We start from the raw sequence: 116522 nt of genomic DNA, 5'->3' as shown, positions 1-116522 counted from the left end.
CATGCTACTGGTTTGCATGAAACCCTTCATCGGTGTCCAAGCACATCATTGGTGGTCATAAGTCACCGGAATTAACCATGTCCGGGCGGATGATTTACCAAGGATGGCAATAAATCAAGGATTTTTGCAATATACCGCTTAACTGACAAGATGAAAAATATTTCTACAAGAAAAAAAATCCTTCGAGCACTTTCTTACGCTCACCGACTGTTGCCTGTTGTTGTAGTTCGCGTAAAAGGGGGAAATCGAATACTTTTTTCATCATCGTTTCAGTGGACTGTAAATCATTTCCCAGTGACTACGCGCAAAGCAGAAAGGATCTCGGGTTGACAATCGTTCGAGAAGATTTTCTTTCTTTACTGGATGCTTGTGCCATGGCATGTAGTAAGTAAAAAATGTGCTAGCAGAAACCAATTCATCTCACAAGTCACCCGCTTGCACAACATGAAATATATCCTTATTCAAATCACGTGTGTACAAAATACCACCATCGCGAATGAAAAAGTAGAGTTAAAAAGGACTGGAGTAAAAAAAACACGCTTAACTTATTCAAGAATTTTCAATATTAGATCGAACAGTATGGTAAAACCGAACCTATTGATCAGTTCACAGAATCTTCTCGTTGAATATTAAAGATTGGTTCGGTTGTTGAATGTTTCCTGGGTGATAAAAGGGGACAAAAATAAATACCATAAATAAACCTTCTTTAAAGTTGCCACCTTAAAGCAAAGTGGTAACATTTATATTATTTGAACTATTGGAAACAAACAATTAAGAAAGTTTATATTTCATTTGAGAAAAAATATTGAAGTACAGAAAAGAGTGTTACTCCGGCGGAAATTTGCTGACTTGATTCAACCAACAGACTTGACTTGCTGGTACTCAACCAATTAGATATCAAATATACTTACTATTTTTTGGTGAGAAAAATATAAATCAGAGTATAAGCTTTTATACAAACTAGCTCTCTTTTGTATTAGCTTTTGCTTAAAAAGAGCAAAGACATGTACCGACACGTTCCATGAAATTTAACTTTTTCCTCTCCAGGACCTTAAATGGTCTCTCTATATAGGTGCTATTCGAATGATGCTTCCTAAAACAGATAACACCTTAGAAAAATAGCAACTCAAACCAGTTGGAATGGGTATGAGTTTGGACATGGAAACGTTATTGTACATGACCACGCAACACAAACCATAAAAAAAGGTTAATTTGGAAGAAGAGAGTCGCTAGATAAATGATTAGAAAATCTACTTCAACGACAGTAGTGAGTCTGGGTTGTCAATATTGAACAGACACTTCCTGGTAGGATTGGATCACAAATCGCTTCTACATTCCGTATCGATGCAACGAACAAAGCTGCATTGCAGGTTCAAGATTGAGACCAAACGTACAATAAACGAACACACGATAAACGATAACCTATAAATTAGTTGATCTTATTTATCTCCTTGGACACATAAGAATGGTCACCACTTTTTATCACAATTTACTGGTGTTAGCTCAACCGAGTTCGTCCTCGGAAAAGGGCACATTGTACTGCGATCTTTATTCGTAAATTACGGAGAGCTGTCACGCGATTCGTAAGTGTCACAGGTTGTTGTGATACTTGGGCAGATGCTTTGGTAAAGCACCATACTTTACGTAGTTGATCTTGAAGAGACCTAGGCATGGAGTATTCAGCAGATGGTAGTTGTATTTTGTTAGCCTATTTAGTTAATTTTTTAAATATTTTCTCTTATAGTTTTCCATTTCTCAAAACAAACTTTAAACAAAAAAATTAAAATGATTACTCGATGAACATATCATTTAAAAATTCATCCTCACTACTCAATAAAACGGGAAAGATGCGAAAAAGAACAGTTATTTATACCACACTCTTCGTTCCGAAAACGAACGTGATTATCTAATGGATTTTTGCGTTGATTCATGTCAAACCCATATCACGCGAATATCAAGAGAATTAGCATTTGATTAATATGCGCCGCTAGTGGAAACATAACGAGCCATACGTTAAAGAGTCGGTGCTAGATAGAGCAGGGCAGCAACGCCCTATCATTTGTAGTCCTCCAGACTTATCAACCACATCTAGGTAAAATACTCGGTTTGGTCGCTGTAATTGCTGGTTCTGCATGCTAGAAGCGGGACGAGCAATCCCTATCCAGCCCAGTGCTCCCTTGGCGCATCAAAAACGAAAAGATTCCTATCTTTGATTAAATCTAAGAATAATTAAATGACCACTGAGCCATACACTGGAAAGGGTGTAAAAAGGGGTTCCAGTTTGATTCCGACTCAAGGCGTATTACCTCGCAGAAAATGGTAACATTGACGTTATTCACAGGTATACAATCGTAATTGTTCATTTCATTACCTTGTTGGCCTTTTTTACCAATAAACCTATGCAGCATAAGGATGCGTTGGCATCTGTTCTTACTTCAGACGAGAAATCTTTATCAGTGTCTTTATAGAAACTACACTCCACATGTTCGCGTCTGCTTTCAGCTTCATTTATACTAGCCCGCATGTAAACACAGGGTAAGGCAATAAATTCGAATTAAAGAACATTTTCTGTAAATGTTACTTTATAACACCCTAATTTATTTCTATGGTAGCTGCATAAAGTGATAGAAACACCCAAAAAACCCATGTTAAAATGCCAGCAACAGCACATTGATTGATCAGAGAATCGACATGTATGAGAAAATAAAGATGTCCAAAGGAAGATGTGTACGGATGGCATGACGAAAATATACCATAGTTGTAAGGGTCAGTGTAAGTCACAGCGGGTCAGAGTGTGGGCATGAATGAAACAAAGAAAGGATGATGAATAAAAACTGAAACATCATTAAACGAAATTACTGTATAGAGTATCATTCTTAAAAAAAATGCTTATTTTGTTCAAAAGTTAGATATGATATTTGTTTTGTAAAATTTAATATTCATTTCACTATGCTTAAAACTATTTTTACGTATCGAATTACTCATTTGTTTCTTGGGTTATAGCAAACAATACTAATCAGTCTTTATATCTTCATGATGGTTTACGTGTTTTCTTCTTGTTAACATCACTCAATGATGCCAGTATAAAAATGTGCATAAAAATGTCGTAAAAATTGTCCGCCAGCACGTGGCGCTGACCCCTCTGGCTCGAAAATATTAATACCAATTCGTTCCAATGGTTAAGCAGTTCCATTTCCAGCCATCGTGACAGGGTGCCGGTTATTGGTCAACACAGTTTTTTCTATTCTTAAACCATATCTGCTTATCAATCGATCAACCAGAATTAAGAGGGGTTCAAGACATTCGTTTATCCAACAGTGTCCTGTACGAATGAGTTGTTGAATAAATATAACCATCATCTACGACACGGTAGGTGTTGGTATCCCGTTGATATTTTATGTCAATATTTGGTGACATATTTTCGATGAGTTCTCTATTTTTAAATGAATGCCCAATAAATCGTTAATAAAACTTCAGAGCTAATGGCAATCTTTACTCTTCTTATGAGAGTCAGCGGTCGATACCTTAAGGTCAATCGAAAAATAAATGAAGAAATGCACATCACAAAGCATTTTAAGTAGGATGAAATTCATTTGCATTTTATTTTTCTTCTAATTTTTTTGTATTTTTCTTATAAATGTCTAACGAATGTAATGAATCGGTCAGATTCTATTAAAATTTTATATTCATCCAATCCGTTCTTCACTCTTCCACAAAGAATCCATCCAAATGATGCCAAAAACCATGCGAGGGGTGTGATACATGCTGTGGTTGAACGCGATGGAGGCGACAAGATAAAGGATTATATCGAGTTCGCTTGTTTGGTTGGTTGGTACTAAATTACAGGGTATGAATATGTTAGCGTTTTTGAAACTAAAACTGATGATAGTTCCATTAAGCTAGATTTCAAGTTGAATGCAAGAGGCAAATTTATACGACAGCTGAAGTTTGATCAGGGTATGGAACAAACATTTTAATTTAAATAGGTTAGGTTTTTTTTATTCACATGATTAAAAGAGAATGCACATTCTGTATTTTAAAGACATATTTCCAAAGTCTATCATCTTTTTCTTAATTTTTCCTCGTAGCTGGATAGTTGTTGTTGCGTATAGGGGAACGGTATGGTAAGGATTTGATAGTTGAGCTTGCCACCTGAACGAGCAATGCCACTTCCATCGGGCCTCAAGATGTCCTTGATAGATTCTTATTATATATTAGTCAATCATGTTTATGTTGGCTTTATGTTAAATAAAGTCTGAAGAACTCTGCGTAATAACAGCAAAATTTCAAATGACAACGTGAAAATTTTCACAAAAAGATTATCACGAGATAAATTACAACCATGAAGCAAGCCTTTGGAAAATTGTAACCTATGGATTTATGAAATATTTTATCGATAGCTTTTTTTGATATTTCAATATTTCTGATGTTTATTTTATGATTACATTTTAATGATTTATATCATATAAATTAATTGAATGGTGTAAATTAAAATGACTTACTTTCCATTAAAAATATTTCTATATTTGTTAATATAATGACCTGAATGAGAGTACTTCCGAATCATTTCCTGTTGTGAGGAAGTCTTATTTGAAATGAATTCGCTTCTCAGTAGCCTGATCCAGATAGCTCTTTAAACTGTTATGGTGAGCTGAAGTGAAAAAAGTCAGTACTCCCTCCATACCTCCATATGCCATTGCTATGGTAGTGAGATTTTCCTCCTCTTGTTGCAGTCAGTGAGAATGAGAGCTTTCATACAACTTCTCATAGTTTGGAAAACAAGAAAGAGCGTTTCTCATGTGGCATAAAATGGGGTGAACACTGTTTCCAGGAAACCTTCACCGGAAGGCGTGGCTATCAGAGGGAAAACTGTTGATCCTTTCGATGGCTGAAGGGCACAATGTTCTCAGTGTGAGTTTGCTATCGAACAAGGATTGTTGTGACTATTTGTGGCCTCACTAACCTGCTCGTGTTGGAAAATCGTTGTGTTAGTGAAGATATGATCCAACAAATACTAACCAAACGTTCGGAACACTGCGCATGAATTGTAGAGAGACTCTCATGGCAGTGGTTTCAAAAGTTGGCTGAGAAGATAGAAGGGATATCTACATCAACAACATTACTCGTTCCACGGTGGGCAAAGAATCAGCGGCAATCATTGAATCATTGGGAGTGCGCAACATCAATGAACGCTCGAGCAGTATCAAACTGAGCTCTGAAGAGAACATCGCGTGTGGTACGGAGTATGTGTTGCACCATGCTTTCAACATTCATTCGATTAAAAGCGCACGTCGAGCAATCTTCTGTGCTCGCGACTGTGAACAAATATCTTGAGCGTAATGTTGATAACTAAATGCTGAAATCCCGTTGTTCAATGCGGACTATGTTATTGTTATTTAGTGTGCTGTTTTATGAATCAGTTAAGTGTTTGATTTATTTTGAAATTGAAAAAACGCTACAATTTTTTATTACCTAATGTGAATACAGTGGATTCAAACCGAGACTTAGTGATCAAAATTGATTACTTTTCTGATGGTATCAACTATTTTCGGCAGTAATGATCAATAGTAAAAAGATTATTTATTGCAGGCAGACCTTATATGAAGAGCAAAATATCAAACGAACTTTCTGTGGATAGCAAATCAAGGCAGACCTTATATAAAGAGCAAAATATCAAACGAACTTTCTGTGGATAGCAAATCAACAGTGCACGAAAACGACCATAGGTTGCTAGCGCCAAATGAGAACGCAATTATACGCAAATGCCGACGGTAAGTAAAACGACCTATAATACTGCTGTATCCGTCCTACGTTGCAGGAAAAACACCCCGTGGTTTAATGTTTTTAATTTTTCTACCACATCTCAACAACAATTCATTCAATTATATATAATGCCATGATCCTGTCAGCATCAGAAAATTTATTGTAATAAAAAATATTCTCACTTCACATTTTATTTTCTGCCAACATGACCATAATTCATACACTGTTACTTCATGCGTTCACACCTCCATTGGACTGTTCCACATAACTTCCATAGCCTCACATACGATCAAACACCATACATTTGCATAGCAATACCAACGCTATGTTTGAACCAATCTGCAATGACAGCATGGGATAGCCAAACAAAAAAACAAAATTTAATCCACAATGGTTTCAACAGTAATCTAAGGGAGGATTTTTTCGACTTTTTCGGCCATGCCACGGATTTGGCTCATCCCTCAGTAAACATTTCGTACAAGTATTTTGGTTCCGCGCTTTTTTTTATTATATCTGCTATGGCCATAGTTAATTAAAAATGACGAAAAAATAATTACACTGTAGGCTTTTTTGGGGGAGCATTTTCGGCAACATCACGTCGCGCTCGACAGTGTTGGACAGCGATATCTGTTCGGTATGATGATGAACAACCGAGAGTGGTCAGCTGCCCCGAATCAGTACCAGGGGAGTCGTGACGGTGTAGCGTATCCATTGCAGTCTGTGCGTGATGCTTTTACGTTACCAACATCGCGAGAGAGAGAAAAAAAAAGCGTAACCAAAAATGGCATGGGATTTACTCTAATTGCTTTTCCGCCTTTTTTTTGCCTTCTTCAAACTTCTTCCTCCGCCACACTTCGTACGGGACAATACGCAGCGGATAACTGCAGCTCAAAACGTCACTGTTCACTTTTGATGCAGGGTCGAAATTAATTTTTACCATGCAGATACTATCTCTGCTTTGTCGGAACCATCACGGTATGGCGTAGTACAGCGGAACTTGTTTTTCATATTTTATTTTGGTCCTTGCAGATCGGCAAAGTTTCTTCAAGGGTAGTTCGAAAAAGCATCCATCCGATGTCTATCACAGATTTACAGCCAATGATTCCAAGTCTTACGCATTATTGGGATTTTATTCTATGCCAAACAGATTCTCAAACGGGCTAAGCTCTTGTTCAAGCTAAGGCTAGATAAACATTTGGCCAAATAAATATTTGAGCATAGGTCTAACCCTGAATCAGCCCTGGATGTGTGGCGGTCAGTGAGGTCAAATATGTATTGTCAAATACTAAAAACACATCGGTTTGTCATCGAATATGTCATTGTCATGGTGTCATCGAATAGGGTAATTATTTTACATAAAGAGACTTCAACGAACATGCTGAAGATTTATGTTCAAACTTAAACCGTATCAATTTGAGATTTCAACTAAAATACTTGCGATCTCCTTTAAAGCTAGAGTACCCCCCGAAGTCTGAACATTACAAACGGTTTGCAGAAAGAAACGTTTTTGTTTGTTTGCTTTATTTGAACTCTTCATAGGCTTAACCTGGGGCATACACGATCGTAGGGTTGGTAGGGAGCCGGATTTTAACATAACATTATGTTAAAGGCTCGTTTTTTAGCTTGGAGAAAATCCAGCAAACGATCCGTAGAAATGCTTAACAAATAAAGTCTGTCAAAGAAGTGATAATTAACATATAAATGGTTTTGCATTCCATTTCGCACTGGAGGCTTTCGAATATTCATCAACCTGTTGCCTGGTTTGATGATGAATTACTGTTGTCGTAAAGAATGCAAAAGAGGCAATGAATAATCAGTTATTTTTGACTACTTCATATGTAACAGAAAACAACTCCGTCAGTGTTTCCGTTCAACGATTCGTTGTTTTGCAAATTTTTCTTTTACAATCAATAGAAAGGCAATGCTTATTTGCTATTACACAAATGTTCCTAATACTGCCAATTGAAAATATTGCCTAGGGTTTTATCGTTATCTAAGAAGTTGATTTTCAATAACTAAATGGCATTAATTTACCACAACATTATCAACGGTGACTCCATTTTTTGTTATTCATCTCGATTTCGCGGTCAGGATCTGTTTTAAAACCACTTCACTGCTTCTGATGGTCACTAAATTAAATGCAGGATAATTAAGGCTAAATTAATTAAGCACAGGTCACTTAAAGCCCTGAAATGGAATTTTAGAGTATACACTCCAACAGATACAAATCAGCACCGTCCAGCAGTGGTAGGAGGCGCCAAAACGAACATGCAATCCAATGCGCAGTAATTCTCGGGTACGTGAATCTTCTACGAACATGGAACCGATTTCGTTAACGTTGAATGGAAAGATTTGCCCTACATAAGACCCACCGGAGTTCAAGTTGCTTGAGAAACGGGCAAAGAATCTAATATAGAGCATGCGAAAGGAATATAAATGAAGCAATTTCCTCTACATCGCACTTTCCTTTTAACTACCTTTGGTTGGATTTTCATGTGCTAGCAAGAAAGCAAAAATGATTGCCCCCTTATGGGTAAGATCTTAAGGCAGAAGGCTATAAAGAGCAATAATATTTTAGTTTTGGCGATGGGATTTTGCCCTTCAAGATTCATCTTAATGAAAGTCATCTGACAAGTGTTTAAGGATATGATCATAGGTTGTTTCATTTTGTTTTGGAAGAGGATACCTCAATGTAGTCTATGTAATTTTATTATTTGGGCTTTCAAATAAAGGTTTAATTTTGTTCCAAGACAAGAAACTTATTTATTATAAGAATATAAAAACTCATAATTTTATTGCACGACTGTATCAATGTCAATTGTTTTATTTTTATGTTTGAAATTACACGCAAAGTTCAATTATTTCTCACACAAGGCTGTAGCGTAAGGGTGAGTCAAATATGGTTTAATTTATCTTGTATTTAAGTCAGAACAGAAATAGGTTCCTTCTTCAGTTAGATACTCGAGAAATTCTTGTGAAATCAATTTTGATACTTAAAGATTTTCCTTTGTTTCGTGCTTTTTCTACATGATTCGGTTCCTTGGATTGTTTATCCACATTTTTAATAAGGTTAATTACAAGCAAAAATAAAAGAGAAAACTGAATACTCTGCAAATGGTACCTTTTTTTAATTGACAAAGGACGGCCTGTCCTTATTGCTGCTAATGGTATCTTATGATTCCCGCATTGTCTATCATGTTTTCACAGCTACCAGCAGTTTGTAAAGGTGTTTTTTTACCAGCGCATCAACAAACATGCTGGTCATAAATTAATTGTCACTACCAGGTTCTTTTGCTTCCCACTGTTTCATATTAAACTGATCATCATTGAGTTGGATATTAACTGTCAAAGTATTGAAGCGTTTGACAAATTCGTTTGAAACTGTTATAAATGATGTTAGAGCTATTCGGCGATATGAATTGCGTTTTTTTTTTATTTTTTTTTAAAGAAAAGAATAATTTTTACAAGAATAACAAAAATCCACATTCAAAATACAAGAGTGCTTACAAAAGGGGTTGATCTAATGTGGGAATTAGAATAATTATATAATCTTGCATGCATTTGAACTACAGGATTTAATATTACAATTTTCGAGCATGCATTTAAATTTCACGAATTAAACAGTAGACAATTAAGGATTAAGATTAGGACTACTCGACTGTTATACACTTACACGAACTACTCGAATTACATGTAAATCATTATGGACAAACGAATACACAGTTGCAAACCGACCAGCGATACGAGTGCACACAGGCTCACTTCAATCCTCAAAATATATCACAACCACCCCCTTTCGTGAACATTTTCACATTTGTTGGTCCTTCGAACCGGATCGTGATATACGGAGAGGAAGTTTCATTCTGCAACCAAGAGTGGAACTCGGTATACGGAAATTGTGCAAGTCATTACGTGACAAATTCGCCATCGCATTCGGCCCCGCGTCAAGGGCAACGGTCGGTTACACTCCACCATTTCGAATTTCGCGCCAACGAGTTGTTCGTTACCGTCGTGTGATATTTCGTGTGATATTTTCGAGAAGCAATGGATAAGAAAATCAAGGCAGTGCAGTTGAAGAAAAGGATTGCTGTGGAAAGCATTAAATCCATGGAGCGGTTCCAGACGGATTTCCAACCCAACGACGCCCAACAGATTCCGGAGGTGTTAGAGAATTTGGAATCGCATCAGGCAGGGTTCTTCGCCGCTATTTCTAAACTGGAGGAACTCGACGAAAGTGATGCAACAATCGAAGCGTGCATTATGGAGAGAATCCACTTCGAGGAACGTTGCAGGAAGCTGAAATCATTTTTACGTGCAAATCAACCCAAGGAAGAAGGAGCGGTCAACGATACGACAGGTTTGGCTTCGTCGACACTCGCTTTTGGTCGACCGCACGCATCAAACCTACGCTTACCCAAAATCGAGCTTCCAACGTTCGATGGAGATCATACGAAATGGCTGTCGTTCCGCGATCGCTTCCTTGCTATGATCGACGCTTCGCCTGAGCTTCCGTCCATCGCAAAACTGCAGTACTTACTTTCATCGCTAAAAGGAGAGGCTGCACTACCCTTCGAGCACACACCTCTAACGGAAGACAATTACGCAATCACATGGGCTGCTCTGCTTAAACGGTACGACAACTCGCGTCTACTAATCCGTGAGTATTATCGGAAAATGCACTATCTCCCCGGAGTGCATTCGGTGTGCGTGGATAAGCTTTCCCACTTGGTGGATGAATTCACGCGCTTCGTGAACGGATTAGTGAAGTTAAAGGAACCGGTAGATTCGTGGGATACACCGCTGTCGAATATGCTGCTTATGAAGTTAGATCGGGAAACGCTGTTGGCTTGGGAAAAGCATTCGGTACACTTCACGCGGGACAAATACAAGGATGTGATCGAGTTTGTTCAAGATCGGATCCAAATCTTGAAATCGACCAACACTTTCGTGATGGATCAAAGCGCTGGTGGTACCAAGGTGGCCGGCAACAGTCGGCAGCCAGTGCAACGACGGTTCATCGCGTATGCAGCTACTTCTCGCCCGGCTCCTGTTCCTTCGTCTGCCCTCATCCAACCGCCAAAGTGTCCACTGGAGTGTTCCGAAGGTCACACTTTGCGCAACTGCCCAGTGTTCACAGGTAAAGAAGTTCAGCAACGACGAGACATTGTTGCAACGAATCGACTGTGCTGGAATTGTTTGAGCAGCAATCATCAGGTGAGGGAGTGTAAATCGGAATTTTCGTGTCGCATATGTCGGGAGCGTCATCACAGCTTATTGCATCACACTCCACGCTACACTCCTCCCACAACGGTTACAATGTCTGCTCAAACGGATGACGACAATGTGTTCCTTGCAACGGCAAACATCCAAATCAAGGATGACTACGGCAACATCCACGAAGCAAGGGCTTTATTGGATTCGGGTTCCACATCGAATTTCATCGCGGAAGACCTAGCTCGAAGGCTGTTGACCAGTCGCAAAAGGGTCAACGTCGCTGTTTCGGGCATCGGCAATTCGGTACAGCTGGTCAAGGGTTCGATCGTCGCCACCGTTCACTCCAAGACACAACCCTTCTCAACGGAAATGGCGTTCCTGGTTCTGGACACGCCATGTACAAACATTCCTACTTCACCAACGGACATCTCTTCATGGGAAATGCCGGATGTGGCATTGGCGGACAGCACCTTTAATCATCCGGGGCAAGTCGATATCGTCATCGGAGGCGATACGTTCTGGGAGCTGCACACCGGTCGCAAGCGCTCTATTGGCAGAGGCAAGCCGTGGCTGATTGAAACCCGTTTCGGTTGGGTTGTCAGCGGCATCTCTCATCATATATCAGCCGGTCCGCGGCTGTGTCATCTTTCTGCACACGATGCCACATTGGAGGAGATCCTGCATCGATTCTGGGAGAGCGAAACCATAGCCGAGGATCCTGTGCTATCGGTCGAGGAGAATGCTTGCGAAAAGCATTTCGCTGCAACAACTGTTCGCACTACAAGTGGAAGGTATGTCGTTCGTTTGCCTTTTAACCCCAATCCTAATGTCGTTTTAGGAGAGTCGAAACAAATAGCTGATCGTAGATTGCGTAGTATGGAACGGCGGTTGAACAGTAATCCTACAATGAAAAAGGAGTATGCCAAATTCATGAGAGAATACGAACAGTTGGGGCATATGAAACGACTTACCAGTCCTGCAGATGATTCGATAGATCACTATTACCTTCCACACCATGCCGTTGTTAAAGAGTCGAGCACAACCACGAAGGTTCGCGTCGTGTTCGATGCATCGTGCAAAACGTCGAGTGGTTACTCGTTGAACGACAAACTCATGGTGGGACCAGTCGTTCAAGAAGATCTCCTATCGATCATCCTTCGGTTCCGTTCTCGTGCCATCGCATTGTCTGCCGACGTAGAGAAGATGTATCGGCAAATTTTACACAGTCCCGATGATTGTAGATATCTGCGCATCCGGTACAGAGAAGATCCTGCTGAACCCATCTCAACCTTTGAACTACAGACGGTTACGTACGGCACAGCATCAGCTCCTTTTCTAGCTACAAGGACCTTGAAACAAGCTGCTATTGACAACAAGGAAGAGTACCCGCTGGCAGTGAACGCTGTCCTAAACGACTTCTACGTTGATGATTTGTTAACGGGTACCGATGATATCTATGAAGCGATTGAAATGCAGAAGCAGATATCAGGCATGTTAAATTCAGCTGGTTTCACACTGAAGAAATGGGCTTCAAACCGCACCGAAGCATTGCAAACCGTGCCGTCTGAAGATGTAGCAGTTCAACTAACGCATGAATGGAAGGATTCGAAGCAGGTTTCCACGTTAGGTATCATGTGGGAACCAGCTGCTGACACTCTACGTTTTCGGATCGATATACCACCTACACCATCCCGCATGACAAAAAGGCTAGTTTTGTCATACATAGCTAAAATATTCGATCCCCTCGGGTTGCTGGGTCCAACGATCATCATCGCCAAAATGTTCATGCAGCAACTGTGGGCTCTAAAGCAGAACGGAAGATCGTGGGATTGGGACAGCGAGCTACCATCGCACCTACAGCAAGAATGGTTGAACTTCCACTCTACCTTATCCTCACTGCGCAACCTGAGAATACCACGGTACATAGCTCAACGCACGGCCACAAGTCTGCAAATACACATCTTTGCTGACGCATCACAACTAGCATACGGCGCTTGTTGTTACATCCGCGCTGAAGGCTTGGAAGGAGTCACCGTACAGCTGCTAACAGCCAAGTCGAAAGTCGTCGCATTATCTAACTCACACTCTATAGCTAGGTTGGAATTATGTGCAGCGCGATTGGCCACACTCCTACACGAGAAGGTGATTAATTCACTGAAGGTTTCTGCTACTACAATCTGTTGGACCGACTCAATGACTGTACTTCACTGGTTGAACTCCGTACCAAATCGCTGGAAGCCGTTCGTAGCCAACAGGGTGGCTAAAATCCAGCAAACTTCCGGCATACAGTGCTGGAAGCATGTTCCAGGCACCGACAATCCAGCAGACGACATCTCGCGTGGCTTAACACCAGAGAAACTATTGGCATGTGAACGCTGGTGGCACGGGCCACATTGGTTAGCACGCAACGCTGAAGATTGGCCACAAAACACTTCACCACCAAACGAGGCTGAGAGCGCAGAGGAGGAGAGGTTAACTTCACCACGGGTTGCAACAACATCTACAATCTGCGAATTTCGGAACAGGTTGTTTTCCCGAATTTCGGCTTACCACACACTGCAAAGGGTTGTTGCATACGGCTTGCGCTTTATTCATAACGCGAAGCTTCACAAGGGAAATACGGCACATTCAAAACACATACCACCTCTCACTACGGACGAACTCAAGGCGGCAGAACTCAAACTGTGTTACCTATCACAACGAGACACTTTCTTCGAGGAGATACAAGCCCTACAGAAGGGCAAAGAGATTCCAAAGAACTCCAAACTGAAGTGGATCTCACCCTTCATCGACATCGACGGGATCCTGCGCATCGGTGGCCGGCTCACTAACGCACAACTAACAGAAGCAGAAAAACACCCGGTCATCTTATCTTCAAAGCACCCACTTGCCGCACTACTAGCTGTTTCGATTCACTTGCAAAAGTTGCATGCTGCACCACAATTGCTGCTATCTACTCTGCGCCAAAGATTTTGGATTATTGGTGGTCGCAATTTGTGCAAATCCGTGTACCACACTTGCCACGCGTGTTTTAAGGTAAAACCAACACTCATCAAACAAACTATCGCCGATCTGCCAACATCACGCGTCACACCAACAAGGCCATTCTCGGTATGCGGAGTGGATTACTGCGGGCCAATCTACCTAAAACCAACCATCCGCAACAGAAGTCCGATCAAAGCATACATCGCTATTTTTGTATGTTTTTCAACACGAGCGGTACACATCGAACTGGTTGGCGATTTAACCTCAACAGCATTCATAAATGCACTTCGTCGTTTGGTTGCACGCCGCGGTCAAATCAGGGAACTTCACTCCGACAATGCAACCACATTCAAGGGAGCCGCGCACGAGCTGAATCGCATCTACAAGATGCTTAAATGCGACGAACACGATCGAGCTGCAATATTTGATTGGTGCGCGACGAATCAGATGAAGTGGAAATTCATCCCACCGAGAGCGCCGCATTTTGGAGGTTTATGGGAGGCAGCGGTGAAAGCAGCTAAAAAACACATCATTAGAACCATCGGCACTACAAGCATCACGCAGGAGAACATGCTTACCTTGCTTGCCCAGGTAGAGCAATGTTTAAATTCACGGCCAATAACACCTTTATCCGATGAGCCGTGTGATTTAGAACCACTGACACCGGGCCACTTCCTTGTCGGTGGCAATATGCAAGCGGTACCAGACATCGATTACACCAATACGCCGAGCAATCACCTGAAGGAATACCAATTGGTACAAAAACATCTCCAATCGATTTGGGCCCGATGGTATCCGGAGTATCTGCAACAGTTACAAGCCCGGGCCAAATATTGTTCCGGTAAAGCAGCCGTCCTACAACAAAATCAATTGGTGATTATTAAGGAAGACAATGTTCATCCTACCTCTTGGCCCATGGGGCGCATCGTTGCAGTACATCCAGGAAAGGACGGGGTAGTTCGCGTTGTTACACTGCGCACTGCTTCAGGGAAGCATATCGTCCGCGCAGCTAATCGTCTAGCTGTTCTACCAAATCCAGACCCGCTAAGTCATCTTGAAACCACGGAAACCACATGCACTGATTAATGCGCACTTGTAAACCACGCTACATTGTTTACATTCACAAGTGTCAATCACGGATCAAGATAAACAAACACACGCCCACACGCACCCACATATACACACACACACATGATAACAGGCAGATAGGAGATAAGCATTGCGTCAGGAGTACACGATTAGTTTTGAATTCACATTTGCATGAAATTTAAAGAAGTTCCTTCTTTGGTGGCCGGGAATGTGGGAATTAGAATAATTATATAATCTTGCATGCATTTGAACTACAGGATTTAATATTACAATTTTCGAGCATGCATTTAAATTTCACGAATTAAACAGTAGACAATTAAGGATTAAGATTAGGACTACTCGACTGTTATACACTTACACGAACTACTCGAATTACATGTAAATCATTATGGACAAACGAATACACAGTTGCAAACCGACCAGCGATACGAGTGCACACAGGCTCACTTCAATCCTCAAAATATATCACAACCACCCCCTTTCGTGAACATTTTCACATCTAATCTAAGACAAAAGCTAAGTTTGCACCATTTTTCTTCTTGTTCCGTGGCTCTACAACTCCCTAGACCTAGAGGTCTAGGCCTGCCTTTTCTGGTTCTTTGTGATTTGATTTTACCCGTAGCAAAGTAATCGGTGGAGGCGGTCTTGATGGAATTTGCCGTGTAAGACTAGCGCCGCCATCGCCTCGTCTATCAGACTGCCCCAGTTTGCACCATTAGGTCGTGAAAAATTGTTGAATAATTGTAGAAGTCAAATGCTGACACACATTATCATGATGAACCTTATTAAAATAAATCACACATCAAATGCAGTTGCGTAAAGAATCGAGAAAGTTAGGATTGCGTGACATCTTTATAGGAACTCGACTAACACGTGCATGCGTAAAAAAACATAAATTATCCAGTCAAAACACATAACATTTTCCTGTATTGATGCATCTTGAGCAAAGCATTTCTTCTCTACCAGCAGGAGTGCTCTTGAATATTCAAGCCACCAGAATCCAAAGCACTGTAAAAATTATGAACAAGAAAAAATCATCCGCCCTTTGCAGGTCACGTGTCATAAGCACTATAGGTCATGCATTAAGTGGTGTGGATTTAAGTGAGCAGCATTTTTACTTGACAGCAGAAACAAGAGCAACGCATCTAATTCAAGTCGGCCATGCCCGGCCGTATAATGTCTGTAATGAAAATTGGATTACAAGGTCGAGATTATGTGAAACGTTTGAAGGGGTCTTCAATTACTCGCTGGAGTCATAAGTAAGCACAATACAAGCACAACCTGTCCGGATTTTTGTGTATATTTCACAATCACATATTGAGAAGTGGCTACAGCAATAACTCGTAGTTTAAACATAGTTGTTGTACTACATCCGTCTTACCATATGATGAATATCTAGATTTATTTTTGGCTTGTTAACGGTTGCCTGCTCGACATCACATAGTTATTAGTTTACATTATATTCGACCTCCAACCTGTTAGAGCAAACCTACCGATATTAAGCGCTTCCAACAATGGAATAAGACGTACAAAAATGTGTTAAAACCCATATGGGACTGTTGCAAGGACCATTCTGGAAAGGCAACGATGTAATATTATTGCTGGTTTACTGCAGATCTAAGTTGCTCCTCCGGGAGTTGAGTATATAAGAGGGGCTGTCTGCTTGGGATGGATAGCAAATGTTGCTTACCTAGAATGAAGCGAAGTAGAGTATTCATAAAACAACACTCTTTGCTAAGCTCAATCACACACAACACAACTTTTTCTAAAGGTACTAATATTTCAACACAATTGTTCGCAACCTTTATTTGCACCCGCACTGGTGTGATTTCAAGCCTAATTTTGATCCCTGGATTATTTGATTATAACCTTCTTCGTCTTGTACAGGTTCGAAGACAGCCACTCATCAGTTATTCAGATGGATTTTCTTCGGCTTTATTGTCGGCAGTCGGATGTGGTAAGTAGGTTTTCCCAAACGATACTCATTGGTACCGTGTGAAAGTGGGAAGGAGGTGTTATAAAGAAGATTTTCCCTTCTTCATTTAATGGAAAGGGTTGAAAGCTCAACACTTCTTTTGACTGCGACTGCAATGGGAGGCAAAAATAAAGCATAAATGAAGTGAAAAGTCACCAATCTAAACCTAACTTGGTTTAGCTTGATGGCAGGATTGCAAGCATATTATTACAGTCCATTGTGGAACATGCAGTATAAATTTATTTTATATTCAAGAAGGACGCCCTGGCTGTATTGCTACATGCAGTAATGACTAATGATTTCTTTCTTGATTTTCCTTGTTGTAAGATCGAATTTCTTGCGTTTCGTTTTTGCACTCTCGTTCTTACTGGGAATCAATTTCTGATATAAGCAGAAGTTCTTATGTTTCTCCTTTCGTACGGCACATAACGTCCGGCGGAGCGTGTACGATAACGACGAAGCTGACAAAATATTGGTCCTTGTGTCTGCTGAATCAGAAACATGACAAATCTGGTTGGACAAGAGATGGATCAATCGAGCACCGGGAAATTGATGTTGAATTATTGATACTAAATCGAAACTAGATTACTCGAAAACTCTCGTCGACAGCAGCTTCTGGACAGGGTCGCGAGGGTCAACCGTTGTGGCGCGGAGAAATGAAGATAGAAGAACGAAGATATGTCTTTGGGGACATACGCTTTGTGGTAAATGATTCGTGAATGATGGAAGACTCTTACGATTGCAGTATAGTGAATCTTTGGCATGAGAAGTAAATCCTAATCAATATGGTTTATTTATGACGGTAGCAAGAGGTTGTCTCATTTATTTGATTTTGCCCGCAAAGCATTATATTTCGACTGGTTTTCTCGTCGATATGAGCCATTTAATTATATACTTTTATTGCTTTTTTCTAAAGTATTGAACTTGTGTTTTACTGAAAACTGTTTACACAATTAAGAGTTTAATGTCATAAGATCAAATGAATTAAATTTACTCACCACTGACAATTGAGCAATCGTACCACGTGGTGTTAACAGACTATCGAGCACTATCTCGAGTCCAGTTGACATCTGCAGTACGAAGTTTAACCCCTACCAAAATGAAGACATCCTGCTGAGCCACAGCGCTCGCTGAGCGGTAATCATTTCGCGCCTCTGTTTCCGTTCAAGTAGGGCGTAAAGTGAAACATTGGGCCAGACAAATGGCTAAGTTTGAGGTACCCTGAAAAAAATAATTCAAAAAGTCTCCATCCCACAGCTTACGGGTACCGTTGCGTGCGGTCACCCTCACTGGATGATCTTGCCCATTGCTGGAATCTGAAACAAACGTCGACCATCGTGAAACTACGATGATTATCGAAGCACTGTGGACAAATATTTTCATTACACTTATTGCAGCCCGGTGCACCCATGGTCGCCTAGAACCCGAAAGATTTTTGTCGCTGTATTGTGATCATCGAACCATTGTTGGGATGCGTAATTTAACTTATACTGGTTCCTTTTTTATAAGTAAGTTCCGTAGACTCTTTGAAGGTATTACTGAAAAAAAAAAGTTGAGCGATACGGAGGTCTTAACTGAAAGCGTGACAAACATCTGCAACATTTTTGAACACAAACAAAACGATCAACTCGCACACATTTGGTGTCCTCCAAATGGGCGAAAATTCCTGCGGGTTTACATATGCTTCGTTTTGTGGAACATAATCCCCGATGGCATCGGAAGTTTGGCGCGTGTCTCAACAGAAAATCGCCTCAAATGAAACCTGATATTCCTGAGTAAGATTGAAACCAGGGTAAATCTTACAGGCTCTAATGATTTTTATTCAACGCTGACCTAAGGCTATCTGGGTTCTGATAGGTAAATATTTACCATTTGCAATATGTGGATGTGTTGGATTTTCCTTCCTGTTCACTGTATAATACCTAGGAAGTATACTCGTTTTGACCTGTTAAATATTCTTTTTAAATTTTTCATCGTTGTATAGAACAGAACAGATATTTGCACTAACGAGGACAGAAGTAAAATAAACAGTTTTTTGGATTGATTCATTCTTCAATAGTTGACGCATACTCTTCCTTGTAGGTATAGCTCTTATATGACTTAAAAACAAATAACCATAGGTGTAGTTAGAAAAATATGAGCTCAAAACATAATTTTTAATAGAAGAAATGACCATTCGAGATTGAAAATTCTACGAATAAATAAATTAAATATTAACTAGCTCATCTTTCCTGGGTGCTGGGCAACCCTCCTTCATACATATTGTCTAGTGTCCGTTGATTCGTAGAATGTATCAGGGACTCAGATGTGTGGAGCAAAATTAGGAGATAAAAAAATCTAAGATATTTTAACCAGTATGCTAGAGGGATCGTTGCGATGTAGGAGGAAAACGAGGGAAAAGAAGAGTCGGCAAAAATCTCTTACAATCTTCCTGCACATATGAAATTCTTATACCAAATTTTTCGCACACTAAACTGAAACAAGTAAGGTAAACACAGGCTGATTTTCAACACTTTCTACAAAATAATAGAAACAGTTTCAGGCTGCTGTGCAGAGGAGCATCTCTTCCTCGAATAAATCTACAGTATTCACGATCTGAATATTTTATCACCTGATTTATGAAGAACTTCCAAAAATTTCCCTGTCTCTCTTCCGTTGCCAAGCATTGTCTGAAAGGGGAGGCATCCATCCACACACCTATACTTACCCCAGAGTACTGCAATCACCCGTTGCATCAACCAAAGTCACCCCAAGGGTGGATTTTCCATTTTGCAGGATTTGATAAATATCATCAACAGTAGCGCAGCTGTATGCCACGCTAAAAAAATACGAAATGGTTTCCGTATCCAATGATACATCCACACTTTCGCATCTGATGAAAACTGGATGATTGTGGAAGTGCGAACTTGGTGCTTTGGTTGGTTCACCGAGATGGACGGTGTATCGGGATTTCATTACGTTGCCATTGCTGAGCAGATTTTCCTTCGCCTTCTACTTTTGGGTATTATTGCTTAAAGACGATAAGGGGGTTTTTTTCCTCTTCACATCTCACTAACATGGCATCCTGCTCATCGTGACACCTTGTTCGTTTTGTTGGGGAAGATGAATTGGCAGAATGTTGGTATACTACAGCCGGTCAACGAAGCGTCTTGATTTTTTTCAGGAATTTAGAATATAAGCCCAGACGTATTGAAAGGTACTACTGTAGAAAGAAAATGAACATGAAAAATGAAAGACATAAACGAGTAATTGAGAGATCAGCATAATCACGCAACTGACTCATCGTGAGGCACAGTTCATCTGACAAGTTGTAATATATTCGAAAGAAATATAATCTTGAATGCTCCACTCAGGGATTGAGAGATTAGCTAAATCTGTTTCGAGCTTTCATATTTTCTTTTTAAAACCGTTAAAAATATTTTAAAAACAAGAGTTCTTTTCGCATGAACTGCTAATGGTAAGAGAAAAAAATCCCCCAACAGCAGCAGCAAACCCTTTAACACATCATTACACCAACCTCATACCACGTCACGTATTAATTAATTAGTCACCCTTTTTCCAACAAGACAATTTCAAGCATAAGTCGTTTGATGTAATATTTACACGCCTTGGTGTCGCCCCAAGGATCACAGTCTGAGGATGAATCCATAAATTTCTCATTACACTAATGTAATCCGGCTTTTCCTAGTCGCACAGCCGACGAGCGTCTGTGATACTGCAGGAAGGTAAGCTCGGCTTGGTCGTTTTTATGACTTTTTAAAACAGATTTTCTTCTCCACCACGAAACAACAACAAGGTAGCAGAATCTTAGGACGGGGAATTTTTTGTAGCAGAAGATATTTTTACTTCATAATCCATTCCCCCAATGTTTTCTTGCATGAAAATATAGCTAAAAAAGGAAAAGTGAAAGCTCAGTTGCGAGATTTTTAACTTAGTACCTGAGGTAAAGGAGAAAAAAGGAGAAACAAATGCGTTGAATAATATCATTTCTTACTTCATCTTCAAGAACCGGAAACCTCTTAGTAAAAAAGCAAGTTTACCCGTACTTTTGTAAAACACAGACTTTACTCTCAAGGCTCTATTTGAGTCTGCTGTATCTCCTTACGCTATGACTTTAGCCACGATATAAGGTCCAAGTACAAGTACTAGATTTTTTCCAACAATATTCAAGGCAATACCAAGTAAGTGAAATAAGACTAATATCTTTCCAATTTGATATTGTTGAAGCCACAGAATGGATATTCCAAAGTCACCGAAACTTAAAAGCAAAATCATATGCACAGATTCATCCCCAAAGGCCTCAACATATCCGGTGAAAATAGGTCGTGAAAACGAATAAAACGAAGAAAAAAATCACAACCAAAAGAAATAGAATCATTCTCGACGGTAACGGTTGGTATCGTTGTGTCTGTAACCAGAAATCATTGTTGCTGATGATGATGATGATGATGAAGTCACGCAGTGTTCACTCACACACCAATATTTTCTCCTACTTCAATGATCATCCAACGTTCGTTATCATCATCATCATCATCATGGATACCTTTGACAGGGTGTTCGAAAGCTCCTGGCCCTCGTCCCCCGCAGCACAACTCATCGCACTATCACACAAACACACGTGCTCGGATATGCACATAAAATATGTTCTGATTCTCGACCGAGAGTTCAGCTCCGGTTCGGCGGTGGTACGCCATTTGTGACGCGATTTCCCCAGCATCGCGCTCATTCTTGCACGCTGGCGAATAGAGTACGTGGGACGTGCGTTTGTGCGATGGGAGTTTCAATGATACATTCCCTTGGCGCGTTGCCAGTGCTGAAGGAAGCCCCCGGACGGTACGCCACTGGGATGGATCCAGATTGCTCTCGCCAGATTGGATAGCGACCGGGTTTGGTAACTTTCGTGATCACTTCCAAGATTTTGGATGTCGTGCTGTTTTGCTTTTACTTATTGCTAACTCAGTCTCTTTTTGGGCTTTTCGCTGGGTTTTTGAGGAGCTAAATAACGAAAAGAGCGTAGAAACAGGATTTGTCTCTTAGTCACCTAAGCAATCATAATTTCATTTTCAACATTCAGATGAAAGTCAGTCTGTTTTTTTCTTATTACCGAATGAAAGATCCCAAATAAAATAAGAAATTCACAATTTAAGAGCCAATGTTAACCAATGGAATCTACTTCACTCATATTCCATGCTATGGAATTCTCTCGGTCTAGCTTCCGTTCCCAAGACACCGTCATTAGAGTCAACCATGTCTATGAGATTGAATCCCGTGATTCCGACAGATGAGACTGATGATAATGGTTCGGATGCCACATAAAACTACTTGAATTGGACCAAGCTCTTTCTCTTACTCACCATCTTAAGCTAGCCTCTTTTTTTCTTTTTTCGCATAATAATTTGCCCTCCTATCACTCTCTTTTACTTCCAGAGCATGCAACCATCGCATGAATGGTGGTTTTTGTGCAATCAATTTTCCTTGTTCCCTAACTCACGTGCCCAATCAGGGAAAAAAGAAATGGAGCGAAAACCTTTTTCGTTCTATTTAAACTGTTTGTCTCTTCATTTGTCTGAATGTTAAAATATACAGGATTATTTAACTGATTTTATATTTTTTATTGACTGTGTAATTTTGGGAAAGTAAACGCAAAAATAAATGTAAAAATCCGTACATTCGAAATTAACGCATAAATTTAATTTTAGCGTAACCTTGTACTTTTGAAGTGAACTATTTGTGAATCCGAACCATCAAGCAAACGGTAAGAATTTATTATTATTTGCTTAATGTACGCAAAACCCTCAATAAGTTGTGTCGCTAATCTCTGGCGCACCCACCCATGATTCATTAATACACAGGCATAATTGGTGCTCTATTAGTCTTCTTCCCGTTCACCTCCTCACATTCTTATCGTACGACGATTTGTGAAACCTCTGATGATCGGTCTGAATGGTACCTGGCTAAGCAATTAAATTATAACCAATTTAATTTGACGCTATCCTATAGCAAACTTTCATTTATCATCGTGTTTCGAGCATTACGCACTGCAAATTGTGGTTCAGCATGCAGAAGCATCAGCACTAGAATGAAATGCATTGTCAAGAACTGGAAAAATTCAGAGGATCGGCATTCACACACGTCAAATTAACTCGTGCGACAAAAGAGCAGTCGTGTGATCAAAATGGTTCGTCGAGCAGGACGTTGGTCATCCCATTGTACTTTGCCGTACACTATCCCTTGATGAATATCGAAAGGTATTTCACACGGGACTTTTGTGGCAAATAATAGGAATGAGAATTTAATAATCTAACAATCATATTTGAAAGCAGATAATTGATTAGCATGGATTTTGGGATTTATGATGGAATATTTCAATATCGTATGTGAAATTAATATGGGTAAGTTATTGAAAATAATGAAGATTAGAGTTCTACCTCATGGAACTTTACTGATATCGATATTAGAATTTTTATTTATGGATTATTTTTATTGAAATTGAATGACAATTCATCATTATAATTCTTCTGCTTGCCTTAAACTGACCCTTACACCTAGGTATCAAGGCCATATTATTGGCCTTATTGCGTTCCATATTGTTTGCAAATTAAATACGGTATGTCACATTCTATCTCATTTCCTTCGAACAAAACAAAGCATCAAGTAAGTCAAGTATCATGTTGCATGACACCATACAGCGAGAATGTTTTCTTAAATTCACCTACAATGGCATTTCATACCTACTTAGCGAGAGCTTTACTTTGTAACAGCTTGAAAAATTAAGTTATCTTCCTTCCTGTTTTATTCTTAAATTACTCACTTACCAAACGTTATTATGCAAATTGTGTCACCAGGAAAAAAACTTGGGTTTCCACGGAAAAGTATTTTAAAATGCGGTGGTACAGTTGAAAACCTGTGAAGGCAATGACAGGTATCGTCGAGCTGTCGAACTTTAGCAAGAATGTCACCCTCCTGTAGGAAGTGTGTTGATTTCACTTTAAACTTAATTCAAATTAACCCATGTTGCTCCATCTTTAACGTGAAATGGGCCGATTACAACTTGAAACATAGCTAAGATGCTTATAAGGAACAGAAAGTTAGATTCTGTTACGTGTTAAGCTGATGTAAATTGACGAGAGGACGAGCGTTATGTAAAATGCGTTTCATTGGGTATAAAAATAAAGTTGTGAAGAAAATTGTGTTAGCAATTCGATTTCAATCTACCACTTAAACAAATGTGAATAGATAGGACTTGACTTTTTGTCGTCGTAAAATAATTTTTATTTACCATTTTGATCACTTTCTTTCTGGGCTTGTACTCCAAACGGTGATTGAAGAAGTTGAGTTCTTAAAACATTTCGGTAGAAGATAGCATATAATTGAGTATGGAAAGCCAAAACCTTTCAAGCAAAGACAATTTGTAAAGAAAAGTTAATAGAAAAAATAGTTTAAATAACTTTACATACTCTTTGACATACTTTAAGACATGGGATGATCATACGAAGAAGTAAAACTAAAACAGACTTAGATTTTAACCTGCTATTTTCAGTGATTTTAACGATGGCTTTCATACCTTAACTGCTGCTTACTACAAAATGAATATTTTGTGTTCTATTCAACATGGTTGCATTTTAATTCGTTTTACAAGACCAACAAAAAACAAATAAAAAATCTCTTTGTAACAGCAATGTAAAAATTTGCATGAAATAATCAATCGGAATATTTATGGTCTTATTACGGAAAAGATGTTTCATTTATTTACGAAAGCAAAACAAACGTTTCACATAATTTTTAATCAATTGTTTCAACACACAAACTGTTTTTTTTTTACATACCATCATGCACTGAACGTCCTGGAACAAACTAACCACAGTGTACGTGGGCTGGCTCCGTCACAAAGGACATGTTTACATAGCCCTGTTCATCTAATTTAGAGCCTACTCCAGGTTTCGAAGTGCATGTTATTTATTATGCAAATATAGAACCAATGAGCTCACCAACCCACACACTATTGATTATAGGCGGTCTCGTTTGGTCGTACCTTTGTTGACTTAACGCGGTCACGGTTAGCCGAAAAGCCATCGGAAATACAATCGCCCGTGGCAATCGGAAGTTATCGAATGAGGAGTGGACCAGATAGCCGGGCTGTGTTTCATTATGACCACAAATTAAAACATTCTCCACATTGGATTGTACAGCTAGTTGTGGGACCTCGTCTGTTCCCAATCCCCAATGCTTGCTGAGGGTGGGGTTTTCAAATAGCACGCACCGGAACCGAACTGTGCGGGTATGTCGGCACCGAAAGCTTGCTGTTTGTCTAGCTCATATTGATGAATAATTAAAATTGATCACTCAATTCATTTTTCAAACCGTCTGTCCCAAACCGACTGCCAAACATGTCATCAGTAGTGGTGATGTTTACAGATGGAATAGCTAATTAAAATTAGTTTGCCTTTGTTAGCTGTGGAACTGTAGCGAAAGGGGCACCAGAGGCACATCACATTATTTTAAAATGCATTGATATGATTGCACATATGCTGTTTGTTGTCTAGAATGCTGTTCTTAGTAACTTTTAATCATTTTTCCTGTTTATGTGTATGAGTTAGATTGATCAATAGATAATTTAGTAACTTAGCATTAAACTCCACTATCATCTCTCCAATATCGTCTCTCAAAAGTAGTCCCAATCGCGATTGATTCAGACCATCGAGGTAAGTCGATAGGCTGGAAAACATTATTTTACACATGAAAGATCTATCACGATTTTATTGCAACTTCCAAATGTGGCTTCAAGGGAAGTAGAAAGACAGGGATGTTGTCTTTCAAAGTAATTCCTATCACGAATCCTTTACACTACTTCGCGTGACAGCAAGACATTTACCAACCGGGGGTTAAAGGGTCTTCGCAATTCAATGCAGTAATGAACCGTACTTACAATCCATGTTGATACTGACTGTTCTTCAGTTTCATCCCAGGTTTCATCTTTTACCTGCCTGATTCGTTCAAACGATCGAATACAACCGTAATAAAATGCATATAAAAACAGCGACATTTAGTTATTTCGACAGTTGTTATCCTTTTCGTGGTCGTTCCTTTGCGTTGCCTTCGTTGTACAAGCTCACTCCAACTACTTTGGACGTAAACGTGCTCGATGGATGGTTGTCTGAGATGGACTGTTAGAATCGGGACGCTCGTAAGGAGCACCATGTATTTTACAATTCAATAGTATGTCGCTATCATGTGTTGAAGACTCGTCCATTAGAAAATTAAATGTTGTACTCTACACCGCAAAATTAGCATGACATTTATTCTGATAACTACACGAAGGCCAACACTGAAGGCTGTCAATAAACTCCAAATAAATTTGGATAGAAATCTGCATCCTTCTATCGCTCGGGGTAGGTTTGATTGAACCGAGTTATTTGTTTGTTTGTACTTATAGATTTACGGCGTAAAATAAGACCGGACTCACATGTGTTACATTGTGAATTATGATGGCATAACATCCTTCATCGCTCAATACAATCCCTATCAACAAATTCACCCGCTTCGAAAAAAGGTAACCAGACAGTTCTTCGATGATGTCGGTCGTGATGCGGGTGTTAGCTGCCTCTATGAATAAATCAACAACAGATTGTTCAATGACCACTTCCAGTAGAGTCATCATGCGGAGGATTTAACTTACCGCTTTTTGACACCCCTGCAACCAAAGGGGCCTGGTTCGCGTGGTTGCGTGATCAATCTAATCGAGTTGAGCATGGGCTAATTTATTTTAAAATAGTCCAGTTCTTCTTGGGAAACATATATGGTGGATGCAGTGTGTTGACCATGAAAAGGCCCTCATGGTTATAGTTGTGGGCGAGTGAATAGTTGTGGGGAGAATGAACTGTACGTCGATCTTGTGAAGAGTTTTGTGTTTTCTGTGACCCTGCTGCATTTTGATACATTTAATAGTTGAACCAATTAATAAAGATTGATGATGGTAGCGCCAGTTTTAGCGAGAGATATTGTTGTGGGAGTGGGGATAAGCATTTAACACGGCTCACTCCATCACAAAGCAATGGGCATCATCGTATGATATTATGAATTTTAATATTGGTTCAATGACGTAATAAAATGTACCACTGTTTTATTATTATATTACATCCTGGGAGCGGCCAGGTGATAGATGCGATAACGGCACCAGTCTTCATACGGCAGGATCGGGGTTCAAATTCCATCCGAACCTATCCGACAATAACTTGCATGAAGCTTGAATAAATTACGAAGAATTAAAGGAGATAATGTTAATTTGTCCAGATATCACTTTCCTGTTTCTTTTGGCGAATATGATCGAACTAAAAGAAATAGACCAGAGGCTGGCAAACCACCAATTATGGCCTATTATTAGTATTAAATCTTTTGATAACTTTCGATGAACGTTAGACAGCAGCGCATTATATGCATTCCAACTCTTCCCCAGCCATAGCTGACGATATTCTGGGCATCGTATCCCTCGTATAAAAACTGCACAAACTGTACGCCGAATATGGAAGGGCATCATTACGCCAGCTGTGGTTGCGCGTGATGGGAGCGATAAGATAAAGGATTAAATCGAATATGCTGTTCGATAAGCTGTGACTGAATTACATGGTACCAAAATGTCAGTTTTTTAGACAGTAAAGCTGTTAATAACCCGATTATTTCTTCCTCATTTACTATGAACAACGCTTAGTGTAGAACTTTTTCATAAGCCTGAAATTTGACTTCCGTAAACAGTATAGTGAGAAATACCCCTTCGACATGAGAGAAAGTGAGTGGAACAATTTCTCACGTGCGTAAAAAATGGGTAAACAACGTTCCTGCAATGTTGCGCTGAGAGGCGTGGTCGAAACTCCACAACCTTTTCAAGTACATCAAAGCGTCTCATTCTCAGTGCACTTTAGCAGTGGCCATGCGAGTGTCGTCGATATTTTGCTTGACACGACAGTCCGGCGAGTTATGGTCTGTGTTGTGTCCGATGATTTGAGCTTGACGATTGAGGAGTTATAAGAGAGTGTGTAGGAGTGAGTTGTGAGTAAGGCACAAGTGTATCGTTGAAGTGAAGAGTTCGTTTGACAATCACGCTAGATTAATATGCGTGAATTAAGTAAGTGCTTGCGAGATGAAATATACGCTCAACTTTTAGGATGTGTAGCTAATTGATGGGATTATTTCCCAGTGGTATCTAAATCTGAATAGGCGGAAAACATCTTCCTTAATTTTTTGTAAAATCTTTTAAACTTACGAAAAGAGTGTTAAATTAAAGCACATTGATATACAAAATGTATTATGAGCGCTGAAAGTCAGCAATACCATCAACAGCCTGCGACAGTAAGTTTATCTATTTTAAATAGTAAAATTTCTCAATAGTAAGGGATTTTTGCTTGCTTTTTAAGACACGCTGTTTATGTTTAGAATTTGAAGATAGTTTTGCTTATGTTTTGATATAAACAAACTTATCGCAAAAAAGGAGGCAGTTTATAAAATTTTACTACAACAAACGTTGGTTTTTCAAACGGTCTAACACACGAGCTGTACTATCTTAAACCATCTAAATCAACAATGTTTAGTTTGACTTTGAGCACATTGCCGTTGGGAGCAGCCGTGTGTCGGGTCAAATTGTCCCCTAAGAAAACTAGATAAGAGGGAGGCATAAATTAAAAGCTGTTATTGAATCTCCTCACCAGTCTATAATTGATGGGAGGCTCTGGACAATAGTGATCCAGATTGCTGGGAGATGTACGCCACAGTCGCAAAACCCTTGAGCAGTGTCGGAATGTCCGTCCGTACCGTCTTGACACATACAGACACGGCAGTGCTCACTCAGCACGGCAACTTCACCCATGCATGGACACAACAGATGTCGAAATGGATCAACGTTTGGTGGGGTTTGGTGATGAGATAAGATTATGTGACCAGAGCCTCCGACCAAAATGTGTGTGTGTGGTTTCTGCCATATCCTGCTCAAAGTTGTGCAATTATGGTCGCATGGGAGTGCGTTGAGGTGAAGTGAAGTGCCCCATGACTTTGACCAACCAGTGTACGCTGTTGGGAGATAGGAGAAGTTTGGATATGCTTGAGATATGCTTCTCGTTGACGAAGACCGTTCTGGAGCCATCTGTCGTTGTGTTGGGAGTTGACCAATGTCTCATGCCAGCTACATTGAAACGATATGAAGGTGGCCTAGGGTACACCTTTGCTTCAGGCACGAGAAATGGGCAACAATTGGTAACTGTCAAACAAGCGATAATTGAAATTTAAATGCTCCAGCATTCCGATGAGGTTTTGAGGTTCTCCATGATTCATGAACCTGTTGCTGTGTTTGATGATGAATTTTTGTGCTTCACTCGGGCCTTCATCTGTTACGTTTCAATTTCATCTGTCTTTCTATGATTGTGTTCAAATCAGAGTTTCTCTAAACTTTTGTAATTAATAGATCTTTAAGAGTAGTTTTATAAATCATGTTTTAAGATGTTGTAAACAGCAACAAGAAGATGCAAATAAATTGGCAGCGATTATGACAGTCACTATTATTGAAACCATTATATTTCATTCCTGCGCTGTTTCTAGTGTCATTGGATGGTATGAACGCTAGAGAAAGGTTCATATTTAAAATATCTCGTTTTGTGAATGAATGTTAAAAAGCCCTTTTTTCCAAACTATATGAATGGAAGATCACGATGAACTTGACACAATTAGACAACATGAGTGATAAATGACTGCCAGACTATAGAATGTGAACCTCAACAAAGAATTTTGAACCCCGCAGATAACTGAACTGCTAAGTAAAAGAAGTTCTGCAAACTGTATTCACAGGCGTGTTGAAAGAAGTTCGAACAAAAAAGCAATAGAAACGAAGCAAAAAGATCGTTGTCACATGTTAACATATCCTATCATCTTTCGGTTTAGTTTTTGTCGTTTTGTTGTTCATAAGTCTCTCACAAATGCTTTTTTCCAAATTTAAACGACTCAAATGGTTTGATCGAGTGAGCTCCAATCATGCTTTGGAATGCTACTCGGAGCAAACTGTGGTAACATGTGCTAAACAGTTGCAATATGTTGACTAAGGCCATTGTTTCCATATCTGTTTACTTCTCCTTTTTCTTTATATATATAGTCTTTTCTTGAACGAAATATTTCCAACTTATTTAACTAGTTTATCACTGCTATCACTTTTACGCAATTCTCTCAATTCACGGCTCGCAAGCTCTAACATAATTATACTAGGCTCTGATTACGTGCATGATCATCTCTCTCGGGCTAGCATCATAGAACCAAAACATTCATTTTGATTTGAGACCGTCTTTGAAATTAATCCAAAGGACGCGTCATTCGTCTTGAACAACTCGTTTGCTCTGCCGACGATTAGCTGCAGCAGTTAAGATTGTACATTGTAGTCTGTATCTTCCAACGTAGGTCTTCCTACGGCACAGTGCGCGAACAAGTGTTGGAGCCGCTAGGTGGTAGAGGAATAGCTTTAACTAGCCTTATCAGTGTGGCAATTATAAGAGATTTGCCGCAAGCGGAAACCACTTATTTAATCCAATGAGTGCGTGCGTGTGTTGCGTTTGCGCTTCAAGTCAAGTTGTTTTGTCTTTTGTGTTCCAAATCACATGCTCCATAAAACATGTTGCAGGCACTAGTAATAGTTACGATCTCTTCCACCGGCTGCGTTCTTCAATAATAGCAATAAATGGGTGAGTTTGTGAAGATGCTTCCTCAATGTATAAGCAACAATATGAAAATTTTGATGAAATTGTTTAACAATATAGAAAGAACAGTCAGTTTTCCCTTATTTTTTTCGATATATTCCTTCGTTTTGAATGATTTCGGATGATATATAGATTCTTTACATATTAAAATCTCATTGTTAGTACGCCTTCAACGTGTGCGTCACAAAAACAGATTACAGTTGCAATAATCCTTCATTGTCAGAATGCCTACCCTGTACCTCGGGCCACACTTCAAGCATCTTCGGATTAGTAACGCTTACAAACGACTTTTTCGCAAATATAGATACAACACGACAACAGATTTGTTGCTTATCGCTACTCCCGCAATCCAGACAGTAGTTGTGGCAGAAGTGGAAAACAAGCACTTCAAGCGCTCCCACTACAGGGAAGCGAACGCTCGGTAGGAAGGGATTCACAGCTCAGGGTCGAACCAATTGATATAAAAATACTGACAGTAGCACAGTATCACACATGCTTTTAGCCAGACCCGCACTCAGCAAGAGTCTTACGGACCTCCAATCGCTTGTTTGAACAACTTCCTGAACGTTTTCTAATGAATGATCAAATTGTACGCCAACCCAACAAAGACCTAGTACAATAAATCATGGCTTATCGGTAAGAGTTGGGAACAGCACCGGGTTTTATTACAGTTCACCTTTCCGGACGCACACTGCTGCTACGGCCAACTGTCTCCGCAATCGCAGCAAACGCTGTAGCACACCACCGACGACAGATCGGCACTAGCGGCCTTCGGTGACACGTTGCGGTGGAGAAGTACCTCTAGAATCTGGTCAACTGATGCGGTTATCGTTTTATCAATATTTAGAGAATTTATTGCACCATTTACTGGCATAACAACTGCTCATGCTGCTGGGCCGGCTAATGTCGGCAGAAATGTCGTACGGCTAGATTGGTATCGATTGCGGAGTGACGATGCACATATTGCAGCGAGCACTTACGGGTTCGTGCGCTTCATGTCAACAGGCAATATTGTAGCAGCCCCACACGATGAAGCGTTGAATAATGTGAAAATGTGTAAAATATTGACGGCCGGCTGTGTAAATAGAACTCAATTTTAAATCAAGGCAGGTTTTGTGATAATCATCAGTGAAATAAAGCTTCGTTAAAAACTTGAGATTGTATTAAAAAAATGTGTGTTCAAAAGGTTGTTTCTTCTATGCATTTGATTAATTTCTCAGCCACGTTAGGCGAAATAAAATTGACGTTAATTAAAACTTATTATACCAGTATGGGAACCCTCGTATTCCATCACGATCGCTACTTCGTTAATCGAGCCGAAAAGTTTTTTTTTATCTGTTTTTCACCCTGAGACGCTCCGTAAAACATGCTGGTAAGGTACGAGTCATCATCCATAGACAAGATCTTGGTGTTTAGACAAATAATTACGGTCAAAATAGTCGGCTCGTTGACAAATGTGTTTGAAACTAATATAAATGACATCGAAGTAAAGAAAAATCAATTTTTACTTTAGATCACCAAATATTCATAAAATCCCATGATATTTTTATGCACTCTAAGAGAAGCTCAAAGGGAAATTAAACTTAGTTATGTTATTCTTCCAGGCCGTTTCTACCAAATACAGAAAAAAATCATTCGCAAGAATGTCTCATGATTGTCAAGCCTGTTTGCTTTATGACGGTAATGCCAGTGGATGATCATGTTTATTTGTTTCTCACTTTTCCCTTTGGCGAGTCGGTATGCTTGATCCTTCTGCTTTGAAGTGAATGTCCTTTTTTTCCTGCTGTCAGTTTTCCCTAGCAGTTTCTCTTTTAGGCTGCCTGTGAGAGTATACTTTCTAACGGCAACTCTGGGTGTTTCTGAAAGGAATGAAATTGAGCAACAACAACATCAAGGGTAGCGGTGTTAAAGCGCGAGGGCAGGTTCTCGTTCAATCATGTGGACTGGCAAGCGAAACAAATGTGAGCAGGGGCTGCAATTGCTGAGGGGCCGACCCGAGCGTGAAGAATCATAGATTTAATTATTGTTTGCTTAGCATCACACCGCACCTGTTAATCGTTCCATGATATCTTATTTTTTTCGTTTGCTTTAGTTTGCTCTATTTCTTTAAACAAAATCATATCTTTCCTGTGCTTCAGTTTTTTTCTGAATCAAAAGTAACTAGAGCACCGTACGCATTGTGAAAAGTGTTGCACTCAGAGTCAAAAGATCATCGCGTCACGCTTCAGTACGCTTTATGGGTGGATTATCTGGTGTAAATAAAACATCTGTTTTCGTAAATAGTGTATCGCCCCTAGTCAATACTGTAAGCAAACCTCTACCTTCTTCTCACAGGGAAAACCAGTGTCCAAAAGAACAGGCGATTCTGAAAACACGCCGTTTGCTAAAGCTTTTGGTTACGTAGGGGATTTAGGGTAGGAATTGTAACAATGTTCTGATTCGTTCCAAACCGTCTGAAGCGTACATTATGTACAGACTATTATTTTTGATTATTGTGAAGGAAGGTCTTTTCTTTGGTGTTATTGTTACATTATTTTTTTGAGAGATTTTTACCAAAGTATCATGCGAGTGAAGTTTAAATATAACTCAAGGTCAAAAACGACTTTTCAAACCAATCTTGAAACACAATCTATTTGCATCTCATTCACTAGTCTTGTCACAAATCTTACTGTAATTTGGGTTACGTTCAGAAAAACTCGAAAGTGAACTGAACCATATCTCTCAATCTAATCAATTCATAGGTCTTTATTCCATTCCACCAAATTCCCAATGCATCGCGCCACTGATTTCAAATCGGCTGTCGCTGCATCCCCATATCCAGCACGATTTGGAAAAGGGCATTGAAATAAATCAAAATTATTATACATTTCAATCTTCCAATTACCCTTTACCCAGACCAGTTGGGAAATTAAGAAAGACAGGAACCATCCATTACGACGGTGGCGTGAGATCATACGATGAACCAGGCTGACACGTGCCTGCAGGGCCGTCACATAAACCAAGAGTCCTGGGAACACACGACACAAGTGGTAGCCGTAGTGAATCTCAAGCAAAGCAATCCAGCAGGCCCACTCCAGCAGGCCATGCACCGGCCAAATCATAACAAGTAAATTAGCCACCCATTGTAGGTCACGTGTCACGAGTTTTACCAGCCACGAAGATTGTCACAGTGGCGAAAGAAGCGTACAGCAGCAGGTTGGCAGAGTTTATCTAGTTGAAAGGGATGTTGACGTTTGTTATTATTTCGTACCAGAAACAAGTGCAACGCATGTGTCACGCAGACGACCGGCCCACCATCACCGTATCATATCCCGTAATGAAAATTGGATTACAGCTGTAACGACGACGAACTCCCGGCCAAACTCCCCAACGGTACTCGCAGAAAGGCTCTAGGGTAGCACAAAGGTGCTGTGAGAAAATATAACCAGGACTGGGGTGTAATGTGCGTTAGCATGCTTTTGACAACCGCAGAATGAGGACGCGAGAGTACCGAGAGTACTGGAAGGTAGCGAACAATGCACACCACTTCGGTGGTGCCTACCGAATATGCACTCGAACTACATTAGCCGGTACGTCATGTTTTTACAAGAAAACCACACAAAATGTCACAGTGGATTAAATTGCTACCTACACACGTGATCTCAGCATGGGCTGTTGTTTGTATTATCACAGATGTCTGTAATTTTGGTTTTATTTCGGCAGGTGTACTCGCCGCCAGTTGCAAACAAGGGAGCGTGATTAGCGATTGTTGTGGGATTGTTATTGTTTATGCTGTGTTTTGTTTGCATTCCCGGTGCGTATGGTTAGCCTGCACGTAAGCTTTCAGTGCTCCGGAGCAAGAATTGTGGTTGGTCTTTTTGTGCGAAGCAACGATTAACTATTAAGGTGCTACCAGTTTTCTTTATCACACAGTCGAATAGTGGAATCCTTGAGGCACTGTTCGGCAACTTTTCACTCCAAGAAGTTCTAGATATTATTTTTATGTAAAATGTTCAATATAAGAATATAAACTGATTCTTCTACATAAAACGATATTTCTGATTTTGCCAGGCATATGTTTTTCCTAGACTCCTTTATACCAAGTAGTCTCAAAGTAAGTCCTTATTACAAATAAAAGTGAAAAATCAATAGATGATCACCATTATTAAACTTCTCAGATGCCCTGCTGCCTATAGTTCTGTACTACTTCCCATACTTCTGTAAGCTAGAGTTCTTGACCTCTTTGTGACGTAGTCGACATGTGCCTGGTACGTGTTATTTTTTACTCTTCCCATTCCGGTTTTTTTATACATGTACGTTTGCATATTCATGATTGAGGTGAACTCTCTCCTACTTTCTTCGTTTGTCGATATCTGGATCAGGATAGTTCAATATTTAAAGAATAACCCGACTACTGGAGTTTCTTTGCACAATATTACTGCATTTTGAGTCGAGTATTGGTAAAAAGTATGGCATGTTCTACCAAGCTCCGGCTAACCATCCACGTGCTGAAACGATGTTGCAGCGCATTAATAATAGCGCAACATATGGAGCTTCGGAAAAAAACTTGCTACTCCTACTTCACTCCTAGTCCTAGGCGGAGTTTGATTTGATGTTTAATCTTGCATCACAAAGTAAAGTGCACGTTCTCAATTTCATTTGATTACCATTACGCTTACTGCTGCTTACATCGACTGCTGACCCATCATTGGAAAATAATAATTATACGCTCTACACCCTCTCACGAATGGCAATACTTCACATTTCCTGGTTGCTTCCGTGCAACGTATGGTGACCCGAATCTCACTCACCCTCCAAAAACCAAAATGCCAATACCAATGTGGTCGTGCGCTTGTTGCGCAACGCTTCCGGATGCACCCGGAACGGGTCGTTTACGGTAATAAAATAAGTAGATTAAACAACGTAACCAACTGACAAATGGTTATCATCTGGCACAATCTGGACGGTTTCGGCCTGGATGGTCAAAACGATGGACCGGGAGAAGAAGAAAAAATACCCCAGCACAAGCGATGAAACAAAACATAGGGAAAATGTGTTAATGGGCCTTTGGGATTGTGGCACTGCTTGGCGTAGAGTTTGGCCAGTTTGACTATGGGTAAAAAGGTTTGCGTGAAGACCTAGGGGGAATTCGTTCCAGCTCGAGTGTGAAGAGGGCTCACTGAATTTCGGTTGACTTCGGAACAAGGAAGGATTGGGAACAAATATTAAACTTTAGCTCAGAAGCTACCTCGTCCTTATTACACATCTTCGATGATTCTAATGTTATAGTATCTCGACATAACATTTTGTTGCTCATCCTTCTTGAAGGCGTAATTTACAATCGTCAGTTTTAGGCAAGTCTCTTTTACATCACCATAAAATAACTTTTGAAAATAAATTTGTTTTTTTTTCAAAAGGAGTTTTCCAGTTTTCCTGACGATGTTCCTCAAAATCACAACTTTCCTTTGCTTATTGCTAAACCTCGAAAGGTCTCTAAACATACATTCATATGGATAATGCAAATTTAAACATTGCGGTGAGGTAACAAAAAGTCGACAAATAAAGTTTCTTTATAACTCCTGCTATCTTCTGCTGAACGATCTTTTATAAACCTAGTTGAAATATCTGTAAACGTAATTCCAACTAGCAATAGCTACTATGAATAGGAAAAGCATTGAATTTTCTGTACAAGAAAGAAACGAGCTACAAACGATCTACGAAATCATTATCGGAGATAATTGAATTTTCTCCATCATATTCCCAATGGACTCGTTTTAATCGTTACGGTACGGATAGCCTTCCCTCATCTCAATCTGGACTGCTACGAGCCCGGTCCTGAATTGAATAATCAAATCGGTAGACCATGTTAAGTAGCTTCTGCTACAATTCGGAAGTCGTATCATATTTCCTGCTAACCAAAAGCGGTTAATTCAATAAACACCACGGCAGGACAGCACAGAGCATGCACCTTGATTGAATTGGTCGTGGCATCGGTAGGGTGCCTACTTAACATCTTCCTGTTTGTTTTTGTCTCCTTATTCTCCTTATCTTTTCCTCGATTGTCAATTGCCTAGCCTAGACGGGAAGCAAAAGCATCAATCCGAACAGACATCCAGGATCGATAAGGATTTATGATTTGCTCGTGGTTTACGCCAGCGAAAGCAGCTTCTGATTTATACTGAATGTCTGTCCGTTTTGCTTTTCCCAATCATCCCCACTACTTGTGACCTGGAGCTGTATCTGTACGGGATGGCAAATCTGGCAACGGCTGATGTTGTTCGCATCTGGATCTGGAAATTGGTGCTGAATTATTGATGGTAAATCGAAAAAAGATTACACAAAACTCTAGGCGACAACAGCAGCATTTGAGAGCATTGGGGATCAAATGGTAGAACGCAGAGGGGTTGAGATCTAGATGGCATACTCCTCTATTACTCGCCAACGGCGACCTACATTTTGTGGTAAATGATTCGTGAATGATGGAAGATACTTATGATTGGAGCATATTGAATCCTGGGAGTGGGAAATAAATCCTTGCAATGGTTATTTTCTTGTTTACGTCACTCTTAAGACATGTTTGCTACGCTGTATTTCTGTTCCAATAACTTATTTAGCCATTTTATGGCTGTGAGTATTTCTTTAGAAACAATATTGTTTGTAAGGGTGAATACAAACAATCTGTCCGCTTTCAGTCTTTTTCTGTAGAGATTAGACCTCTAGAAACGTAAAAAAAATTATACGATTCACGAAACTAAATAAATAATTGCCAACTGAGCAATCTCACCATATGGTGCATACAATGCCCTACGCCCATGAGTGACCTCTATGCATTAATTTGACATCTGACGCCTAAGTACTGTTACCACCAATTATCAGAACTACGTCTAGAAAATCCCCTTTCAGTAAACTGCCCTCTAAACGATATCCCGCTGAGGAGTCGCTTGCGTTGGGTGTCGGGAATCGTTTAGCGCCTCTTTTTTAACAGTTCATGATAATTTCCGCTGGAACTGAAATATTCGTCTACTCATATAGTCTAGCTGTGAAAGCTACTGGTAGAATCCACGAAAACTATGAGATCAGTCTTGAAAAATATTAAGATTCTTGATATTTTTCAAAGAAATCATTGGTTGGCCTCGATTGCCATAACAGCTTCTCCATTGGAGTTATTTATCCTTAACCTCTCTTTCTTCCTATGAATGTGAATAATATTGTGTTGTTGAATATAAGGGCACCAAGCATCCACTTTGAACGGCGATCTTCACACGACAGTATCGGGGTTCAAATTTCATCCAAACTGATCTCCCATAGTTTTTTTGTCATTCATTTTAGAGGCTTTGGGTCTATGAGACCTCATTTCCTCCATAGTGAGGACTGAATATCCAATAAAGAAGAAGAAGAAGTATCAACTTTAGGAACTCAATGATGAAGGTTCAAAATTACCTACAAGAGACTCCAATGATCTGAGTTCGGAGGAGATGATTTATGCACACGATTCAAGCTTTCATAATATGGTTAGGGTTTCTTTTGACACAGAGCAAACATTAGATCCGTATGTATTTTCAGCACTCGTGGTAATGATACAGACAAAGCATATATGCGTACTTTGTAAGTGTCACTTTTGGGTCACAGTTTGATTTCCCATCGCGACACGCTATGAGCTGGCTGACAGACGGTGTCACAAATGTCACCCACACGCACGAAACACGGCCCCACTCCACAGGCTACTATCAAGATTGACTTCCCATGCATTCCGAAACGGTCCAGCACGCTGAACACTCCTACGGGTTTGCTGCTTTCTTTGGTTTGCTGCGCAACCTAATCCCCGATGGGATCAAAAGTTTGACGCGTGTCGCGTGAAAAAATCGCGTCCCTGACACTCGATACTCCTGGGTTTCTGGGTTGCTCGAGATTACCCTCAGCCAAAGCCGACCGGTGGCCCTCGGATGTTTGGATGGTAAATATTTAACATTCATATTATCCTGGGTTTTTCGGTACCGTTTCCTTTGTTGCTGTCCAACTGTTGTGTTTGTTTGTCACATGCAACACATTTTCAAACGATCAATTTCCGGTTGCTGGGGGTGTGCCAAAAAAAAAAACAAAATCGAGAGCTTACAAACTGATGTAAAAGTTTTACAATTTCCATTCCATTAGGTACTTTTCAATGTACTTTATTTACTACTATTTATTTATTGTTCACCGTTACTCCGAAGCTCTTACAAACCAATTACCCAAAGGAAAGTAACACACACTCACACAACGACAAACATCGTTCTCGTTTTACGGCGTGTCCAAAATCTCTCATTATATGGATGATATTGGATTGTAAAATTTACAATCTTCCCTAATTAGTTCTCGCACCCTGTTTAAGATTCACAAAAGATAATAAAATCCTTGCGCGCGTACGGGTTTGAGTTGCGTTCCTGTCATGCTGCTTCGCGGAGAGTCATTTGATTTCACGCCATTCGCTGCAATACCTGATTTGAAAGTCGACGCAGGCAGTACGCTCGATGGTCGTAAAATATCAACGACAATCAATTAAACGAGGAACTAATTCCTGCCGGTTTTAGATGCTGCTTCGAGCCCGAGGCACGAAGACGGTGATTTAAAGAAATCTATTCTCAATTACAGCGTGCTTTGCATGTTTTACAAGTTTCACGTTGAATTTAAAGATGCTCAGCTCGATGTTAAATAGAACAAAGGGATTGATTCTAAAATGAATTTAACACTGCACACTTCAATAACAACCTACTGTTCAGTCGTGTTTAACGTGTGGTGTTTTAAGAAAGATATAACTAAACAAATCTTTTACAGAGAAATGAAAAAAGCAATAATGGATGTTGATTACAAATCCCAGCTTGATCCCACTGCTACTTCTTTCTCCATAGTGAGAATGTGTGAGGGGTTTTAGGTTTTAATTTAACTATTCATAACACTATTTCACCAAACTTTTTGCACGTCCAAATGTGTCTAACTGCAGCATCAAATACATTTCAAAAAAGGAAATCAACGCTCCATCCCCAAACACAATTATGCTGAGCGTGCCACATACCCAGCCAGGGCAGAGCAGTTATGTACCGATGATGACGACAGAGAGCGCTGATTTTTTCTCGATGGAGGCGCACTCCACTATTCCGCAGTAGAGTTTCCACTTCTATGCCATATTGCTATATACTTTACCGCCGGGAAAAATTGAAGATAGTAAGAATGGAAAAACAATCTTCCTTTCTTCAGTGCTACTGCCCACAGGATGTATACAGCGAAATAAACATCGAAACAAACTCGTACGAAGTGATTCGCCCCGTCGGCTACAGCAACCCTCCCGAATGAAAATGAGCAATGTGGCAATGAACAAAATGAAGATGAAAACCCCCATTCAAGGAACTGTACGAAATAGAATCGTTATAGCGATTGTGCCACGCATTGATGGCTGCTATCTGGTGAGTCTGTGGTAGTAATCATTGACGCAGTTGATAGAATGATACGTTAACCCACACACCGCTATGCTCGCACACTACTAAATACATCCAATGGTCGTTATCATCGTCATCATCATCTTTGGGAGGAAAACTCGGGAAGAGCTGCATTGGTTTCGCTCATTTTCCTTCCTTTTTTTGCCATTCGTCCTGCGTGGTACCAATCCTCTCTTCAGCACAACCCATCGCACAAACACACGTGCTCCGATGTGCACATAAAATGTGCTCTGATTCTCGACCGAGAGTTCAGCTCCGGTTCGGCTTTGGTTCGCCATTTGTGACGCGATTTTCCTGACCTCGCTTGGTTCGACACTCTTTCTCTTCGAGCCATGTCCCGTTCATGCTCACACCATTGCATAGGGCACGCGTTTGTGCGATGGGAGTTTCAATGATACATTCCCTCGGTGCTTCGTAGGCGCTGAATGATGCTTCCCGATGGCACGCCGTCACCAGTCGGGATCAGATTGCTTCCACCAGATTGCGTTCCGGCATGGTCTGGCAAGAAAATGATTAAGGTTAAGGTAGTTTCATTTGATCGCCATCACTTATTGCTAACGCAGTTTCATCATACTTTTCGTTTTGCTTTGACGAGATGACTGTTCCTTCTACGAAATCCTTCCATTAAATTTATGTAGGGAACAAAGTAGGAGACAATACGTGTTTTAGCTGATTCGGATGTCACTTAAACTGTCAAGATTTTTCCTTGATCATAGTCAAGTTTTTCTTTATTTTTTACTTTTCTCACAATTTCGCTTCAGGTGTGCCTCCCTGGAAGTAACACCCTTAAACTTTCATCCGATCATGATTCTTTAGCTGATAGAAAAAACTGTAGAAAAAATGGAAGTCTTGTTCAATATTTAAAGAATAACCCGACTACTGGAGTTTCTTTGCACAATATTACTGCATTTTGAGTCGAGTATTGGTAAAAAGTATGGCATGTTCTACCAAGCTCCGGCTAACCATCCACGTGCTGAAACGATGTTGCAGCGCATTAATAATAGCGCAACATATGGAGCTTCGGAAAAAAACTTGCTACTCCTACTTCACTCCTAGTCCTAGGCGGAGTTTGATTTGATGTTTAATCTTGCATCACAAAGTAAAGTGCACGTTCTCAATTTCATTTGATTACCATTACGCTTACTGCTGCTTACATCGACTGCTGACCCATCATTGGAAAATAATAATTATACGCTCTACACCCTCTCACGAATGGCAATACTTCACATTTCCTGGTTGCTTCCGTGCAACGTATGGTGACCCGAATCTCACTCACCCTCCAAAAACCAAAATGCCAATACCAATGTGGTCGTGCGCTTGTTGCGCAACGCTTCCGGATGCACCCGGAACGGGTCGTTTACGGTAATAAAATAAGTAGATTAAACAACGTAACCAACTGACAAATGGTTATCATCTGGCACAATCTGGACGGTTTCGGCCTGGATGGTCAAAACGATGGACCGGGAGAAGAAGAAAAAATACCCCAGCACAAGCGATGAAACAAAACATAGGGAAAATGTGTTAATGGGCCTTTGGGATTGTGGCACTGCTTGGCGTAGAGTTTGGCCAGTTTGACTATGGGTAAAAAGGTTTGCGTGAAGACCTAGGGGGAATTCGTTCCAGCTCGAGTGTGAAGAGGGCTCACTGAATTTCGGTTGACTTCGGAACAAGGAAGGATTGGGAACAAATATTAAACTTTAGCTCAGAAGCTACCTCGTCCTTATTACACATCTTCGATGATTCTAATGTTATAGTATCTCGACATAACATTTTGTTGCTCATCCTTCTTGAAGGCGTAATTTACAATCGTCAGTTTTAGGCAAGTCTCTTTTACATCACCATAAAATAACTTTTGAAAATAAATTTGTTTTTTTTTCAAAAGGAGTTTTCCAGTTTTCCTGACGATGTTCCTCAAAATCACAACTTTCCTTTGCTTATTGCTAAACCTCGAAAGGTCTCTAAACATACATTCATATGGATAATGCAAATTTAAACATTGCGGTGAGATAACAAAAAGTCGACAAATAAAGTTTCTTTATAACTCCTGCTATCTTCTGCTGAACGATCTTTTATAAACCTAGTTGAAATATCTGTAAACGTAATTCCAACTAGCAATAGCTACTATGAATAGGAAAAGCATTGAATTTTCTGTACAAGAAAGAAACGAGCTACAAACGATCTACGAAATCATTATCGGAGATAATTGAATTTTCTCCATCATATTCCCAATGGACTCGTTTTAATCGTTACGGTACGGATAGCCTTCCCTCATCTCAATCTGGAATGCTACGAGCCCGGTCCTGAATTGAATAATCAAATCGGTAGACCATGTTAAGTAGCTTCTGCTACAATTCGGAAGTCGTATCATATTTCCTGCTAACCAAAAGCGGTTAATTCAATAAACACCACGGCAGGACAGCACAGAGCATGCACCTTGATTGAATTGGTCGTGGCATCGGTAGGGTGCCTACTTAACATCTTCCTGTTTGTTTTTGTCTCCTTATTCTCCTTATCTTTTCCTCGATTGTCAATTGCCTAGCCTAGACGGGAAGCAAAAGCATCAATCCGAACAGACATCCAGGATCGATAAGGATTTATGATTTGCTCGTGGTTTACGCCAGCGAAAGCAGCTTCTGATTTATACTGAATGTCTGTCCGTTTTGCTTTTCCCAATCATCCCCACTACTTGTGACCTGGAGCTGTATCTGTACGGGATGGCAAATCTGGCAACGGCTGATGTTGTTCGCATCTGGATCTGGAAATTGGTGCTGAATTATTGATGGTAAATCGAAAAAAGATTACACAAAACTCTAGGCGACAACAGCAGCATTTGAGAGCATTGGGGATCAAATGGTAGAACGCAGAGGGGTTGAGATCTAGATGGCATACTCCTCTATTACTCGCCAACGGCGACCTACATTTTGTGGTAAATGATTCGTGAATGATGGAAGATACTTATGATTGGAGCATATTGAATCCTGGGAGTGGGAAATAAATCCTTGCAATGGTTATTTTCTTGTTTACGTCACTCTTAAGACATGTTTGCTACGCTGTATTTCTGTTCCAATAACTTATTTAGCCATTTTATGGCTGTGAGTATTTCTTTAGAAACAATATTGTTTGTAAGGGTGAATACAAACAATCTGTCCGCTTTCAGTCTTTTTCTGTAGAGATTAGACCTCTAGAAACGTAAAAAAAATTATACGATTCACGAAACTAAATAAATAATTGCCAACTGAGCAATCTCACCATATGGTGCATACAATGCCCTACGCCCATGAGTGACCTCTATGCATTAATTTGACATCTGACGCCTAAGTACTGTTACCACCAATTATCAGAACTACGTCTAGAAAATCCCCTTTCAGTAAACTGCCCTCTAAACGATATCCCGCTGAGGAGTCGCTTGCGTTGGGTGTCGGGAATCGTTTAGCGCCTCTTTTTTAACAGTTCATGATAATTTCCGCTGGAACTGAAATATTCGTCTACTCATATAGTCTAGCTGTGAAAGCTACTGGTAGAATCCACGAAAACTATGAGATCAGTCTTGAAAAATATTAAGATTCTTGATATTTTTCAAAGAAATCATTGGTTGGCCTCGATTGCCATAACAGCTTCTCCATTGGAGTTATTTATCCTTAACCTCTCTTTCTTCCTATGAATGTGAATAATATTGTGTTGTTGAATATAAGGGCACCAAGCATCCACTTTGAACGGCGATCTTCACACGACAGTATCGGGGTTCAAATTTCATCCAAACTGATCTCCCATAGTTTTTTTGTCATTCATTTTAGAGGCTTTGGGTCTATGAGACCTCATTTCCTCCATAGTGAGGACTGAATATCCAATAAAGAAGAAGAAGAAGTATCAACTTTAGGAACTCAATGATGAAGGTTCAAAATTACCTACAAGAGACTCCAATGATCTGAGTTCGGAGGAGATGATTTATGCACACGATTCAAGCTTTCATAATATGGTTAGGGTTTCTTTTGACACAGAGCAAACATTAGATCCGTATGTATTTTCAGCACTCGTGGTAATGATACAGACAAAGCATATATGCGTACTTTGTAAGTGTCACTTTTGGGTCACAGTTTGATTTCCCATCGCGACACGCTATGAGCTGGCTGACAGACGGTGTCACAAATGTCACCCACACGCACGAAACACGGCCCCACTCCACAGGCTACTATCAAGATTGACTTCCCATGCATTCCGAAACGGTCCAGCACGCTGAACACTCCTACGGGTTTGCTGCTTTCTTTGGTTTGCTGCGCAACCTAATCCCCGATGGGATCAAAAGTTTGACGCGTGTCGCGTGAAAAAATCGCGTCCCTGACACTCGATACTCCTGGGTTTCTGGGTTGCTCGAGATTACCCTCAGCCAAAGCCGACCGGTGGCCCTCGGATGTTTGGATGGTAAATATTTAACATTCATATTATCCTGGGTTTTTCGGTACCGTTTCCTTTGTTGCTGTCCAACTGTTGTGTTTGTTTGTCACATGCAACACATTTTCAAACGATCAATTTCCGGTTGCTGGGGGTGTGCCAAAAAAAAAAACAAAATCGAGAGCTTACAAACTGATGTAAAAGTTTTACAATTTCCATTCCATTAGGTACTTTTCAATGTACTTTATTTACTACTATTTATTTATTGTTCACCGTTACTCCGAAGCTCTTACAAACCAATTACCCAAAGGAAAGTAACACACACTCACACAACGACAAACATCGTTCTCGTTTTACGGCGTGTCCAAAATCTCTCATTATATGGATGATATTGGATTGTAAAATTTACAATCTTCCCTAATTAGTTCTCGCACCCTGTTTAAGATTCACAAAAGATAATAAAATCCTTGCGCGCGTACGGGTTTGAGTTGCGTTCCTGTCATGCTGCTTCGCGGAGAGTCATTTGATTTCACGCCATTCGCTGCAATACCTGATTTGAAAGTCGACGCAGGCAGTACGCTCGATGGTCGTAAAATATCAACGACAATCAATTAAACGAGGAACTAATTCCTGCCGGTTTTAGATGCTGCTTCGAGCCCGAGGCACGAAGACGGTGATTTAAAGAAATCTATTCTCAATTACAGCGTGCTTTGCATGTTTTACAAGTTTCACGTTGAATTTAAAGATGCTCAGCTCGATGTTAAATAGAACAAAGGGATTGATTCTAAAATGAATTTAACACTGCACACTTCAATAACAACCTACTGTTCAGTCGTGTTTAACGTGTGGTGTTTTAAGAAAGATATAACTAAACAAATCTTTTACAGAGAAATGAAAAAAGCAATAATGGATGTTGATTACAAATCCCAGCTTGATCCCACTGCTACTTCTTTCTCCATAGTGAGAATGTGTGAGGGGTTTTAGGTTTTAATTTAACTATTCATAACACTATTTCACCAAACTTTTTGCACGTCCAAATGTGTCTAACTGCAGCATCAAATACATTTCAAAAAAGGAAATCAACGCTCCATCCCCAAACACAATTATGCTGAGCGTGCCACATACCCAGCCAGGGCAGAGCAGTTATGTACCGATGATGACGACAGAGAGCGCTGATTTTTTCTCGATGGAGGCGCACTCCACTATTCCGCAGTAGAGTTTCCACTTCTATGCCATATTGCTATATACTTTACCGCCGGGAAAAATTGAAGATAGTAAGAATGGAAAAACAATCTTCCTTTCTTCAGTGCTACTGCCCACAGGATGTATACAGCGAAATAAACATCGAAACAAACTCGTACGAAGTGATTCGCCCCGTCGGCTACAGCAACCCTCCCGAATGAAAATGAGCAATGTGGCAATGAACAAAATGAAGATGAAAACCCCCATTCAAGGAACTGTACGAAATAGAATCGTTATAGCGATTGTGCCACGCATTGATGGCTGCTATCTGGTGAGTCTGTGGTAGTAATCATTGACGCAGTTGATAGAATGATACGTTAACCCACACACCGCTATGCTCGCACACTACTAAATACATCCAATGGTCGTTATCATCGTCATCATCATCTTTGGGAGGAAAACTCGGGAAGAGCTGCATTGGTTTCGCTCATTTTCCTTCCTTTTTTTGCCATTCGTCCTGCGTGGTACCAATCCTCTCTTCAGCACAACCCATCGCACAAACACACGTGCTCCGATGTGCACATAAAATGTGCTCTGATTCTCGACCGAGAGTTCAGCTCCGGTTCGGCTTTGGTTCGCCATTTGTGACGCGATTTTCCTGACCTCGCTTGGTTCGACACTCTTTCTCTTCGAGCCATGTCCCGTTCATGCTCACACCATTGCATAGGGCACGCGTTTGTGCGATGGGAGTTTCAATGATACATTCCCTCGGTGCTTCGTAGGCGCTGAATGATGCTTCCCGATGGCACGCCGTCACCAGTCGGGATCAGATTGCTTCCACCAGATTGCGTTCCGGCATGGTCTGGCAAGAAAATGATTAAGGTTAAGGTAGTTTCATTTGATCGCCATCACTTATTGCTAACGCAGTTTCATCATACTTTTCGTTTTGCTTTGACGAGATGACTGTTCCTTCTACGAAATCCTTCCATTAAATTTATGTAGGGAACAAAGTAGGAGACAATACGTGTTTTAGCTGATTCGGATGTCACTTAAACTGTCAAGATTTTTCCTTGATCATAGTCAAGTTTTTCTTTATTTTTTACTTTTCTCACAATTTCGCTTCAGGTGTGCCTCCCTGGAAGTAACACCCTTAAACTTTCATCCGATCATGATTCTTTAGCTGATAGAAAAAACTGTAGAAAAAATGGAAGTCTTGTGATCTTGGTAATTCTCTGTTCTGACGTATTCGGTATGATTTCATATGCACACATATCCCAAGAACGTTTATGCCTTCCTTGGCCCTGTTTTCACTCTCTTCTAATCTTAATGGAAAAATCAATAGTCCCTTTTCACCAACACTGCTAAATCATTGCGCGAAAGAAACACATCGCCGGAATTCCTCAACCTAAGACCCGTCGAAAGTACCGGTGGAGCTTGCAAGGGCGCAGGGCCAATGATACTAAAATGTGAGACAAAATCAGAACCATTTCGCTTGGCACAATCACAGGTGCACCATCCACCAGCGCCAGGACTCTGATTTGGGTCGCTTTAGATGGGTTTCGATCTAAGGTGGATTTTCAAGATGGATCGTGCGTTGTTGGTCGAATGAAAGGATCCACGTTGGGATGCTCGATGTTTTACGATTCCGCAGTATTTTCTGGCGCCCTGCAAAAGGTGCGTACCTGGCTGATAATGATTCGTGAGGATTTGTTGGTGTGTTTTTTACTTTATTTCTCATCACGATAAATCTGGCTAAAGCAATTGCGAAGATTTATTACAGAACCCATGGGTTGGATTGGGTGATGGAAGCATTTATTTTTCAGTTTGGTGTACTATTCCACATTCTTATGATTCACTCCATTTCTTATGATTAATTCTGGTGAACATTTGAATGAAACATTTTGAAACATCCCTTTAATTTTCAAGAAAACAAAAAACCATGAAAATTCCTTCATCTAAAATCATTACACGGATTCTGTACGTGTCTCTATTTCCTTTGAGAATGGAACATTTCAATTAATCGCGGTTGACTGCTCTTCAAATGTGTTTTAAATTTTTACTTTTGAAGTTCAGAAAATCATCAGAAAAACTCCAAACAGGTTGATGATATAAAGGTAAAATATTCGAGCAAAGACCTAAGAAAGACTGAAACTGTTGTTCCATTAGTTTTCCCTTTTAGGTGCAAAGGTTTAAATCGTTCACAAAAGGTGCTTTGTTTTATTACAATTTAACAAAAAATGATGTAATGCTCGAATTTGTTCAACTATTTGTATGCAGTAGCTTAGGGTTGGTGGAGATAAACATATCCTTGCGCTATTCCCACGAATGAGACGATTTTCAAACTATACGACAGCTTGGAGCCTTTTGCATGTACCCAACCACCAATTAATATCCTTTAAAATAGAATATAATCAGCCATGTAAAAAATAGTTATATATTTGTAGGAAATCCATAAAGTATATAGTATATCGTATTAACTTTCTGTTTTCTTTTTCCAATTACAGGCCTTGGATAACCTAAAACCTCGTCCAACGCTTCGACAAACACGAACGAATTCGATACATAATAAGACGTTTTCTAGTGTTACATACTTCTTAATACTTTGTAGTCTGCCCATAAAAACTTCTACACTAAAAGCTGAACTGGCAATAAAGAACATTATGCAATCGATGTTTTACGTGACATGTCCTCCCTGTGTTTATCTTGTTCAAATCCTATTATTTATAAATCCGAAATTTGCTGTACATGGTAAGTATTTATGATTATTTGTTTAATCTACTTACAGCCTTTATGACGTTGAGTCACTATGTCGCTTGGTCTGCCGCACCCTCAATCCTTTTGCTCGTGAACAAATTATATTATTGTTCCTTTCCTGGACACTGGACTTATGTTCTGCGTCTAGCCTTCAACCAAATGCATAACGTTCAGGTGTTAATTGCATTCAAGCTCCACGAACCAATCCTTATTTTGGTGGATGATTTTATAGGAGAACAATACACTGTTGATAGTATTTGCTTTGCTAGACAAAACCATGATGTAAAAGTTGTAAAAAGTAGGGCCTGCATATTTTACTCGAGTTGTGTTGAGTGTGCTAAGTTAAGCTATTTAACAAGAACCATTAGAACTTCCAGCAATGGTAGGCCGAGACCTTTCAAGGTTGTAGTGCCTTAGAAGAGAAGGCTTTCTGGCTATGGTCTTAATCCATAGCGATACTGAAGCTTCTTTCTTTGCGAGTTATCCGATGGTTCTGGTGTTAATACTACCATGGAGGCGACAACCGCGCCTTTTTTCCAATGGCAGCACCGTGATACAAATCCCATCTGGACCGTTCCTCCGTAGTGAGGACTGACTATCTTACAACGTGATATAAATAAGACTTCTTCTTCTTTGTTGACACTACACCCTCGATAGATCGATTTTCTTGGATTAAATGATTCATAGTATCACAATTTGAGACCCGATTAGAGCTTTTGCACTTTCTTGGTGGAAATATTTAGGCTTCATTTTGTCCAAAAGTTTTGCGTTACTGCAAACGAAATACAATTATTCAAACAATTTTTCATGTGAGAATAAAAGTTTTTGTTTGTCCGAAACTACAGTTCAATAGTGTTAATTTAAGTCGTTTAGAATAAATTGATCGCGCTTGTCACATTAACCTCAGATCTCCAGCCACTCCCTGTCACATTAACCTCAGCTCACCCTACACTCTCCCCCACTTGTACTTCGAATTCCACAATTTTCTTGATGGATACTCCACAGGATATTGAAAATCAACATAAAACTTTAACCCGTGAAATGTGATGTCTAGCTTTAGCGCTAAAGCATGCACTGCTTCAACCATCAGCGAGTTGATATCAATCCGTTGCAGTGCTTTTGACTCATTGAAGCGAAAAGGAGGACTCAAACTGTCAGCTTTCGGTAGCACGTTCGAAAGTGTCGCTTCTTCGCTTCTCGCTCCCGATTGTAAATTGTATTCGGTTCGTTAGTACGTAAACTGATACTCGCAGCCTGGGAGTATGATTACCTTGGCCACACTCATCATCAGTTCCACGTGCTGGCGATGACTCCATCATTCATCAACTCATGCTGTTCCCCATCTTATGGTGCTTGTTGAAGTGATCGGTTTTCCTGGCATTCCCTGTGTGTTCCTGTAAACTTGTCCTCCTAACCGTGGACGGGATAATCAACGAAATGGAGAGGATGGCTCCAGTGTGATGGATAGCTAAAAAATGTTATTATTTTAATGGGTTTTGTAACGATTGAATTTTATTAAATTTGTTTAAAGTTAATTGATACTGATGTTTCACAGTGATCTCCGAATGGAAAAAAAAGTTTGATTGATTGGGTGTCATTGAGTGAAACGTTGTCTTCAATGTGGAAGGAGTTTGGGCGGGTAATGTGACACTGATTCGCTCTTATTGATTGATTTAAATTAATAATTCTTATAAATGGGAAGGAATATTGATATGAAATATTCTTCATAAACTGGAAGGATATCGTGTTGGAGACTTAACAGATCAGTATTCTGATGAAAATCATTCAAAATCACAACAATGGATTTTTAATTTATCGGTAATGGTGTCAGTTTATTGAGACGGATTGAGTATCCTGGAAGAGCTTTAAGCTAGAAAAATAGAAAGCACTTAGAAGATACTTTGAAGTAAGCTATACTACTCAAGATAATTTTTATGGAATATTCAACTGAGCATTTAAGTTGGAGAAGATCTCTCAAGCCTTCTGGTACGCGTTGCAGATGCAGGCTACGCTCTGTAACGCACGGAATGTTCCTGCTGTCTCGTCAACAAACGTGTATTATTCCATACAAAAGTATTCCGTAATGAAGCGCGCTAGTAATTAATTCACATCTACTATAGGAATGTGTGGCAAGCCACGATGCTGTAACTGAAGCTTTGAATAATCAAGACGAACATTCTGCAGAGTCGTGGTAGAAAAGCACGTTGAAGAGTCGGGTTATAATTTATTCATAACCATAAAATAAAATACGAAGCAAAACATGAAATTGAACAACGGATGAAAAACGGCAAGCTATCATTGTATTTGATTATTAGTATTTTTCATATATAAATACGCAACAGACAGGACTAGGCAGCGATTCATTAGCTACAGATATAAATTCATCCTCAACTATAGAGATTATTTTACATGCAAAAGGGTACAGACTAAACTCAGATCTCCGTTGTCTTTGGTCAATACGGTGGGCCTTTCCTCATTGCGGTGCTACTTCCTCCGATATTGCAGATATTTGTTCACATAGTTTCACAGCATCTCATCTCACACAGGTAACCAAATAGACAGCAGAACAGCCTTCGGGACAAACCGGCCCATTAGGCCGGTGTAATAAATTATCATTTGAATCATTTCGAAATTTATTCCGCAACGCTTAACGTTTCACGAGGAATTCATCGTCGACCTAAAAACTAAATCCTCACTGTTTGAAAACAATGAGGTAGGAGGTGTGTTAGGTGGTTCGAAAAAACAAGCAAAAGAACGCTATGTCCTCATTCCGCTTACCATTCTGGTTGGAAAATGTGCTAATATTCTATAGAATGGACCTTCTTTCTCATCAACCTCCTAACACCCTCTCCCGGATGGACACGAAGTATTGTTCAGTGTAAGGATGAGGGCTAAATACTTCCACCCAATTCCTTGTAAAAGCACAGCCGAGTAAAATCATTGTACCGAAATGAGGTAGAAAAAGCTACACCTGCCAACAAACCAAACGCCAGCAAGCGTTTCCTTCACTTCCAACAGCCTAAACCGAGACGGAACCATTTTTATGCAAATAATAAATTATATCCGGGCACAATTAATTTAATATTTAACGTGATAGCAAAATACCTTTGGCTGGGGGGTGGACTTGGATAGGGTTGACTGGAAAAGCAAGTTCGTCGGCTAGGATCTTTGAAAGTTAAGCACCGTAACAAATGGAACCGGGATCCAAGTTTATTGTAGTCGTACGATATCGTTTAAACCATGCCAAAGGAAAGGATCACACCAGGGTAGTATAGCAGAATATCTTCATGAAGAGATTAGAAGACACAAATACAATGCAGGATTTGAGAAATCGTCTTAAGTATTTAGCGCATGATTTTACTCAAACTACAGTTTGATCAATTAATTATTAATTATTATTAATCAATTAACTATTATTAATTATTATATTATTAACTATATTTTACAATTAACTATCAAGCAATATTCACTGAGTAGATGTTATGACTGCAGCAATCTTGGACTCCAGAATTCATCTCTACGATAACAGTCTAGCTTTGTCATCTGTCATTCTAGATAATAATTCAGCCATCCTGGCGGATACATAAGCGCCATTACTCCGTTTTAGTATGGGCTTATTTACCTCTAGGTTTTTGGTCTAATAAGATTTTGTGGATCTTCACGATGAAAAAAAACGTGGGACCATCTTCTATAAGTCAATCCAGATCCTCGCATACGCTGATGACATAGACATCTATGTAGCAGAAGCGTACCAAAGGATCGAGGAAGCGGTACAAAACCTCGGGTAGGAGATTAACAAGGCGAAAACCAAAATGATGGTGGCACCACTGATTTACGCAGGCGTGGTGTACAGATAGGGGACCACACCTTCGAAGTCGTCCAAAACTTCACCTATCTCGGGTCAAAAGTCGGCACCGACAACAACATTGATGTTGAGTTACGCGCAAGGGTGCTGGCTGCCAACCGGTCATAATACAGCCTGACGTAACTTCTCCACTCTAAATACCTGCCGTGACGGACGAAGCTCGGACTGTACAGAACATTTATAGTCCCAGTACTCACATGCGCCTCTGAGACATGGACTCTGTCCAAAACTAACGAAACTCTTTCCAAGACGGGCAGAGGGTTTTTTGGCCCCGTATTTGTGGAAGGAAAATGGAGGAGCCGCTACAATGACGAGCTCTACGAATTTTACGTCAGCCATATCATAAGAATGACACCGGACGACCCAGCCCGTAATGTCCTTTTAGGCCGTCGACAGAGGAGACGTGGTAGGCCCAAACTGAGATGGAGTGATGGCGTTGATGCCTCCACCAGAACGGCCGGGATAAGCGGTTTCGAGGATTGTTGCTGCAGGCCAAGATCGGATAAGCAGGTTGTAGCGCCGGATAAGTAAGTAAGTAAGTATGAGTTTACGGGATGCATTGTCCGGTGCCATTCTCATTACATTACCAGCTCATTTAAAAAACCTGCAAATTCTCTAAAAGAGTATTCTCTGCACAATATTGAGATCAACGTTCATCTCAGATAACTTTTCAATTCTTGATTATTTAGTTCAAAGGTTTCTCAATTGTCCTTTTTATACACACATATCTTCATTTTTTAACATGACAAATCTGTCCATATCTTAGAGGAGGTTTTGGGTACTACAATGTTCCATCTAGGCCCAGCATCAGATATTTTCCTGATTATAGTATGACCGGTTGGCAGTCAGTTCCGTTGTATATATCCTAAGATCTAACTTTTGCAAAATAAAACATATTTCTTAACAAATTATGAGGATCCCACAATTGGTCTTCACATTAATGTCAACTGAGAAGTCATGATAGCATAGGCTCTTAATTAATTGGTAAATTTTCTTAAAACATTAATAATACTTTTTATTATAAATTGTTGAGCCGCACTGAAAGACCTCGAGTTGGACTGAACAGCAATGATTATTTGCTGTTCATAACCCGTACCGATGGGAAACTTACTCCTTTTCTGCGCTATACTCACAGTACCGTGCGTAGGATGAGATATCTGTTTTCCGCTATCATCGCTATAAACCCACCACCGGAGGGCCGGTGGAGTGAGCCAATTTCCATCTGGTAGGAAACTTTAATCCATTGCCCAAAGTTCTCGCGGTACACTCTATCTTCCAACAATTATACCCCTTTTCACTTAACCACACCATTCTTGCAAGAAACTCGGCTGCAAGCTAATGATACTGCGTACACCAAACCAGAACTCTTCCGCAGGTAATAATAATGTAAATTTGTTGAAAATGAAGACGTCTTCAGCACAATAATAAACTTAAACCGTGTTGCTGCTGCACTCCGATTGGCGCCCAGCGGCAATACTTTTCCCATTTTCCTTTCCGTCGTTTATTAGCCCGGTCGGTCGGCAAAGTTTGAACTTCAGCCCTAAGGAAACGTTTGCGAGTAATCACATCGTTCGCTGTACAGAAAACATCTTGCAAAGAAGGTAGAATGTGTTGGCGAGAGCTGGGAAGCAAAAGTTTCCGCTCATAAAAAGCGACAAGCGCATCGAGCGTTGGAGACGAAGACAAAACAAAACATGCTGTGCACCAACCATGATTCGGTACTGTCAAGTAGATGCAGACGTGGATAGGATATGGCAAATTAGTGACAGGGGAGTGACAAACCAAAGCTAAGGGGCTCTACAGCAGAACAGCACCAATTATGGAGCAGATGGGACGTTTGAATCTAACGCACAGTGGCATTATTGCCGTTTGTTGTCGAAATGGCGTGGTTTTGTTGGTGAGAAATTCTACACGATCTTACAATGTTGCAAAAGACGACAATCTAGCAGTGTGGTTTGTGACGCGTGTTGTTTGAATGAGTCCCTTTGGAGGCGCTTAATGTTAGAAATTTTGGATATAAAGGAGAAATTTGATTTCAATTGAGTCGGCGAGAATCATTTTTACAATAAACATGGTATCTGTACATTATTCAGGTTTTGAAATAGTTTAATAAAACAAACAATTTAAGAAAGTGTTTTGGAATATTGTTAATACCTCGATCCTGGGTCTTCTTCTTCTTCTTTCTTGGTCCGCTCCTATGGAGCACGTCTGATGTCCAATTCGTTTTCATGAAACTCGGTCCATGGCTGCACTCCTCAACCTTCGGCTGCATCCGATCTCCCTCAGGTCTGACTCTGCTTGATTCAGCCAACGTGCTCGCTGTGCTCCTCTATGCCTCCTACCGAATGGGTCACTTACGAGGAAAATCCTGATAGGACATGAGTTCGGAATCCTCATCATGTGCCCTAACCAGCTTATCCTTCTAGATTTGGCAACCGTAAAGATGTCTGCATTCTCAGCTCAGCTAGATCGTGGTTCATTCTTCTGCTCCGCCGGTCTTCACACGTCAGGACCGGTGTTCAAATCCCATTCAGACCGTCTCTTTGCACGCATGGCTGGCTACTTTGCTACGTGTAAAATCAAACAGAAAGCCAGAAATGGCAGGCTTGATGTGACGCGAAAGAAGAAAAAGGAGTCTTCTGGATCTCAGGAGTCTGGGGTACATCAGGTTAAATATCGGTTCAGTCATTTACAAAAATGTTTTACCTAAAATTTTGCTGAGCATTACTTTTCCACAATTAACAAAGAATAATATATCTCGATACTACATCCAGCCTGGTATAAGAAATGAAAAAAATCTCCTGAGAATTTCCTGAGATCATTTCTTCTTTAAATATGTAAGCACGCATCTACCCAAACACACGTCACGCGGTTGACTGCCGTGCGCTGGCATTATGTCTCCCTTTGATAGACAGTTGGCATATCAACCGACAAAAGTCCCCAAAAACCACATGCTTTCATATTCATATTCCTAACCGAAAACCCAATGACATTACGACAAAAAAATGACTGCAGTGTACGATTGGGCGAGCGGGTGACGCAAAATATGGATGATTTGCCGTTGCTCGATCATAAAAATGCGAATATCAATCTCCTGAACGCGTGTTCAATCAAGCATCGAAAACCAATCAAATTTAACTTAGTTCCCGAGCGCTGGGTCGCAATAATATATCTGAATGTTTTTATCCCTTCCACAGGACTCCTATTCAGAATCGTCCGAATCCTTTAGCGAACTGTTTCGTCATCACACGGTTGACACGATTTCAATTTATGGCGAGCTCGGCTACTTCACAAGCCCAAAAAAGGGGTAAAGGTTGCTGATGGATTCATAATTCATCGTGGCCAGAACGACTGCTCAGGTGAACAGCCATCCAGGCCATCCGTTCGTCTTATTCACTTCGATTAACTTGATTCCGACCCGAAGAAGATCAACCGCTCCATTTTACGACGTCATCGTTTCAGCTGTCTCACGGGACACCGTGCTCATCGTGCTAAGTTGCCAAGACATGGTACACAGATCGAACCCACACAGTTATCACGCTGCGAAAAAAGAAAACTGTCCCCAGCCAATCATTGGAGTGTATTCCCTGCAGTGCACCGTATGTGGACGCTAAGGAGGGTTGGGAACCCTTTTTCTTCCTATCGAAGGAGATGAATATAAGGGACCTTCGGATGCTATCAATTTTTGCTCGTTTGTGACGGTTCCCAGTCTCGTTTTCCTCATCGAGCAAGAAAAGCTTTTTTGCCGCTTTTTCCTAGGTACGATTCCTGGTAGATCCTTATTTTTATGTTGGAAGTCAGCATACCTGATATCTTCTCAAGGTGCGGGGTTGCTGATCGGTCAATCGGTTTCGCTGGTACAAGGTTTGCGGTTGGTACCCAGTGGAAATATGAATATTAAATGGACGAAAGACCATTTTCTGCTGAGCTCAGCATTTACTGCCGTTGCACGATTTTTCACATTCGACCATTTGACACCGGCGCTGCAAGTGCTGTTCGGGAAAAAAATGAATAAATAAATGGTTGGTGTGAAGTAAACCTCGCAAAACATGCAGTACGATCGGCGGACACCTCAGAACAAGTTTTTTTAGACGTTTGGTCCTTATTGATGATGTTCAATGTAGGTAAATATTCAAATCCTTGTACAGTTCATTTAAATATTTTTTAGTAAAAATATGTAAAAAGTGGAGTTCTAAAGATATAATATATTCCAATAGAATTCTAATGATTTTATCTTATTTTTTGGGTTGGCCATGACTCTTCTGATATCAAGACACAACCCTCCTCAAGACTTTCGCCAAACATCCCCAGATTATCAATGGGGGTCAGACACTGGAAATGAATGGTAAAGACGATTTTTGCATAAGCAAACCGTCACGACGTCGCGCTGTGACAACTTGGTCAGGATTGTCAGCCGTCCTAGCTTCACAATCACCGTTGGTCACCGAAGAGCTCATGCGCCTCTTCCAGCTTTCAACGGTTGATCTACTTCCTGTCGCGGTAGCATGTTCTTTCAATTCTCCCGACTAACATCATGTTGAGCACCTGGACCGTTCTCTGCTGTACTTCTTTCGATGCGAATGCGTCGCTACTGCTGGCAGGTAAGGATCACCATGATGGACTCTGCTATAGCGCATCATAAGTTTCATCTAGAGCACATCAGGGGGATGATGTTCACCACAGTAACTTCTTCCTCGGCCTAAATATTCATACGGCATCTCACGGCGATGAAGCGAGGACACTTCAACATTACATACTCAGGTGTCTCTCTTAACTCGGGACATTCCGGGCAGTATGCCTCCTGAATAAGATTTATCTGCTGGAGATGACCTTGGAAGAAGCCGTATACTGTCAGCAGCTATGTGGTACAGAATTCAACTTCACCAAAACGACGAGATATCCATGTCGTCATTTCTGGGATTAGCTGACGGGTCCAAGCGCCATGACAGGAGTCCTGCCATTCCCGCTGCTACTGTTGAAGTAAGAGCACTCTAGCAGTTTGATAGTTCTTGATCCTCCACTGTCCAGATTATCACTGACCACATTATCATCATTACTATAAGATGATCCACAAAAATTTTCTCACTAATATGAGCTAAAGTTGAAGAAAAATCCAGCTCATTTCTAGAGCATTAGCTCGACAGTATCAAGAGCCTTTTGAGTTTTCACGAGGGACCCCTGTTCACCTGATAGGATATATGAGATGTACTATGCTTTATCGAAACTTCAAAAGCTTGCTTTATTCTTTTATTTACAGTGGTTAATGAGAGTGACCAGATATTCTGAGCGAGCACGCGTTTCTGTGGGATGGTGTGATAGTTTTACTTACAGCCAGGATCAACCTTCCCGTCGTATGGGGTCTGTCGATTATCCACGTAAGATAGTTCACACTGCGACACTTGCGTGTAAATTTTAATCATTACAATCTGGAACTGTTTGCTAATATACTCAAAAGACATATATTTTGTGGGAAAGAGAAACAACCAAAAAAGCAATTGGTAGATTGAACAATGCAAATTGAAGGTTGTGCCATGGGAAAACGATCGACCAATATTCATATGTGGGACCGTTCGTCCACGCTTGATGCCCTCAATCATGCTGCTTCCCGATACCCGAATATATTGAACGAACTTTTGAAGCCCTCCTCCTCCGATCGAGTGACTGAGCAAAACTGACTAACAAAAACACTTACACCTGATCCGATTGGGTTTCAGGCTGCAATCTACCACCGATATGGGACCGATACGGCACAAAATTGATTCCAGCGACTACCAGCGTGCGTCGCCGGAACACTTGCGAGTCGGAATTGATGTTCAATTGTCCACTCTAGCGCTACTCCTGGGCATGGCATGATATGAAAAACAGACGTACAAAGGGAAGCGACACCGTCGAAAAACAATCGCCGAACGTATCGGAATAAATTGCTTTATAGATATTGCAATGGCCGTCGTTTCTTTTCCACCAGCACATCGTATCCAGCAGGGACCAATTCACACCCAGCTGCTCCAGGCCAGGACAATTTTTTACTGTTCTACTTCACGAAGCAAACTATGTTTTCTGCGCTGTAAAATAAAATAAAAAAACCGAACACGATCAAAATCGTTTAGGAAATTGAATGCTTGGGAACAATGTGGACCGGGTTTCAACTTGCGTATCAAAGCGATACCATGTGCACCGCGTGTGCCATTCCGTATTTGGTCGTTGTTGTGGTTTAGATAATCACTACCGCTTGCCGCAAAAAATAAAATGGCACCGAATGGGTTTTCATCTGCCTTTTAATATTTGAACAAAAAAAAGGAAAAAGGGGTTTGTTCGATATCACTGGCATGAAAAAGGTGCTGAAAAGTTAATCAATTCCGGCAATGGATTGTTGTTGACGTTCACGCTGTTTTAAAATTTGATTGAATATTTGGTTGACTTGAGTGTGGTGGAGCAGTAGTGAGTGTTGACTATGGAAATAAGCCTACACTTTTTGGTCTTATTTGAAAAGTTAATGTACAGTTAAAACTTTTCATTCCATGATTTGTACAGCTATGTTGAGAGTTATTATCACTCGATACTCTTTCTATTGATACTCTAAATATAATTGGAAAGACAAGAAGAAAGACTCTTTCAGTGTGTTAACGAGTTGGCTTTCTTGCGGGTCTTGTTCTGAAGAATGGGTTTGAATGATTATTTTACAACAAGGATCTTTCACACAGCAGAACCGATATCAAAACGGTATTTGCATAGTTTTTTACCGACTAGTCTGGCTATCCACATGGCTTTATTCACACATGCTTTTGCTACTAGACGATAGATGTCGCTGTAAACAATACATGCACAGTGAGAAATGGCTGTGAGTGAGCTGGCTAAATGAAATTAATAATTTATTGTTGAATGGTTTTCAGCATTTGATGGTAAATGATTCAGGATGATAAATAAATACAATTCATCGACTTCGAGAAGAAAATTACTCAACAATAAGAAATATAAAATTAAGGTGCCCTTTCACGGTTTGGAGAAGGAAATGTTTCCAAACCATCGTGAATTGTACTTATATTTGTAATTTAGCTTTAAGCAATACGGCCAGGCCGTTCTTTATGAATAAAAAAAAAAGAAATATAAAATATAACTTCATAAAAGTTATGAGTGAAATTTAATATTAAAAGTTTAAATTTGTGCTCGTGAGTGGGTCCGGTAGTTTAGCCAAAATTTCTTCCAGGTTTTTCTATAATTTTTTACTAATCTTTAAAAACAATGTAGGACCGTTGCATCTTTAGTTGTGCTTAACATACATTAAGAGGGTGGTCGAGGGCATTGATGATAATGTCACCAATCTTCAAAGGGCAGGACCGGGGCTCAATCCCCATCCAGACCACCATACCGTACGCATGGCTTGCCACGGGTATAATCAAGTCACTGCAAGTCAGATATGACAGGCCGAAACCTTTCGAGGTTGTAGTGAAGAAAAAGAAACATACATTTAGGCGTTCATTTCATATCGCTAAACAAATATGGTCAGGTTGGGGGGTTTATCAACTATTTTATATTGTGAGAACAACGATGTTTTGCCCTGATACACCTACGCGTACGCCCAGTGTGGCTTATGGATTGTCATTTCGTTGTCGTCGTTTTGTTAGTTGGGAAAACGTCAACTGGGTCGTACTGTCAAACGTCATAACATTAATGACAACAAAAAGCACGTGTATTGTTTTGCCGCATGGTTTCTTGGCCGGGCGCAGTGCTTTCCACTCGTTAAAGATAATTGTAGTGTTTTTACCGATTCTTGTGGTTTAGTTGCCAATGTAAAGATGGCCACCAGTTTAGCAGCACAGCTAAAACGTTTGGCCGCGCCCCAAACGTCTACGCAGCAGGATTTTCGCAAAACCGCATCGATTCTGTTTGACGCCAAGGAAGCGGCATCCAAAGATCGGGAAGTAATCTTCGACATCGGCGTTAGCGGACTGGAGGAGCTGATTCAAATGCATGGCGCCTTTGCCCAGTTTGAGGACACGCTGTTCGACAAGAAATCGATCGATTTGCAGCGATCCGTCGAGAATCAGGTGGTGAACGAAAAGCTTGATAACAACATCAAAAAGTTTTTCTACCACCTTTCGCCGTATTTCATGCTGCAGCCGGCACACAAGTGCCTGGAGTGGTTGATACGACGCTTCGAGATCCATAAGTACAACAGGGTGGAGTTTGTGCACCTCATACTGCCGTACCATGAAACGCGCATTTTTGTTCGCTGTGTGCAAACGATGCAGGTGGAGGAGTTCAACGATAAGCTAGGGTTCCTGGCCGCAGTTGGCAAATCGGGCGTACCACCGTCCAAGCGTACCATCATCGACCACTGCATTCGGCATCCAGGGTTTCTGAAGACCTATGGAAAATTTATCTGCAGCGCAGTGTTGGAGCTGGGCAGCAAAGCAAACGCACTGCAGGCTACCTATGCGTTCTACAGCACCACGACTCTGGGTATGCTGCACAACGTGGAAACGGTGACCGAAAACCACGTGGTTGCCGTGCTGAAGACGGTCGGTAAGGGACTAGCGTCGAGGGCGATTGATTTTGCAGCCGGTGCGTTCATGATCGTCGGCCAGATGGTAATGAAGACGAATCTGGCGGAAAGCACGATCGAATACCTGGTACGGCGTGTCTGTGGCGTTCAGCATCCGGCACTCACTACCGAAGCGACCATGCTGCTGGTACTGATCGTGCAAACGCAACACGAACGGATGGTTTCGATTTCCAAGGAGCTGATGGAAGAGATCATCCGCTGCAAATGGCTTACACCGACGCTGTGCAACGTAAAGTCGGACGGTGTCGATGTGATGGTGCTGTATCGGAAACTGTTGGAAAATTGTTTGAATGAAATATGCTGCACTGCAGGTTCGCTGGTGGAGTATAGCAGTTTCTGCGAACAATTGATGCTTGAAGTTCAATTGACCGACGAGGAAGCGGAAGATATAATTCAGTAAGCATGCGAGCGGTTTGTTTAACCCCAAGTTCAAAGACGACTTAAGTCTACTTTTCCCTCCTTCAGGTGTGTGCTGGATTCCTATTTTCACAAAGGTGGCCAATCGAGTAGTGCATCTAAGCCTGCTGCGAAAACCTTACTCCACGAAGACACGATCGATCTAGACACGGACGAAGAAGATTACGAGGACAAGGATCAAAGCGTGATCAAGTGGTACTCCGATTTTTTGAAAAGCTTCGAACGGCAGTATCCTGTCGCTTTTGATAAGGTCGTAAAGCGCGTCATGAAGGGTCAATATTCGCACAAAAAGCGTAATGCGTTGCGAAATGTGTTGGGTGAGCGATGAAACTTCTCTGAAACTTACTGACTTCTAACAAGTTGCGTTCCTTTTTTTAAGGTTTCCTCCTGCAAGCGTCGTACAACGAGAACGAAACGAGTGTGTTTGAAAATCTCTTCCACTACGACGTCGAACGGCGTAAGCATGCGGTTGAATATTTGGTTAAAAATTTGCGCCTTATGAAGCTGAAAAGCCGTGGCAAGATGGATCTGTTGCGCGACAGCGTTCGGGAACGGCTAGACGACGACAGCTACGAGGTGATTGAGGAACTGCTCAAAATCGATCCTACCGAGCTAGTGAATGTGGTCGGTGCTGACGAGTTGATCAGCAAACTGAGCAATCTTGTGCTGAAATGTGCCGCCAATCAGACACGCTGGAAGGCGGTAACGCCACGCCTAATCGAACTGCTTACGGACGAGCGTATTTACCGTGTGGTCGATGTGAACCGGGTCATCGTTACGCTCTATCCGTTGTTATTCCCACTTGGAGATGATCCTGTGGGCAAACGAAATGCGGACGGCTTGATATCGTCCCCCTTCGGCAAACAGTATCTGGTGTCACAGTTTTATGGCAACGAGGCGAATTGCAATTTGATACTGGACATTCTACAGAACGCCGGCCAATGCACGAACCCGATACAGGTGTGCTTCAACATTCTGCTGATATCGTCCGCACTGCCCACACCGTGCACCGTGCAGCAGGCGGACCGCGTATTGGACTATGCGGTAAAGCAGATAACAAACCATCGCTTCCATTACGCACACACATCGGACATTCAGTGTTTGCGGGAGAACAAACTGCCCCAGGATCTGGTTACGATTCCGATACGGTTCATCATCGACCGGGTGCAGTTTGATCCGATCGTTGAAATGAACTTCGAGCGGCAAAGCACCTCGCTGAAGCTTCGGCTGCGGATATTCAACGAACTGCTCGAAAAGTACTGCACGATCGATGTGAAGCATGAGCAAGTGCGCGCAATTTTCCGTGATTTGCTGAAAAACTATCTGACCCGCCTGTACCCACAACCGGAAGATAGGATTGAATTTCTTTCGCACTTCTACACCGTTCATCTGATCGAATCGACTGCTCAAGACGAAACGATCAACTTCCTGATCAGTCCAACGTTGCAGATCCGCTGCCAGCGCCTGCTCAACTCTATTCTGGAACAGCTGAAGGGCACGGGCTGCAAGGTAACGAACAATGCGTTCATAAACATTCTACTTTCGCTCACGTCCGAATCGATGGTGGTGCGCGAGTGTGGCCTCAAAACGGTCGAGTTAATCGTTGAGCTGAAGAAAGCGAACGGTCTGTCGAAAGCAGCGAACAGCTTCCTGGAGAAACTGTTCGCCCGGCGCGAAGAGCTTACCATGGACAGCGAGCAGCTGTCGTTGGTAGTGTTTACGATATTTTTCATGGAAGATGCAAAACCGTTGAAACCAACGATCGAATGCTTCATCGCACGTACGGCGGACCCTAGCACACCCACCTACATCGTGTGCGGTATAATGGACTTCCTGAAACTGCTTGACGATCCGCTGGTGTTGGTCAACGCAGCGTCCAAGGGCGTAAGCATTGTGGAGCGCGTAAGCAACGACAAGGATCGTGCGCTGTTCGATGCATACGAATCGAAGCTGCTGCAATTGCTGATCGGCCGCTTCAATGTGGACATTGCCCAACATCTGGCGACGAACGAAATCTGTCAGCGGCTGGTAACGTTAACGTTGGCCTGCGACAAGCCGTTGGTGTTACCGCTGGAGCGGAAGCTTCTCACGCCGGCCATTATGATGATTGAAGCACTCGGGGGCGAACTGTTTGAGACGCTTCCCGAGCCATACACGAAACAGGTTCTGCAGTGCATCGTCGAGGCAGCAACACTCTCGCAACACCCGGAAACAAACTCAGCCACGGCGAAGCTATTCAAGCACAACATTATCAACGCGGAACTGGTGGTGGATATGCTGAGCGCGATGTACGATGGCCGAGCACAGGACGCGGCCAGCACTCCCAAAGATAAGGGTAAAACGGGCCGTAAATCCATCATTTCCGTAGCTCCGTCGGAGCGAGTGCTCGCCTCGACGGTGTGGAAATGTGGCGTAACACTGCTGGAGCACTTGCAGAACAAGAAGAAGCTAGAAAATGCCCATCTGCTCGTGCCGAAGTTGTTCGAGTGTCTGAAGTATTGTCTCGATTTCGAGGAGCAATCGGCGCTAGAGTACGTAAAGCAGATCGTACTGTCGCTGCTGCTGTACTGCATCCAGAAGGTGGAGCAATTGGATAGCGGTAGGGCCGGGAACGAATCGCCATTTGCGAAGGCGAGCAGCATGTTTAAGGTGGAGCAGATTGTCCACTGCATCCGGGGCACTCAGAACCCACAGACGCACCATCACGCGCTACTGCTGCTGGCGCACGTGGCCCGCTACGTACCGGATCAGGTGCTGCACAACATGATGGAAATCTTCACCTTCGTTGGTTCGTCGATCGTCCGGCAGGACGACGCGTACAGCTTCCAGATCATAGCGAAGATCATCGAAACGATCATACCGACGATCGCACTAGGTGGAGCGGCGGCCGGTTCCGCCACCAACCACAACGCGCTGCAGCAGGTTATTCCGATTTTAAAAATCTTTTCTGACATCATACTGGATGTGCCGGAGCATCGGCGCATCCTGCTGTACGTGAAGCTGCTGCAGACGCTCGGCGCCGAACAATATCTGTGGGTATTTTTGGGCGTGCTGATCGAGTCGGACGTCATGAAGGGTGGACAGAGGGCGGAAAAGCGCAACGCGGCTAAATCGCGTGCCGAAGCCGAACTGTCGTTGAGCGAGCTGTCGAAGCGCATGGAGGTGGCGCTACTGATAGCGAGCGAGTTCGAACCGACCGTCATCGTCCAGACGTGCACAAATCTGATCGATTATCTGCGCGACCTGCCGATGGAGATCGAAAAGCGTAAGGCCGATGCGGAGCAAATCATGGAGGTGGATGTGGTGGATTCGACCATTTTCAACGTGAAAACGCACAACGGTCGTCAGCTGAAACATTTCAAATACTCACTGGTACAGTTCGTCGCCGGGCTGTTGTCGTCGGTGTTTGTCATTAACAAGATTGCTCAGCTAACGGAGCAGGAAACGCTCGGTATGAAGAAGTACTATCAAAATCTAATAGTCGGAATATTGACGTACGTCAATGCGGTCTCCAAAATGCTCGACAAGCTAAAGGAGGACAGCTCGGACGAAAAGATCCCCCTGTACTGGAGGGCTATGCTGAACAATTGTTACGACATACTGGAAAGTACCATCTCGCTGCTTTCGGCCGACACGTTGATTATCGTCGTGAATGGACTGCTGAGCCACCGGTTTTTGATGGTGCGCCGCAAGGTGATTGAACTGTTGAACAACAAGCTACAGTACAAGCAGGACTACTTCAACGAAAAGCATTACCCGGGGCTGCTTAATCTGTTCAAGCCGCTGATGGCGCTGGTTAGGAATATGCACGAGGAGGAGAACGTCGTCGGGACTTCGTTCGAGCGAATGGTAATCGTACAGCTGAGCTACATTGCGGTGCGCCATCTGTCGAAGATACTGACGCAGTACGACACCAAGAAGGTGCAGTCGGTGTTGGCCATGTTGATGGAGGAGCTGCAGGCTTACAAGAAACACCCGAACACGCAGATACTGTCGTCGCTGATCCTCTGCATTGGTGAGCTGTGCAGCAACCTTGGACCGTATTCGATCAATTTCCTGCCCCAGTTTATGCCGATGGTGAACAAGTTTCTCAACGCTCAGCTACAGTCGCGCGAACCGATCGACATTCTTACCTCCAGCATTGTGCTGCTAACGGTGAAGATTGTCGATACGCTGGCCCGATTCATTTCGCCGTACCTGTGCGATATGCTGGTCGGTATGACGAAGCTGTACGCCATGATCGAGCAGAAGAACGATCCACGGTTGGGCAATATGAAGTCACGGTTGGTGATGATTTGGGATAGTCTTTCGAGTACGATCGCACCGCGGGTACTGCTGCCAGCGATTGAACAATCGTACCACACGCTCGTCGAAGCGGGCGAGCTTGGCGCCGTCGGACCACTGATGGCACTTCTCTCGACCATGTTTAACGGCATGAAGTCGAGCAATTTTGCCGCCATTCGCAGCGAAGTAACGGACCTGTTCCTGACGGCCCTCCAGTTCCGGTGTTACAACTCATCCACGGACAAGTTTACGCTCGCAGCAATCGATGCGGCCGAAGCGCACGTTATCAAGTCGTTTGTCGTGTTGATACTGAAGCTGTCGGAGAGTACGTTCCGGCCCCTGTTTTACCAAGTGTTCGAATGGTCCATCCGCGAAACGTCCAGCAATGACCGTGCAATAACGTTCTTCAATTTGTGCTGCCACGTGGCGGAAGCGCTTAAGTCGCTGTTCGTGCTGTTTGCCAGCGATCTGATAGCGATTGCCGTCAAGCTGCTGAACGCTACCAATGCGGCCAAGGTCGACGGAACCGCCGAGGTGCAGGAGTTGCATTTCGCGGTGAAATCGAAAAACGTGACATTGCTCCGCTACGTACTGAAGACGCTGTACTGCATCGTGCTGTACGACAATCAGAACTTCATCAATGCGGTACGGTTCGATATGCTGCTCGGGCCGGTTACGGACCACCTGGAAAACGAGCTTATTATCAGCGAGCCAGAAGTTCGCACCCTGGTGATAGACGTCCTCGCCCAGATGGCAGTGGCGGTGATGGATGATTCGCTGTGGCGTCAGCTAAATTATCAGGTGCTGATGAAAACACGTAACAACGATGCACAAGTGAGGTAAGGATGCGGCTGATGAACGCTCGTCCACGTGACGGATGGTACGGTGAAGGGTGGTGAGGAATTAATAATTACCTCTGCTCTGTTGTCTTTTTCTTTCGCAGACTGTTCGCACTGGAGGCAGGCACAGAAATAGCGCGTAAGCTGGGCGAAAGTTACGCGCCACTGCTGCCGGAAACTATACCCTTCCTGGCGGAACTGATGGAAGACGATAATGAGGACGTTGAGAAAGCGGTGCACCATTCATGCCGTGAAATTGGCCGTGCCACTGGTGAAGATTTGCAGAAATACTTCTAAAAGTATATACGATACGTGTACTGTCGTTGCGTTAGTGACATTTTAGCGAATCGCAGTGAATGCGAACCGCGACCTATTTAAAGCGACTTGAAAGCGATTCGCTTTGTAATGTTGGAATGTCGGTAAGAATAAAGAATGGGTCGAATGAATAAATGAATCGGAGCGTTGATCTAGTCCATTGGATAAGGATGACGAATTAAAGGCCATTCCGTGCGTTCCGGGCGAAGTAGTAGCCGGCAATCAAGGTTAATAAATCCGAATCTCTTCCTTTGGTTGTGCGTCTATTAAGCTTTTTATTTTACATTCGATGTGCAACAGATGACTTAAATGGCGGGTCCACACACCCTCTTTTTGTGTGATGTGCGTGTAAAATTCGCTCAAATTTTAGTGGTGCCTCTATTGTCGTTCTACGTTGCTACCACCAAGGGCTTGCACCAGGGAGATGGGCTTGCCTGTCTCCATTTCAACCTGGCGCTAGAGAGAGCCATCCACGACTCGGAGGTGAAAACTTCGGGCACCATCTTCTATAAGTCAATCCAGATCCTGGCATACGCTGATGACATAGACATCATTGGTTTGAGGCTCTCCTATGTAGCAGAAGCTTATCAAAGGATCGAGCGTGCGGCACAGAACCTCGGGTTGGAGATTAACGAGGCGAAAACCAAAATGATGGTGGCACCACCAGCGGCCCTGCTAACAAACACTGATTTACGCAGGGGTGATGTACAGATAGGTGACCGCGCCTTCGAAGTCGCCCAAAACATCAGCTATCTGGCGTCAAAGTCGGCACCCATAACAAAATTGATGTTGAGTTACGTGCAAGGGTGCTGGCTGCCAACCGGTCATACTACAGCCTGAGGAAACTTCTCCACTCTAAATACCTGTCGCGACGGACGAAGCTGGGACTGTACAGAACTTTTATAGTCCCAGTACTCACATGCGCCTCAGAGACATGGACTCTGTCCAAGACTGACGAAGCCCACTTAACTGCGTTCGAGAGGAAGATGCTCAGAAGGATTTTTGACCCCGTATGTGTGGAAGGACAATGTAGGAGCCGCTACAATGACGAGCTCTACGAACTGTACGATGATCTCACCATTGTGCAGCGCATTAGACTCGCCAGGCTCAGGTGGGCTGGTCACGTCATGAGAATGACACCCAGCACATAAAGTCCTTTTAGGCCGTCCACACGGACAGAGGAGGCGTGGTAGGCCCAAATTGAGATGGAGTGATGGCGTTGATGCGTCCGCCAGAACGGCCGGGATAACGGATTGGCAGACGACGGCGCTAAACCGTGAACGATATCGAGGATTGTTGTAGCAGTCCAAGACCGCAAAGCGGTTGTAGCGCCTGATAAGTAAGTCTATTGTCGTTCAACACAGTTACTTTTTTACTACTAAATCTTAGCGACTTAACTCACCCGTAGTGGGATAGTAAGTCGTGCGTACGAAAGAACAGTCCGTAGGAGCTTTGCAACCGGGCCCTTCGCATTTGATCTATCCTTGGGGAAGCTTTTGTTACGCAGGAGAGCCTCAAATCAATGAAGGCTTAGTCATTTCTACCTCCGAGTCATGGACGGGCACCTGAAGCGGCAGGTTGACCATAAGACAAGCAAGTCTTCAAAACAGGCTGTTGCACCTCGTCAATTCGTCTTGGAATCCTCTCTGATAATTTCCAACAATCTATTCGACGAAAGCGACATGTGAAATCTAGATGTTACCAAGATTCCAACCATTAGACATTGATGAGCCATCGCCATCTCACAGTAATAATTGGAAAATGAGCAAGTACAAATTAAAGCAGAGAAACTTTGACTAACAAGACATTTACAATACCACTACGATACGCTGAAATACGGCACACCGTCGCTTTTACCGAGGGTTTAGCATGGCGCCCACAAGTCAATTCCGATTGGATACAACCAACGGACCGCGTGTAAATTCACTCGGTACCAATGTTTTCGAACAATTACTGCCGTTGCCTTCTGACTAGACTGGATGGATGGTGTGCATCTTTTGCACCTTCAAACTTCCTCTGCGAGTAACGACTCACTCATGCTTTAATATGCACTGCAAAACGATTTTAGATAACAGCTATCAGTGATTCGTAAGCAGTGCGCTGTACGTACCACTTGCTTTGCCGTGTATAATAAAACTCGTTAATCCATCCACAGCCTCCAGCTCCAGCTCCAGCCTTGTTGAGAGACTTGAGGAAGCTTCGTATATGCTCTTTCGTTTCTGGAGCACGCACCGTCTCTAGAAAAAAATTGCGTGTTGGTTAATCGTTTCCAGCCTGAGTGAGCGCTTACACATGTTCGTCTACGTGTATTAAAACGAAGCAAGCACCACACGGTGTATGCGACATGCCAGAGTGGTGTAGTGTGTAGTGTTTATTTGCTTTACGATAATACAACGTGCGCACAATTGTTCCACACCACGAAACGATCCCTCACGCAAACGGTGGAAGATGTTGACGTCAAGAGTGCGGGACCTGGGGATAGGATAGTGTCAGGGATGATGGGGCGAAACCACTCCAAGAGACATAGCATGATGCGTGTAAATATTGACAAGGTTTAGAAATTTGACTACTAATCTTCTCCCGAGTCCGTGTCCAGTGTCAACGTGCCGTCGTGGTCTGGTGTTGGTGTGGAAGCTGCAGCACCCGTACAGGTGGTGGACAGGATTGAGTGTGTATCATTTAAGCGGTTTAGTCATGCTTTAGTGTTCGACCGGGACGAATTGTTGCGTCTGGTGAAGCGGAATGTGGCCAGATTCTTGTTTGCGTGTGATTTTGATAAGCGCCTGCTTGTTTGTGTAAACTCATTTAAGTATAAAGTTAAAAAAGGTGCAAAATTATCCGATAAGCAGGTTCCGGTGGATGTGGAGTGATTCAGTTTATCCACTATTAGTGTCGATAGGGTTAAGCGCTGCTAGAGTCTTAAGTTTAGTGGTCCAGGTCGCGAAAGTGATACCCCAGTCTAGCTAAAGTTTAGTGTTATTTAAGGAATATTCTGTTACAGCCTTGTGGGCTCTTTGTGATTTCTCGAAAGGATGCTAAAGTTATGGTCAGCCTGTGTGTTTCGGTTTGTTTGTTTGTCGGAGATATAAATTTTTTGTTGGTCCTCCTCCCAACGTATACAGTGTACGGCCATTGTGCCGGGGCCAGGAGAGCCATTAAAAATAGATTAATATTTCCGACAGTCCAAGTAACACAATAAAACACACTATCAACGTTGGTTCTAGTTTGGCACACCAGAAGGGACAAAACTAATATATTTCCGCCGGCAAGCCGAATCTTCCCGGGGGTTCGCCCATTTCGCGATCTATCTTTCTCACCTGCTCACCAATGGGAGAGAGAGTGTGGCACAGGGTCTTAAAGTTGAGTGGACGAGAAGAACCATTCGTCCTGACCAGCACTGGCCTTGTGGTTATTTGTGTGTGCGTGTGTGTGTGTTAGTGGGATTTTTTCTCCCTTGCTTTATTAGCACTGTGTAGTGTTTTGTATTAGCCTCGAAAAGTGTGCGGTGGAGAAACTGCGTAGTGGTCGGTCGGTTCGGTCACTTGCAGTCATTACTTATGCGGTTCTGATATTTAAATATTTATTACTGTTTAGCAATTTATGGTCCGTAAATAACCCTACACCGTTGGGTGTGTAACGTGGAACCAAGCGAGTGTAATAGTACAGTGTGATGCAAATTTTAGTTGCGTGGTGTAATATTTTTTTTATTGTTAGATTAACGAATGAATATTTATACTGTAACAAAAATTTATTACACTCTGTGCAAAAGAAAAAGAAATTTTATTCAACTATTAGGTACATTCAACCAACTTAAAAAAAATATTATGCTAGAATATCTCTGGAGAGAAACAAGCGTTACTCACTGTAAATCGTATCACTGTTCGTAAGGATGCTGCAAGAAGGATAGGGAAGGACACTATCGACGAGGACTCTGAGTCTGCAGAATTTGATCCTTATCTCCGAAAGTCCTTTCTTGCTGTCTTCCGATTACACAGGACCACGTGCTGAAGTGTGTGTATCTCCCCGCACTTCTTTAAATGTGAACGCTGTTTGACCCTTGGTCACATGTAGTGTTGTGTGAAGTGTGTTACTTGGTGGAAGTTCCTCACTGACGTGGATTGTGATTGTGCATGCAAGTTCCTTACGCTAATCTGTTCACGCAGAAACCCTCAAAGCGTTCCCCCAACTAAGAAGCCAGCATGGACAAGGACCAGCAAAAACAACCGTTGGTTATGTAAGTTGCATGCTTCGCTTCTCCACCATTTGACCCGCGTTGTGGGGTATTTGAATAGTTGTAAATAAATAAATTTTAATTAACAGTCCACAGTTCTAGCAGCGGTGGCCACACACACACACACATAAAGAGTTAAAAGCGTCGTGGTCCGTGCGTACGGCTCGGAAGCGGAAATTTGGCTTCAGAATACGCGAACCGCGACAGCGTTTTAGGTGGGGTAGGTCCACGCTCCGCGGACAGCAGCTTTCAATCGATTTGCTCCACGTGGTTCGGAAAAGTCGCAGGTAGTGGAAGGTTTTGCAGATTTTGATCGGGTCGGACAAAGTTTTCGGCGAACCGACGCTGGTGAAGGTTTTCGCCGAATGGCTGAAGTTGCGAAAATTGTTTCCGTTTTGCCGCACTACGATTCGCACAGCAACCGATGGTCGGCATCCGCGCCGGTGATTGATTTTCATTAAAGTGAAGCTTGCGGGACTGCTGGGTTTTTGGGGGACCAGTGCCGTAGGCCGAGTGAAATCTTGTAGCTAATGTGTGGTGGTGGTGGTGGTGGTTGGTCGAGGAATTTGAACGGTCCGATTTCGGACTTAGCGTTTATGATTCGATTTTACCGCTTGCGCCCGAAATGCTTTCGCTAATGGGTTTTGTAGATCACTGTAAATCGAGCGAACTGGCCGGGAAGTTATGTTACAGATACTTTTTGTGTGTAGCTTTGGGGGGGGGGGGGGGGGGGGGGGTAAGGATGTAGCATTATAAATAGAAATTCCTTGAAATTTTCACGACGGCACTGGGAATGCATGCAGAGGGGAACATGTGGCTCGGTGCCCTGCGGTGCGAAAAAGTATATTGCATCGAACGAAGGATATACGGACGCCCAAATAATTACAATTACAGTTCGTCGAAATAAAAGAAGAAATATGGAAGAATTCTTGCACTAGTAACTTAGTCCAGATCCTTATCCAGAAAAAGGGGGCAAAAGTTTTTTTGGAACATTCGTTCGAAAATTAATTCCTGAGAATTGTAGAAACGAGACGACCTGTTAGGTCGAGCCTCTTGGAAATGAAAAATTTGTACAGGACTTTCTGATTGTTGTCATAGAAAATTTGCTTTTAATGTGTGTTCTGTACCGCTGGCCATGCGATATTCATTTGAATAGTCACTACTATTTTTGGAGCATCTTTAAGAGTATTTAAAAAAGTATTTTTATGTACTATACACCATCAAACGTCACGCAACAAGCATTAAAGCAATGGAACAGGTAAATCTTTAAATCAATGAAGACATCCACCGCGAGACGTGATTGGAAGTGAAAAGCGACCCCAAACTACCTGGTCGTGTGTGCGCTGCATTCGCTCCGACTGGACCCTTATCAAGAGATAATTGATTAATCAAACATTCTTGACGGAACGGCCGGACGGAGAAAGCAATCACTTTAAAAGTCAGCCATCGTTACTACGCGTGTGAACATCGCTGTAAACGCGGGCAGAACAGACAAACAAACCGAAACGCATCCTCGTCCGTAACGATACGAAACAGAAACGGAACGTTGGAATCTGTACAGCCAATCGGTCAATCACATTTTCAAACCCCGGATCCATGCCGTTGGTCGGGACCAGAAAACACCTGAAAACAGTCCACCGAACGATGGTTAGTCGGTCTTCCAGCAGCTTAAAGACTTCGGGTACTGATGTGCTAGAACGGCTGTCGGTTAAATGGTTGTAAGAGCGTTCGGTTGGTCCAACATAGCGGTATATGCTCATCATGCGATTATTGAATTCTTGAGGCGTTCTTGTAAGGCTTAAACTATTTTTACCATAACGAAACAAGTGTGACCTCGACCAACGATAGCCATATGCAGTGCGTCTTTTGGATTCAAACGTTGATTAATGACTAGTGAAGTAAAATGGTAGATATGGTACTTGGATCTAGCACATATCCTAACTATGATGAGGTAAAAGCGAATTATGTACCACCATTATCGTTTCAATATTGTCCGGAATCAAGAAAACAGTCGTTGTGTTCAACTGCATACCGACTCGGAAGTGGAACATCATTCCGGCAATCTAAGAAACGATTGCAGGCAGTAATAGCAGAAGGGAGGGCGGGGCACTAGTGCACATGGCAAAAGGTACCCATTTTCCCAGGCTGTATCGGCTCCAGTCGGAAAAGACATCCATCCAATTCGCCCACTAGCGCGCGTTCGTCCTTTGCACAAGTAGTGTACGGGTACCGAATCAACAAAACCGTATCCTATCTTTCGCTCCTGACTCTCGTCCGATCCAGTCGAAACGACCTTGGAACGGAAGGCAAACCGGGCAAAGGCAAAGCATTAATTACTGCAAACTGCAGAGCGATGGTAGTGAATCGGAGAAAATCCAAACACTTCAACACTGTCGATGCGCGTGCTGTAATTATGCTGTAGAATAAAACCAAGCCAGCCGCCGAAAGCCTGGTGAAGGTGGAGTTGTTCCGACTGCGGCACTAATGCCGCAGCACTATCGAGTGCATACGCGGCAATGCACTCGAGCGCCCTCAAACACCTTGGCAAAAAGAAGAACGAAAACCCCCGGGCAGGAGGAAACACATTCCCCCCCCCCCCCACCGGGGGCCAGGAGTAAAAACCCCGTTCATCAAAAATGCTCTCAAAAGGAGGCTCACTGTGGCTGTGGTGACGGTGCGCCCGGTGGTAGTGGTGTTAGAAAACAAACGCAGAACTCGTAAATCTATCGACTGCGGTGCAACGCCCACTGGAGGCGTTTGTGTTAGATTTTTTTCCCTAGTTTTCCGAGTTTGTACAGCGATTTCGGAAAATAAAAAAAAGGAAAGCTGTGTGCGTTTTTTTTTTCTTTCGGTGCTGTACTTTTAGTTTGCTCATCAACTGCTTGCTTCGGGGCGGAGGTTCGGGTGTCTAGGTCTTGAAGCGATATGCGAACGGTATGCATAATCTACGTGGCTGACCTTGCAGAGCCGTTGTGTATGCTGCAGTGTTGAGATGTCGATTTTTTCGCTCTCTTCGCCTTCGCCAACCAGCAGCGGAGTTCACTATCAGCCGATGTTGGTACGATTAAATACAAAACCACTTTGAAAGCGCTACCAGTACCGGCAGCACTACTTCAAACACTACACACAACACCAAGAAGTCATTAGAAAGTTTGCTGTTCGTCGATGACCCGGACGTCCACGTGGCGTGGGAAGCGTTCCAGGCGCTTTCCCAGAACTACGACGGCATGGCAGTACGCACGGTCGCAACCACGACAGGCTTCAAACTTTGCTGACCACAAGCTAGGCAAATAGACAATAGAGGCGAAGCGATGCCCAAAGTCACTCCGCACAGTCGCACCACATAAATCACGCTCGCCAAACACGCTGCCACCACCGCCCGGTACGAGTCGTCAGCCCGTCATCGAGACACTCGCCACTCCCGTCTTCGTCGTACTGCATTGGAGCATTAAAACTTATTGAACTGGCCGGGGCTATATCGAAGGCTGCGTCAAACATTTCCGACAACCACACCGCACACACACACACACCGGTATGGTATTAATTAAAGTTGTGAACTATGTTCTGCGACAGGGCAACTTGGGGTCTACCGCATCACGCGCCTCGGTATCTTTGGTGGGTACGGTGGCTTGTAGAACGCAAGTTAGTATGGCTGCACCGCGCGGTACAAGATGGATGGCCCGGACTTAAAGGACGTGGTGGGTGAAGTGGTGAAGCATTTTCACTTTAATTAGAGGAAAGTTTGAGCATAAAGCATCGATCGGAAAATTCTTGATTCGCTGTGATGAAACATGCATAAATTGTTTGTCGAAGATCTAGTCGATTGTTTTCAGGAGTTGTCTTGTTGTAGCGTTTTTTTTTTTATTGTGCGCTATTATCTGTATGGGGTCCTTTTTCAGTGACAAAAACACAAAGGAAAACCAAACTCTAGTATCACAGGAGACAAAGGACATGCAGCGTTACATACCCTTTTCTTTCGGTAGATCGAATAACAATATTCGCCCAACAATGTCCCGCCACATAAGCTAGCATGTTTTCGTCGTTTTGGCACATGTTACACATACGGGCATGATAATATTATTTAATTTAAGAAGGAAAAAACCCGCTTTGTACACTTTAGCGCTTGGAGCGCCATTTCACCAAAATAAAAACAATACGAATAATGTACATTTGCTCCCTAAGGCGGAACACGTCCTTTCAATGGTTTACGACAGTTTCGTGTATCCATTAAGTTCCAGGGCTCGGTCGGTTCCGCAACGAGTGCAAGCAAAACCGACCCCGGCGAGCATGCTGTTTCGTGTCGTGCCGGTAGAAAGTTGTTTCGCCGCGCACTTCATGCACCAAAAGTGGCAGAGTGCAGTGCTGCCGCGCGAAGTGCATCAGTAGTTTCGAGCGATTCCGGTCTCCACGGGGGAAAAGCGAGAACTCGTTTCAGTCGTTCACATTCGATGTATCGATAGAACGGACGTACGTTGTGCAACGGTTCCTGTTTCGGGCTGACTGCTGCTTCCTTCGCACGGGGCACATTTCGGAGGTTCTGCGGTCGGTGCCGTAGCGACCCAACAGGCAACAAATTGTACTTACACTTACTTCCATGGAACTAATTCCGAAGTGTTCCCTTTTGACTCGGAGCAAAATCAACTTTGCTGCATCTGGGGCGCTTCTGGGCTGTTGGGATACTGTCTGCCTGCCAGTCTGCCTGCCTGCCCAGCAAAAACCCTGCGCCCCTGGGCACCGGGTGCTCAAATTTCCCTCTGCTCCCGTGCACAAACTCCCCAAGTAATGTAATGAGTAAATGAAAATGAAACTTTCTCCATCCGTTCTTCGGTTTCGCTTTCTTCCCGAAACCGCTGCGGTTCACACTTGGGAACAAAAGGCTCTCGCGCCGGGATCGGAATGGAGGCCTAGGGGTTCTGGCGGCGAAAGGCGGAAAATGCCAACCGAATGCAACGGATCTTTCAGCTTCCGGTTTCGTTTATCCAACGTTTACCGCTGCGGACGGTTGGTTTTCAGGTTTTTTGGTCGAACTGTCAGCGTGTCTGGCACTGCACAGCGAGGCGCACACTGGGTCAGAGAAGGAAGCCCTTTTTAGGGCGACGTCAAGGAGATCTGATATCACAGATACGCGGCAGCAGATTGCCGTTGCCGAAAGCTGAACCGTGGCCGAAGTTTGCAAAGTTATTTTTAATTTAGGACAAACGCAGCACGAAACATGACAGCGCGCTGGGTATGGCAGGTTGTCGCTTTTTTTTTGCAGCTGTTGGTTTGTTTCGTTTCTGACCGACCTGGCCTGATAAGGGGGTTTTGCTGCTGCTTCGAAAAGTCTCACGGGATCACAGGATGGATCAAAAGTTTCGCGAACGTCGCTAGCTGGCTAACGTCGGTTGTTACTTGCTCGAGTGGAGTACTCGGGGGGAAGGCTTTTTTGACAAGATCCTCCGAAACAACTCCGGTGTGGTCCGGTGGTCAAAGGGGTTATCGCGTGAGTTTCGGTACCTCGGCAAGCAGTTCGATCTACACGGCGACTACCGTGTCCATGTGACGGATCGGGCACCGGGAAGTTGTTGACTAATGGTGGGCTGCTCCGGTGGGTGGGAAGTGTTTGTTCTAGCAAACTTTTCCTTCGAACACAAGGTTCACGCGATTTAGGGCCGGGATTAGGGTTATGTGCTTCAGAACTACCGGGAAAGTGTGTACCAAGATAGCGATAATGATGATAATTGTTTTCGTTTTTGTGGAAAGCGTGTGGTCGTCATCATTATTGGACCGATTATCGAAAAACAATTAGGAAAAGGAATTAGGAAAGGAACTGAAGTACGAGCATAGGCATGATTAAAATGGAGCATAACTCAAAGGGTAGTGCTTTGATTTTCAATTTGCGGGTATGAATCATCAAAATGTTCATTTCTTCTCACGGTTTTTGGAGAAGAAGTTGAATGGTTTGATCCATTTTTGGAAAACTTTCCAGTTGGAGTAGTACAGTTACAGGGAGAACTAGTCTGTGTTGAAATGGTTGGTCATTGCTGAAGCACCAATGTTTCGGTGTCGAATCGTCTGAAATTTTTTATTTTCCCTGAAGAGTTGTTGAGAGGATGCCACAGTTTCCTGACGATCTTGGAAATGTTCCTTTTCATTTGGAACAGAGTGTAGAAATGGGTTGGAGCTTGCTAGTTTATCCAAAAAACATTCATATAAAAGTTCAAAGTAAGTCTGCAAATTTGTCATAATTTTTGTTTAAAGTACGTATACATTGTAGCAACTGAAGTGGATTTTCTATTCTACACCACAGTGCATTCTTTTTGATGTCCAACCATTTTTTTCCTAGAGAAACTGCAACACCAATAACGAATTTGAGCCGTCCAACGGTTGAGTGGCATCTTAAACAATGTAAATGTAAACTATTTGTTCGCAGTAACAAATCGAACCATTGCTCACTACGCTGTAAACATTCTTCTCACGTCACCATCACTAACCAGGACACCGTCACTGCCCTGTCTGGACACAGTTTGCCCGAACGCTTCCAGACAACGCAACGCAATTCTCTATCTGTTCCTGACTCTTTGCATCGTCTCTGCAGCTACTGCTGCGGTGTAACGAAAGTGTCGGGGTAATCTGCTTTAGTCCACGGTTTACACTGCGTTACAACAAATTGATTACATTTTCATAAATTTGCTTACCAAGCAAACTGCTTTGTCCGGCTACTTGGAGATGCCGTAGCAGCGAAGGGGCTTTTGTCCATTTCTTTCGCTCCGATGTCTATTTCTTGGCGATTGTTCATTCGGACACTGTTCGATGGATCATTTCACCATAAACCTGAACCTCTGAAGGATATAGTTTGATCGTCTGGTTTTTTTTGTTCCGCTTCCTCTTATTTTCCCAATAACTGCTCCAAGTTTTTCCGTCGCTGTCAAACGTGTTACCGATGGTGAATCTTTGCGTTCCCGGGAGAGCCATCCTTACCTTCCCATCATACTAAAAGGTTTATAGTTTTTGAAGAGGTTTCGCTGTCCCCTATTTGCATCACCGTCATGCGTTGGCACGGTGTGAATCTTTTGGTTGGCCATGCCGTACCACGAATCCACTTACGGTCCGGTCCGCGACCATCCGAGACCCGGTACACGTGACGCTTCGATGCGTTTCGGTGTGAATCCTAGTGAGAAAAGGGACAACGTGTGGGTTACTATTTTACGAGATTACGTAAACATTAGCATAAAACGTGAGCATCTGCAAATGTTTCTATTCATCTGTAAGTGTGCCTGGCTGGGCCGGGTACGGTGATGCACAGAAAATTTGTCTATTTCTAAAATGGGCAGGGGGGATAATCGCCAAAGTGGATTTCTTCACGATAAGCACAATCCAAACTTGCTGAACTAATTACATATTTTATGCAAAGCATGTTAATTTTCATTTAGTTTTCTTTTACCTTTTTACCAGATGAATATTCTTAAAATCTATCAACTTCCAAAACCTTGTCCACAAATTGCAAGAAGATCAGTGTATCTCGCTCACCATTTGCCCATCAACCAGCGGCAGCCGGTTTTACTGAAGTAAGTTGAACGAGCGCACGGACTTCACGCTTATGACCCATTGGAGGGTATAAAATTCGGATAATCCTAAACAAATGCTAATAAGACTGTGGGTCAAACACTGGACCGATGCACAGCATCCTCTGCCACCTGAAGTACCGGAGCGGCGTGAAGCGCTAGTTGTGTTGAACCGAAAGACTGGCGTTTCTTCTTCTTTTTGTTCGGCCCCATTCTGTTCATATGCTTCGGCAAAGGTACTCGTAGCAGCAGATCAGGCAGAGAGAAAACCCTTTTCCAAGGCGAATCATTTGAAAGCCATTTCCAAACGGCTCCCAGGAGGGCTCGTTGATGTTTTACATTCACACTGATTATGGAGGGTTCGGTATTTTACCCAGCTATGTATATTGCTTCGGGTCCTGCTGATTATGGGCGGCAGGAGCTTGCCGATGCCCGGCTACCCTTTGGAGGGCTGTAATTTGTAAGCGCACTCGACACTTGAATGGAGCGCTCGCACTGCGTTCGGGCATCATTACACTGATGGGATTGACTCATAACCTCATTACGGGAGCATTAGATTTCATCTAACGCTGGTGTATCTATGAGCTGGGTGGCCGAACGAGCATTTGAAGAAGAAGAAAAGTGAGCAGCAGCTATTCAGACGGTCATCTTTTTCGGCAGCGATATGTGATGCCTCGAGCCAGCGTGGGTGTAATGGTTATTTGATGCCTTACAGATGTTGAAATAGTTCATGAAAGTTGAAAGAAATTCGAAACTTACTAAAAGATTTCCTAAATATGGTCTAATTTATCCCAAAACTATATGCCACGAGATACGATACGAGATATGCCACAATACGGCATCAGTCCGTAATAATTAATAAATAAATATATGCCACGAGAATGATTTAGAAAAAGTCCCACGTTTGAGATTGGACGAACAATCTCTATTGATCGCTGCTTTGAGGAGTTGGTTGTCTATCGACGATGTGTTCACCGCCAGCAAGCTCTTGTTTATGAGCTCCTTTAGTTAATAATTTCGGGTTGTTATCCATTGGATAGAGTTAGACGTCTTGGACTAGGAATTTGGATCAACGGTGGCTCCTACGTGATTTGTCTCTACCCCATTTTCATTGGGCGAACGGTCTGACACCTGATCCTACGGTAAGTAGGTCTTTTGCATCAACCAGTGGTGCATTTTACGAAACAAAATTGAGATTTACAAAAACTATTGGCTGACCCGTAGTTGACCCAATTATCTAGAAGATAGAGAATGTTATGAATATTGCTATCAAAATACATAGCTTAAAGACGACATCGACTTAATCGGAAAGAACAATGAACATACGCGTTCCCGCGTACTCAAAGCTTTCCAATATTTTAAAATGATTTATTGCATTCAATGTGATTAAAATTATCGTTTGTTTAAATGAAAAAACCAATAAGCGCAACCCGAATCAATACAAAACAAATTGATATCAACAGGGTTGACAGCTCGACAGCTTCTCAATCGAACCCCTGTTCGCAAAAGTGTCATTCGCGGCAAACTGTTCCAGCTTGATAAGTCAAGCGTTCCAAACCCACCGATAGGAGAAAATGCAGCACATTACGTTCGGTTCGCTTGTACGGTAGGGTACCCGCATCGGTTGTGAATGCGTGTTGCAGTTCATCAAAATTCAAACGATTGTTGAATTTGGTAATTGGATTTATTTGATTTCTTTTGCCGAAGTTTTGTGCCGATTGCACCGGTGCTCATTAATGTTTTAAAATGATTTATGAGACACATACCATCATTGCGAAGTCCTGCCCTTTTGCTCGCGGCCCGATTTTGCTGGCCTACGGTTCAGCCGTTGCTGCCGGCACTGGGAAACAGTGGGGACGAACGAATGCACGAAATTAAAACTGAAAATGTCCGTTGTCATCAGCATCGGTGGATGGAATAATCAAAAGTAGAAAATAAAAATGTCCATCGTGCTCACCCGTGTGCTGCCTGGCGCAATGGCCTCGCTGCCCGAAGCTGCATGCCGAGCGAAGTGTACTGGAATACCATTAGCAGTGGCACCATTTTTACATTCATTCATTTATTACCACAGCTGTGGCCAGTTTGTGCGGATCCGCTGCCAAAGTCATTTCATTAAAAAGAAACGTCTCGATCGTGCATCGGCCGCAGCCGCCCCGGTAGTGCAAAAGGGATTTTTTCCGAGTTCCGCGTTGTCATGGCCCGGCCACGAATAGCGCCTGGCGAGAAACTTATGGCCACTGCAGTAAATTACTGTCCATCCGACCACCGTCCGGAATGGTGTACGGGATCGTTTGTCGAATGTATGCCAAACTGCATTCATTACATTTCCGGCAGAGCCCAGAGCATCCATTCCCGGCGGATGGGGACGGTGTGTGTGTGTGTATCAGGGCAAGCTTCATTCGGTGGGCCATGCATGCATAGTAGTGCGGGAACAACATAATTTCCCAACCCGGTAGCACTCAAATCCATCGGTAGTGCCAAGGCAATGTGTAGAGAGAGAGAGAAAAGAGACAGGGAACCAGGGAACGAGCAAGGCAACTCCAATCGGGCATGCATCCTCTCTCTCTCACGGGCCATGATCACGCGGACCAAGATGAAGTCGGGTTTTTGAAGGAACCGTTGGCAGGTTTCGTTCGTTCGGGATGCAGAGGGTGCGCAAAATCAAGCAAGCAAAAAAAGGAAAAGAAAGACGGGCCCAAAATTTACGATCGGCCTCTGTAGCGAGCCGTTTGCGATGAAATAGTTTCAATTTTTTTGGGGGGAAAAAACCCCTTTTTCTAATCCATTTTTGGCAAGCATTCCGGCAACTGTGCGGTGCAAGCGCACATTCCTGCTGCTAAAATGTTTCTACTTTGAAAATATTGAAGGGGTTTTCGTAAATTTCATTCGAGACAAAATTCTGGTACAAACCCAAAAAAGGAAAGGAAAAGCTGGCAAAATTTTTACAACACTAAAGAACAATCAGCAGAATTGCAATGTGCGCGCTAGAGAGTGCACCGAATGCACTTAAAATAAATAAACGCTGATCCGTACCAATTTGGCTCACGCTTATGCAGCATATTTTCACTCCGATTATGATTTTTTGTTTATCTGTTTGTTTTTACTTCGGCGTTGTTAGTTGTTTTTTTTCGTGCAGTTGTTCAAACTTTTTCCATCCGGGATTGTTTTGCTGCTGTGCGTACGCAGTGAAAATGAAATCCGGGAGCCGGGCTTGCCTTTTTCTGCACTGCACCCTGTGAAGTGTAAAAGTGAACGTCTTAAACAACGGCAACGAAGTAAGGCCAACCAGCTTCATCTTTCAATTTATAACCGTGGCATGTTTGACTTCACGTCTTGGCCGCCTGCCTGTACGCCAGTTATTGCAGCGGTGCCGAGCTTCCTGCAAAGGAAGCAGGAAGGCGGGTGTTTCTTTTTTGTTTGATTTTAATTCGCTAGATTTCCTTCGCTTTTCCCGTTCGCAAGCATCGGCGCCATTGTCGCATCGCCATAACTAACGGCGGCTGATTCTCTCTCTCTTCTCCCATTTTCTGTACTTGCAGCGAATACCGGAAAAACTATGGGACGTCTGCCAGTTCGCAACCGTTCCTGCCGGCGGCTTCCCAGTCGGCCAGCCCATCGGAGCAACCGGGTCCTCAGCGGTCCATCATCTATTGCGTGCACGGACAGCTGGCCGATTCCTGCTGTGAGCTGCCAAACGAGCTCAGCATCAGAAAGATTGACTGTAAGGAGTTGACTGTTAACCTCGGTTGGTTCGGTATTAGCTTTTGTATGTGTGTGCGCTTGTGCTGCTTGATATCTTGCTGTAGTTATGCTACTTACGATTGTGTTCATTCTTTTAGCCAACCGTGCCGTTTGCTGATGCAATGCGGATTCGCAAAACGGTGCGAAAGACTTTTGAGGGAAAATGATGTGAAACTTCCGTTTGGAAAGCACAAAACAAAAAGTTGAAGAAGAAAAAAGACAAGATTTTGCTGATAACAAAGTTTTGTTTTGTGTGCGTGTGAGTGGGAAACATTTCCCGATGAAAATTTCTAGCAAAAATTCATGACATAGCTTTGTGCGAATGAACAAAGCACAAAAGGCCAGACAGGTTCCCAATTCTTTTTCTCGCCTTTAGAGGCTAATGGCGAATGAATCGAAAGCTGACGAGAGCAATGAGTTTGGTTTGTGCAGGTGGGGACTGCTCAAAATGTGACCTTTCATTCGGTGGATGGAATGCTGGTAGTAAAATGCGTCTAAATGTATTTCATTCTTAAACGCTCGGTAATTGAATTTTCATCGTCCAGTCTCACTCTCTCTCTCTCTCTTTGCCTTGTTCTCTTGCAATAATGGCCGGTTTTGTTGGTATTTGCCTTTGGAATGATTTTGCAGCGTCGGTGCGTCCGTGCGACCTTTGTTTCATGATTTCCCCCCTAATCCATCCATCCATTTTCTTTTCTTTGGCTTGGCTTGGCGAAAGGCCACAATCGTTCGGCCTCGCTCCGGACGAAGTGTGAATGAAAGACGGATTCTGTTTTCCGTAAGCTATTGAGTGGACAGTTATTGTTAGCAGTCAAAGCGGCAGCATTAGAGGACGTGGTGATGATGGGAGATGTCACAGGGGATGGGCAAACAGGCAAACCCATCGGTCGAGTTTTGTCATCGCACTATTATTATTATTCCTTTCTTGGGCCGTACGGTGATGCTTGCTGGGCAAATGGCCGTGCACCACGGCACAGAGCTGGAGCCCGATTAATGGGCAAAATTGGTTTTACTTCGAACGAGCACTACAAACCGAGCCGAGTCCGACTGATGACCGGTTGCAAATATTTACAAAACACACTGTTTGTCAGTCTCAGACCATTTTCGCCCAGCAGATGCTTTTTCGATTTAGTCAAGCGTCCACTTGTCGGACCGAGTTTTGCTCATCATCCGGGGGCCCACATTATGATGCATGAGTGGTTTATTAGTTCTCCGGGGCTATGCTAAGCTATGATTAATCTTTCACGCTGACTTGCCCAATCATCTTGCTCATTGCTCGTGCTGGGCAGATCACTTGATGGCTTTGGAGATCCTTGAGCCGACGGTTTTGTAAGCACATAATCCATGCATAATCTTTTCCAACGGTTAGACACTGGTAGTTTACGCAATGTTGCATGTAGCGTGCAGACGTGATTGGAAGATGCTGCAACCGACGGGATCGTTGCAGGGGTTTATCGGCAATGGATACAGCGTCTTACCGTACCGAAGGTATTGGCTGCGATTTTCTGCAAAATGCAAAACTTCTTGCGGTTTTATGGGCACGCAGGCCCCCGGTGCGGGAAGACTCCAGTGTTGATTGGATTAAAGGCAAAAAGGTATTTAAGGCTTTAAGTGTGGCCCGCAAATGTCTAACGAAAAGTTTTCATTGTTTTCGGAACAGCTAGCCGTGTGTAAGTGGATTGATTTAAAGCCAAGACCTTGTGTTGTGCCGCTGCACAAAACACGAAACACAAGAGGGCAAAACACTTTCCGCAACTAAACTTTTGCTGACTCGACAACAATAGTGTTAATTTGCTTCTGGTTATCTTTGTGCCGCTTTTTCTCTCTAGAGCTGCATTCGAGAAAAAAGTGCAACAGAGCAAAAGTTGCTACCCGCTAGACAGTGTGTAGTTTTTTTCCTGTAGCTGAGCTGTTTTTTTGGCGTATCCTCTCGAAATGGAAACGGAGGAATCTGAAAATCGTTGCTTACCACTCGTCAAATCCTTTTCCCGGCTAACCAAGACTGACGGGTACGATAGATGGCGATGAAGACGACGACGACGACGACGACGGTGCTTTCCTTCAAGCCAATGTTGTTGAAATGTACCGAGGAAAAAAAGCAGTTATTTGCCTTAAGAAGAGATTTCGAACGACATAGCGCTTGAACGAAATCGGACTGGTGGAAAAAAAATGAATGCATCCAAAAGGAAAACCCTATAGCGGAACAAAAAAAAAGGCCAACGAAACGCCAGACCCAAAAAAAACGGAATCGGTTCGGAAAATCGCTACCGTAAGACGATCGGAAAAGTATTTTCCATCACAGAGCGTGACATGAAGCAAAAGTTGGATAACGCGGGAGTTGAGAAAATCACAGCAACGACAAACGGTTCGGGTGGACAGCAAGCAGTACCCACCCCTGCCCAGACTGGGGCTGGCAGATTGGGCACCGAGGGCAAAATGGTAGCAAGTGCAGGAAAATGTAGAAACCGATCGAGAGACTCTGTGATTGAAGTTTTGGATTGCGGTTAAATGTGCACTTTTGTGTGGTGAAAGAATGGAATTTTTGTGTCTAGTTTCTGGGGGACAGGGAAGATTGTGGAGGATATCGCCCAGGATTCCGGCACTAGCACAGTACACGCTTGGGGAAAATTAAATTTGAAATCCTAGGGTGTTTTTTGTTGTTGTTGTTGTTGCTATGAGAATGCTTTAGTTTTATACAATGGTCTAGTTTTAATTACGGTATAGGAGAGAAGTAGTTTTTAGTTAAAGCAATGATTAAATTTTATGGTTGGCAGTTAAGCTCTTTAGTGAAATTGAAATTGAATCGATTGTTTTTGTGGTGAGTTTGATAAACTTCCTTAAAAATTTCTCTTGTTAGACAATGTCTATCTAATTAAATTATTTACTGAAAAGTCTTATTCAAAAATAGAAAATTTCAAAGGTAGCAGCTAATTGGGGTCTGTGATGACTTCAGCCGGAAGCCTTCTTTGGAGACTAAATTGCTCACAGGTCCAATCTAGTCTAGCAAACCAGACGCCAATAGTCTAATATGAATTGATCTATGATGACCTAACCTGGCGCCCTATTTTGGAAGAGGTAACCCTGGACGCTGACTAGGTCCAAGCTGATCTTATCTATCGAGAATCGATTATAAATTTAAGGAACTATCTTTCATTCTAGTCGGTTTGACAAGTTATCATGATTATAACGCCCTGGTACTGTTATTAAAGGATTCGACCCAAAGTATTTCTGAACAACTTATATCACAATATACTTTAGGCAACTTGTTTTGTAGAATTCTTTCGTTTTTATTTTAAAAACTGTAGAAGGTTTTGAGTTGCGGCGGGGCGGTATTTGGAACTATTTAACAACCTCTTCAAACCTCTTAACAAATCGTTGTAAGAAATTCTCTTATTTTAATCAATTTCTTAGAACATCGATGGAATGTTGGACAGATGACGGCTAACACTGTCAGTTTTCATATTCAAGTTATCATAGGCGCCATTATTAAAACTGAGCTAAAAAGACAGAACAACGCGTACTTGAGCTAGCCACACAAGCCGCACTACAATTTCGCTTTCTACTAATGACTTTGCATCTAAACGGCACTAACATCCGTAATCGTAGCAATATGCATACTTGAGTAGTTTAACTTTGATTTATAATCCGTAGTAATTCACCTTGTCAAACACATGCACGTACATCTAATTGCTCACCCATCATTGCACAACCCCTGTCCGTGTCCCACCTTATCTCGACCGCTCTAAAACCCTTTCCCTCGTTTCAGCGCATTGTCACAAGCCACGGCAGGAAGGGATCGATAAGATAGCTCGGAAGAAGCTCATGCTGGCGAGTGTGCTTTGCGTCATTTTTATGATTGCTGAGATAATAGGTAGGTAGGAACCGGCTAATGTGGTTCGTTTTAAAGGACTTCCCCCGGTTGCTGTTTGCGCCGCGGAGGCCACAACACAGTCGTCGTCGGGAGTCTTTTACTCGCAAGAATGAACGTCGGACCTTCGGACGGAGAGAGAGAGACAGAGAGCGCGCGTCAGAGCCATGCAACAGCTCGGACCAACCAAGCCAAGCAGCCAAATCGACGCAGACGACGATGGTTTGTGTTCGACGGAAATGCTTTATTGTTTCCACTTGTTGGACGCAATTTCTGGCTTGCTCGGCTCGGTTCTTGTTCTGTCCGGGTCGGGGTCGTGCTCGAGACGCAAAGCGAAGGTTCAAATGCACTTCTTCCTGCTCGGCCCAGATTAACAGCAATCTGGCAAACTTCACCCGGCCTCGCCGACGGCATCCCCATGGCGGATTGCAACTCATTCGTTTCCATTTTCAGGTGGTATTTACTCAAACAGTCTCGCCATCGCGACAGATGCAGCCCATCTTATGGCGGACTTGGCCAGCTTTATGATATCCCTGCTGGCCCTCTGGATAGCGGCGCGACCCTCGACAAAGCGGTAGGTAGTGGGGGGTTGAAACGTTCACGGGAAGGCGAAAAATGTACGGCAAAACCGTGCAGTGTAACAGAAAAAGCCCCGAAGTGGTGGCTCTTGTATCAACCGGACAACGTAACCGGCACGGTCCAGCGGTTTCAAGGCTCGGGCAAAGATTGTCCGGGATGCGTTGGGGGGAAAACTTTTAATAACTTTCCATCCGCTGCCGCCTCGCCCCAGTTGGTGTTGCGCGTTGGTGGAAGCTGAGTTGTTGACGATGCGGACGGTTCCGACCGGATCAAAGTGAATAGGTTGAACATTATCCATGGATCCACCGGGCAGCAGCGGCGGAGTTTGGAGCACGATCTTGGGCAAGTGATAGATTTTTTGCATGGTTGATTTTGCCTTAGTGACCGAAACTCGTTGTAATATAATTAGGGTGAAGCAGTCTTCCCTTGGCCTTTTAGCAAAAGGGTGTAATAGCTACGATAAGGATCGTGAAGGTTGGTGTCGAGGTCGGGGGCGGCAGGTTTTTGCCTATCACGGCTGCGGGTAAGCAGTATCGGTAAGCAGCTTCCGGCGAATGCAACCAGCGAGAAGTTTTACATTTTCCGCACATCAAAGAGCGCACGCCGAGGAGAGATGCGTTTAACCCGCCCGGCAAGAGAACAGGGGGATCCAGGCAGACGGTCCTGCAGAAAGTTTATTGTCTATATAGGGGAAAACTTTGAAATTGAAATATGTTTTCGACCGAACTTAAACTCTATTGCCCGGGATTTTTTATGAGAGTTCAGCGTCTGAATCAGTTCATGAAAGCAGCTTTACGATGAGCGATTTTGGCGTTTAATGGGTTAGGAGCAATTTAAGAGCAATTTTACAGCAACCAGTGTATGTGTGTGTCTGAGAGTTGGAAACGCATTTTCTTTATCTTTTATAGGCTTTCTTTCGGCTGGTACCGAGCGGAAGTTATTGGTGCTTTAGTGTCGGTGTTAATGATTTGGGTGGTGACAGCCATCTTGTTTTACCTGGCAGTTCTGCGGACGATCAACAGAGACTTTGAGCTGGACGGTGAGGTAATGCTGATAACATCCGGTCTAGGAATATTGGTGAATGTGATGTAAGTATACTTGACTTCCGATGGTTTTTTTTTTTTTATTCGTAAAGAACGGCCTGGCCGTATTGCTGACTTCCGATGGTTATATCAGCTGAAAATGATCGATTTTTCTTAGCGTGATATGTTTGTTTTACCTAGTTAAGCTTGTTTGTTTCTCGTCTTAATATTTCGCCCTAAGACCAAGAAAAAATCTTTTCTGTGGTCGCCTTAGGAAGGCACCTTATTACACCGTGTTTATCCGTCATACAAAGTCAAAGTCCTCTTCATTGCGAGGGTCTATTTCGTGAGAGGACACTTCATTACGAAATATTTCGTAATTCATATGCGAAGTCCTGAGCATAGCTTAAGTCTTCCCCGTTTCCCATTGCTCAAGTGTGCTGCCGGTTGAGTTCTATGTTCATGCGTGGCCTCCTTCACCCTGGTTGCTTACTTGTCAGTTAAATGTAGGGCTCGATGCAGCTTCGACTGCGCCGTACCACACTCTTCCCATATTGCACTCATTAACAATTTCTTTTGTTCATCCATTCAAACATCATCAATCATACAAGAGTGGTGCAACACGTATGATAGTGAGAGATACAGAAGACAAGGTAATTGTTACAAGTAAACAACTGTATTCTTCATCTTTATTTACATAAGGAAGCACTATGATAGATAATTAACGGTTGGTAGAACGCCATAATCCGTCGCAAATCCGTGACAATCCACCCGGGTTTTCTAGGGTATCATATATCAATTTGCTGCTGCTTATCACATTAAATCATTTGCGGTATCGGAAACAGACACTCCGGTGTATCGTTGAGGGATTGAGTTTTGTTCCTCGCTTCCGTAAGGGGCTACAGTTGTGCCATTGAGTCTTTGCCCTATCGTAAGAATTTTATCACATTACGATCGTAGTGCAACAAAGTACTTCGCACTGGTGATACATTTCCTGGCAAACGGTCGCGTGAGCGGTGAGCAAGTTCGCAGCACAGTAGACAAGACCCGCGTAATCCCACGTTGCGTCAGTGTCATTTGATTGTGGCAGATAATCCTTCATTCGTAGAATTAATGGGTGGTATTATCCTCCATCTTAATCCAGCGCATTGGCGTTCCTTGGCCACGCCAGTACAATCAAGACTCGCTGGAGAAGCACTGCAAGTGGTTTCCCGCTGCAAAGAAAGACATTAGAAATAGTGCCGAAGAGGACAAGACGTCATCCCTGCACGCTAAAGCACTTGAGTTTGTGTTGCGCCCGAGGCGCAATAGCGTGCTAGCGTTGGCACGGGAAGCAGTAGTGGAATTTATTGGTTACCGACCGGTTTTTACACCGATTTTGCTGAATCACTTTCCACCGGACTATCTTACTCCGGCAGAGCTCGAGTTTTTCTTTCCAGCCAGTTAAGCTGCTTTCGAAAGGTATCCTTAATTCGTTAGCAACGGTCACCGAAGCCTGCCGGATAATTGAATTGGGGCGCTCGAGAGCGATTGAAACCCCACCGGAATTGGAATAGGTGCACATTGGATCTCTGACACGACCAAGAAAAGAGTAATTCCAACCGTTGGAATTCCTTAGTCACCGAGGTGAGTTATTGATTTCGTTTGGACGTTGCTTGCACGTGGAACTATCAGCCAAGGGTTTCAACAAGCACAAATCCACCCCTTGACAAGCAGGGGTGGGAGTCGTTAGCTGGCAAATATCATGTAAGCTTCTTAATGAGCTCAGTGGCTACGGTGGCAATGGTGAGCACTGCTCAATCCCTGTTTGGCACAGTGTGCGATAATCATGTCGCGAGGACGATAGGGATCGCCGTGTTTAAGATAAACCGTTTCTTTCTGCAGTTGTTTGCCATATTTCTACATCTAAATCCTTTGTGACGTAGCCGCCGCAGTCACCTTGAGGCGGTACCGTCTTGAATAAAGTCTTCTCCTGTTGATACGGCATGCAGGCACTGCAGTGAAGGAATCGCTTTTCCTCCGGTCGGTGCACGTGTTCCAGTGTAGTTTGCTTTGGACTTAATTCTTCGTAACGAGTTTCCACCAGTTTCACTAGACGAACAGAGTCGATGACGTTGATGGGATTTCTTGGCATTTTTTTTGTTTGTTTGTTTCGTTGCAGCATGGGCGCTACACTGCATAACCACGGTCACAGCCATGCGGGTGGTGGGCATCACGAGGAGGAAAACATCAACGTTCGGGCAGCATTCATCCATGTGCTGAGTGATTTCGTGCAGAGCCTGGGCGTATTTATAGCAGCGTTGGTGATTTATTTCAAGCCCGACTGGAACATCATTGATCCGATCTGCACGTTCGTGTTTTCGCTGCTGGTGCTCGCCACGACGATTGCCATCATGCGAGATGCAATTGTGGTAAGTGTAAAATAATCGTAAAAAATGTAAACAAATCTATTTTTATCTAGCATTGGAAATAGGTCAACGTTTTCCAGTTATTGCAATAGGTGCTTAGTTTTCATCAACGACCAGGCGCCTCCACCAGATTTTATTATACCAGGCGCCTCCATCTTATAAGGAGTTGGTTTTTCAAGCTTTTGAAACTTACTCAGTTTTTGTTTGAAGTAGGTTTTAATAAAAACAAACAAATTTTTTTCAAATAATAAGTTTTGTGTGATCTATAAAAAAAAATCTTTGAGATCGCCAGGTTTCTGGCAGGTCGATTTGCACAGATCAGGTGATAAAAATTAAAAATTAGAAAAAAATCATTTAAATCTAATAATTATAAATGATCCAAATACTTAAAAATATTAATAATATTTGCCAACAAAAATCAACCTAAATGTTTTTACATTACACTCTTCAGTTAATTTTGCCATTTTTGCTCATGGTTTTGATAGTTTTGTAATACTGACATAAATTTCATTTTCAAAAGTCACTGAAAAGTTGAAAAAAACATCAAAGCTAGATAGAAGCAAAAGTAATTACTTTATTTGTATGATTTTTTCTTTCCACCAATCATGATTGAATTGGGCCACGTTTGACAGAATTTGTGAGCCAATTCAATTGAGATTCAAATCGTTTGGAAAAGCTTCTTTTCGTTTTCACTTTCCGTGGATCGAGCCCCCACAAAACCCGGGATGTATTTCTTAATTTGTTCGTAACTTTTCGATCGGTGGTATATATTATATCAAGCGATTTTATCAATCGGCTAGTAAGCTCGCAGAATTGAGATCGAAGTCGAACATCGGTACACCCGCTTCGGCCCGTTCCAGCACCACAGTTTGACGGTATTTTACTTTAACTCGGTTCCAATCCAGTGTACGGTAGGCAGGAACATCCTAATGAATATTGTATTTCAATTTGAAACAGTTAAGCCACCATCTCGGTTTCCTACGCTTCCGTTCGAAGCTTCATAATTTTGCTTTAGCTTAGCACATCCTGTGCTGCTGCCGGTACCTGGCCGTCGCTTGGGCCACCACACCAGGAGAAAGGCTCAATAAAATGGGAACCGATTTAAGGTTGCACACTCACTTACCGATTTTATTTCCATTGCCAAGCCAACGCACTCTCGCCCAACACGGTTCACGGAATGATTACCAGCGAAAGGCGGAAGGCACACACACTCTTGCTCGTCCGTGGAACTTTTTCTTTCGCCAATTTTAGCGCTCGGCCCTAGTTATGTTTCTTTAGTGGCCTTCAGCGTCGGGAGGCATTTACCCTTGCATTGCCCGCTTCTACACGCGCGCACAACATTCGCGAAGGATTCTTTAACCACTTTCGGGAATCAGCACCACCCCGTGGCTCCATTCATGCAAGCCGTACCGGAAAACACTTCACACTTACTCACGCACTTTATTTGTCCCCGTTGCCGCCTCTGCCCCGCAAGCTCTCGTTTTGTGACGCGAGATACGTCGGCTGCGCTATTATCATAGCTTCTCTTATGCCTGATCTGTACCGTATTTTCCTTACCCCTCTATTTTCTGAAACAGGTTCTTATGGAGGGCACCCCGAAGTATCTCGATTACACCGAAGTTATGCAAACGTTTCTGCAAATTGAGGGCGTCGTAAGAGTACACAATCTGCGCATTTGGGCTCTCAGTATCAACAAGATAGCACTCGCTGCTCATTTAGCTGTCGGTAAGCAAAAAAAAAAACAACAACAACGTGGAAGAAGTGTGATCTTGTGTATGTAGTTCTGTTACTGGCTGTACTTTGTAGCATCTAGCGGAGGGAAAGGGGTTTTGTTATTGTACAGGTACTGGTTGAACCAAACTTCTCGAATCGGAAGAGGTAGCCAACAACGAAAAAAGGTGTATTGTTTATTTTTGTTTTGCAAAATTAGCTTACCAAATGCTGTTTACATAGTGGACGCTGGTGTCCTTAGTTAAATTTAAAATTGAAATAATTTATTTTATCTTTTTTTAATTTTGGTAGGTTCAAGTATTTTGAATTTTTGAAAATGGTTACAGATTAAACTTATTTTATAGGCAGTTATTAGAGGAATCAAAAAAACTTATAAAGCGCTAATATGTTTTTAAATGTTAATTTATGTTTTAAAGTTTTTTAAAAACACAAATCGAAAGACATTTTGCACAGTTAAATGAGTTATGAGTTATGAGACTTTTGTCGAAATAGTGAAAAAAATTGATGATTTTTTTTATAGTTTGAAAATAAAAATGTCGTACAAAATAATAAGACCACCTTATCGTACATTTTTTATCTAGCGATTTAAAATTGATTGGTACATTAACCGAAGTTGTGCGAAAATGAAGTAGATGAATTTATTAATTCTCTGGATTACAGTTATTTTATTAATGATCGAATGAACTTATCCTTGACTCAAGATTTCCTGTTTTTCTTCTGGAACTACGAACTCAAGAGCTTTTGTCGTACCATTCGTAAGATCAGGTATTCTAACTGGCTGTTTATCTAGTTCTTCGTAAGAAAGATAGGTCCTGGATGGATTTGATACCCGTTCCAGGGATGTGAAAACCGGCTCCGCTATCGGATCGCCGAGATCTTCGCGTAAATTTTACTAAATAAGTGAGATAAGTTGTTAACTATAGGCACCATGACTTCAATCTGAATTAAGTATAGAATAAGTTATTATTCTCTATCGGGCGGCCCGGTGATTGAAACGATAACTGCACCGGTCGTCACACGGCAGGACCGGGGTTCAAATTCTATCCCTAATTTTTAATCCTATGGACAAATTTTGAAAAAGGTTCCGCAGGTTTTATATTTTATTGCAGGGGTAGTTGTTATTATTGAGAGAAAGCTTTCCATTTTTTGTGAGGTAGTAAGTTTTAGAAAACTTTTTTCTAATATATATTTTCCTTGGAATTGATAATAGATAAACAATATCTCCTTCTTCTCAGCCTAGGTACACCATAGAGAGCTTGTGTTCATAAGCTTAATTTAATCTTACTTCATTTGCAGAGCCAAACACCAGCACCGAGCTGGTACTGAGGGAAGCCACACAAACGGTTCACGCTAAGTACAAATTTTTCGAAACAACGCTGCAGATAGAAGAGTTTCAACCAGATATGGAAGATTGCAATCAGTGTTCGAATCCAATTTAGTGAGCGACCCGGAAGCGGGGTGAAGTGAACCTACTTTTCGACACAACGATGCTGCTGGCGGAAGGAGCAAACGTTAACTGGATGCGGTAAAATAAAGCTATGAAACTGTTGCTGGTGCCGAATGTTGCGTATTACTGAGGATTAAAGGTATCTGAAACTAACCGGTGACCGAAAGAAGTGACCGAAAAGCTGCTTCTAAATAGCACAAGTCACGCTGTTAACTGTTCCCCAAATTGAAAGTATATTTTATGCATTCGGTTGGTAAGAATCCATTACCAATACTTGGTGCGATGGACGTGAAGATGCCTGTTTCACAGATCGATCGATACGCTCGAATCATTAAACAATGCTATTCCTAAAAAACGAAACAAAGCCAGAAAAAAATATCGGCTGTGCAGCATTATGACCAGCAGAGATTGTTACCCGTGCAAATAGCGAACACGGGATTGAATAAAGACATTCCACGTTCAGAAGATATGCGATTTGACCCTTCCAGCTCTAGTGGTTAGTTCGGAAAACAACATTTCGGAAACATCACCCCAACGCTTCCCGGAAGGAGCGGGAACCAATTTCTACCGTAACCCGGTCCGCCTTTTGTTTGAAGAAACATGATTTTTCCTGCGAACGAAGGATGTGCTTGAATATTTATAATGTCTGCCATGGACGAGTGAATGGGCCTAGCATTGACAGAATGGAGTGTGCGGTATGCGAAATGATCATTCACTTTTTCAACTTTTTGGCCCCGGCCCACTAATTGGAGGGCAAGCGATTGGCATTTCGTATTCCGCGCACACAGGCTAAGGGGGCTGCCCGCGATGTGCAGCGCTCATTTCTCAATCTGAATGATTAATTTCGCCTATTTGTGGTGGTATCTTTGCCTGCGGTAGCCATTCGGTAGCACGCGCCCTGTTTCGCGTTCGTCGTTTTGTTCGGCCACATCCGGCTGTCCGGCGGCGCCATCGTTCGACTGCTCGATTATGCTGGCGGGCGCGAGATCTGGCAAGAATCGCATCGTCTTCACACGTTTCGTAAGTTGGGTCATTCTGAAGATTGTTCTTTTGTCGCTGTTTGCTACAATTTGCAGCCCGGTGGAGGCTGGGGCTGGAGCTCGGAGCAATTCCGGCAAGTTTGCTGGAAGTTAATGGAAAAGTAGTTATTTTCAATTTGCCTAACTACCGAAATCTTTACCAGCAACGGGTAGTGGGGATTGAGCAATCGTTAGTGGAAGTGTGGGAAAGGCGGTAGAAGCTTTTTAGCATAAAAGCTGCTGCTGACAGAGAAGCATCACGCGGATAGAATCGTAAAAATGGCGTTCTCGAATGTTTATGACTGTTTGCGCTTGAAAGCGGCACGGCTTCTCATGACGAATGCGATTGTTTCGGAAGTGAAGCAGATGTAGTTTTTGGATGAGTGAGCTAGTTTTTAATTAACAGGGACGTTAGAAATGTAGTGATATTAGTTAAGTTGCACATTAAAAATTGAGGAAAGATTTTCGCAATATCAAGTTTTTGAAGTACGAGTGTCCATTGAAGGAAGTTTTGCCTACACAGCTGTCATTGTTAACACCTAGTCGTGGAAAAAGCTTGTTGTTTAGCTCTTCCCGCCCAAACATTCAACCGATTTGCAGGCACAATCTGCCCTCACTCAAGCATCAACAATCGCCCACTCGTCGTGCACCATAGAAACGCTGCAGTCCCCAAAACGTGTAATAGCGTCAAGGAATAGCGAAGCAAAGCTGTAAGCAAATGGATAGCGTTTCATCTTGTTGCGATAAACAAAGTTTCCCATCCATCGGTGCGTCTCATAACCACGGAAACAGCAACGACCATTTGTAAGACAGTGGAGACGCAACTGGCACCAGACTTAGCAGTGCCACGAGGACGTTCGGTTTGTGCAGGTTCGTGAGTGCGATAAAATCACTTATCGCCGTCAGTCACGTGCCGTTGTCGCACGTTCGTGAAGCCCGTCATGGGAACGAAATTGATTCGATTCCTGATAGCGCGACATTCGTCCTGGAAGATTAGTCCTGCACGGTTTTCACCGCTTGGCACACGCGTGGTGCTCACGTCCCAAAGTGTAGCATGGGATTCGATTTGTTTTCCGATTCAACTCTCGGCTCCGACAACCTCTGGGGCGATGAGTATTGTTATGTCTTCACAATCGGAGCTGCGCTGCACTGATTGAAGTTGAGCAAAGGTATGGGACAGTTTTCGTAGGAGACTGAAGATTTTCTGCACGACGGTACGGCTGCTGCACCTTTGTCTCACCAACAAAACCAAGTCATTCCCAGAAGTAATCTGCAACGCGAAAACTTCTCGATAGCCCTTCCCCCTCTGCCCAAGCGCAAGAATTGCTCCGGGTGTCATGGGGTGTCCCAAGGTGATCGGTACGACACGTTGAATAGATTTTGGACACCTGTGGGTACTTCCACGCGACTTGCGGACGAGAGAAGTTTATGAGAAATAAATTAATTTTCTATCGAACAAAATCGATCCCGGGCGTGTGTGTGTGTGTGTGTGTGTGTGAGCAGGTTTGCCGCCAAAACTCGGACGACGAACCAGTGCCGTCGATTAACTCGTGTGTAGTTCAAAGTCTTACGGTTGTTCCTGTATGTTCATCGAGAAAGGTAATCAAAAGTTACTCGTTCGCTGCATACCCGTACCGGGCGAGGCACGGGCTCTTACCATGCCCGTCGGTGCTCCTTTGCGACATAATCAACTGGCTGTCAGGATGAGGCGTTGCGGTATTCATCCGCAGGTGGCACACTCCAGCCCACGTGCTGCAACCATTCGCTCGCTCATTCGTGATTTTCTAATAAGGTTAAACATTAATTGCAATTCCTCTTCCGTCCGTAGCACATCGTCGGCGTTGGGGCAGGAAACGGTGGGGGAAAGGCCGTTCGTTAAACGTTGCTCGAAGAGCCTTTCTTCCGAGCGGCATTGCACCGTGCATTTTCCGTGCAAGAGGACGCAAGGGTGTTTCGTCCGCTGGGGAGCGGAGCACGATGGGCGCTGAAGTGTTGCCAACAGAATAGAACAACTTATTAGGGGCCAGATCCGTTTCCTTGCCGTGCTGAGGCAACTAATTGAAGGAAACAAACAACAATGTAGAACGACAAGGCCACTCGTGTAGTGGGCACCGCCGATCCACTGTGTTTCTTTCTCCGGCGGTTAGAAGCAAACCCATCCCATTCGTTAACTTTGGACGAAACATGTGTGAGTGGCTGTTTGCAGGAAGCGTTTGTTCTGTGAGTAGAATGGAAAGCTAAATCGGTGTCTCCTTTCTTGAGCCTACGGAATGTAACAACATTTTTGAAGTTCAGACGAAGGTAACATGTACTCGAATCAGCTTGTGAACTCAGATGCTCAGATTTAAATTGGCTGGTACACTAGTTGACAAACCAATAGCATTCTGAAAATTGTTGAAGTCATTAGATATTTTATTGGAAATATTTTATATCACTGAGTGTGAACTCAAACCAGTTAGTTATTTGTCCGCAAAACCCCTAGTTTTTTGCTAGTCCTTCGGTCAAGATATCTCAGAAATTGACAGATTGAACAGAAAATTGACACGTCTACAGGTGAGAGCAGAAACAAACAAAAAAAACTACATCACTCATGGTTGAAAACTGCAGCTCAAATGACTTTACTGAGCATGCAAATGTTTTGATGCACTAAAGTGTTCTGGAATGTACGTGAGCACCTTTAGTACCGTTGCCGTCCGAGAATCAACCATTCGGTCTGCGCTGTGTCTCCTGTTACTGCACTACAAACCAGTCTTGGACGCATTGTGCACAATATCCTACTTGTACCCTTTGAGATGAAGTACGTAGCAAATGGTACTTCTAGTACCAATGCGACACAACGCCAGGTCCTTCGCTGCGATGGGAAGTCTCTGTTTTTGTTGTTGCTGTTGCTGTTTGGCTGTGCTGTTCACCATTCGTACCGCCATACGATCTCAGCTGTGACAGATGAAACGCTAAGCTGGAAGAGCAATTTGATTCCATTTTGCTACGAGGGCTCGTTCGCGCACACGTGCCCCGTTCTGTGTGGGCGTGCGTCGGTCCCTTCACCGTGCAGTTCGGTGCGACACAGGGACAGGTCTGCCGAGGAAGTTCAAGGATAATAAGAGATACGTGCAGTGTTCGGACGAAAGTGCATCGTTTGTATGATGTTTTCTTTACGGCTTTTTTTGTTGTTGCTGCTTCGCCATATCCGGTTGTCTATGGTTTCTACCGGTACCGAAACGTAGTGTACGTTTCAAGGTTGCGGTCGGCATCATGCCAAGCCATACTTGACTTTGGTATGATATATATATGGGAGGCTGAGGCAAATCCGTCCTGAGTAGCGTATGGCGAGAGCCAAGGGTAGAACAAAAAAGGCCACCTTTGCACTTTTGTAACAGGACGTAAGCTTATTATTTCCTGTCCAAATTCGTTGAGATGAAATGAAATTTATATAAATTGGATGTTTTTGTTTTGTTTCGTACATTGCGTTGGTTTTGCATTTTTCTCGTTTCCATTTTTGCATGTATTTATTCAGTGAAGAATTACTATTTAAATCATATTTAGAAAAAAAGGTAAAAAAATCAGCAAAAAATCTTGCATTTTAAGAAAGAGATACGCATGTGATTATAGACGTTAAACAAAGCACAAGTTTCACTTATATTAAAATTCAATGAGTTTTTGTTTTTTAGTTTAAGGCTCGTTAAAATATTGTCTTAAATATGCTGAATAACTATAAATTAAAATTACTTGAAAAGTTTTTAGATATTTCCACATTTTCCACTTGAAGCAAACTTTGAACAACAATCACCTTGTACAAGATTGGCAAATTATACGCCATTGTGCTGACGTATGCCTTGTGCAGACCGTTAAAACTTGCCATGGAGGCTGCACCGGGTTGAAATCACTTTAGCATGCATATGCAGCGAGCTAAAGTTAGTACCTTGGTACCGGCGGGTGGAAATGAAGGTAGACTGGCCACAGCCGTTTCGCAACACTGTACATCTTACGTTCATTGACCTGTTTTGCTGAACCTTGCGGGTTTCAACTTTGATCATTCTCGCTGGTCTTTGATTGCCGGTAAGTAACGAAGGGGCGTACCTGCTAGTATTCTGTTTCCCGCTGGCTTGACCTACCCTCGTATATCCTCCGTGCAACATCACAATGACGGGCACGGGTTTCGTTGGTACGCGCCACTCGTACCATCGTACCTGAAATGGTAAATAGTTTCCTTCCTATTTTCGCTTGCCCTGTTTGCACCATTCCCGAGCATAATGCTGTGTATTCTTTCTTCCCCAGTTTCGCACAACGGTCCGTCAAAAACGGTTCGCTAGAGCACCAAGGGTTGGTTGTTCTGCTGAACGCCTCGATACTGCAGGTGTGGTGTGTGCGTGTGTGTGTAGTATAAGAGAAGGAGTATGCGAGAGAAAAAGAGAGCGGGTGATCAAATCAACTGAGGAGGAAAGCTCGCTTCAACGAAAACCACTGGATAACTCCGCTCCTTCGCCAGGAATCTCCCACAACCAGCAACCGGAAACAACATCTGATTGTGGAGTGTTCCTCAAAAACCTTTACCGCATCCGCTTCCACAGCAAGCCACCGCCCCCCCCCCCTCCCTTCTCACCCCATTCCTTCCTTTCCGTTCTGCTGTGCTCGGAGCACATGGGTGGCGCTATGTAACTATTCAAACTTCAGTGAACTTTGGACGGAAATCGGTCCAGTGTTTTGTAGCGCACGAACGGAAGTGAGCGTGTACTAGTTGTACTGCAGGGGCCTCCGTGTGCGCTGCCAGGAGTGAGCGTAGTTTTTTTTTATCACCTCTTCACAAACGTGCGATGGTTGGCGCGTTTCGTCACAGGTCTAAAGGGTGTCCCGTTTCTCATGCACGGCATCGAAAAATCACTTTCCTGAAATTAGATTCCGGTTTCGAAACCAGCCACAACGGCAGCCTCGGTGTGCAAGAATCCAAGGTTTTTGGTGCGATCGAAACCGAGAGTGGTTGCGCCGGTACTGTAGCGGAGAAGGAATTGCGTGGCATCACGTCTGCAAGTACGACATGCTGGATAATTCATGCGGAAAATTGATTTCCCCTGTCGATGTTAAAATTACAAGGTACTTTTTAATTATAGGTATAGCTAGACGAAAAAATAAGTGGTTTTAAATGGAAAGAAAATCAACTTGCTATTACGACCGCAACTATCCGGTGAGACAGGGACGTTTCGCATTAAAACTGCTGCGGAGAACGATGCCCCTTTTAAGTGGTTTTGTAAGGCCGATTCTTCCAGGGTTGACCAGGACATTCAGCGACAACAGGTGGTGTTTAGCATGATGAGAATGAGCAGTAATAGCTTTGTGCTCGCCTATCGATGTTTTGGGGAGCACACGTGCCAAAAAGTGGGAATTCCGAGAGAAATAGTAAATCAGAGAAATGGTGTTCAGATATCAGGAATTCTCTCCAAGCTGTCGGGATGGGCCTGTTAGACCCGTAACATGGAAAAATAAAACTTACAAATGGTTCTACCAAAATTTGATTGATTTTCTGATTGTTTGAATTTGATGAGATGATGATTGAAGCAATAATTGTTTTAATAATAGAAGACCAACTCGTTTTGAATCTCGCGGTTCGAGGTAAATTGAGAATTATATACTCAAAAGCAAATAAGATTCGAATCACGTTTATATAACCTTTAAGTTGAATAATTGAAACTCTGTAAGAGATTTGGTAATTTGTTTATTTTCTCAGCGCTTCTGCTGACTGCAAGGATCGCTTGAAGCATCTTGAAGCTAACTTATAATTAATATATTAGGTCACTAACGAGTAGAGGTGCTCAAGGAATGAATGCTAATGAAAAATGCAGGAACAACGTTGCTCTGCCTCCTCCTAGCATGGAACGTTCTCAACGGAACCAACCTGTATGACCGAGTAGAGAAGAACCGATTGTCCGATTGTCAATAAGCTCCGCCACGAAGGATCGCTATTGTGTTGCAGGCACGTTGCCACAGTGTTGCCATGCTCAGGAGCAAACATCGTCCGCTGTGATCGACGGGAGTGCTCCAGCAACGCAAAGCAAACCTTGTGAATTTTCGCTAGATTGACTTCAGACGCGGCAAAGGTCGAGCTGACTTGGGCCACCAAACTATGCGTGTGTACCCCGCTAAGGATACCGATAGCTAGCTCTAGATCCCTGGTTCCCTCACAGTATTTGGTCAAAGGTGGTGATCGGTGATTTAGGTTCAACTTAGAGACGCGAACTGCATTTAGTTCGCTGTCATAAAAGCAGGGTATCTTAAAAAAAATCAATGTGATCAAAGTCGTTTTAAACTGTATGACGATTAGTAACATCCACTATGTGTTCAATTTTTGTACAAGTATTTTGTTTTCATTTAGTCAAGTAGATTATGTGCGAGTTTTCTGTTCAAATTCAAATGTTGCACTACAAAACAACACCGCATGCACATTCGATCGTTGCAACGTATCACACCATCTTTATGTGGTATTGGTGTGCTGCTCCACAAAAGTGAAAGTGAGCCGGCATCGATCGCGGCCTCCCCCTGACGGCTCACGACATGGACCTTGTCGATCGGCGTGCACAACAACAACGGCAGCAGACAACGAACCCCCCGTCGATACGCTATTTGGTGTGCGTTTCGTGTTCGGCATTATTTGGGTTTCGCTGCTTTGCGTCGGTCGATCGTACATTACATAAGTTCTGGTGTGCGTTTTATGCTCCGTACGATCGGCCGGCGTTCAGTCGCTTCAACACCATGCTGGAACGCGGAACGATAACGCTCGCGTTGGGACTGCTCGCGATCGCATCGTCAGCTGATCGGTGCGTCGTGCTGGCATTTCGCAAATCGTTTGAAGGTTAGTTGCTCAGTGTGTGGTGCGGTTACGTTTGGAGCGACCCATTACAACGACTGTTTAAGGAAGTGAAGTTGAAATAACGGGAGTAGTGCCAAGGTTACGGCAAAGTGAATGTCTAATAATGCTGTTTCTTTTGCAGAGCTAAGCGTACACACACTTCCCGATTCCGGTTCATTAGACGGTAAGCAATACCGACCTCAAATAGTGATGAAGTAATAATGCAGCAAATCCCACTCCTCTTTGCAGATTGTTCTCTTCGCATGCAAAAACTGGCCCATGATGAGCCACCAGCAGCACCGTTGCAAGCATTTCCATCGTTTTCACGAGAGTTTGCTCACCTGGCAGCGATAGGCTGGAAGCCTGCGAACGGTGGTGATATCGAGTGGCGTTGCAGTGGAAGCCTCATAGCGGAAGACTTTGTACTAACTGCTGCACACTGCACTAAGGATGAAGGGTACGTGTGTTGTGTAGAACCATCCCAACAAGAATTGTAAGTCACCTATTGCCGTATCGTTTTAGCGTGGAACCTTCCGTCGTGCGTTTGGGTGATCTAGATCTGTACAGTGCCAAAGATGACCGCTACGCGCAGCAGGTCGAAATAGCGGAGATAATACGCCATCCAGAGTTTAACTTCAACAGCGCCTACCACGACATAGCGCTGCTGCGGCTGAAGAAATCCGTGACGTAAGTGGGCACGGTGCCCATCAACAACGCAACGGACCCATTAACCGGTTTTACTCACTGGCCGTTGCCGTTTCAGTGTCACCGACTTCGTCACACCGGCATGTCTGTACACAAACGATTCCTTAACGTTCGACAAGCTGCACGCAACGGGTTGGGACTTTTGTGAGTAGCTCACTGGCGGAGTGCAGCGTGTGTGCAGTGTAATTTATCCATGCGTGCTCACTCATTCTTCAGATGCAGAAGTATCTCCACCGATCGTCACGACGCCTCTCAATCCGATCAATCAGGATCGCTGTAAGTTTTGGTACCGTGACAACAAGGAAGCGTTCCGGAAGGGAATCAATCGAATGTTGATGTGTGCGGGCGATGAGAAGCTGCAGAGTTGTCCCAGCGATACGGGCGGTCCGCTACAGGTGAAACTACTGTCCAGCTCCCGATACACGCCGTTTGTCGTTGGTGTTTCGGCGCTCGGTGTTCCGTGTGGTGCAACGACGCCCGGCGTGTATGCGAAGGTGCCACACTACATACTGTGGATCGAAGACGTTACGAAGCTTGTGTACCATCCGCCCGATTGTGTTATAAGACACATTACCAAACGAGAACTGGATGCGTCTATTGTAGCGCCGGAGTTGAAGGTGAGTTGCTAGTAGTGGTTGGTTAAGTTGGAGAGTAATTGAGTACACGGCAGCTGTTATCTTTAAGCGCAGAGCAATTGATTTATCAAGATATTTGCTAAAAATAGGCTTTTCGCTTCTTCCAAGATACGAAGAATCAATATACAATGTATTCACCTGGTTTTGATAGGTTTGCGTAACAAGTTACTTATTATTATTTACCAACCAAGTGGACGTGACTTCTGACCGGTTGTTCCATATCAAGTGTCTCATTTGCTGGGAATGCCACAATATCCTCCGGTAGCACACAAAGCCAGTCAAGTTGGCAGATTTGAAGCTTTTCAGGCATTAGATTCAATAGAGGCCTGTAATTAATTGAATTTATTTACTTTGGCTCGAGAAATTATGGCAACACAATAAGCGCACCCAAGAAGTAAGGAAACAGTTGTTGATCTTTAATAGACAGCAAGCACAGCAAATCCATTGCCGGGAATTTGCCGATTTTCGTGGGCGAAGGCGAATCGGATTGGCCGTGTATGGGGAGGAGTGTGTGCGGGCTGTGTTTGATGCCGTACAGTGAATACTGTGTAAACGATAAGCAAACGATACGTAACAAATCGATCCCTTCGTTAACAGATTTAATGCTCGTTATGTTACGCTTCTTAAGCTTAGCTGTCTGACCAGTGCAGTGTAGTGTTCCCGTTCTTTGCGAGTGTAGGATGGAACATACGTATGCGCGCCCACTAGAAACTTTACCACGAATGCACGTATGCTCATCGATTCTACTCTTTTTCAGACCACCGCCCAGGAAACCCATCTCACCGGCAAGAAGGGAACGGTCGAGGCAAATCCTTTGCGTGCTAAATTGCACGTATTCAAAGAATTTAAGGTTAGTTAAACAACGATATTTACTGGCATTGGGTTGCTCGAGCAGCAGCAGCAATAGCAGAACAGACACACCAAAGAACAGGGTGGCTCTTGTCCAGCATCCAACAAAGGCAGGTGCATCTTGCACCAGCATTTCGTACTCCATTGCCAGTTGTGCAGTGGTTGAGAGTGTGTGTGTGCGTGTATCTTGAGCATTTTCTAGCAAGGAGTTAACGAGAGCATCTTTTCGACTTTTCGTTGTACGATTTTTGGACCTCGCAACATGCACCGGACACGGATGGGATACGCTGGTGCGGAACCAAACACTGATCTGGCTGGCATGGGCAGTGCGCGGTCGGCAAGGATGGCGAGAATGTGGAGTGGATTTGCGGTTGCACAATTGTTGCACAGGACTTTGCACTGACGTCCGCCCGGTGCGTCAAGGATGTGTAAGTGGAAGCTCGGGGGACCGCAACCGAATCTTGGTTCCGGGAAAGCACTTGCCATGGAACTCCAGTTCCATGCCATTTCCCAACCTCTATTCGTTCTCGCTCGTTCTCTCTCTCTCTCTCTGTCTCTCTCTCTCTTCCCTTTGGAATCAATGATGCATATGTGGCCAGCGAGAGAAGTAGGAAGCGAGATGGGTGGACAGGGTTACAAATGAAAATGTTAACAATTTTATCTACATTCATTTTCCTTTCCGTATGTACCGCCCCGTGAATTGACCGGTCGAATCGTTGCCCATTCGAACACCGACGAAACGGACAAACCGAAACCCCTCGGGAGACAGTGATGTCGATGTGGTGAACTATCGCAACGACTGGAAAAAGATAGCCGAAGTAATCTTCCACCCGGACTACAACAGGAAGACACTGTACAACGATCTAGCACTGATTCGGCTGCAAACCGACAACCGGTGAGTTGTGATGTTGCTATATTTATTTCCGTTCGCCTTCCGGACTGGTGCACCGTGCATCGAACGTCGATTGTTCTGAGTGGCGCTCGCTGGTGATGGTCAGCTCGTAGGAGTGTTTCTTTTGCAAAACCCAAGCCATGGTGCTGAATGCTACCACCGAAAAGGGCAGCACCGACCGCGTTCAGGAAGGGGTTTATTGATGGCGATTATGCCTGTGTACCGATGTATCCGCTGCTTTGATCCTGGTGGAGCGCGTCATAGGAACGGGTTTGCTGCGAGCAATGTGTTTTCGTTATTCAAGTTTGTTCTTTTAGCAAGCGGTTTTATTGTCTGAAACCCGATAGAATTAATCAACTAGCAGTTTGGAAGTTTAACATGAAGACCGATTTTTTATTTGATTTGTTATTGAAGCTAAACCTTTTATTCAAATTGTAGTTGATACGCTTCCGGATCGAGAAAAAGTCTCATTTAAGAAGTCTAACAAGAATATGCCATATTTTTATATCCGTTGTGTGAAATGGTGAAATATTCGTAGTGTTTAACATATCATAATAACTTACATCTAATAATATGCCTTTTACATCGTTCCATCAATCCATCCAACGGTGCACCAGTAACCGATACGACTGGAAGGCGGTATCATGCATCGGGACTGCAACCGATGACGACGATCAAAAGCAATCATTTCTTTCGTTCGGCATCGGACCCTACAACCTAAATGACAATGGTCTCACGGATGGCAATGCTGACGGTACCGAGCGTTACCTAACGGCCACACTGCAACCACTTCCCAATGCAAACTGTACCGAATCGTACAAGGGCTACGGCATCCTGAAAAGTGGCCTTAACGAAACCCAGTTTTGTCTCGGTTCCGGGGGCGATCATCTTGTGCCCGGTGCGTGCGAACCCTGGAACGGTAACGAGGTGCTCGGTGAGATTCGCCCGTCGGTCGATACGAACCCGTTCCCGGAGGATCTGATTGGTGTGAGTTCGTACGCGCCAGACTGCGGGTTCGGCCGACGGCCACTGGTCGCCACGCGGACAATCGCATTTCTCGACTGGATGAACACCGTCATCTACAAGACGGCGAACGTGAACGCCGTGCCGCAGGTGTTGATGGAGAAGGAGCTCGCGCTGGACTACATCTGCGAGGCGTCGGATCGAGAGGCGGGCGTGTGTGTGCACATCGACCACTGTTCGCACCGGGCGCTAGCCAAGGATGTGGTGAAGGTCTGCACCAACGAGACGGCACCCATTGTTTGCTGTCCCGTCAACTCCTTCATCGCGACCGCCCACCTGCCGCTGCTGACCGAGTGCGAAACGAACTATCAGCGGTTCCGCAAGAAGTACGCCGACTTTGTCGGTGACCGTGCGGGACAACCGCTGGACGACGGTGACCATCCGCACTCGGTCATGATTGGCTGGAAGGTCAACAAGACGTCCACGGCCTGGCACTGCATGGGAACGTTAATTAACCTGAACACGGTCCTCACGACGGCCGGTTGCACTAACAGCGTGCGCAGGTAAGTCGTGCGGGTGGAGGTGGTGCCGTGTTGGTGGTCCTACCACCACCAGCACTGCCAGCATAAATCGGGACTGCCGGTTGGGAATCGTTTTTCCGGCTCGAGCCAGGCGATGATAATTTAATTACGTTTCCCGGTACTCTCCGTCCGGTCCGTGGGTCGGCTATTCCGCAGACGCAGTCCGGAAGTAGTCAGCATCGGCGAAACGAATGTCGCACGGATCTATGATGGGGCAGCACAGATCATACGCGTAAAGGAGACAATCCGCTACCCAAGTTACAACCCCAAAACGCACGACAATGACATAGCGGTGCTGAAGCTGGAATCGGATGTACTGTAAGTAGTGTCGCAGTTCACCGCCGCCCTGGCTGTGCATCGAAGCGAACGAATGCAATATCAATGTTGGTTCAATCATTTGCTAATAATACGGCTTAGATTGCCCGGGTGTGGCTTGAACATCGCTACAGTGCTAGGGTTGGTTGGTGCACCAAGATACAATACGATCAAAGCTTTCGTGTTGGAGGGCAGTGACGAGTAGAGTCCTGCTCACACTAGCGCTTGTGAAAAGATGGTATTTGAAATTAGATTTTAAATAAATTATACCTCAAGCCGGGTTTCAAAGGACCTTAGGTAATATTTGATTAGACTCGAATTAGATAATTACCTTTGGATGATCGAATTGCACTAAGGAACAAGTACAACATTTGCTGAAAACTTGTTTAGTATTATATCTTCCTTCTAAATGTTCTATACACACTAGCTAAGCAAATTTTCTTCTATTTACTTTAATTTAACAATTGTTGGTTTCCATACTGTAGTGTGAACGAGAATGCGATTCCCGCGTGTTTGTGGCGCGATTTGAACCGAACACCGTACTACGGACAGGAGGTACACTTCGACGGCCAATCGCTTACGACGCGGGACAAGAACGTGATACACAACCGAGACTGCCAGCTGTTCACTTCGCACACGGAGCTTACCAACGATCAGCTGTGCTGGCAGGAGTTCCGGCTACGCCCGGACGGTACCGATGCACCGAACTGTGGGCGCAAGGGCGATCCGTTTATTACGCTGCAGCGGAGCAACAATATCTATTTGCCATATTTGGTCGGCCTGTACAGCTTCGACCAGCAGTGTGCGGGCGGAGAACCGATCGTTGCCACACGCATCTCGTCCTACATCAATTGGATTAGCCTTTACATGTAGGGTGGCATGTTGCGGTTTCCGGACCCGATACCGCCGCCAGGCCCGTGCCGGGAGGGGAGCGTGATTGTAGGACACTTATTTGCTGGAAGCGATGGTCCGACATGGTCATCGTCGGCGCATCGTGACGCGAACAAATGTGACGAAAATTATCTGCTAAATTGTTACAACTCGTTTCACCGGCGATGGGTTGAATGTAATTCGCGGAATAGCAATAAAATCCAGGGCCACGTTTGTAGTTCGTGCGAAACTGTAGGTTATTGTGAAGGGATGGAATCAGTGTTTTGTAGGTGACAGTGTATCGAGCACGAACGTGTATGATTTGTAATGTAAACTTGTGAAAAATATTGGAAACGTTGTTGTATGAATGTGACAGAGGTATTTTAAATAAAGTCATTTTCAAAAAGGTTTCTTTGAGGTTCCTTTGAGCAATTTCAGTAATTCGTTACAGGAAAATATTTATTAGTTTTAAAATAGCTGTAAGTTTTGGAAACAGTCGTCTCATTTTGTTGCTAAGTACTTATTGAACGTACGATATTATTTTCAATTTAATTAATTATTTAGTAACACGAAATATTATATTTCGTAACCGTAATATCAATATTATTTTATGATGATGTCGTTTATTATTTTTGTATTGAATAATCTAAAAAATGATATTTTGGTTTTAATTAACCTGTTTTATGATATTTATATTTTTTATTACAAAATATCGAAGTTCGTTTTTAACTGTCCAGGTTAGGGCTAAGCTTAAACATGGCATTATTAATTAATTTAGAGTAGATATGGAAATATGGGCGGCCCGGTAGAAGATGCGACTGATGCGCCAGTCTTCACACGGCAGAACCGGGGTTCAAATCCCATCTGGGTCGTTCCCCCATAGTAAAAAAAGCTGATTATCAAACTATGCGGTAACAATAAGTCTGGTAAACCAGAAATGGCAATCATGACCTTAAGAGGTCGTTAGGCCAAGAAAGAAGCAGAAGAAGATATGGAAAACACAGTTGAAAATGTTCGATTGTAAGATACATAATTTTCTTCTGACCTTTCAGTTCTACTACTTCTTCCTCCAGCTTTACAGCTTAACATTATCGCTCCTACTGCTATGAGTCTCATTGCTTCCGCATCCCAAAGTAAGAGTTAATAATTGAATTCCCATAAAATGAAGTATTCAAAATTGATCCAAATTTTTGAGACCTCTACTTGATCCTACTTAAACTTAACTTGATCGGTTGACCTGACTGGTGAATATATCTATGACAACATTAAAGCTGTCTTTGCTCTCTGTTGTCCTCTTCGGGGATTTCTATACTTCCCCTCCTGGTTTGACTCATCTCCTTGTTCCTTTCGCAAAGATCGAGTGCGGGTTCTTCACCGTCTGCGTCTTGCTCCTTATGAGCATCAAAGAAGAAGTTTTGAATATGCTGCTTCTACCTACCGCATCTATGGTTGATGCAGTAATTACAACAATACAGCCATTGTAAAAGTCAATGCAGGGGTCAGTGAATTTGTCTGAACGATGAATATCCCGGACAAAATGAATATTTTTATGCAAAACACTTCTTCCACAACGGAAACAGAGCTGTCTAAGCGTTAACAGTTACTGAATGTAAGCAGAGAATAGTGCCTTGCAGATCGAAGAGACACTCAACTGTTGACCATTACATTTTTTGGAAAATCCAGAGTAACTAACAGGAAGAAGCAACTGATCAGAGCTAAACACATTTAAAAAAAAATTAAGTCAACTCTGCACGCGTTTCCAAGTCGTAAAAATCGTATAAATTTTTATTCATTATGTTATCTACTCAACTCGATATCGTACTCCCAAGCATTCAAAAGTGCTAGAAATTGATTTGCCCTATGGCATGAATATATCAATCTTTATTAAGAGCTTTAGTCTTTTCAGCCTTCTCGTGCCTAAGCATCAAACTGTATTTCTTAATTGAATAATTTTATGACGACAACTAATTCAAGTAGTATCGTTTGCCGTTTGTCGGTTTGCATGATCTAGCGTCGTAGCGTTTGCCCAGATTCGTTGTACAAATTGTGACGAACCGTTCGGGTGCGGATCGAGCGGGTGTCAAACCGATGGAATCCTAATTTATTCAGCTACTTGAGAACTGTTTGAAGTTCTGCCAACTGAACGCCTCGATGGCTGAGTTCATCTTCCCAGCCGAATCCAACAGTGGTCGTACCGTACCGTCAACGGTACGTGCGGTCAGATGTCGGATTGCGACGAACGTACCCATCACCGGTTGCCTTCATCACGCCTTTAAGTAGGTTTCTGATGAAATGAAATCTTCGCTTGATGGTTAATGATAGTATTACTTTATTAACATTTCAAAGGATAATAATTATTTCGCAGGCATCGGTGGCGGATCAGGTCAGGTGAAGTTGATTGTGGCAAACCACACGCCCGCCGCCACACCTCCGGCGGTGGCAGTGATTTGCATCGCTCTAAAGCGTACGTTTAACGCCGACTGTCACTCGCTAAGCTTCGGTTGTTTCATCCATCGGTTGACTCATCCACGCAGTGTCGGTGCAAATTGAGACGTTCGATACGACAGCGCGGGTACTGTTATCATGATGGAAACGTGGAAGAATATTCACAAAACCGTGGATGCGTTTCGGGGTTGGTAGAGACCCTACCCAGGCCAGGGAGGGTGGTATGAATAGAAATAGCCACATCCATATCCGATGCAGCATTAATAATAATGATAAATTAAATTGGAGGAAATTATTCATAATTGCGATTGTTGGTCGCCCGACGAACGCATCCTTTTAAGACGATACCGGCGCAATCTGATCAAAGCAAATTACATGATTGGCAATTAAAATAGGCTTGCCGCCACCCCATCCCTTAAGCACACTGCCGTCGGGATGGTTCGTAAACGGTTGAAGCGAGTGACGATACCGCGTTGTGATGCTCTTCGCCCAAGGAACGGACAAGGGGCAGGAGTGTACCGAAGGGTCGGGAAAATCAATATGCGTTATCGATATGACATGATTTGCAATGAAGCCACAATCGATGGACTTATCGATACAGGGACGATATTCTTTAAGCCTGCACGCATCGATTCCTTACAGAAATTCTTGCACCTGGACTTAAAGTGCGAACAGAAGCCTTCGGGGGTATATGGGACGATGCAAGATGCAGGCCGTTGCGCATTAAATCAATCAATATCAATGATGCCGAGGATTCTTCCAAGCTGCAACCCATAATTTGTTCATGCTACCGAGATAATTGATGAAATTAGGTACCATGATAAGAGAGGCATGATTGTTATTTGTGCCCTGATTACGGGAAGGCAATACACTTTCATCACACGCAAATATTCAACCATACTGCGAAATACCGATTTTGGACGTGATTATGATTGAGTTGCGAGGAATTTGCAAGAAAATATTCAAAGAAAATCTAAGTACAATCATATTTCTTACTAATTTGCATATAGCGTCCTGTTGACAAACACGACATCATCGGAAATCGGGAAACTATTTCCGAAGCAGTTAAAATGATGAGCAAACATTTCCCGCACTAGCAATCACCAGTACTGTTGCATTCTACGGCTTTCAATCAAGCGCATATGCTTTGCCCGCTTTCGAAGTAAATATTCGACTTCAATCATTCGTGCTTCTGGGAGGTGTTTTTATTTTCTCCATCCACGTTCCGTCCCGGAGCGCACGTCAATATGAGGAAAATATTTGCTTGCAAACGTCCATGCTCCGCACAATCAACCGTAATCCTTCTTATGCTCGTATCTCTCAATCCAAACCCTGCTGCTGCCCTTTGCCGGGCCGGCCCATTGATTCTCCATAAACACTCAACTTCAATCCGATCTGCAATAAACATGCAGCAGCAACAACACATCATAGCGTCGTGTCTGCTCCGGTACCTTTTCTGCCGAGCGTGCGTTAGAGGGAAAAGTGCAAATTCACACACACACACAGGCTCGCCGAAGGATCGAAGAATGAGCCGGGGAGAAGAAGTACGGGGCCAAACGGTTTTGATGTAAATAAACATATCAAAGTCGATCCCGTTTGCCGTAGGGTAGGTAAAGTGTTGCTGGAGAGAGAGAGAGAAAAAAAAACCAAAACCATCCTTTGGTCGTAAAAGCACGCGGGAATTGGTCGTATTGGAGTCAAGGAGGCACGCATCTCGTGTGAAAGAAATACGCAAGATCGAAGTTGCTCCTTTACAGTCAATTCGCATGGTGGGTTGTTTCTTCTTCTTTCTTCCATCCAGACCCATAGCCGTGCGTGTGAAGTATAATTCGTCAGTGGCCCAGGAAACCCAGTGTCGAATGCGGAGTTCGGACTGCAATCCCGCTCGCTACTGATTTGAAAAAGACATGAAACGTGTGTTCCTGACTGGCTGATGCCGCTGATGATGATGATGGTGCATGCCAGGAGATTGTTTCCGATATTCCAATCTTCATCTCATCATTCTAAAATGTGCGTGAGCTCAATATTTGTTTTGCACCGTTCCCAACGCTGAGCATTCGAGGTCGGGTCGCCGAGCAAAGCCCCGAGTCCAGAGGAATCCTTGAGGCTGGGAAATTAGGAAGGCAGGTGAGTGGCATTGAGATGGCCTTTAAAATGAAAGTAAAACCCGAAGCGCCATTCAGGTGAAACAGACCCATGCCTTAAAATACGTCAGCACACTGGCGTTGTATTCTAGTTCTGAGAGCATCGCACAGTTACACGTATGCCGGAGACCGCATCCAACCCTTCTGCTCGGTGAACCGTGGACATAACTTTGCCCAATGAATGAAGGCACACAGCAACAACAACAAAAAGGGGGGGGGGATGGGGGGAGTAGAGCAGAAAAAAGGAGGAAGAAGCAGAGGAAACACATACAAAAAAGGGTAAACGGGTGCAGGTCGAAAATTAAGAAGGGCAGATTGAGGCATGAAATATGGAAGGCTCCATTGAATTATAGATGAGCGAAACAGGGCAACGCCGGCAATACCGAATCAACTCAGATCAAGCCTTTTCGGGCTGGCAGAATCATCCGAGCCGGCGTCGGTTTGACTGCCATCACGAAGTGTCCTCACGTGCAAAAGCCCAGCAGCAGTCAGTAAGTCCGTCAGTCCCGGGGCACGGTAATGGCACAGGGAACGGGAATGTGTTTCGTGAGGACATCCCGGCACAGGCACCGTCACCGTACACGGAGACGATGTATGATGTATGTGGAAACTAGTTCCCGAAGAAACTGCGCGGCAAGACGTAAAAACTTGTGCTTCAGCTCCGGTGGACACGTAGTATCCGGCCGAAAAAGAGGGACTGCACAAGTGGCCCGGATCGTCGCTTGTTCGTAGGTGATGTCGAGGGCTTTTATTCATTTCAAAAGCTATCCCTAAGCGACGATGCTGAAGGATGCAATGTTGATGCAAAAGTACCCGCTCCAGTTAAGAAGGTGTGGCTCATAATTTATCCGGGGCAGAACGAAGTGGTTGTGGTGGTGATGGTAGTTGGTGTGTGTGTGTGTATGTACACATGTACTCGGCAGTAAATGGAATAGAGGGCGGCGGGGACCCATATCGTCCGGAAAGAGACACTGAATATGAAAGAGCGAAAATAATTACGTCGATTTGCTCGCCCCATGACCTGCCGACACCTGGGTTGGGTCACCGGTCTGCATGACGTCCGCCCCGGGTTTATGGACGCGTCACCTGCCCCGAAGGTCCCTGGCAGAAGCGGTAAGAAGCAAACCAGTGTGTGGTAGATTGGTTGAAACATTTCGAGGTGTCCTGTGGCAGCGCGATTCACGGCGTGGTGCGCCACGTTCCGTTTGCCAGAAATGACACGATAGCACGCCACACGGCCATCCACGTACATCATACGTGTGTGTTCCGGATGGCGAATGTTCGGCAAAAGTTTGTCAAAGTGTTGGATTTGAATAGAGGATAGCAAGAAGAGACGAAAAAAAACGCAAGGAAGCACACAAAAAATGGACGTGAGGCGTCGATGGGCATAGCATGTAAGAAATGTACATAAAAGGGACTTGTGGAGATGGTAGTGGTAGTGCAGGAGGTGTGTGTGTGTGTGTGTGTGTGTTTGTTTACAGCGACACTGGCACTTCGAGCTAAATGCGAACGAACCGAAAAATTAGGCCACCGAAAAATTCTATGAGCCTAGGCAGGCAGGCAGGAAAAGAGAAGGGGGGAAAGGCGCAAAGGGGTGAAGGTGTGAAAATGGATGGGAAAACAAGCCACTCCGAGTTCATCCGCGTGATGGCTCCCACTGCTCAGTTTGGGTCGTCGGTGGGTGTCGTCGGTTTCTTACGGTTGGCAAGCATAATTATTGCGCACATGGAATATGTTTGAATGTAGCACATATTGCCATACTTCTAATTCGCTTCTCCGGAATGTTGGCGAGTTGGGCGATTGTGTTTCTTAAGGAAAGCAGAAACAAAAACACACTGAAGCGTCTCCGGCACCATATGTGCCCCTTGGGCGGGTGGCGGCTGTACGTCTGCAAATAGAATTACTTTACGATTACTGTCATATGATTATGCTAATCAGGGCAAGATATGGGCAAGATGTTGCTCGCTCACTCTTCGGTGTCTAAATTATTCATAAGCCTTTGCTGGCATTTGCTTCTGCGAATGATTAACAGTGATTATTTATTCATGGCCAAGCTATGTACTTAGCGGTTCTTTTAATGAGCTTTCGTATCATGGTACGGTTTTGTCACCGAAAAGAATGGTGAAAGTGCAGTAAACGTATGGTGCATACTGTCGCCCTCGCAAATAATCAACTGAAGCTTGTGGCAAAGGTACATACGAGTGTCGTGGGTTTAAAAATAATTGCAGGTTAAAAAACACGAAAAGAAGAAATGCCAAGTAATGTGAACTTGTTTTGATGTGTTTGTGACGAGTGGGTTGGACTTGCCACTTCTTGGCTGGAAGTTCACAGATTCCTGGACTTATTTTCGGTATAAGCAGCCAAGAAAATATACGAGCTATTCTGATTTATTCAAAATTCAATTTCCAATTCAATTTTAAGATATCGGAGGATCGTGATTCGGCTATAAACACTAGTCAAACAATTTCTCGATCGTAGTGTACGGATCAAGGGCACTTATTATTCTGCATGTATGAAAACCTCTTCAACAAATTTCTTAACAGCTTCTTGTTGAGTCGCGGTTCTGTTTTTTGTTCATTAGGGGTGGCCGAATTGCCCACGGTATTCTTTCGATTTTACTCCTAAACGGGTATGTATGCGGATAGCCTAACCGTTAGGCGCGAACCATCACGATCTATGAGTGTTGCTCTAAAGATATTTGCCGCTCTATAGTTTGGTAATTAAACTATGAGTCGTAGCCTAATAATTTACCCTGAACAACGTTCGACTATCCAGCCACATGGATAGTCGATTTTGTCATGCTAGAAACTGGCGTCACTGATGCAAAGTGAAAATCTGTCTTGGGCAAGGAAAAGACGAAATCGTTAACCTCATTCACAAACGAACGTCATGAATCTTGTGGTTTGTCACCATTTGCTTTCTCCAACTTAAAGATTCTGACGCAAAATTATAGTGATTTCGGAGCCTAACAATCTTTTAAAGATCTCGTTGGAACTGGATGTATTATTAAATTCAATTTCACACCTAGCAGCTCAGAGTCAAGTATAAAGCGGGTACGTAAGCTTTACGCAATGTAAAGCGTCTTACGCTGAAGTATCCTGACAAATGAATCCAAAAGTCAAACAATACTCTAATCGCAGTACAAGAAAACCTAAAGTTGTAGTGTTTCAAAAATCTACAAAAGATGAAGAATAATAGTGAGCAGAAGAAATAGAAGAAGAGCATTAATAATCCTATGGAGTTTTCCAGGATCGTAAAATAAGTTATTCACTTGCAGCTCTGATATATTTAAAGTTCGCCTTAGGAGTGTATAATTACATCTACTAAGCACTCTTTGAATCAGCAGTGAATTAATTTCGCTTTATAAGGAAGTATGGTGTCAAAATTAAAATCTGACAAAAAATAGACTCACCGGAAATAATACTCCAGCCTGCTAGAAAACCCAAACAATCTTGTCGTTACACTCACTATATTTGCCATTAACCATCAGCAAACCGTGGACGCGCATTCATTAGGCGAGATTTCATTTCCAAGATCGGCAAGCTTAAACCTGCAGTGGCGGTATGTTTTGTTAATTACAGCACCTTCGCAGCCGCGTCGGGAAAGTTATTATCAAACTCAAATAAATAATCCGCACCGCAAGACGATTACAAGCGATTTTCGTTCGAGCTATAAGTGGCAGCGACGCCGAAGCACGGCCCCGTGTCCTGTGGGCGGCGAATAAAACTCACGATCTGTGCAATGAGTGGGTTTATGAGGACGTGCTGCTAGGTGAGTGGGTAGTGGCTGGTACGGAGGGGTTTTCGCAAAGGTACAACGATTTGGAGGTGGAAGTAAAATCCGGTTTTATTGTACCATTTGCTAGCGCTAAATTCCAGCATCCCTTGCCCTTGTTCCTTGTCGATTGTTTTGCAGTTCTGCCTTCCAGCCGGATCTCGATCGCCTATCGAGAAGCGAGAACCAATTTGCCAAAGTTTCTGTAACTTGCTAACCCTCCGTACTCGGTACTTACCACAATCCACAAAACATCAGCGCTGGGCCAAATTTATCTACAAAGCCTTACCTACAACACGACGCTCTCATTCTCTCTCTCGTCTGCCTTCGGTGCTTGCCTGCTGGGTCGTATTTTGAAGGAGGCGCATATTAAATTGCCATTTTGCTCGGCACGACTCAGTGACCCCTAAGGGATAAATGATAGAAGAAGGAGGTGGCAAACAAAGAGGAAGGATAAGGATGAAGAAAGAAAAAATCTCCAACCTTTTGGATCTCAGGTTGGTTGCAGGAGAAAAAAAAGAACACAAGCAACGTATTTCGCTGTGTGATGTTTTTTATTTACGCTAGCCACCCACAAAACTGCCACTTTGTAATTTCCCAGATATAAAGAAATATCGAGTGGCAAGCGCGGGAAGAGTGGGGTAGATGAGGCACAAGGACGAAGCAATCTGCTGCCGACATTAATTAAGCCATCGATAAATTGTACCTTAATCAGTGCATCTGCGGGATCCCGGGCACCGTGGTTCTGGTTTCATCTGGAGCATTTTGTTTTGTTTTCCGCGCCGTTCAGTCAACTGCCCCGTACGGGAGTTGATGATGGTGTTGTTACTTGTTTGCTGATTGTTGTAACCGAACCAAGGTTCGTTTTTTTTGGGCGTACAAATTGGGAAAAGCGGGACGGTAAGAACGGATCCCGGCTCCCACAATAGAGTTCTTACAACAATGAACAAATGAACCTTCGCAACTAACCGTTTGGGTAGTATCGATGGAAAAAGTCAATTCAATTCACAGCACATTGGAGATTGTGTTAATGTTCGCAGGCTTTGAAAACTATGTTAGTAAGCTCTATTAGCGTGAAATCAGGTTTCCAAGTGGTTAATTTGCAACGAGCAGC

At 43.1% G+C, this 116522-nt stretch overlaps 3 protein-coding genes and 2 long non-coding RNA genes across 18 annotated transcripts; all 5 read left to right on the top strand.

The window, feature by feature from the left end:
- The first annotated feature begins 5013 nt into the window (after nt 1-5013).
- On the top strand, nt 5014-48458 carry LOC118514433. Of its 2 annotated transcripts, XR_004906623.1 has the most exons (4): nt 5014-5336; nt 5590-5771; nt 22454-28369; nt 48275-48458. It is a non-coding gene; the product is annotated as an uncharacterized LOC118514433 (long non-coding RNA). The 2 variants fall into 2 exon arrangements; XR_004906622.1 differs by having other exon boundaries at nt 5014-5771.
- Nucleotides 31111-31914, top strand: LOC118514434. The gene is made up of 2 exons (XR_004906624.1): nt 31111-31386; nt 31598-31914. It is a non-coding gene; the product is annotated as an uncharacterized LOC118514434 (long non-coding RNA).
- Nucleotides 48459-60061: 11603 nt separating the features above from the next.
- LOC118511569 (HEAT repeat-containing protein 1) lies at nt 60062-66946 on the top strand. Its single transcript, XM_036054813.1, has 4 exons — nt 60062-61348; nt 61418-61686; nt 61749-66492; nt 66597-66946. The coding sequence occupies exons 1-4, from the start codon at nt 60183-60185 to the stop codon at nt 66787-66789; spliced, it is 6372 nt and encodes a 2123-aa protein (XP_035910706.1). The 5' UTR covers nt 60062-60182; the 3' UTR covers nt 66790-66946.
- Nucleotides 66947-69156: 2210 nt separating this feature from the next.
- LOC118512040 (zinc transporter 2-like) lies at nt 69157-93492 on the top strand. 13 transcript variants are annotated; one of them, XM_036055849.1, is made up of 9 exons: nt 69157-69475; nt 70803-71041; nt 82122-82303; nt 86090-86194; nt 86645-86765; nt 87679-87858; nt 89954-90203; nt 91778-91925; nt 93228-93480. In XM_036055849.1, the coding sequence occupies exons 2-9, from the start codon at nt 71007-71009 to the stop codon at nt 93368-93370; spliced, it is 1164 nt and encodes a 387-aa protein (XP_035911742.1). In that variant the 5' UTR covers nt 69157-69475; nt 70803-71006; the 3' UTR covers nt 93371-93480. The 13 variants fall into 13 exon arrangements, with proteins under 13 accessions (XP_035911742.1, XP_035911735.1, XP_035911733.1 ...); XM_036055842.1 differs by lacking the exon at nt 69157-69475 and adding an exon at nt 69482-69602 and having other exon boundaries at nt 93228-93492; XM_036055840.1 differs by lacking the exon at nt 69157-69475 and adding an exon at nt 69482-69633 and having other exon boundaries at nt 93228-93492.
- Nucleotides 93493-97980: 4488 nt separating this feature from the next.
- Nucleotides 97981-107453, top strand: LOC118512039 (transmembrane protease serine 9-like). Its single transcript, XM_036055839.1, has 13 exons — nt 97981-99422; nt 99503-101238; nt 101378-101419; nt 101485-101692; nt 101758-101922; nt 101999-102084; nt 102157-102557; nt 103333-103425; nt 103752-103852; nt 104194-104319; nt 104934-105842; nt 106017-106178; nt 106661-107453. The coding sequence occupies exons 2-13, from the start codon at nt 100941-100943 to the stop codon at nt 107046-107048; spliced, it is 2979 nt and encodes a 992-aa protein (XP_035911732.1). The 5' UTR covers nt 97981-99422; nt 99503-100940; the 3' UTR covers nt 107049-107453.
- Nucleotides 107454-116522: the final 9069 nt, after the last annotated feature.

Source organism: Anopheles stephensi, chromosome 3 (assembly GCF_013141755.1).
Source record: "Anopheles stephensi strain Indian chromosome 3, UCI_ANSTEP_V1.0, whole genome shotgun sequence".
NCBI lineage: Eukaryota > Metazoa > Arthropoda > Insecta > Diptera > Culicidae > Anopheles > Anopheles stephensi.
Note: the sequence above shows the minus strand (reverse complement) of the source record. Positions and strands in the feature narration are given on the sequence as shown.

Coding starts and splice junctions, on each gene's coding strand:
- LOC118512040 (XM_036055842.1), top strand. CDS start 71,007: ATGGACAAGGACCAGCAAAAACAACCGTTGGTTAT. Junction 82,304..86,089: donor CAGCATCAGAAAGATTGACT/GTAAGGAGTTGA, acceptor CCCTCGTTTCAG/CGCATTGTCACAAGCCACGG. Junction 91,926..93,227: donor CGCTGCTCATTTAGCTGTCG/GTAAGCAAAAAA, acceptor CTTCATTTGCAG/AGCCAAACACCAGCACCGAG.
- LOC118511569 (XM_036054813.1), top strand. CDS start 60,183: ATGGCCACCAGTTTAGCAGCACAGCTAAAACGTTTGGCCGCGCCCCAA. Junction 61,349..61,417: donor GAAGCGGAAGATATAATTCA/GTAAGCATGCGA, acceptor TCCCTCCTTCAG/GTGTGTGCTGGATTCCTATT. Junction 66,493..66,596: donor AACAACGATGCACAAGTGAG/GTAAGGATGCGG, acceptor TTTCTTTCGCAG/ACTGTTCGCACTGGAGGCAG.
- LOC118512039 (XM_036055839.1), top strand. CDS start 100,941: ATGGACCTTGTCGATCGGCGTGCACAACAACAACGGCAGCAGACAACG. Junction 101,420..101,484: donor CGATTCCGGTTCATTAGACG/GTAAGCAATACC, acceptor TCCTCTTTGCAG/ATTGTTCTCTTCGCATGCAA. Junction 101,923..101,998: donor CGGCTGAAGAAATCCGTGAC/GTAAGTGGGCAC, acceptor TTGCCGTTTCAG/TGTCACCGACTTCGTCACAC.